This window comes from Astatotilapia calliptera, chromosome 23 (genome assembly GCF_900246225.1).
Source record: "Astatotilapia calliptera chromosome 23, fAstCal1.2, whole genome shotgun sequence".
In the NCBI taxonomy this organism is placed as follows: domain Eukaryota; kingdom Metazoa; phylum Chordata; class Actinopteri; order Cichliformes; family Cichlidae; genus Astatotilapia; species Astatotilapia calliptera.
This window is the reverse complement of record NC_039323.1, coordinates 23,978,688-24,122,866: the sequence shown is the minus strand read 5'-3', so window position 1 is coordinate 24,122,866 and position 144,179 is coordinate 23,978,688. Positions and strand designations below refer to the sequence as shown.

The 144,179-nt window shown below is 40.5% G+C and overlaps 4 protein-coding genes across 6 annotated transcripts in view; 2 read left to right on the top strand and 2 right to left on the bottom strand.

Moving 5' to 3' along the window:
• LOC113016881 (inactive dipeptidyl peptidase 10-like) overlaps window positions 1-60,289 on the top strand; it is a 128,004-nt gene extending 67,715 nt beyond the window's left edge. For both annotated transcript variants that reach the window (XM_026160045.1, XM_026160046.1), the window contains exons 2-27: window positions 2,431-2,545; window positions 2,719-2,814; window positions 20,335-20,429; window positions 25,098-25,172; window positions 30,867-30,919; window positions 31,011-31,092; window positions 32,350-32,470; window positions 34,242-34,396; window positions 35,558-35,655; window positions 35,742-35,865; window positions 38,502-38,540; window positions 39,335-39,442; window positions 42,348-42,439; window positions 42,961-43,008; window positions 43,099-43,217; window positions 45,808-45,855; window positions 48,705-48,794; window positions 48,970-49,039; window positions 49,545-49,673; window positions 49,758-49,814; window positions 51,985-52,039; window positions 53,122-53,221; window positions 53,843-53,901; window positions 57,394-57,463; window positions 57,703-57,776; window positions 59,412-60,289. In XM_026160045.1, the coding sequence (XP_026015830.1) occupies window positions 2,431-2,545; window positions 2,719-2,814; window positions 20,335-20,429; window positions 25,098-25,172; window positions 30,867-30,919; window positions 31,011-31,092; window positions 32,350-32,470; window positions 34,242-34,396; window positions 35,558-35,655; window positions 35,742-35,865; window positions 38,502-38,540; window positions 39,335-39,442; window positions 42,348-42,439; window positions 42,961-43,008; window positions 43,099-43,217; window positions 45,808-45,855; window positions 48,705-48,794; window positions 48,970-49,039; window positions 49,545-49,673; window positions 49,758-49,814; window positions 51,985-52,039; window positions 53,122-53,221; window positions 53,843-53,901; window positions 57,394-57,463; window positions 57,703-57,776; window positions 59,412-59,540 (2,301 nt within the window). In that variant the 3' untranslated portion in view covers window positions 59,541-60,289. The remainder of the gene's footprint in view (window positions 1-2,430; window positions 2,546-2,718; window positions 2,815-20,334; window positions 20,430-25,097; window positions 25,173-30,866; window positions 30,920-31,010; window positions 31,093-32,349; window positions 32,471-34,241; window positions 34,397-35,557; window positions 35,656-35,741; window positions 35,866-38,501; window positions 38,541-39,334; window positions 39,443-42,347; window positions 42,440-42,960; window positions 43,009-43,098; window positions 43,218-45,807; window positions 45,856-48,704; window positions 48,795-48,969; window positions 49,040-49,544; window positions 49,674-49,757; window positions 49,815-51,984; window positions 52,040-53,121; window positions 53,222-53,842; window positions 53,902-57,393; window positions 57,464-57,702; window positions 57,777-59,411) is intronic.
• Window positions 60,290-67,377: 7,088 nt separating this feature from the next.
• LOC113015968 (tubulin alpha-1C chain-like) lies at window positions 67,378-73,943 on the bottom strand. Its single transcript, XM_026158362.1, has 4 exons — window positions 73,828-73,943; window positions 69,833-70,055; window positions 68,591-68,739; window positions 67,378-68,478 (listed from the first exon to the last, which is right to left on the bottom strand). Exons 1-4 carry the CDS (start codon window positions 73,828-73,830, stop codon window positions 67,504-67,506), a joined length of 1,350 nt encoding a protein of 449 aa, XP_026014147.1. The 5' UTR covers window positions 73,831-73,943; the 3' UTR covers window positions 67,378-67,503.
• A 20,530-nt stretch (window positions 73,944-94,473) lies between these two features.
• On the bottom strand, window positions 94,474-100,974 carry LOC113016919 (nuclear receptor subfamily 4 group A member 2-like). The gene is made up of 8 exons (XM_026160110.1): window positions 100,838-100,974; window positions 100,709-100,754; window positions 99,735-100,558; window positions 98,482-98,611; window positions 98,223-98,380; window positions 97,916-98,115; window positions 97,623-97,801; window positions 94,474-95,302 (listed from the first exon to the last, which is right to left on the bottom strand). The coding sequence occupies exons 3-8, from the start codon at window positions 100,551-100,553 to the stop codon at window positions 95,043-95,045; spliced, it is 1,746 nt and encodes a 581-aa protein (XP_026015895.1). The 5' UTR covers window positions 100,554-100,558; window positions 100,709-100,754; window positions 100,838-100,974; the 3' UTR covers window positions 94,474-95,042.
• Window positions 100,975-101,526: 552 nt separating this feature from the next.
• gpd2 (glycerol-3-phosphate dehydrogenase 2 (mitochondrial)) lies at window positions 101,527-137,537 on the top strand. Of its 2 annotated transcripts, XM_026158496.1 has the most exons (18): window positions 101,527-101,679; window positions 107,067-107,173; window positions 109,436-109,444; window positions 112,303-112,474; window positions 113,195-113,319; window positions 113,469-113,566; window positions 113,959-114,122; window positions 118,034-118,198; window positions 120,436-120,580; window positions 121,171-121,364; window positions 121,743-121,877; window positions 121,958-122,133; window positions 126,304-126,435; window positions 126,517-126,675; window positions 130,670-130,782; window positions 132,734-132,812; window positions 132,901-132,999; window positions 136,021-137,537. In XM_026158496.1, the coding sequence occupies exons 2-18, from the start codon at window positions 107,072-107,074 to the stop codon at window positions 136,144-136,146; spliced, it is 2,193 nt and encodes a 730-aa protein (XP_026014281.1). In that variant the 5' UTR covers window positions 101,527-101,679; window positions 107,067-107,071; the 3' UTR covers window positions 136,147-137,537. The 2 variants fall into 2 exon arrangements, with proteins under 2 accessions (XP_026014281.1, XP_026014282.1); XM_026158497.1 differs by lacking the exon at window positions 109,436-109,444.
• The last annotated feature ends 6,642 nt before the right edge of the window (window positions 137,538-144,179 follow it).

The following is a 144,179-nucleotide window of genomic DNA, read 5'->3' as shown; positions in this document are numbered from 1 at the left end:
AGTCACAGTGCAGCTGTATAAAGGACGAAGCTTTGATAGATTTGGTGGAGTTGCAGGTGATGAATTTTTCAGAACCATGAGCGCTCAGTGGACTTACAAATCTCACTCTGGCCCTGTGATGAAGACAAGGAAACTTATTGTATTTCTAAGTTCTCCCAGGTGTCTCAGATCCATAGAGCCTGAGGCTGTTCATTAAGGCCTCAAAGTTGTGGAGCTCTTACTGACTGAACTTATATATTTTTTCCTGGTTAAAATCAAAAAATGGGAAATGCTCAGGGGGCTAAGCTTCACTTTCAAAAAACTTTAAAAAAGAAAAAAGAAGAAGAATCTGAAAACTGGCTGCTAGTACCAAGCTCAAAGGTAGCAAAACAAGGAGTTAGCTATTAAATCAGCTTCAGTGCTCTGGAAATTTTGTGTTAACTTCACAAATTCATATTAAACTAAAATGTAATTGAAACCTGGAGATGTATTGTTAATGCTCTACAGCATAGGTGTCAAACTCTGGCCCGCGGGCCAAATTAGGCCGCGAAGCCATACCAAATTACTATCAGAGCTGGCCTACTGGTATTATACAGCTAATATATATATTGTTTAGTATTAAGCTTTGCTTGTTCCATATTCAGTTTTTCAGCTAAACTTGTTTGAGTCCATAAGAAAAGATTCATTCTTATATCTGGAGGAAGATTTTTTTTTTTCAATAAATATTAACGTTAGCCCGCGACTTTGTTCCATTTTGAATTTTGGCCCACTGTGTATTTGAGTTTGACACCCCTGCTCTACAGCAAGTATCACACAGTAATCTGGAGCCAGGGGCTCAGTTCATACATGATTTTTAAGCCTATGCAGTCTCTCTCTGCTATGTTTGATCTTTTTATGATGGTGGTTGGAGCACGCTCAAGCATCTCAGTCCCAAACGTCCTGTAGATGTTCAGTGTGAACACCACAGCATCAAATTCAGTGAGCCTTTATTTCCTCTCTCATTTTGAAAGAGAGCACAGATTACAGCCAGAGCGTTCTCACTCCCGAGGCGTAACATGTCGACGTTTTGTCTCGTCCCGCGGCGTTCCTGAGGAACGCGAAAGGAGACCTTCGGCGTTCTTAGGGTACGCGGCGGGTTATGGCTGGAATCCAGTGCAATGACGCTCCCGCGGTAATAGACGTTCCAGCCCTGTATTCCAGCCCTAAACCTAACCTTATCCCTAGCCCTAACCATAACCTTTTTCCTGACCTTAACCAGGACTTTAATGATGTCAAATAGCGTGTTTCTAAGCGATTTGAAGAAAAAGAGCGAACATGTGTAGATTCAGTCCAGAGGGTTCTCATATTTCCTCTGTTTTCCGAGGTCGTCATTTAGGAACGTGGTGGGTAGCCGAAAACGTAATATGGTGACGATTTGTCACCTAGCGTAAAATGTTACGCTTTGGGAGTGAGAACGGGTTGTTACAGCAGAGCCACAATTTTCTGTCCATCATTTAGTTAGAGTGAAATGGCCAAGGTTTCTTTGTCCTGTCTTCCTTTCCTCACCCCACACCAGTGGCAGATGGCTGTACCTCCCTGAGCCTGGCTCTGCCGGAGGTTTCTTCCTGTTAAAAGGGAGTTTTTCCTTCCCACTGTCACCAAAGAGCTTGCTGATAGGGGCTCGTCTGATTGGTGGGGTTTCTCTATTTTCTCTGTATTATTGTAGAGTCTTCACCTTACGATATAAAGCACCTTGAGCTAACTGTTGTTGTAATGTGTCGCTATATAAATAAAATGTAATTAAAATGAAGCATCAAACTTTATTTTGCTGGAGAAAGGTACAATTTTTGTATTTTTCCTTCTGTACACCAACACAGCAGAGTTTAAAACACTCAAGATGTGACTGACGTGGAAACCTTCAGCTTTAATTTAAGTGGTTTAATGACACTTTTGAATTAACTGTTTAGAAATTACAGCCATTTTTATACAAAGTATCCCATTTTTCAGAATGATCAAAAGTAACTGTATTAAGTTAAGAGTTGTGTGTGTGGTTGAGGCTTGTGGGGAGCTTCAGGGCAAATCCCTAACTGGTCCACAGCACCTCCAACTCACAGTGAGCTGCCAGCTGGTGCCAGATGTCATAAGACACCTTCACAGGTCTTACAGAGCCCATTTCTTTATATCAGTACTGGGATGATATTTTATTGTCAGCGCCGTGTAAAAAAAGTTTTCCTAGTTTGGTCTGGAAGAAGTTACACAAATTCAAACTCAGCCACATGCAACACCTCTGGGATGAAGTGCAAGCTGGACCGCATTAAACAGCATCACTTCTGACTGAATGAGAGCAAAATCCCACAGCGAGCGTAGAGGCTGTTAGGACTGCAGATGAATTCTCGCAGTGTTCGAGTGACTCACACACAGAGGCACAGTTTCTGATGATTAGTGTTTGTTTCTGACTTTCTGTGTTTGCAGGAGTATGTGGACGTCAGCCCTCCGCAGAGGAACTGGAAGGGCATTGCAATCTCTTTGCTGGTGATCGTGGTGGTCTGCTCGCTCATCACCATGTCTGTGGTCGTCCTCACACCCGGTATGTCAGCCTGTGGAGAGAGACAGGATGATGTTTCTAGCTTTCTAAACCATGCAAATATGTGTTTGTCAGAAGTACATGAATATGCTTTATAAGACACTTATAATCTGCAGCTCTGCGTTGGATGAATCTCTCACTGTAACCTGGAGTTCACCCATTTATTTGTTTTCCAGTTGAACTTCCCGGCAGCAGCAAGTCCAGGCTGACTGTAGCAGATCTTTACAAACCAGAGTTCAGCATTCACGACCCCGAGGCCAAGTGGATTAGCGGTGAGTGTTTACATGAAAAAAAAAAACCACACAAAAATCCTGACACAAACAAAGATGTGTGTTGCTGAATATTTCGAGTCTGAGGTTTTAATCCTGCACAGAGTAGCAGCGTTTAAGTCTCCTTTTACAGAAAGAGAAGGAAAGGTAAACTCACGTCGTATATAAAAGATGGACTTAATGTGCTGCCCAGGGCTGGGCGATATAACCCAAAATTCATATCTCGATATTTTTTAGCCGGACGGCAATATAAGATATATATCTCGATTTTTTTTAAAGCCATAACGTAAGAACAAAAAGAGAGTTCTTAGTCAAAGCTGTGTCCCAGATGTCACACAGGCACTTTTATTAACATACAGCACAGATGTACATGAAAAAAACTACTCAAAAATAAATTATGAGCATTTATTAAATAATAATGCTCCATAAATAAAAGAAAACTATGTTGTTTTTGTGCATAACAAAGAGCTCACAATTGTGCAGTCAAAATGCAAACTAACAGACGCCGAGCACAATAACAAAGAGACAGATTTCACAGCTGCTCTGTTCCCAACTTCTACTGCGTGACTGACAGCCTGGAGTTTGAAATCCTCTTTGTAACCGTGTCTCTGAACAGGTGCCATTTATGGTCCTTATACACACACAATACGGTAATATTACGTTGAAGCACAGTACGTATTACGTATTAGTAGTCTGGAGCCTACGTATTAGGCTCCAGACTACGGTAGCCGTAATGTTCCGACAATCCATCAAGCGGTGCAGCTCAGTAGCTTACCAAAGTCGAACTAAAACATTTTTTGACAGATTGCTGAGCGCCGTGTTCCACATACAATCGGTTCACGGTCAGTAAGCACAACCAGAATTCATACATAAGGCGCGCTGTCGACTTTTGAGAGAATGAAAGGATTTTAGGCTTAGCTCGTTAGCGTGGTTAGCTCGTTAACAATTTGGTGCCGTCCAGCCCCACGCACGGGGCGATGCGCAGTAACTCGTTAACGGAGATTTGCCGTGTCCATCTTGTCGCTGCCTCCAGGTGAAGCGATGGGGAAGGAGGGGGAGTTGTGTTCAGTGAAGGAGAGGCGAGGCCGAGTAATGTTGCGTAAAGACAAAAGTGGACGAAAGAGAGGCAAACTTGTGGCTCCACAACTATAATTATAACGTAACTTATACTATATCGATATAAACGATATTGTCACATCTTATATCTCGTATGAAAATATATCGATATTTTTAAAATTACTCGATATATAGCCCAGCCCTAGTGCTGCCACTCATTTGGCATTTCTTCCATCATGTTTGTTTTTTTGTTTGTTTGTTTTTTTGTTTGGAGACAAAAGTGACCAAACTCCAAAGGACATTAAGGTAAATAAGGTAAATGCTGTTCTTCAGAGTGGGAAGGTCATCAAATGGGAAATCTCACTTCCTGATGTGTTTTTGGATCAGTCTGGGAGCCCTAAATATTTGTCCCTAACAAGCAAAAGTAGCAAAGGTAAATCAGAGTTACTTCTAGCTTTAATTAAGTAACAATAGTACATTTACTAGATTGTGATTTTTTCAAGCAGCTCTGGCCATTTTTTTCTGTACATAAAAAGTGAAATTGATTTCTATAGCTCCTACTGACCAAGAAAGGTGACAATTAACTTCCCCTCCTTGTCTGATGGATGGATGGATAATATCAGGAGAGAATAACACCCGATGTACGTTATAGACAGAGAAACACAGTTTACTCGTGGTTCAGTCTGACAAGAGTGAAAACAGGATGACAGCCTGTTGAATGACAACTTGAGAGAAAGCCCAAAAAAATAGTGTTCACATTCATTTATTTCCTTTTTCGCAACTGATTGCAAGTACTTGTGCCAACCAGCTGGTTGCCTAGAGGTTGAGCATGCAGCATGTGACATCCTCAAGCTCTGGGTGATAACTCTTAATTGTCTGAGGGGAGGCAACCTGTCTCCGAACCATCGTGGTCTCTCTTGGACTGACTGTAATCACTCAGACTGGTGAAGGTTTGCAAACAATTGCTGTTTAATTTGTAAGTGTAGGCAAAGGTCAACATGTTGCACTCAATCCGAGTCAGTCTGTGCTAATAAGCGCAACTCATCTACGTCTCGTCTCTTTGCGAAAGAGGACTCCACTGGTTTTCTGCTTTTAATCCTACATCAAAGTAAGGTTGCAGTCAAACTGCTGTCCTGCAGCAACTATGTCACAGTTTCAGATCTTTGAGTTTCTCTGTGCACGCTAACCACACTGCCGCCCGACTTTTTATCTGCTGATTTATCATGTGTTTTACTCTAGATTAGTTGGACCGTAAACTCATCAGTAAAGTGGAAAGTAGAGTCATTTTCTTATTTGACTTCCTTATAACCTGAGGAGGAAGAGTCACTTCACGTTGGCTGTCAGGAAGAATGGCCATTGGTTTCATATTTCAGACCTGGAGGTTACATCTTGTTAGTTTTGATGTAGTCTTAGTCCAAGAACACATAGTACTCCATAAGCTAATACTGAAGCCTTGTGCAAATAGACACCTGATTTTTGTTAGCTGCCTGCTCATGTTTGTTTACCAACACTTTAAATTATTTTCATCTAGATCTCCTTTCACTGGAATCATAGACCTTTGTGACCATCGATTTCCATTGCAACAACTAACTTTCATATGTTAAGAAATAAAAATGAAACATTTGCATGCATTATTTAGGTACACTTGGTTTTGAAATAAACACATATTTATATCTCGAAACATCTGCCATGATGGATTTTTAATCAGTTTTATGTAATGAGATAATGGAGCAATCCTAGCTACAATAGCACTAACTTTTTATGTGCCTTTATTTTTGGAAAGAAAAACAAAAGTATTGCTGCCAATATCTGGCTTTGATGCAGAGGAGTATAGTTACATTTTAATTGTGACCCAAGGTCACGAGTCGTGGCCCTTGCAGAGTGAGGTGAAGATGATGTAGCTCAGGATGGAGGAGGTGAGGACAATGTGTGAGGAAAGCGACATGTAATGCAGTGCAGGCGAATAAAACTGTGCAAACAGCACAGAGGTGAAGTCTATGTGTCAGTTCGAGAGGCCTGATGAGAGGTGTCGTTTGGTATTTTTATCTTTTGAAAGAAAAAAAATCAGTTCTTCAGTTTCAAGAACAGCGTGTAGAAAACTTTACACAGTTTTAGTTGGTGCACAATTTCCCCTGTTTATTCCTCATGTGTTCCTTTATTTAAAAAAAACAAAACAACAACAACAAGAAGTTTAATAATTTAAACATCCATCCTGTTACGCTTAACCAGTTCAGGGTTGCTGTGGCATGAAGTTTATCCCCACGGTCACTGCTCGCCGTGCTGCAACCACTAATTAAAATTAAATTAAATAATTTAATTAAAACTACTCTTAATTAATATGACTTCCTATATGACTGTTAAATATTACATTCAAAGATTAAAAGACTAAATCAATAAACAGCTGATTTAAAATAAATACAAATACACAATAATGATATTTAATTTAAAATAACATTTATACTTGCATTGGGTAAAAGAGTTTGCACAGCCACGATATGTTTTCCTAAATATGTTTTGTAGGGAAATATAAATGCTGCTGTAGCTTTGTCCTGGGTACTCTGTTCTTCATCTATTTTTGTTCCCCACCAGCTTTTGAGGGAAATATGTTGATGTGTAACTGCTGACCAGCTAGTCCACCACTGTGCTCATCAGCTCGGCTCTAACTGGGTCTGCTTGCTGTTTTGTACTGAGCAGGTAACATACAGGTGCGTTTCTTTAGGTTTTTCTATGAGCACAAACTCCACCTGCAGTCAATATAATGTGTTGCTGTAGCTGGTTGTGAATAAAGAAAACAAACCAGACCACCTTCATTTATATTCATAAAATACTCAGCTTTAAACAACATTACGCTATTATGCTTTTCCTCATTTATTGTCATATAAATACTGATGTATGTATTAGAGATGGACCGATCCGATATTAAGTATCGGTATCGGTCCGATACTGACGTAAATTACTGGATCGGATATTGGAGAGAAATAAAAAATGTAATCCGATCCATTAAATATCAAAAAAGCACCTCACAAAACTTGAGACACGGCGTAACTCGGCTCATAACCATAGCACGCAGCAGCAGTACCCCTCACGTGATAGAGCCGCTGCGTGTATTTGTAGCCTCGCTAGCAATCCGGCATTTCATCTCCGAGGAAGTTATCCCAGAGAGAAGTAAAGCAAGTGTGTAAGTTCATCTCTGAATGTTTGTAAAGCATTTCCACGTTAAGCTTAACAACCGATATATGGAGCAACTGCCTCTTCTCTCCCTCCCTCTCCTGTCGTGAAACTGATCAATGATCAGCTGATCGGCTTTTTTGTTGCAAGTCCGTCTCTCTTGTTTGTTTTTGGCCCACTTTGCACCAGAAAGAGGAAACCAGCGGCTGAACAACAGCAGCACGTTTAAGCTTGATAATCTGTTGTTAGAATTTATTTAATATTACCTTCTACACCAGGATCCTTTTCTACATAGCTGACAGCTGGTAACTGTGCAGGGGCGGGTCTAGCAAAGTTTAGCCAGGGGGGCAGGTAGGGCATTAACAGGGAAAAGGGGGCACAAAGACATACTTTTCTTTCTTATTCTCATTTAAAATGTCTAGCTTTTAACAAATAATTATCTGAATCTTACACCCAAAGTTTTAATCTGATATAAGATGTATAGAAGTCCATTACTGTATATAGTAACTATTAAGTCTAATATACCCTAGTAAGCTATAGTACTTTTTCCTTTGGGAAGGTACCATCTGTGCAGTCTGCAGTTCTGTTGAAGAAAGATGTTGAATCTATTTAATTATTCTTGAAAAATAATTTATTTCGGTGCATTTTTTTTCCACACTGCATCAAATTAAAGTTGATTACGTCGATTAAGCATCACGAGGTGGAAGGTGGGGGTGGTTCCCTATTTTTTTTTTTTTTTTGCTGGAGTTTGCAACCCTATTAGGTTGCTTAATATTTCTGCTAAGTACTCTTTAAAATACCAGAATAGGAAGGATGTAGTAGGTTTATTAGATTGATCAGTATTGCTGAACTATGAAATATTTTGGGTGCAGTGTATTTTTTACACACAGGTATAACAGAATAGCTTTAGTGTTGTTTATTTAAACTTGAGTATGAACTTATACAAAATGCAGCAAGATATTAAAAAAAAGTTTTATTTATTAAAAAACACTATATCGGATTCATATCGGTATCGGCAGATATCCAAATTTATGGTATCGGTATCGGACATAAAAAAGTGGTATCGTGCCATCTCTAGTATGTATATATTTACTGAATCTTCACAGCAATTATAATTGTAAACATGTACAATTGCTGCGAGCCAAAGGCTTAGGTCTCAGACATCTTTAAACTCCTTTTTTTCTACTCTTAGCTGAGTATGATGTCATTGAGAGCAGATATCCATTAGCTCCACCCAACTACCTGTTTCTCAGAGGCAGCCAATCACAAGAACGTTGGCTTAAAGGGAGGTTAGACAGCTGCAATTGTTTATTGGAGACACAAACCAAACTTGAGATGTGGCACCAGAGCCCAATGCAAGATAAATTATTATTTATTTTGGACTTTGATTCATGCAAAGCTACTCTGGCAGAGCCCATGAATTAATAGATGGGGATGGAAATGAGTCAGATAGGCCTGTTTGAAGGCTAGAGAAATATAATGGCTAATTAATAAACTTTCCTGTTTTTATCTAACCAAGACAATTACATTTTTCTAAACTTGAAATCCAAAGCAAACTTCTGTTCTTCTCTTCAGAGCTGGTTAGAGTGGATTGGTGAGCTGATGAGCATTTAATAAAGTATTTTCCAGATAAATTCAGCTAACCACAGGATTGACACTTTCCTCCCACTGGGGGAGAAAAACCGCATTGAGAGAGCCGTGGGTAAAAAGTTCAGAGCACTGTGGGAAGTGCATTAGCTGGAAATGAGAATCTCTCCACCTGAGGTTTCATTACAGACTCCAAACATTTGTCAGTGAGCAGAGGGGGTCTGTTATTGTTTCATAAAAACACTTACTCACTTTTCATGATAATTAGTTTAGTTTTAATACTTTTTGCCTCTCTGTTTGACAAACCTCTGGTTCATTTATTGACATCAAACTGCCTCAAGCGTCTCTAACTTTCACCATTTTCATACTTTGTGAATTGCTTTTTAGAGCCAAAGGTTGTTTTTTTGTTTTTTTATTGAGTCCCTGATTTATTTATTTATTTTTTATGTCTGTCACTGTATAAACACATAAGCTAGCTGGAGTGACTCCTGCTGACCTGCATATTCAAATGCAGATGGCTTCTCTGTGTTGGAGCTCAACAGCCTGCAGTGACTCAACATAAACATCCACAACCCCTGTGACAAACTATGGTTGAGGAATAATAATGACTGTAACTGTGAAAAAGGTAATCACTGTTCATGAACATATGATGCTAAAAATGCAGATATTTTTACACGTCTAGGAATCAGATATTTTGCTTGTACAAGGAATTTAAATGGCCTTATTTCCTGATCTTCATGATGAAGTCATCAAAGTGTAGCAGGGTGACATCGTCACCATAAGGAATCAAATATGAATAAACCTTAAGACAGTTTTGACTTTTACTAATTGTAAAACTGGTACTGAGAGTTGTTGAAAGAACTTTTCTGTCTGTAAGGTCTTTGGCTTCTATTGCTGTTAGCCTGTGTTAGCTGGTGTTAATGTCTGTTATACTGTTAGCTCTTCTTAGCCTCTGTTAGCTCATATAAGCTGCTGTTAGCCACATTTTGTGAAACTGTCTTTTAAATGGATGAAACATTGTTGAGCTTAGACACTTAGAGAAGTAACTCTCATATGATGTGATAATGTAACCAAACTGTTTATCTGAGGGAAAGTTTGACTTTTAGGACACTTGAGCATAACTTTTGTTGACATAAGGTTAGCTGATAACCAACTGTTGTTGTTTGTTTTTTTCAGCGGCTTGGTCTTAGTGTTAGGAACAAATAAGTAAGTAAGTAAGTAAAGTTTATTTATATAGCACCTTTCACAGACATGTGTCACAAAGTGCTTTACAAGAAAGGCAAGAAAACACAATACAGTCATAAATACATCATAAAACCCCCGGTCTAATTAAAAGCTTTTTGAAATATGTCCCTGTAATGCTCTAAAAGTTAAAACTAGAATTTTAAAATGGATCCTAAATCCAATTGGGCTCCCTTGATCAGGCGGGTCAGTAGCCTCGCTGCAGAGTTTTGAACAACCTGTAGACGAGCCAGCCCTTTCTTGTTTAGACAAGTAAACAGGCCGTCACAGTAGTCGAGTCTTGTAGAGACAAAAGCATGTATTATCATCTCGAGTTCACTTGTTGACATGATGGATCTGAGTTTTGAAATGTTCCTCAAGTGAAAAAAGCAGGTTTTTACTATCTGATTTAAATGTCCCTCCAAAGAAAAAGCTTCATCAAAAATAATGCCTAGGTTTCTAAGGTTATGTTTCTGTGAGGAACCTAAATCATCCAGTCGATGTTTAATAACAGGTATTGTAAGTTTCTGTTTTGGCCGGGTTTAGCTGTAAGCAATTATTGTTCAACCATTGTTTAATGTTAGTTAAACAGTCAATCAGATGAATAGCAAAGGTGGAGTGGTGAACTTGAGCATTTTACTTGTAAGTTTTAATAAATTTATCAAAGAAAGCATGAGTAAACCTTATTTTTTGCCCCAGTTACACAACAAATGGACACTGCGATGCGAAAAGAGTTTTCACACGACGGTGTAGAGTCCTGTGAAAACTTTCTTTTTCATATGACTCTGTATCTGTGATCTGTGACACACTGTGGTGGCAAAATGACATGAAGGCATATAAAGAGTGTGGTAAAATGACTTGAGTGAAATGCTTTATAGTCATGCTTTTGGTAAATATCAGCATGGCAGCAGATAGTCGAATGGAGTCAAAGTGACACAGACAAATAGACAATAGGGTTCAAATCCAGCTGATTGTTGTTTTGTGGGGGTTTTTGTCGCAGCTGCAGCTCAGCTGGTCTGTTACTAATTGTGGCATTTGTGTTAAAGTGTCCTTGAGTCAAACTCTCAGTGTGTGTATGTGGGAGAAAAATATCTGTCACTGAGGATAATAAAAGCCAATTCACAGCTCTCAAACATTGCATCACCCCCACCACCTGAGTTCACTGACTCTTCTCCTCTTCAATCTTTCCCCGGGCCACGTCGCCACCGCCTCCTCATTACATTTTTCAACCGTGTTGCATAAGACTCGGCCCGTGCTACAGCACAACCTTGATCTGCGGTCGAGGGCTGTGTTGTGTCATTGCATCCCTCCACATCCTTGAGCTCCTGTTCAAGTCTAAATGTGGACAATCTCAAAGGCTTGCGTTGTTTAACTGGCTCCGTGACAGAGGGACAGATTGTGTTTGTATCCAGGCTTGGAGAATGAAAAAAAAGAAAAACCAAAGAAGAAGCAGAATGTAAATAGCAGCTATAGATGGCAGAGCTGAAGAGGAGGGACTCTGGCAATGTGATAGCTAAATTATTGCATTGGTTGTAAATTAGATAACTAAAAACACCCATAACACCTTTCCGGAGACTTGCTGAGAGTGACAGAAGGTGAGAGGAAGAAAGACAGACAGAAGGACAGAGGTGGAGGGGGACGGTGAGAGACGGTCCTCCTGCTCTGGCTGTGAAACACAGACTCACCTCCTGCTGTGTCCTTCCCTTCCACAGAGAGATAATACTAATGGCTAGTCTTGTGGCCTGTGGCTTTTCATAATGGGCTGTGGATGTTTAGTCCTCTACCACACACACGTACACACACGTTGATGTATGTGTAGAAGCAAGCAAGAAGCTGGTGTACGGCTAACTGCTGTTGTTTTTTCGGGTAATTATTGTAATTCTATTAAGTTAATTCAATGATACACCTACCTGAGAACCAATTTTAGTAAATAAATCATTGTTACAATATAATTTATAGTGTGTGTTATGGGAAGTGGCAGTGCAAAGAATGTCAGCGACTGCAAATGACACATCTTTAGTAGTTGCTGATTGGTGCTGAAATGAGATCATCAGTCATGTTTAAGGTCTTTTATAGCCTTTGGTATCACTACCTGCTAATGTAGAGGCTGCAAACAGAAGCATCCTTCACCTGATCTGTAATTTTAGGTCCAGTATTCCAGTATCACCAGTGTGTGAATGTGTGTGTGAATGGGTGGATGATTGCGTATAGTGTAAAGCGCTTTGGGGTCCTTAGGACCAAGTAAAGCGCTATACAAATACAGACCATTTACCATTTTACCATTTTACTGGAAAACCAAAATAATCCTAGTTTGTGACTTTAAAAAGAAATGTTTTCACCCAGTTGGGCTCTTCCATTAGTACCATCACTGAAAATAGGATTTGTGGAGTGAAGATTCGCTTACTGTATGTTGCAAATATAACAGCAATCGTCAGCTGTTGGACAAAAAAAAATGACCATATCACCAAAGTCTTTTGGAGAGAACTTTGGTCTAAATGTTATTTTGGTGTCATGACTATACAGTTGTGGTGAGAAGTTTATATCTGTTTATTATGGGCATGAATGAAATGATATTTTTTTTAATGATTTCTTTGAACTTCTCTTTTTCCAGAGTGGAATGATTGCACAGCATGCAATTTAATAACAAGAAGCAGGTGCATAACTTTGAATTTATTTAGGATTTTCTGTAATCCACACCGATCAAATGTATACAGTCAGCCACACTAATGTTTGGTGAAATGTCCCTTAGCACATTGACCCTCAACCAGAAACTTTTGGTAGCCATCAACAAGCTTCCGGCATAATTCTGGCTGAAATTTGGCTGCTCTTCTTGGCACAATTGGTAGAGTTCATTTCAACTGGATGGTTTCCTGACACAGACGGACTCTTACGTTTTCCTGACTTTTAAGTGTAGTCCGCAAATTTTCAAATTTTCATGATGCTACCAACATCATGCTTAACAGCTGGCACAGGTTAGGTTTTAAAGCCTCATCTTTACTTTTTCAAACATACCTCTTGTCAATTTGGCCAAAGAGCTCAATCTTTGTCTTGTCTGAACATAAAACTTTGCTGCATAAGGCATTTGGCTCTACTCTGAGCCCCTACTGGATGAGAGCCCTTAGAGTCTTCTGAGGAATCTAATTTCTGTCACTCGTATCCGTCATCTTTTTCTGTCAGTCACTACCCGGGGGTCGTAAAGCAGGATAGGAATATAGATCAACCCAGAGTGGTCACGCCATCCATTTCCAGCTTATTCTATGATATTTATAGTTTTATTTATTGAATCACTTTGAATATTTTCTCCACTTTATAGATAGATAAAATGTTTCTTCTTCTTCTTTAGATTTAGACATATGTCAGCATGAAGACAGTATGCGTATGTAACATGAGGATTTAGGTGTGGTAGTCTTGTTTTGGGAACAATACTCTTGATCTTTTCAGCAGTTTGAACTTAAAAAAATTAGTTATTTTCATCCATCCTTCCTGTGTTTGCTCTGGGGGTACGTGCTCTAAGCAATCAGGAAGAAGATTTGGACGTGTTTGTTTTGCTCTGGTTTCCTGATGAGGCTGAGATTACATATTATTTTAATGATATTCAGAACTTGTTTGGCAGCGACTGAACTCAAGAAGCTGCAATCTCACAGCTTAATTTTTTTTCTGTTATTATTATGGTTGAAGTGTTTGCTTTATTTTCACTCAATTTGTCAACCGTGTCTCGAACTGCTTTTATTAGTGTCCTTCATGCTGTTAAATTAGGGCCGAGCAGCTACTGAAGCCTAACAAAGTTATAAGAGGAGAGAAAAGGAAATAAGTCAGGTTGTCAAGGAAGCAATTTCCATCATGTGTGAATTACACCCACAACATCTCCAGGAGCGGCAGTAAATTCAAGCCCAGGCCTCGCTCGTCTGCGCTGTCTCTGGGCTCTCATCGCACCTGATCGACATTAGATTTACACCACGCTGCATGTCAGGCAGCAATTTCCCAAATTTATCATCAATCTCAACAAAACAACTAATGGGGCAGGCGACTCTGTAGGTCTGAAAAATTAATTACCACCAAAAACCCACAGTGCAGCGTTTGCCAGAGCGAACAGCTAACTGCTAACTTTATAAACGTGTTCATTATTTTACATCACTACCATCTATACGTCCTCCTCCTCACTAAACCTGCTCTGTCGGTTTGAATGTGCACCTGTTTATCTGCATTTGTGGTGTATTATTGTAATGTATGGACAACTTGTGTGTTTTTGAGCTGAGGATGAAGAAAACATCCAGCTGCTTATGCAACAGAGCGATAACGTGTGTGTGTGTGTGTGTGTGTGTGTGTGTGTGTGTGTGCGCGCGCGCGCGCGCGCGCAATCACTTATGGGTGAGTGCTGCTCAGCTTGTCATACATGATTGCTAATGAGGTTTGGACAAACGAGACTACATCCTTAGTAGAGACTCACATGAGTAAAACATGATTACATAATATAAATAATGTGAGAACAATACTGCACATCCTCTATAAGAGTTCAGGTCGATCGCTGTTACTGGAGCACAGAGACTTCCAGTGGATAAGGGGGCTTCAAGACATGGGCAAAATGGATATGTGGACACCTCAGCATTAAACTTTTATTCTATATCATGTTGAAAATAAGCAGCTACCTCCGGAGTTGAAAATAGATGCAAAAGCTGCAGTTCCTCCAGTGTCCACTTGAGGGTGTCTTGAAAAGTGAGTCAGTCTATGGGGACTATGTTTACAGTCAAAAAAAGGTTTTGATCTCTGTTAGATAATTTCCTTATTTAAATATATGTGATTAATTTTTATTCCATGTTTCACTTCAAAAAGTTACAGTAAGTATTTTTTTAGGTTATTTAATATTAAAAAAACCCATTGTACTCATAAATACACACTGATGAGTATTTCATTGCATCTTCCAGCAAACTGATTCATTCTCATAAACTCAGAATAAATCCATTCAGAATATGTAGGTTTGTGGAGATGAACATCACCATTTTCTGCTAATCACACTTTATATATGTGGCTAGAAACCAGACACATATATGTAGTACACCTTATCAGCATTACAAAGTGTTTCCCACACACTTTTAAGTTTTCAATTTGAAATGGAATGGTTAATAAAACACACCTTTTGAATGCACACTGCAATTTGCTGTCATCTAGTGGTGAGATATTACACAGTGTACCCTTTAAACTTTAAAGGGTACAAATAAAATCTACCTGAACAAAACAAACAGAGCTACCTTGTGGTGATGCCCTTGTGGTGATGCCCGTAGGTAGATTTTATTTGTACTTGTATTTGTACTTGTACTTATTTGAACTTCTGGGGCAGCTGGGGGTGGATTCCAACTGTTGGTAGCTTCCAGCCAAGTCTTATTTGCTTCCTCATATTTAGATGTTGGCCAATATGGTGGTGGAGTGGTGATCACGATTACTTCACAGCAATAAGGTCCTGGGCTCCAATCTACTCACCAACTGGAGCCTCTCTACATCGAGTGTGCTTGGGAATTTTCTGGGTCCTCTGGCTTCCTCCCACACTCCAAAGATGTACATGTTAGGTTAACTGGAGATTCTAAATTGACTGAGAACATGAATGGTTTTTATCTCTCTGTTTTAGCCCTGTGACAGACAGGTTATCTGTCCACAGTGTACCCTGCCTCTCGCTCCATGACAGCTGGGATAGGCTCCAGCCCCCTTGCAGTCCTGAATTGTATAAGCAGTTTAAAAAGTGGATGGCTGTTAAGGTGGTTTCTTTTGGAGATTAGAGTCCAGGCAGACCTTTGACGTCATCGCTGCTGGGTTTTTGTGACGCAGGAAACTAGCCTCTAATTCAACATGGAGAATATTCGTAATGAGGGGTTGTTCTCAAAGCACTTCTTCTTGAATATATACGAACTCCTGCCATTTTCTTCTTTCTCTAAAATTTAAAAGGACAAGGGGAAGGTCAGTGATGACCAGTGACTGCTAGCTTGCGCTGTTGGTATATATTTCTTTAAACAATAAGCTCTAAAATATCTTTATGAATTACTTTTTAGTCATTATCAGGTGAAACATGCCATGCAAGTTGTATATATATATAATTCAATAAATATCAGCCCATTTAAATACTGAATTTGACTTCATGGGGAAAATATCTGGTTGTTTGCATGCTAAATGCTACTTAGTGATCCACAGCAAGTTGTTAAAAGTGTGGTTTTTTTGTCATAAGTGTTTTCAGGCCCATCTTTGCCCACTATTAGTAACAAAGAGGTAACAAAAGCAGTAAGTTTCCAGCACCAAAACAAAGAGGTGAGCAGCAGAGGCTCAGTAAATAGAGCAGATCATCAACTAATCAGAAAGTCAGTGGTTGAAAAAATTATCCAGCTCCTCTAGTCTGTATGTTAAAGGTGAGTTCAATGTAGCTGCACAGTGTGTTCATTTTCCAGCTTTGGCATTTTTCTTTTCAAAAAACAGAGATAATTGTAGCCACTTGCAGTTGGATCAAACCAGCAATATTACGTATTTATGCTAAAAATGGCTGCATCTATTCATGTGTTTTTCTTCTCTAACAATGTGAATGCACATTAGCTTTTTTACGCTGCATTAGAGTACATTCAGCCAGAAAGCTGCCTCTGCTCGTATAGCAGTGAGTGAGTGATTGCCGCTCCTGCAATCAGCCACAAATTCACTCTAAATGAGTTTCAGGAGCTTGTGAAGAGGGAAGGCGAGGGAGGCACAGCTGCTTCTGGTTCAGTGTGGTTAACATGTGAAGCAGAGTGATTTTTCAAGAAATTCAAATCAGAAGTTTACACCATTTTTATTCTGACAGAAACAGACTAAACTTCGAGTAAGAGCTTTTTTAAAATTCTTTATTAATTCAGGCTGTCATCAGTTCACTTCATCTCTCCATAAAAGTAAAACACAGTTGTCATCATTTAAACTTGTGACTTGTCAAAACTCAAATGATCGATTAAAGTACATTTTAAATTAAATTTTATTCCAGATGTAGACGATAGGGACCAGGTCAGCTACCACTCAGCAGAGGCGGAGCCAGACATTTGAAACACCCGGGGCTTAGCCCAAAAGGGTAGTATGCATGTGGGATTTTTTTTTTTTCCCCTTGGGGCGGGGGGGGGGGGGTTAGAAATGACTGAAAGATTAATTGGCTCTGTTTTGAGTTTTGTTCAAAAAAGAATGACTTCATATAGGGAAAAATATATATCACATGTGCAGGACACCTTAAACTAGTTTTTTAATTAAGCAGCAAGGCAGAACAAGGTCGGGGCTGTATCAAGACACGAGGACTAAACCCCAATTCAACCAGACCCAGAACTGATCCAGAATTAAAACAGGACTACAACAGTTCAAAATCAGGACTACTGAGGACTTAACCAAGACAGAACCAGAATCAGAACTAGATGATAGTAGCACTAAAAATCATCATAGACCTGCACTACACTTATTTTTTAATTTTACCAAAGTACAATATTTAGATTGAGAAAAGTTTATATAATTATTTAGCCTTGTTGTGCAAACAAGCCTGCATAACTTAATAAATATAGAATTTGAAAAATAACAAACCTAAAAAGAAACACTCGGTACGAGATACATGTGTACCTATGATACGGTGATACTTTTGGTAAACAACCATTTGACTAACATGTGAGTCTCACCTGCTCTTGTTCATCTGTTCTGTCCTCTCTCGCCCTCTCTGCTCCTCTCTCTCTCTCTTTGTGCTGACAATCAAGCCAAACACCAACATCATCAAATATACAGTTGAAACCAGATATTTACAAACTCTTCAGATCAAAACACAAACACTTTTTTAATTGTAACATCAAATCAGACTAAATGTTTATTTTTTTAGATTGATAAATATAAAAACATATTTGTTAACTTTAAGAGTAAAGAGAGAAACTATCTGTGTTTCTTAATTGCAAATGGCACCAAATTGTATTCAAACTTGAGCCACACTTATGGAGCTCCACGATTCTGTTCCTGGTGTTTTGGTTGACATCTCTTGATTTTCCCATTTCAAAGAAACAGGCTCTGTGTTTTGCCTTATATGCATCCACAGCTGTGCCACCAATTTACTCACATGGACTCTACGGACCTATCAGAAGCTTCTTCAGCTCAGAATGGAATCGTCTGGAGTTTTCTTATTAATTAACAAACTTAGTGTACATGTACTCCTAAATTTGATGAAAGTGATAAAAAACAGAAAGCTCTGTCTCTCTTTATTCTGACATTTAAGTAATTCAAAATATATTTCAATATTTATCTAAAACAAAAATTTACTCTAAATTGATGTTGTACAGTAAAAATGTTTTATGTTTTCTCCCTAAAGTGTATGTAAATATCTGGTTACAAATGTGAAAATCCCTCTTGTTTTGCATAGAAATATACTGAACAACATACAAAGCATAATATATAAAATAACATTTACCTGAGTTTTTTCTTTGAAAGAAGCCTCTAATGTCCATTCTTATGTTTCAGTACATAACTGAAACCGAATTAGTCGGGGAGGGTAAGAACTGAAAATATGAAATAAACACACGTAAGCTAAGACTCTCTAAAAAAAAATAGCATTTGTTCGGCTTTTCATTTCGCCATTTGTTGATTCACTTGAAGAGCAAGTAACGTAATATTGGTCAAGTGATCAGTTTGATATCAATCTTTCGTGATGCACCGTCATATTTACATTATTTGTACGGTACGAATGATTTGCTTTGGTACCTGGTCAAACTTAAGCTCTCCTTAGAATGGCTGGCTCAGTCTCTCCAACAGCGCACTCGCAGGCAGCAGCTGCCCCGCCCCCTCGCTCAGTCGCTTAGTGCCTGAGCTTGGATCATACCAATATCAGGGGGGGATTCACGCACAGTCGTAAATTCCCACAGTGTGCACTATGTGCTTCGAATATTGTGTGTACTTTTTGTTTTATACAGTTGTCAGCCAGGCATCTAACTATGAAAAATTACACTCCAAAATACCCCGGGCTTCTGACAAAACAACCCGGGCTTAAGCCCAGTAAGCCACGCTCCGCCCCTGCCACTCAGAGGCAGTTCCTGTCTTGATATAATTACTTTGGTGCCTCAAGATGGGAAGTTAAGTTGGTCAAGTTGGGAATTACATGCAATACTTTAAAACTGTCAGTACTGTTTGTGGCATTACAGCTATTAATTGTAATAAACTGGTGAAATTTGCAAATCTGCTACTGTCTACATAGACAGAAGGTCAACCAGAATCTCACACACTCAAAAAAAATATGCCCCAAATTGCTGACTTGAACTAATTTAATTACATGTAATATTTGTGTGTGATTTTGTCACAGAAGTCCAAAGTAATGTTAAAATTAATGGAATCTGATCAAGGGAAATTTACTTGATTGTTATATATGTAGTTATATGTAGTTCAGAGTTGCACTCAGACTGATTGCAACATGTTGGCATGTTGGAGACAGGTTGCCTCTCACAAAGTGAGGTATGCAACTATTCAGAAGGTGAATGTGTTGCACGCTCTCAGGCAACCACTATTTTTGTTTTCCTAGTTTCAAAGAGGTTGCCGTCCTGTTTTGACTCCATGGTCATCTCAGCCACAGAACACAGAATCCACTTTAAGGGCACAAAATCATCATCAACCAGCAAACTTCTGAGGGAAACTTTGTCTTTAATGCATTTTGAATGAATCGCTGGTTCTTTACAGAGTAATGAATACATGGAAAATGTACATTTTAGTCCTCTGTACACTAACGATCCAAGAAAGTCTGCAAGACTAGAAGTTCAGTCAAAGTTTTTTTTCACTGAACATCTTCTCATACTCCTTCCCGATGCCGTCAGCTGGGACAGCCACATTTATAAAAACTGCCTTTTTTTTCTCCCGTGTCTGACGTATCTTTCTTTGGTTGGTTGGCCAGCAGCGGCTTATCTGTCTGGAACTTGAGGTCCCACAGGACTTGAGCGCTGGAGTGGAGTGTCCCAGTGGGACTTGTGAGCTTTTAACGAGCACAAATGTTCCTGTACACTATTACACAATTACTGTCATGAGCAGCTGGACTGTCCCAGAGCTTCTTTGCACACGTGCACCTTCAGTGCTGCCTCTGTGACACTTACTGTGCTCAGGGCATGAGTTTGCAGCCATGATCAGAACACTTGCCTTTTCTTGCCCCACTGGTAGGACTTCTTGAAGTCAGCCTCATCCTTTATCTGTTGATGGTACATGAAGAGGTTTGGTCTTCGTGGTGTTACCACTTACCCCTCATCACTTGTCTTCTTGTCCACATGTTCTTGTTGTCTTGGTTCTGCACTTTGTCTGGAACCCTCCACATATTGAGTCTAAAATTTTTCTGGTAATTTAAATTTTTTTTAGCAAGATAACAGACAATCACATGAACTGAACTTGGGCTTTATTGTGGTATCTTGTGGTCTGTATCTAATTCTGAGTGTACTGTTTTTTTAAAAACATGTTTTCCTGGCTCTTTTATGTCTTACGTATTTTTCTCTCCATTATCAGATTCACAGGTGGTTTACAGGAACCGGGATGGAGATGTCATCAAGTTTGACTTTGACCTGAATGACACACACGTTCTCCTCAGCAACAGCATATTTGTGAGTGTTTTTACACTTTCTTTATTTAAACATATTAAATATTCCAATACACGCCCATGCGCCTGAGCTGTTATATTCTATGAATGCCATTTTACTTCACTGTTAGGTGATTGCCAAGGAATGTGATGTGTGAATATACATACTAGTGCAGGGGTCAGCAACCTTTAACACCCAAAGAGCCATTGGACCCGGGTTCCACACAAAGGAAAACACTGGGAGCCGCAGATACTTTTTGACATCTAACATGAAGATAACACTGTATATATTGTTTTTTACCTTTATGCTTTGTGTGAACAACTAAGGTGTGTTGCTTATGAAATTCATGAAGTGCTACAGAGAAAATTACATTTTATTCATGTAATTAACACATTTTGAACTCTTAAAGAAATATAACCAAAGGAAAGACACCCAGCTGAACTAAAATGATCCAGCAAACAAAAACTGTTGTGAGCCGCCACCCTTATATCGCCTTTGGGCTTTTGGAGCCTTGACCTGACTTTTAAAAAATAATTGGAAAAAAAGCACTATGCTGCTAAAAGATGAAAAATAGATATTTGCAAAATTCTGCCTAAATATGTATTTTACCTGGTTAATGTGTGTGGCGGGGCGTGGTCTGCAGCGCCGCTTAGGGGAGGCGGACGCACCTGAGCGGCACCCGCAATCACGCCTCGCCACCTTAACGTCTGTGCTCTCTATGCTGTTGTGTTGGTGTGTGTCGGGCTGTGAGCTGCAAAGCTACAGCCGGCTGTATACGTACAGCAACCGTGTGTGAAAAGTGGTCAATAAAGAGATGCTGAAAAGCATGTTCATGCAAATATCGTCGGGTCTGCCGTGGTATGTTTACAATGGGACTTATTTTGAGCGATGAAAAAAATAATAGAATATAATTTTATTTTTATATTTCAACATCACAATAATCTTCCAATTTAGAACTACAAGTTAAAAAATGAACTAACACAAAAAATACACTTCAGCTAAATACTTCTAAGTTATTTTCCCAAACCACGCGGAGCCGCAGTATAAGGACTAAAGAGCCGCATGCAGCTCCGGAGCCGCAGGTTGCTGACCTCTGTATAGTGTATAGAGTAGGGCTGCTCGATTATGGCAAAAATGCTAATCACGATTATTTTCACTGAAATTGAGATCTCGATTATTTGACGATATTTATTTAACAATAACAATGTATTGAATAATGACTTTAAAGATTGTCAAAAAATAATTTAAAATAGTGTGCAAATACTGATAACAGTGCAAATGTTTGCAATATAAAAAATAAATGAAAAATGTAAACATCTATGTTTAGTGAACTTCAAAATACTGCACAATATTTATGCATACAAATCAAGGCAAGCTGTGTAGCCACACAATGCACAATTGCATCAAACTGACATTGAGGTATGTCAACTAAAGTTGCTGCTCCTTCATTCTTTGATCGTATGTCACTTTGTGAGCGGTCTTCACACTATGTCTACTTGATCCACGTCTGACTCCGTGAACCCATAATGTTTCCACACCACTGAAGTTTTTTTTACCTCTCTTTTCAACCAACGGCAGTCACTCTCCTCCCCAAATAACTTCTGCTTAGCTTTCCGAGCTTCCCTCGGGTCCTCTTAATTGTTGTGACGCGTGTTCGAATCGCAGAGAGGTGCGCTCGTTTTACCACACAGAGCAGCGCGAGAGTAAAGCACGAGGGAGGGGCTAATAACTGTTTACAACTTGCATAGTTCCCATTTCTGTATAGCTGTATATCTCAGATTTCTGTAAAGTTATTTATTTCATATTCTGTATAGTTTTTCATATTTATATCCTGTTCATAGCCTGTACATAGCTTGTACTCACTACAGCCTGTACATACTTATAGTTATAGAATATTCACAACATACTTCATACCGTGTACATTATAACATACCATAATAGACCCATTTCTGTAATATACTTACATATCTATATTATTGCTAATATATATATTGTAATATATCTATATCACTAAAGCACTTCTGGATGGATGCAAACTGCATTTCGTTGCCCTGTACCTGTGCATGTGCAATGACAATAAAGTTGAATTCTATTCTATTCTATTCTAATAATCAGCTCAGTCATTTTTAATGATCGTTGAAAGCCCAGATCGTAATTTAGATTAAAATTCGATTAATTGAGCAGCCCTACCCAATAGTTATGTTTTGTGGACATAAAGGAGATCATTTCATTAATTTGAAATGATATAATGGTTTTAGAAGGTGTTCTAGATGTGTAAAAGCTACAAAAGGGTAATTTTAGTATGTTGGTAGGGTTAGTAATATCTGATTTAGATAAGAACCTAATATTCAAGTTTTGGGGATATAAATTAGATGTTAATGTTACAAAATTAAAACGATATAATGGTTTTTAAAAGACTATAAATGGCACATTTTAGCCTAATGCTAGGTGGTTGCTTTGCAGAATGATACCATCTTAATATCAGATGTAGCTGAAAGCCTTCAGGGGTCAAAGATGTACCTCTATACAAAGTTTGATTACTCAACCTCTGATCATGCACACGTTAAAACACAAATATCATCTTTTAGGACTTAAAGAAAACAGAATTACAGAACTGGCACAGTAAATTGGACACTGGCCTTGCGATCTTACTTCTGTCTAGTGCTCATCACAAAGCTTTCTCTTCTACTGTCTGGCTGCTGGGTCCCCAGAGGCTGCAGGAAACAAGTCTCATCCCTGCTTTATCTGCACAATAAAAATACAGTAGCCTCCTGGTGAAGACGCTGGTTGCCCGGCTGTCTGCACTGCGGACAAACTCAAACCTCTCTTTAAGGTTGATCCTCACCTCAACTTACCTGGAAAAGAGGATTTGACGTGTGAATTATAATTTTAGATAATTCTCTAAAACCTGATGCGAGCACACAAATGAACATTCATCATGAGTTGTCACACATGTATTACTTCCAGGAATTTTAAATTATTCCAGTGCAGGGCTAAATTGGCTGCTTTCTAATTGCATCATTATAATCCTGTTGGTGTTCCATCATCACAATCATAAACCATTTATTCTCAGCCGCGCTGTCACCGGGAAGCATGTTTCTACATCAACATGCTTAAATGAGTAGCTCCATGATGAAATCAAAAGACAGAGGTGGCCTCGGTGATGAGAAGTCATAGTCTTGACCCATGCTCGATAGCTGCATAGACAAACAGCTTCAGCATCTAAACCGAGCACTGGCCTGTCTTGCTGCACAGCTTCCCTCGGTCAGCTGTGCACCTAATTTTTTGCAAATAATTGCAAAAACGACACATAAGGCAAAAAGTGGCACTAGAAGTGATGCATGCTGTTTAATTTTTAAGCCTGCCTAATTATTCAGACTCTGCAAAATTTTGAAATGCTGTCTATAAAATGTTGGTCTACCACTTCGTATACCAGAAATGTCACAACCTGCTGAGGTTCCCGTGTGGTTTTGTGACCTTTATCTGCCACATTAGCTTCTGCCTGCTGCATTAGTTTTCTTTTCTTTTTTTCATCATTGTCCTGGGGCAAAACCTGGAAAAAAGCTGGGGTGAAAATAGAACAGCAACCTCCAGATTTTACCTCAACTAGGAAAAATCAGAATCAGAATTTGACGCTTGACCATAAAACCCAACACCCTCCTGTTGGTGGCTCAGCTCTCAGCAACTTAATTCTTCCAGCCCTTCTCCTCCCTTTGATACCAGCAAGAGGCTCTTTCTGCTGCTTCCCTAATCCTGCACACAGCTGTCTTCAATTCATTCCCTTTTTACCCCACTTCTACAGAAAACAGCTGTGCTTGCCACCCTCTCTGTCTGCACTCTTTGATAATGTCTTGGTATTTATTTATTTTAGGGTTTTCCTTTCCTGAGCCTCATCACAGCCTTCTTCCAGTGGCACAGTAAAGTCCATAAAGATGACCTTCTTAACCTGGTCTGATCGTGCTGGCAGAGGTCTGAAAACAGCTGTGTGTTCGGCTGATAGAGTTTGGGAGGTTGAGCAAACAAGAATGGGAGAAACTTCCCAAAAATAGGTGTTCCAAGCTTGTAGCATCAAAAGTCTTGAATACCTATATACATATTTTGTTTTTTTTTTTAATTTTGAATGAAGTTGCAAAAAATTTCAAGCTAACTTTTGTGACTTTGTCATCATGGGTTATTGTGATTGGAATTTTGAGGTACAAAATGAATTGAATCCATTTTGGAATACAGCTGTAACATGACAAAATGGGAAAGAGGTGAAGCGTTGTAGACTTCAGTGAAGCATCACAATAAGAGCAGAGTCCCAACATTGGTAGGAAGTAGGACAGCAGCCTGGCAGTTGTGGAGATGAAGCAAGTGGAGAGTTGGGTCAAATGGTGAAATATATATCTGACCTATGGAACTTATGTTTAAGCTAAAAAACAAATACAGAACTTAATCGGTTTAGGAGGAAGTTTATCTATTAACACTTGGTAACTAACCTTATCAGGATGCAATATTGCCGCACAATACCAGTGCTCAATCAATTTTTTTCGCCCCACTCCTACCAGTTGTCCATTCCTGCCTCCTGAGTGCTTGAGCTCTCTGTTATCTTTTTTTTTTGCTATTGTTTGCTTGCTTGATATAAATGTGGACTGAGCAAAAAAACATAAAAAAAATCTTCTCCTCTTCTTCTATTTCTTTTTTTTCAATCAGGTTTCTTTCAAGGTGGCAAAGTACTCCCTGTCTGCAGATCTAAAGTATGCACTCTTTGCCTATGACGTCAAACGGGTGAGTTTTACATTAAAATGCATCCACAACCCACTATGATAAATCAAAATCCCCTGAACATCACATAAAAAAGAGCAAACAGAACAGATGGTGCATTTTTTATTTGCTTCCTTGTGAGCACACACCCTACGGCAGGAGTTCATCCTCACTGTCACAAACCTTTTGTTTCATTTCCAGCCAGGACGGTACTGACACTGCTTTCATTCACTTATATGCATGCAGCAACCTGATGTTTTTATTCCTAATCATGCTGTTTTGTTCTCAGACAAACTGTTTTTCAAACCCATAAAAAAATGGAAGCGACATAAATTAAAAGCATTCACTTTAGACTGAGCATACACCAGCTGATTGCAAAACACAATACTTACCGCGCTGCACGCGCCCACCGTTTCTCTGTGAGTATAAAGAGCTGCACCTGTGCTGAGCAGGTGTGTGTTTATTTGCGGTGAGGCTGTGTGCCTCTGCCCTTCCTGTGCATTTTCACTCTGTCTCTCAGTATTTTTGTGTTTTTCTGTTTGTTAGCGGTCAGTCATCCACCACGAAGCTCTCCTCCCCTCACAGGTTTTCCATTGATTTTTAGATTTGTTTGCAAACCGATGCATCCAGGCTTTAGAAAGTCTGCAGCAACTGAAAAACTCTGAGGTGGATGTTTGTACATCCTGCACTGGGGTCTGCAACACCAGTTTAAGGGCCTCTCAGCAGGATGGATCGGTGTTTGTTACCATAAAAAAAAAAACCACACCTTGGAACATCTTCTGTTTATATAGAAACATGTAAACAGCTTTATTTTCAATGAGCTTTACGTTTTTAATATACCCTCCACTTATCGCACCCCTGTTTACCATCTACTGCAACATGATATCCCCTTAAGTACAATTAAAGCCTCTTCCTGAGGTTTTTAGTTGCACTCAGTTGAATTTCTTCCAGTTCAAGTTTGTTTTATTCCTTAGTTAATATTCCAATATTTATATTAAGCTTGGATTACATAGTGAGGGCATACTTAATATATTCAGATACATGGTGCTGTAAGAGGAGTCTTCTGACTTTAAAGGCACTTTTGGGGGAAATTAAATCAGAAAACCTAAAGTGTGGTTTGTGGTTTCCAGTGAATTAAATCATTCATGCAACTTTCAAGGGCCAAAATTGCACAAACAACATGATTTAATCTCCTGTATTTTTCCAGTATTTGAGAATTTTAAATTCCTACCTCAAGAGCAAGCAGTTTTTAAGTGATACCATGGATTTGAGGGCCAAAAACACAAAAGATAAGTGTCAGGAGAGAGATCTGGACTAGGAGTCAAACTGCCGGTGTTACAGTTTAAAAGCAAATGTTTAACCACCCAAGCCTCCACTGCTTTACAGTCGGCATTTATAAATGTGCCACATGATGTGAAGTGGTATCTAAAATGTTGTAACAAAGAGTGAAAAAACATTTAGTACTTTCCTTGTTCAAGTTGTCAAATTTGCATTTTTATGTGTTTTTGTGACAATTTCATGGCCCCAACTTTGTGGCAACAGTTTAGGGTTGGCCCCTTCTTTTTGCAGCATGCACACCAGTGCACAAATCAAGGTCCATAAAGACATGGACTGATGTCACAAATGTGCTTCTGGAAGAACCGGTCAAAAATTCCCAGAAGAGCTGAAGCTGTTATATCTGCAAATGGTGGACTGACCTATCAAACCCTATGGATTAAGAATGGGGCGTCACTCATGTTCATACATGTTTGAAGACAAACAAACTAATACTTTTGGCTGTATAGTTTAAGTCCATTCTCACTGCTTCCAGTGTAATTAAGTGGGTAAATAGCACCCTGGTGCTGCCAATCAAATGGACTTGATTAGTTAATGATCAGCAAGTATGAGCACCTCTATAAAAGCAGAACTTTTGGCATTTTGCATACTCAGAAAAACTGCCAAAAACCCAAGAATTACACCTCAGACTCTACAGGCCTTAATTAGCATGTTAAATGTTAAATTTCACGAGAGTACAATTAAAAAAGACTGAACAAGTATGGCGTGTTTGGGAGGATTGCCTGAAAAAAACCTCCTCTCTTTAAAAAGAACATGGCAACACAGCTTAGGTCTGCAAAGCTACATCTGAACAAACCACAAGACTTCCATAACAATGTCCTTTGGACAGATGATATCAAAGTGGAGTTGTTTGATGATAATGCACAAAACTAGACCCAACATCAGCACAAATACCTCATACCATCTGTCAGCACATGGTGATGGGGTGTTGATTTGGGCTTGCTTTGCAGCCACAGGACCTGGACAGCTTGCAGTCATTGAGTCGACTCTGAACAACACGTAAAGTATGCTAGAGTCAGATGTGGGGCAAGTTGAACAGCTAAAGCTTGGACCAAACTGAGTCATGCAACAGGACAATGATCTCAAGCACAGCGACAAAAAGCAATGGGTGGAAAAAAAATTCAAGATGCTGTAGTAACCAGTCAAACTTCAGACTTCAACCTGATTGAAATCCTTTGATCTGATATCCTTAAGAGAGCTGTGCATAAATGAAACCTTGCAAACTTCATTGAACCGAAGCAACATTATAAAGATGAATGGACCAAAATTCCTCCACAACATTGTAAAGAATGATAAAGTTAGGCAGAAAACAATTACTTCAAATTTTTGCTGCTAAAGGTGGTTCTACACTTTTCACACTTGCCTAGTTTATTTCACCACATTCATTTGTTGGGTGGGTGGAATCAATGGATCCGGTAACATTATTCTTAACTTAAAATTGTTGAACAAAGCCTACAGTAAGAGCCAGTACCCCCAGTGCTTCTGATAAAATACAGTATACCCAAATTTGCATGATTCGTTTCCCATTGACTTGAAGTGAACCTGGGGGCCAGTCCACTGGCCAGTGGTAATTCATGAATATGCAGATGTTCTGTAAATAGCTTCTAAAAATCCTGCTCGCGGACAAGAGGGGAATCTGGGCTGTAAGGAGAGATTGATGAAGATAGATTGAGACAGCTTTTGCTGAGCAAAATGTCAGTATGATCAATATTTGTAAGAAAAAGCAAAACACAAGACAAATAGTGCAATAACACAAGATATTTAAGCCAGAATGGATGACGTGTCAGTTCATAGCATCATTGGGTCGATAAAGATGACTTTACTGAAGCATTTGTAAACATACATCATTTTAAGCATCATAGCGAAGGTCAGTCAGTCAGCAGCAATCTGTGAAAAGCAGATTAATCTGTAAAGCACAACTCGTCCAGTTTCCTTGGTATCGTTTGATAAAGATGTGTTACACCTATTCCACACGTGAACACATGTGTGTTAGTACGTAAAAAAGAGCCTGCTTTTATTTTGACCGCTGTGTCCTGAAATCCTCCTATTTAATAGAAGTTAAGTACAAATCCTTGGAGTGTATTATAACCCTTAAGTTTTACACTTGCATATTTTGCCAGCAAGCTAGGTTTTGTTAAGTGTGTTATTAGAAAAAGAGCCAAGTGCAAAAAGAAGAATTTTAAGCTGCTTAATGAGAGAAAAATCAAAACAGCTAACACTGAAAAAGACTGTTATAACCTGTTTCTACCAGAAACACACAAAAAACATGATGTCCGTTACTCAAATTTTTGGGTTAGCAATTTAAAATTAGAATGAAACACAATGGGAATACAAAAGGAATAAACAAGTGCTTGGGTGTGGCTGTGGCTCAGGTGGTAGAGCAGTTCAGCTACTGGTTGGAAGGTTGGTGGTTCAATTCTTGGCTTCCCCAGTCTGCATGCCAAATATCCTTGGGCAAAATACTAACCCCAAGTTGCCCTCCGATGCGTTCATTGGAGTGTGAATGTAGTTTAGTTTGCACTTGTGTTTAGAATTGTTTGTATGAATGGGTGAATGAGGCATGTTGTATACAGCTTTGAGTACTCTGGGAGAGTAGAAAAGCGCTTTATAAGAATCAGTCCATTTACCATTTACAAACCTATCAAGAAAAGCAAGTGGAGAACAAAAGCCAATATAGAAAACAGAACCAAAATACAAAACAAAAAAACCACCAAACATCCCCAAAATAACTCAAGAACTCGAACATTAACCATACTCAAAACAAGAACAACCACGAGCTCCTAAAATAAGAACACAAGCAGAGAACAGAATTTACCAAAATAAAACAGGAAGTGACAGCAACGGAAACATCGATAAAACCATCAAAGACATACACTAGGGCTGCTCGATTATGGCAAAAATGATAATCACGATTATTTTCACTGAAATTGAGATCTCGATTATTTGACGGTATTTATTTAACAATAACAATGTGTTGAATAATGACTTTAAAAATTGTCAAAAAATAATATAAAATAGTGTGCAAATACTGATAACAGTGCAAATGTTTGCAATATAAAAAATAAATGAAAAATGTAAACTTTGCAGTGTTGCTCTGTGGTGCAGCTACGACACTGTAGCTTACACACTATGTCTACTTGATCCACGTCTGACTCCGTGAACCCATAATGTTTCCACACCACTGAAGTTTTTTTTACCTCTATTTTCAACCAACGGCAGTCACTCTCCTCCCCAAATAACTTCTGCTTAGCTTTCCGAGCTTCCCTCGGGTCCTCTTAATTGTTGTGACACGTGTTCAAAATGCAGAGAGGTGCGCTCGATTTGCCACACGGAGCAGCGTGAGAGTAAAGCACGAGGGAGGGGCTAATAATCGGTTCAGTCATTTTTAATGATCGTTGAAAGCCTAGATCGTAATCGTGATTAAAATTCGATTAATTGAGCAGCCCTAACATACACATATTCTGCTACATGGATTTATTATGCCAATGCAAGAAGCAGAACAATAACAGAACACTCAGGTTCGCCAGGGTTTAAACTACATATGTACTGTCAGATTTGATTTAGGAACTCATTCAGCAGTCACATAATTATTAAAGGTATCAAACAAAACCTCATGTCACAAACAGCCAGCTAAAAAAGCCAAAACTACCCGATTATTTGAAGTATCTGAGGGTCGTCTGAATGACACTGAATGACACTCAAAATAGCTGTCTACCATCGCCATACTTAGCAGCTCTGTCATGGTGACCCTATCCTCCCCTCCTCCGCCTCTGATCACGAGCCTTTTACAAAGGAGGGGGACGGTGGTGGGTGAAGGGATCATAATTCACAAGAAGCCCAAAGCTGAGCTGATAAATAGTTTTAAATCATGCTTATTGAGTGTCTGAGCTTGGTTTGTGGTGACTAATCCTAACTTTTGGTTTCTTGCATTCAGAAAATTCCTGAAATATCTCTCCACTGAAATCCCTTTATCTCCTCAAATGTAAAACATGCCTCGAGACTGATTATCAGCTTAATCGTATCTTATATAACGAACATGCCTGGCAGCATTGTTAGGGTTTCTTTAAATGTGTTTGTAGGCTTAGCCATAGGTTTAAACAGGCATGTTTGGCTTTAAGAATTTGAGATCCGCTTTCCCACTGAGACACCTTGTAAACATGAAGCTGTTTCTTATCCATCAATACATCAGGGTGTGAATACCTGAAGTCTTGTCCTAGCAGCAATCAAACAGGAAGCAGAATAACGAGATGTTTGCAAACGACTGTGACTTCAGCACGTATATCAAAGTTTTCCCGCTGCAGTTGGTTTGTCTTTGCTCAGCAAGGCTGGTATCAGTGATGGATCAGTGTTTGCATTATGTGATGGCTTGCTCTCTCATTTCAGATGTACAGATATTCATACACCGCATCTTATATCTTGTACAACATCTACACGAGGTAAGCCGGTTTAGACTTTTCATCATCACCTGCTCTCTGCACGTGACGGCATTCAGGTTGTTTTATTTCTGTGTGTGTGTGTGTTCAACAGGGAGGTAAGGGAGCTGAATCCTCCCGAGGTCCACAATGCTGTGCTCCAGCACGCAGCCTGGGGACGACAAGGACAGCAGCTGGTAAGGCTGAGCGTGTCTGTTTTTAAAGCGTGATGCTTTCTCTCATTTCCTTTCTTCTGTCCTCGGCGGCTTTTTATAAATTCACGCTGCCCAGCCGCTCCAGGGGGATCTGCTCCACAGGATAGGTTGTGTTTACACGTTCTCTGTTTTCGTCTGTAGTTAATTTCACATTTTTACATTATGTTACACTCAGGGTGCTTCTTCAGACTTATTAGTAGAGTGAGGAAGTCTCTGGGCCACCTGTTTTCATTTTAGCGCTGTGCTGTAGAAATAAATTCAGCACTGTAAAGCAAGCAGCAGCTTTCAGCACAACCTTGAATGTCTGCTGATGTAGTGCAGTGCCTTTTATCAGTAGTTGGAAAGCAATATAAAAGAATAACATATATGTTTTTTATAAATATCTTTTATAAAAACTTTGAGGGTTTTTTTTTTAGTCTTCAAACTTGGAGCACAAGTCCAGAGCTCATTCTCACTTCTGAAGGTTAACACAGCCAGATTATTTCATCGTTCTTAGCTAGAGACCAGATTAATTCTCTTTTACTTAAGGTTTTGCATTTTTGCTTGACGAGACATGTAAGAATCTGTGCTTTTGTGTCATTTTTAAGCACCATGAGTTGAGGGCAACTTTAATCATTTCTTTGCAAGTTCTTTTAGATGTTTCTATGGTGGCTCTAAAAGGTCAAATGCACTGCAACTTACAAAAAACAGGAAATATAAAAATGCACATAAGAAATCGACAGAACAACAGAAGTCGAATAAAACACAATGAAATGGAAAAATGTTTCACAAAAAAGATCTCATGACACTGATGAACCCTCCACCTCTTGGTCCATTTTTCCTAAGTTGGTGTCAGTGTTGTAACATTTGTACAGCTATTAAAACAACAGCTGCATTAGGTGTATGTAAGCCAGAGGAGCTGCCATGGAGCTAATGACATTTGACAAGAGAGCAGTGGAAATGAAGCAAATGCAGCGGGAAATGACTTCAGGAAGATTCGGGATATTGGTGAAGATGCAGGATCCTGTTTGTACCTTCAAATGCAAATATTAAAACACTGATGAAATATGGTGAACAAACAGTGCACACTGGGATTTAATATATATAAAAAAGAGATGTCATCAGAGAGGAAATCAAAAAGAAAAACAAATCAAGCGGACGAGCAAAAAGCAGCTTCACACGAGGGTGAGAAACGGCAGAGAGGAAAAACAAACTAAATTTGCGTGTTTGTGTCTGCTGTCGCTTCGTCTTCCTCTCCAGATCTACATCTTTGAGAATAACATCTACTACCAGTCAGACGTGAGGAGCAACTCTCTGAGAATCACCTCCTCTGGGATGGAGGGAGTCATTTTCAACGGGCTCACTGACTGGCTATACGAAGGTGTGTGCCGCAGAGTGTATCGACTCTGAACGTTGAGTCCTTTGCATCTTTTATGAGCCCTTTAATCACTACAAGTGCAACTTTTATGTATAAACTGCACTTTGGGCTGATGCACCATAAATGCCAGCTCTGACTTAATGTGAATAACTGTGAAATTAAATCTTGCACAGACACTGAATGTAAATGAGTTATAAACACGTGTGAACTTTACTTATGACTAAATTCCTCATGACATCAGCCTCAGTTGTGGTTTCACATATAGATACACACATTAGCCAACATGAGCTCCTCTGTATGCCAAAGTTTTCTAGAGTTCAATGTGAGGACATCTGTCTGACAGATAAAGCATGCAACAGGACAATGAACACAAGCATACAAACAGAAAGCAAATCTCCAACACAGTGCCTGAAAAAGAAAAGAATCAAGGTGGTGCAATGAGTCCAGACTTCAACCTGACTGTTGTGGGCTGCTGTAAGTTGTTCTACAAGTCACTGAATCGCAGGATGGACGTTGTTTTACAGGACTGGTAATGTTAGCATGCAAACCTCTCCGCTGGTAAATATGACAACAAATAACTTTTTTATACAGTCTATGATTATAACAAATAACTAACGAGCAATGCAATAAAAATGTAAAACATTTACTAAAATTCACACACATTGCAATGGGCCAGATATCATTATCTTACAGTGTTAAATGTTTGTATGTTATTCATAAACAATGAGCCATTCTAGTGTCTTACCTTTAGGATGTTACACTTATATTGGAGGCTGGAGTATGGCTACAGCGGCTGTGGTTTTACTAGATTTGTAACGTGCACTACAATTTTTCAGCATGAGATCTTTTCCTTTTACTCATTTTGACATATTCCACTAATAAAGAGAGAAAAAGCACATCTATGGACACAAAAACAGCCATTTATGAAAGGTGGCATTGCTCCCATTAGCAGTGCGCTTGTAAATTGCATTTGGCTCACTGCTCTTTTTGTTACTCTCTGAATTTCTCTTACTAAAATGCTCATTTAAGACCTTCAGAAAGTCAGTTATAAAAACTTTGTGACATTAATAATTGCTAAGTTTAAATCGAGGTGGTTTGAATTTTTGCCATTCTCTCTTTAAATGCCAGAAGGCGAAACAGGAGAGTCGCTGTGAGCTCGTTGGTGGAGGAAACAGTTTCAGGGTGCACTGTGGATTGTCGGTTTTTCAAAGATTTGTCTTTGGCATTAAAAATGCAGCAGAGCAGACTAGACAAACTCAGCAGAGTGGCAATGAAAAATCAACAACAAGCCTCTACGATCCATTAAGTCTCTGTGTAAACAAATTCAGTAATGTGGTGATAGTGTGTGCAGTGTGCGCAGTCTGCACAGAGAGCAGCACAAACGCTGTCTGAGAGAGATGGGGAACATTACAGAATAATTTTTGTTTGTAGATTTACTGAAAGCTGTTCATTTTCACTGTTTCATTTGCTTTTACTTCAGATTGCAGCCATTTGGCTGATATGTTCTGACAGCAGAGGAGCACAACTCCATCAAATAGTGTGCTTTTGACCAGTTTTTGGATTACATTTTAAATAACGTAAAGTGACCTAGAAAAGGCAAAAATGAAAGAATAAAAGAATAGGAGTGCAGGTGGGGAAAACCAGCAGGTTCATAAGATCTATCTGTCTTAATGTATGTAAGTAGATCCTCGGGTCGCTTTAAATACAGAATGAGAGGAAAAAATCTAAATAAAGCTGTTTTACAGATGGTTTTGTGTGTTTTATTCCTGATCAGAGGAGATTCTACATTCATATTTGGCTCACTGGTGGTCTCCTGATGGAGAACGACTGGCCTACCTCACCATCAACGACACACTGGTACCCAACATGGTTCTTCCCCAGTTCACCGGCAGCACGTACCCCCGAGGCCTACAGTACCCATATCCAATGGTGAGGCTGGGCTCTGAGGAATAGACAGTCGCTTTCTTTAAGGCTCTTTGCAGTATTTTCATCCTTCAACTAATACACAGCTAAATCTAAATATACCAGAGGGAAAAGGCAATGCCACATCAATAACCTTAGATTAGCAGAGTAGCAGTAAGTCACTGCTCTGCACATCTGGCTCAGGTGGAATCATTTTAAATTATTTTACTGTAAGTAATTACCTTAAAGTGCAGTTTTTCGATCACAGAATCATGCCTGTTGTTAACGCAGTGCTGCCCGAGGGCCCGAAGACCACAGGCATCCGTGTTGATTTTGGGCTTTGTCCTTGCACACAGAGATTTCTCCAGATTTTCTGAAATTTTCAATGATATTATGCACCATAGATGATGAGATATTCAAAGTCACATTTATGTAGAGGAACATTATTCTGAAATCTGTCCACAGGTTGAAGATGCAGGGTTTTTTCAGATTTGTTAAACTCTACCTCTTAAAGATGCTCTTTTTATACACAATCATGTCACTGACGTGATGCCAATGAACCTAATGAGCTGGCAAAAGTTACTATTTTAGTACTGCAATCAGTGTGTTCTGTTTTTGTTCACATTTGACACAGCATCCAAACTTTTTTGAAATTGGTGTTGTCATTCCCATCGTGATATCTTGAATTTATACTGAACGCATCAATACTTATGGACACGTTTGCACTCAACCCACAAGCGTTAAACTCGGAAGTTGGCTGAACATTCATACAAACAAATTATCTCCCTGTTTTTTAGATGATTTGTTGATTGTTGTTTTGTCTCAGAGTTTTGGGAATTAATTTCTCACTGTACACGTGATACCAGTAATTCCCCAACCAATGATATGTCTGACCGTTTAAATGATCCTATGACCTGAAGACCACAGCTGTAGTTATTGTACAACTGAGGATGCAAAAATCTGCTATGTGGAAGAGTAGAATTTGTGGAAATAAGTCATGAACAGTTATTTATTTGGTGTTAGCTTGCATATTCTCTCTGTGATCTATAGCATTGTCTTTTCATTTTAAATGAATTATTCAGACTTTTTCTCTGCTTTTATGTATAGATGTCAACACCACAGTCTCGTCTTATGTACATTAAATTAAAAAGCTGATTTTAGGGGATGTTTCTGTGTCCGTCCCATCAGGCCGGTCACGTCAATCCTACAGTCAAGCTGTCGGTGGTCAGCCTGGTTGGTGCGACGCACACTCAGGAGATGCAGCCTCCCGATCAGCTCGCGCTCAGGTGACGACACACAAACATAAGCTCGGGCTGGCACAGAAAGGTGTAAAATCCACAATTCGAGTCTCCTCTCTGTGTCTTCTCTGCAGGGATTTCTATATCACCATGGTGAAGTGGATCAGTAATACTCACCTCGTCGTGCAGTGGCTCAATCGGCCCCAGAACGCTTCTCTGCTTACTGTGTGTGACGCAACAATAGGAGTCTGTCTTCAGGTTAGTGCTTTTGATTTAAACCTCAGGAAGGAAACTTAGTTCAGAGTTTCATTGTCCGCATACAGAGCAGATTACTTAAGTGTACCCCAAAGCACTGCTGTGAGTTGAGAAGAATCAGACTCATTAAAGTTGTACTGTTATTTTACTCTCTTAGGGCCAGTTGTTCTGCTTTTCTTTATTTACAGTCAGATATATACAGTCAGCGAGTCCCAGTCTTTTGTGACACTGAGGCATGTAGGCCACTCTGATACAGAGTAAATTGTAAAGTGGCAGAAGCTCTTTGCTGCAGTCTTGACTATAAGAAGATCAAAGCTGCCACTTTACAAGCCTGTGACCCTTTGCCAGGACTTATAGGCAGATGGTGCTGTGCTTGTAATGGTGCACACTTCAATCAGTGCAAGTCAGTGTGAGCTGCTGCTAGGTGAGGACTATGTGCCAGAAAGCACTGGAACTTCTCTAAGTGTCGACTTTGCATCAGGCCGCCACGTGGCCGATGAGTCCACTGATACACCAAAGTAGCTTTAAGCATGCCTGCTCCCACTTGCGCTCTCTGTGAATAAAGAACACTGGCATTCATTTGTCAAGACCCAAGATGGAGAAACTGTCATAAATGTGGTCATTTGGTTCTAAAACTGAAATCATAGGTATCTGACGTTCACCTCCACACATCCAAAACTGGATGGACTGATAAAAATGGAGTTGTTGTCAGACGGATTTAAAGATGGTGAAAAGCGGTTATGCTCTGCGGATTTTGGTTTGGCAGCTTGGCAGATGGTTTGGAAGAATGACCAATCTCTGTGACATAAAGTCCAGTTTATCAGACACGGAGAAGTCCAGTTTGGCATAGAAACAGTTTTTGGTCTTCCCTGCCTTCTAAGGCTGATGGCAGTGGTGGACTGCACTGATGGGCATAGCCTAAAACTCTTTTCAGACCTACTGGTAAGTTCCTTTAGCTTCTCAAAACCGTTCTTACAGTCTGTGGTAGGGGTGGGAAAAATCAATCAATCAAAACACTTGATTGATTGACTGCAAGCTAATAGCTTAGTCGCACAAGTAAAAATAGGACAGCAACCTCCTCACATCTCCAAGAAGACCAGTAGCTGTCTGACGATTGTATTGAATTGGTGATTGAACTGTTGGTAACATCATTGGTGGCTGCCAGCAGTTTGCATTCTGGTAATGTTCCTACAGAACAGGAAGGCTGCTGAGCACAAATGGTAAATGGCCTGTATTTATATAGCGCTTTACTAGTCCCTAAGGACCCCAAAGCGCTTTACATATCCAGTCATCCACCCATTCACGCACACATTCACACACTGGTGATGGCAAGCTACATTGTAGCCACAGCTGCCCTGGGGCGCACTGACAGAGGCGAGGCTGCCGGACACTGGCGCCACCGGGCCCTCTGACCACCACCAGTAGGCAACGGGTGAAGTGTCTTGCCCAAGGACACAACGACCGAGACTGTCCAAGCCGGGGCTCGAACCGGCAACCTTCCGATTACAAGGCGAACTCCCAACTCTTGAGCCACGATCGCCCCGTGTCACAAATGTGATAGTTAGATATTCATTTCTTTCCATGTAGACAGCAACAGATATGTGATGTGAAATGATTTATCAGAGTTAATTGCTGATAATTATGCTGTTAATTATGCTGTTATGCTGTTATTATCATAAACAGATTGCATATAACTGCCAACTTGACCCCATTTAATACCACAGTGATCGTAGACTGACTCTCTCATGGCAACATTTATGGCAGGTTTCAGTTACCACGTTGGTGTGCTTCACAGCCTCAGTACCTGAAGTGAGATAACTTTATCTTACAGAATAAAACAGATACTGACTAAATCTAATTTGCAGTTTAATAAAAGATGATAAATCGCTGTACGTGTTATTACTATACTCACAATAATAGTTAATGAGTGAAGTACTGTAATAATATAATATTATTAATAATATAATAATATGATCATGTTATTTCTACCTGAAGTATATTAAGTGATTTTGATGCCTAGTGGGGGGAGGGGGGGTATGAAACGTGGCTTATTTAACATAACTTGAGAGTAAATGTAGTACTTATAAGAGTATGACCCACTTTTACTAACTTGTGTTTGTACTTATGTGTTTTAGTTTGGCGTCCTTTGTTTTGATAAAAAACGCTCCCCTCATCTACTAGCCCCTTTTTGCAGCCATAACAGTGTGTAGCTGTGACAGGTACATGACATGCTAATGCTAGCTTTACCAGATGACATTTTAAAAACTTCATTTTTATTTTTCAGTTGTTTCACACTTTTTTGACCGTTGTCGTCACCTTTAACTTTCCGTGTTTCTGCTTTCTGTATAGTAGCATCCAGTGTGGCCCGCACTGGTGCTTCGCGTGTTCTTCTTCTTTTATTATTATTAAGTGACATTGAAGCACATTACTCCCACCCTCTGGTGAGATTGGTGCATTACATCCTAACAAGTGTCAATAAAAAAACAAGTGAAGAAATAGTTGCATAAATTATTATACTTTTAAGTAATTATAGGAATATTCAGAAATCATAACCATACCTAACCTTACAGAGACGTTTAATGGACACATGATTCAAGCTGTGTCAAACCTTGGATTTTATTTCCTGCTCTTTCATGCAGAGACATGAGGAGTCTTCAGAGACGTGGCTTTCCAGACAGGTAAGTCTGAATGCACACATTTATCACAGTGTCCCATATGTGGAATCAAACCGTGAATACCACACAAGTGATAAGTCTTAGCTTTAACTTGCAAACATTCATGCCAGCATTAGAAAGGACCAGATTTCAAGGTTACAAAACTAACCGGACAGGCTTCTGCACTCAGACCTTGTCCAGAGCTGTCTTTATTACACAATTAGACATGTTTGTAGGACTGGAAATAATCAGTGTGGTTCAGGGGAGGGGGCATCTCTGGACAAGAGGCAGGTCACGTGACGCCCATTCACACCTGACAATCACAAGGACATTGTAGCAGAGACATTGGAGGTTAAAGACCATTTAAAGTATGAGCTGACCGTGTTTGACATCTGTGTTCTCACATGCTCCTCATTTATATGATGTCTAGAAAAGTCCAGGGTTCCTGTGGATGTGTGAAAATGGCGTAATTTTTTTTTTGGGGTGTTACTAGCATTCTTTTTAATGCTTGAATAAGTGCATTATAGCGTAAAAGCCTGCAAGAATAATGAATAAAGATAGATTTTCAAGGTTTGTGTATACAGGAGCATCCCCTGTGCTTGGATAAGGGGTTTAACTCATGGGGCGGGTTAGTTTTCACAGTAGGCGAGACGTGAAGGTTAAATCTCCTGCACAGCCGCCTCCTTTAATGTCGTATCCATCGATAAAAATATGCGTAGCTTATTTTTGGACTGTGTTGTATTGCTGAGTCAGCATGCAGCAGGATGCGTCCATGCGTGAAGAATGTGACCTCTGAAGTCTTGAGTTTCTCTCTGCAGGGACAGGATCCACTGTTCTCCAAGGACAGGAGCCGGTTTTTCCTCACGCTGCCTGTGAAGCAGGGAGGTCACGGAGACTTCCACCACATCACGATGTTCACCAAGAAGGTGATTTACAGACGACACTCTGCTCTTTTCTCCACGTCCTCGCCACAAGTGGTGTCGCCAGGACCGGATAAGAGTAGGACGACTGTTTCATCCGTTACTTGGCTTTGATTTTAATCCCAACCACAGTTTTTATTTAATCAGAATACTTTATTAATCCCTAAGGAAATTATGTAATTAATCACAAGTAATTTAAATTTAATCCCGTCTGGAACCCTTTAAACCTTTTATGTTGCAGAGGTTTTCTGAACTATATTTAATTAAATATTTTATTGAAATGTTATATTTAAGATTAAACGGTTTTGGTTATCCTGAGAGGAAACTATTTTTTCATGATGAAATAAAATGTTCAAAAGAGCTTTAAAAATATATTCCCTTTCATGTACACATTAAGCTGGAATTTACTAGTAATTAAAGTGGACCATTTATGCCTTCTCCTTATTTTCTGGATATATACTCACTGGCCACTTCATTAGGTACACCTTGCAGCTGTCAGGTTGTATGCTCTTCTTGCCTTCAGAGTTGCTTTAATTCTTCAAGTCACAGATTCAACAAGGTGCTTGGTGCATGTTGACAGCATCAGACGGTTGTTGCAGATTTGTCAGCTGCACACCCGAAAGGTGCTCTGCTGGATTGAAATCTTGTAAATATGGAGGCCCTTTGAGTACAGCCACACACCATTACACTACCTGAAGCCAGAATCACTGATATAGGGCAGGATGGCTCCATGCTTTCATGTAGTTTAGATCAAATTCTGACCCTACCATCTGAATGTTACAGCAGAAATACAGACTCATCAGACCAGGCAATGTTTTTTGAATATTTTGTTGTCTAATTTTGATGAGCCCGTGTGAATTGTAGTCTCAGTTTCCTGGTCTTAGCTGACAGGAGTGGTCTTCTGCTGCTGTAGAGATACTCTTCTGCATACCTTGGTGGTAATGAGTGGTTATTTGAGTTACCGTTGCCTTTCTATTAGCTGAAAGCAGTCTGGCCCTTCTCATCTGACCTCTGACATCAACAAAGCATTTTCACCCAGCGAACTGAACATTTTCTCTTTTTCTCTGTTCTTTTTGAAATACTTAGATCAACAACTGTGTCATGCTCAAAGTCACCGTTCTTCCATTCTGATGTTCAGGTTGAACCTCATTAAGTCGTCTTAAGCATGTCTGCATGCCTAAATGCACTGGGTTCCTGCAGTGTGATTAGATTAGTCTATGTTAATAATGTCATCCTCTAATCGCTCAGTTTAAGACCATCTTTTCAACCCAGCTGCTGTTTAGACACTTTATTTATTTATTAATGGCTACAAATCAGAAGAAAGCTGGGTTTAAAGTGAGGTCATCACCAAGGTCCACAGAATGATTATGTAGATCTTTGAATGATGTAAAAAATACGCTGCTAGAGTCACACAATATAAACCTGGAAATGAGCATAGTAGGGCCACTTTAAAATAAAAATACAATCTGGATTTTTATGAATTAATGTTAAGAACAGAAGCTCTTATAACTGTGTAATTCCACATGATGTATAAGATGCAATGAAACAAACTGCATTCGCAGGTCACTGAACTTCAATTATCAGCTCAGTTTTATATGAAACTTTAGGACATTAAAAAAAAAAATTGGTCATTAAATACACAGAAGCTTAAAAATTGATCTAATTTACTTCAGGTTCTTCAATTGTTTTGAGTTCTTTTTCCTTGTTCGCATCGCTGAAGGTTGTAGTATACAGACAGCTGTCACTGTGCTGCTTTGCTAATAAAGAAAAAGTCAGGTTCCAACTGGTGGGTTGGACCTAAAAAGGAAACAATTCTCACAATAAAACGCATATTTGCATATTTGCAACTGTCAAGAAAGAGGAGGCACAGAATCGGGGCTGGCACCAAATGTTTAATTGGAGAGAGACAGAATATCAACCAAAAATCCAGAAACACCATTATATAAAAGTTATAAATTGATCTGTATGTTATTGATTTAAATAATTATTTGAAGTCAGTTGGTAATGCCGTTGGTGACACACTACGCTGTAACTGACTGAAATCTGAAGACTCAAAGAACACCATCCCCCACGTGGAAACATGGTAACTGTACAATACGACTTCATGAGATCCTGCTTCCCTCAGCCAGGACGCTGAAAATGAGTCATGGATGGCTCTTCAAGCAAGACATTGACCCAAAACATATCACCAAAGCACCAAAGGACGGGCTAAAGAAGAAGCACACTGTGATAAAAGAGTAGTCTAACCAGACTTCAGACTATATAGAGCTGAAGCTGCTGAGCTTTAGCCAAAAAACCTAAAGGATTTAGAGAGTTTCTGTAATGTGGAGTGGACCAAAACACTTCCTGGGATGTGTGCAAACCTGGTGACCAACAGGAAACAGCTTACCACATGACTCTTGTTTTGATTGGGGATCAAATACTTATTTATTCAGTGACATGCAAATCAGTTTTTAACTTTTATGTAATGTGGAGCCTGAATACACAACCCCCAGACTTAATTTTTTTATTTAACCTTCTTTTCATAAGGAAAAAATAATCTTGAGATTAAAAGTCTCTTTTGTCATGAGTGTCCTTGCAAACAAGGACAGCAGTACAATCATAGGCTGCACAAAACAATATGAAGCACACACATCCAAATCCATACACCAGTTAAATATGGGCAAAGGATGAACATTAACAAAGAAATTTCTAAACTTCACTGTCAATAAAAATGATTATCTTTGTCAAAATAGTAGTCGAATGCCAGAAACAAAGATAATAATATTCAGACAGCATGAAGTAACTTCATCAAAGTCATTTAAAACTGCATTTCCTAACTAACCAGTCTGGGATGAGAGACTCCAAGTCTTATCAGTTCTTCACTTTGTTTTCACTTCAGCATGTTTCCATCAAACTGTTTGTCTTTCAGCTGCGAAGCGACCAGGACGAAGTTCGCAACTTGACGTCGGGAAACTGGGAGGTGACAAAAATTGTGGCGTACGACGAAAACAACCAGACTGTGTAAGACTCAAACAAAATCATAACCCGTGTTGTCTCAGCAAACACTGATTGATATTTGAGAGGAAGATGTTAAGACGCTTCTCATACAGCCACAAAAATGAATGTTTTAACACAGACTGTGTGGCTTTTCGTTGCCAGGCTGTAATTATAACGCTGGACTCAGAAAGCAGTGGCTCAGATGTAAAGGAGACGATGAGAGAAAGGAAAAACACTCCTGCTAAAAGCCTAATTTTTCTCTAGATGAAAAGCCTTTTTTTCATTTTCCAACCAAGAAACAGAATAAAAACTCTTCTTTCTGTCTTATTTATTTTTTCCCATTATCACTGCTAATAATAATAATTCAGCTTCATTGAGGAGGAGGAGATAAACGTGTGAAAACAACAAGTGCTTTGTGAGCTGCCAGTTTCATGACAGCACAGATCTTTACTTACGGTTGGGCGGACACAGAGACGAGTGCAGGCGGATGGATAATGGATGTGTGACCTTGTCCTACTTTAGCTGCTCTGCTTTCCTTCACACAGATACTTCCTGAGCACAAAGGACGCTGCAGAACACAGACACCTATACAGGTGAAACACACACTTAAAGCCTTATTCCCCCAGCCTTTGTGTGTGTGCGTGTGAGGCTCGGTAAACATTTTGTCCCCTTTCCTCTGACAGTGTGTCGACTCTCAGCTCGTTTCCACGGCGATGCCTCACCTGTGGACTGCGAGAGGGATGCACCTTCTTCGATGCCAACGTCAGCCCAGACGCACAGCACGCCATCGTGCACTGTCGAGGTCAGAGAGGGTCGATGCACATCCCGCTCGGGGAAGCATCACACACACAAATTATGAGGTCTCGTGTGAGCAAGATTTGGCATTTTAATGACAGAGTGTTAATGAGCACTCTTTCTGAGCTTATGAGTTCTGACCGGCAGAGGCTGTAACACACGGTGAGACTTTACGCCATGAAAGACAACGTTTGAATAGAGAAATATTAAGAGTTATGTGTGAAGAGGGAAGTCCTCTTTCAGTTTTAAAACTCTATATATGGGGGCTTAATGAGAAACCATCTGGTCCTCAGATGAGAAACAACATGATTTATTGCACAGTGTAATTATTTATTTAACAGAAACTGAGCCAAAATGCAGAAACAGTGTGTAAAACAAGCATGGATCACCTCACTGCTTTCACAGGAATGAAAGTGTTTCTGCTTTCTATCAGGCCTCAGTTAGCATGTTAAATGTTAAAATTCATGACAGTCAAAGTAGAAAAGGATGGGACAGGTATGGCTTCTTTGGAAGGTTTAGCAGGAGAAAGCCTCCTCTCTCTAAAAACAGCAGGTTTGTAAAACTGCATCTGAACAAACCACAAGACTTCGGCAACAATGTGTTTTCGAGAGACGAGACCAAAGTAGAAATGTTTGGTCAGGATGCACAAAACCAAAGACCTCATACCAGCTGTCAGCACGGTGGTGGAGGGCTCATGATCTGGGTACCTTGCGGTCATTGAGTCGACCGTGGACTCAGGACAATGATCCCAACCATAGCAGCAGATCTACAGCTGCTGCAATGATTCAGTCAAACGTCTCACCTCAGCCTGACTGTAATGCTCTGGTGGGATCTTAAGAGAGCTGTCCATGAACCTCAATGAACTGGGATAATTGGAGATAAATTATCTGAATTTAAGGAGCGAGACCACGCTCCTTCTGGGTATTATCTATTTATGGACCCCATCCCCATTAGTTTTTTTGTTTCCTGTTCTCATGCTGTCCTCCCAGGAGCCCAGCATGAGTAGAGGATATCTTTTTTTCCTCTTGTACTTTCCCATTGTAGTGTATATTTCAGTGTTTTTTTCTGTAACGCTACCGATCTCCGACCTGTATCCCCATGTGATGTCTGTGTTGTGTGTGTAAGGTCGGGGGAGTCCTATTTCACTGCAGGGCAACCTGCACGTGGCGAATAAAGCCTTGATTGATTGATTGATTGATTGATTGATTGATTGATTGATTGATTGATTGATTGATTGATTGATTGATTGGACCAAGTGTCCTTCACAGTGATGCTGCTGAAGGTGCTTCTACGGGCTGCTGAATCCTGAGGTCTGCTTAGGTTCAGCATTTTGGTTCTTGTTAAATAATGACACAGTGTAAGATGTCGTGCTGTTGTTCATCTGAGGTTTTATTTAAGTAACTTTAGAACCTGGCGAGGAACACATGACTGTATTATGTCCCCATATGTAAAATCTTATAATTGAATTAGATTTTCCAGTGTAAATCAAAAACACTTGTTTTTATTTTACATTTTTAACCCTTTAAAACCGGTCAGAGCGGGCACGCTCCGTTTTGCGTAACTATTTTTAAATCCTGGTAGCTCTGCAACCACGTAATATAATAATAATAATATATAATAATATAATAATTTTTTTTGCATATGAAACCGGAGCAGTTGTACTTACATCTTATGCCATCAGCTTGTCCTAGGTCACGGCTTCCTTCCACAAAACTGCAAAAACTGCATAAAAAGCAGTTGCAGCAACAAAAACATAATATTCCAGAAACACGCTTTGCCGATCCGATCAGCTGTTTGTAACACTTCCTACGTCCATCAGCGTGAACTATCGCATGTCCGCCATGACCTGCCCGAAACCGGAAGTGACGTCATTTTCGCGGAAATGTAGTTTTTTACCATCAAGGCCTCAGGGCCTATACTTGTGTTTTTAAAAGTTATGTTTGACTTTATGACTTTCTGTGTCGTTTCTGGGATGCTTAGGACTCATATTGGACTGCTGGAAATAGTTTATTTTGATGCAGATGCTGCTTTTTTGCAAATTTGCACTATAATATTTATTTTCGTTTTTCCTGCAGTGTATAGAAATTGGTGTATTTCAAAAATAAAACTATGAAGACACTCAAAATAAATTTCCTGTGGTGGGAAACTATTTTGTGCAACTTTTTTGTATTTACAGTTTTGAGGGATAAGCCTTTCCGGTTGGCTTTTTGGCTTCTTTGGCTCCATGCTAGCCATGCTAGTTTATTTCTCCAGACAAATAACGCACTCAATCTAAAGCCAGACAACACCATCTATCGACAACATTGTTCACTTTTACTTTCTAATATGGCAAATGCAAAGGAAAGCTGCATTTAGAGCTTGGCTGAGAGAATTAAACCTGATTGAAATCTCCAGTTTCACTCTTTTTGCTTTAATCGCATAACAACTGCAGAAATAAAAATAAAAATACTCCTGATGTTCAGAATAAGTTGTTCTTTTTTGCTTTTGCATGACTGATAATTGGTCAAAACACAACCTAAAGCAGGCTGCATCAGCATGGAGCTTTTTATTCACAAGCACACAGTCATCTCTCTCTCTCTCTCTGTCTCCCATCGCAGGTCCCGGAGTTCCAGCTGTGCTGCTCGTCAGTCTCGCCGACGTGGACTGTGAGTGGAGTCTTTACTCCGCCTGATGGTGTTTGTGCGATGTTTGTGTGGGCGGGCAGATGTGCTTTTTTCTCACTTCTGCTCTGAAATGGAAAATAGTTTTCTGCAATTAGGCGACATCATCTCATTTGTGTGGAAACATGAGCAGCTGCTGGATTTGGTGCCAGACTGCGCTGATAATTTCTGCATTTTGGAGGCGTTTAACGTCTTTGTATCACAGTTTAAACGGGCGGGTGTCATCGCTTAGTGTTTTAGAAGAGCTAATCATCAGCGGGGCTGCAAGGGGAATTCATTAAAAGATTGTGAAAGAGTGGATTTGGATACCATCTGTGTAAGTTAGTGGTGCACTGATAGAATGCCAGAGAGAGGACACCTACACTACATTTCCAAAAGTATTCACTCAGCCATGGTGTTCCAGTCACCTTCATGGCCACAGGTGGATGAAATCAAGCAGCTAGCTGTGCAGACTGCTTCTACAAACATAGTGAAAGGAGAGGTCACCAACTTCATGCACAGTCGCGGCAGTGACACCTTTGCTTGGCCGTGTGCTTGTGCTTCTTCAAATGCACATGAGCTGCAGAATTTTCCGTTACACAAAAGCAGGAATTAAAAGCTGAATTAAAGTACAGTAACAGTTTCCATGTGTCTGTTTTTAGGAGAAATCACCTCAAAATGCTACAGGGCAGCCTCGTCGTGTCGAGCCACATTGTGTTGTGTTAAAGTCAGGCTGAAGTAACAAACGTAGTTATGTTTTCTGGGGTTCCTTTTGTGAGAAATTCTTCCAAATGCTGAAGTTTTCAGGGATAACAAACCAGATGCTTGTCATGAGAGGATCAACTTTCTCCAAAAAAACCATGCATGTTTAAAAAACATCACCAAGCTCACTGTTGCTTCTCAGTGAGTGTATTACTGCCACTTGCTGTGGCACTTGGAGACTATGGGGGCAGACAAGAACCCACTGAAGGTCCAGGGCTGAAAAATAAATCCACAGCTGAAGTACCAAAAACTGTAGTTCTTCTAATGCCTGTTTGAGGTGGACTCTGTCAGAGGGCTCGAGGATGGAGAAGAAAGGAGCAAATTCACCTTTGATATACAATCAACCAAGTTTCCTTATGCAAGTTTTCCTTAGAAATAAGATTGGGGGGGAGGCGGTATGAGAAATCAGATATAGTTTATCAGAGAACACCACCATGACTGGTCTGCAATATGGATTATTTATGTTGCTTATCAGCAAATGCTTTCAGCCTGTTCATACAGTGGATTTATAGCCAGTTTACCCAGCAGCCTTTGCTGAAGCCTGGTGCGTTTTGCAGCCACATAGAAAATAGATGAATTACGACTGAAGGTCTCCCAGTGCATTTGCTGCATAAATGAAGCAGAGAGAAATTAAACAGCCAAGAGTGACAGCTGTCAAGTTAAGTCTGTGATTTTTATAGTCCAGTATTACAAACGGCAAATCTTTCTCGCGGGGGTTTCACAATCTGCACCAGCTGCACTCAGACTGATTTGAAAAAGGTGAAAACACGCTCAAAAAACATTTTGTATTAGGTAATTTGGGAAGAGTGACTAATGAAGCATCCCTCTGATAAGACCCTGCTTTGCAGTAATAGCATCTTGGGAATCCTCCTCAAATAATGAGTGTAAAGGGTTTCCTATAAAAGGACATTTTCCTTAAATAACAGGTAGAAGGTGAGTGGTCATATTCTAAGCAGGGTCATGTTATATTGAGGCCTATGTGGTGTTTTAGGAGAGAACTGCAGGTGTGAGTGTTTTTCTCCTCAAAGGTGATTTTGATGTGTTGCCAAGCCAGAAAATATTTACTGGTTGGTCTGGTTCATGGTCATCAGTAAACCAGTCTTACACTGCAGGTTTTTCTGAACTCTTCTAGCTGATCAATCATACATCAGAGGCAAAGCTCAAATGAGAAACTGTGAGCATGTTAATAAAACTGCAAGTTAGAGCTTTTGCTATTAATCAATGAGGACCTGATGGAAAAACACCAACACAATTAGCTGCTCATTACAAACTCGCATATGAGTGTCGTGTACCTTTTAATAGACACCTCCTGTATGAGGCATCTATTTATGACACTGTTTAGTCTTTCTAGCCACGATATCGGCTGTGTTGTAGTTGGATAAACATTAGCAAGTTTTACATTTTACTCAAGCAGGCTCATAATCCATGCTACATGCAGCGGCCTCGGTCTGCAGACCCTCAACTGAGATAAGTAAAAACACCATGGCGATCTTCTGATCTCTAAACACAGCTGTTTGAAGGTAGGGGTCATCCTCTATCAGGGTCAATATTTGGTGAGAACAGAGAGTCACGTGCTGGGTTTTTCCACCCACAGGAGGTAACAGTGAAAACTACCATACTATACTAACTTTATTTGTAAAGCACTTTACAAACAACCACAATGAACCAAAGGAGAAGATGCAGGTTTTAACGAGATTTAAAAACGAACAGAGAAGAGAAATTGTTCCACATTTTAGGAGCTGGTATCAGATGTTTGAGTTTGTGCTTTCTGACCAAACATCTCGATTTTGGTCTCTTCTTTCCAAAGGACATTGTTCCAGAAGTCATGAACTTGAACGTTTATCATGCTAACTGAGACCTGTAGAGTCTGAGATATAGCTCGTGAATAGCAACGTCAAGTCATGACTTCTTTTTATTGTGTAAAAATAACAGTGGCGTAATAACCAGCAGTCGATGAAGTCTTGATAGAAAAACACTCAGAGAATTAACTGCTCCGCTCTGAGCATCCTGGACCTCTTAGCACCTTTTAATGATTTTTCTCGTCTTAATAACAGCTTTGTTGCACTCTGATAAACACGATTTCTTCTTCACAGCGTATTTCGTCTTGGAGAACAACCTCCCCCTGCGCTCGGCGCTGGAGACTAAAAGGATGATTCGGACGGAGCTCACTAACACAACCTTTGGTACAAATTATCTGCACTTAACAGCTGTGCTAGTGTGTGAGCTTCATGAGATAATTGAGCCACTCCGAGCGTGTTTGAGTCTGTGCACCTGTCGTCATGTTTGTGTGTCTGTGCGTGCATCTTTTTTTTATCCTCGCCTCGTCTCCAGCTAATATTTCTGCATGTCTTCTCACAGGGCTGCCTCTGAAGCTCATCTATCCTCCTGACTTCTCTGACTCCTACATCTACGGCCTTCTTCTTATTGTGTAAGCCTTTTCCACTTTATTACATTTGCCTTTTTTATTTTATTTTATCGCAGCACTGTGAGCTTCAAAGGCCAGACTCTGTGAGGACAGCTAAAAATGGAACTGCAGTGTAGCTGCAGGCTGTCGGACACATTTGTGGAGATGAAAATGGATGTTTGAGAAAAATGTAAATGTCATAGCTAAAATCAACCTGCAGTTTTATATACATGCGGACTGGTTTCAGAAAGACGTGGTTATACAGAAGTCTAAACGACCTTCAGTTCCCTTCATTTATGTCCTTAGTTAACATTTTTCTCAGGGTTTATGCCCTGGGTGGCTAGTTTTAAGTCTTTCTCAGTACAGCATGATGCTCATTTTGTAAATTATGGTGACCATTAGAGCAAAAATGGGTCAGGGCCAAGGGTCAAAATGCTTCAGTGAAGCGCCACTCTCACACAGTAAACTACAAATATGTCCGGATCTAAGAGTCAGTACATTAATGTGAGTAAAACAACCTTCCCGACAGCGACAGCTCTCCAGGCACCCAGACGGTGACGGAGGAGTTCAGGCTGGAGTGGGACTCGGTGCTGGCAGGATTGGCGCAGGTCATCGTGGCGCGGATTGATGGCAGGGGGTCAGGGTTCAGAGGTCAAAGGTAACAGTTTTTGTTTTTTTAGTAACAGAAGTTGTTTCAGTCCTTTCTGACCTCACAGTTTCTTTGTCTTTTGTCCTCTGGCAGTTTTTCACAGCAGAGGCTCGGCATAGCGGACGTGGAGGACTACATAGCAGCTCTGAAGTACGTAGCGTCCACCCTGGAGTACCATTTCTCTGTTAGACAGAGATTTTGTCAGAGCTTTGCAGATGACTCTGCGGTGTTCTTGGGCGGGAAAACATAAACAAGATGCATACGTTAAAAAAGTTAAAAAGCAAAGCAAAACCCTTAAATGACCTATAACAAGAAGCTTCTGAGTCCTGCTTTGTATTTTGTATATATTCATTTCGTTTTCTTTGTTATTTTTAAAATTATTTTAAGAAGTTTGAAGTATGTAGTGCCATAAAACCCAAGGTCAGAGTGAAGTCAGAGGTCAGATGTGACACGATATTTGTAGGATATTCATAATTCTTTCCTAAATGTTGCTGATACAAACAAAGAAAGTTTGACCTTAATAAACTTGTCAGAGTTCCAAAGTAACGTAATATATTTAAAATCCTCCTGTTTGTCATTCCCTACATGTCTATATGCTGTCAATACACGATATGGCAGTAAGAAACATTAATGATCACTTTGACTTTCAGCTCAATCTGTTGACCTTGAAGAAGAGGTCAGAGGTCAAATGTGATTTGAGGTTTAAACCTTTATATGTTACTTTCTGTACTGACGACACACCAAACTTGTGAGAATCATAGTTTCTGGGTTTTAAGGCTTTTTGTCATTTTTCGACCAGTAAGTTGACCTTGAAGACCTCGATGGATGTAAGGCTAATTTTAATGACTTGTTAATATGAGTGCACCTTACTCGCCTACAGAGTTTTATCAAAATTCATTTAAACCTTAAGAGCGTTCATGTTTACATGTAGCCGCTAAGACTGGTGGACCTAAATCTTCACCACCACCACGTCTGGTATACATACAAGCGCAAAGGGGAGTGGGTGGGTCAGCGCTCAGGGCACAGAAACTAAGCTGGCTTCAAACACCAATTTTTCCATAATAAAAAAACACAGCAGAGTCACAAATACAAGATAAAATTCCCGTATACAATAAAGTAGTGTTGCAACCCGCTGAAAACCCTGCGGCAGAATAACTATACAATATTAAAACAAGGCTAAACATGTGTTCTATATACCAAAATTACTTTCCCATAGTCCCATAATCCCACAGTCCAGCCACACATGGCGAATGGTCCTTATATGAAAGAGACAGGAGAGGAACTTCTCTTCCAGTATGGTAAAACTCGTCAGCAACAGACCAGGGAGGGGGCTCCTATCGCGGACCTGTCTCCTCCTAACAGCGCGTCGCCGCATAGTCCCGCCCCACTCCACACCTGAACACGGCCTCCCTCGTCTCACCGTCAGATGCAGCAGAGGGGCTCCCTGCCCTGTCGTGCATTGCAGCCATCGCCACCCACTGTTGCGTTCCTGCCGTTAGACTGGATCGCGAACAACTCGCGGCACCCACAGTCAGGCAGTAATTCGTTCCACATGCGGGGGTGCACACGTTCCTTTTTCGCCTCCTCACCCTTCGTGCGTCACTCCTCTCTCCTCTTGTCTCTGCGCTCACCATCCCCTTTAATAGGTCAACCTGGCGGCTGATAGGCCACCTTGGGAACGCCCCCACCTCACAGGTGCCTACAATTGACTGTTTAGTCCACAGTGGGTTAAAGGAACATGGTATAACATTAACACAAATATAAATATGAGGTTAAAACCATGCAGTATAAATATCAATAAACAAACATGCAATATAAATATCCCAATAAAATCATGCAAATAAAATCAACACTATGTACCAATACACAGATTGATAAAACATAAAAACACAAATTTCCGCTGTGTGACATACAGACAGAATGAAGCACACATGTAAATGCTACTGAAAACATAACTCCTTGGCCCGAAGCAACTAATTGAGTTTGTGAACAGAAGAAAATCAATCGAATCTCTGTTTCCAGTTTTCTGGATATAAAGGTGCTTGTTTTATGATTAGAATGAGGTCTGGTGTAAGTGATCTTTGTTCAAAACTTTGGGAGACGTAAAGAAAAAAATTATTTCTTTATGAATAGTAATGTTTCTGGAAAACATAAATTTGCATTCAAAAACTTCTCTCACGGCTTTGACCTTTGACCTTCCTTATGTAGCTTCAGCAGAGTGTGTGATGTTTGAAATGAAATATAAAGTTATAATTACCTCTCTTGCTTTCTGATTCCCACTTCCTCTCCACTCGTTAAAAATAGCCGCTGTGTTTTTCAGTTTCCTGGCGGAGCGTCCGTTCATCGATCGCACTCGTGTTGGAGTCTTCGGCGAGGTTAGTCTCTCACGCCCTGACCTAACCCTGAATACACGTGTGATCGGTACAGTAACTGTAGTGGCTGCCCAGTCAAAACTCTGATTTCTGTTTCCTCCTCATCCAGTGAATTAATCCCACAAAAAAGAGGAAATGAGATTTTACAAAGAAAACATGGTTAAAATGTACTCTGCCATCATTAATTATAACAACTCAGTGAAGCTTCAGTCTGCCTATTTAAGAAGTAGAAACCACTGTGAATCCATTTCAGCCGCTTTGGTACAAAAGAAAAAGAGGTGCACTGGAGTATGGAGGGCTGTGAGTGCCAAATGAATTTATTTGATGTACTGAGGTAATTAAATTCCTCATTAAATTATAATTGAATCTAATAATAATTAATTAAAATAATAAATGCTGTATTAACTGTTTTAAATGAAATTACTTAATATTAATTATTTGTATATTTAAATAATTTTTCATTTACAAATGTAATTATTTATTAATGACACCTTAAATGAATGATTTAATGATGTACTCAGTTAATTCATTTTGGCACTTGTGGCCCTTCATTAGGAGGCAACATTTGTCATCATGCATTTGTCATCCAGGGACTACTTAAAGGTTCTGGCCATAGGAGACTTGTTTATGACCTGTACCAGGAGGAACAGGAGTTTCTCTTGGTCTGAGTAGTCTGGGTACCGCTAGCTAGCACATGAAGGTCTGTGTGACCCTCCAAGGATACGCCTCCCCAAACCATCACTGCCAAACGGGCCACACTGGATGATGTTGAGCAGTGTATTTACTCTTTGAGCTACTTGTAATATAATGCTCCTGTTTTTAAACCCAGAACAGCCCACTAATACCACAAAAACCCAATTAAATTACACATTATTCCCTAAAATTTAGTTTTGCCTTTCTTTATTAGTTTGTTAAAGATATTTAAACAGTTCTTGCTGCCAACTGCTCTTGCTGGAGACCATATATAAATGTAATGAAGTACAGATCCATGCAGAGACTGCCATTTTTTGATGCTGTGTAAACACGATAGAAACGTCCTGTGTTTTCTCGGTGCAAGTGACGCTCCTCTAATGTCTCCCTTGCAGGGCTACGGTGGCTACCTTGCGCTGATGATGCTGAAGTCGACAGAGAAGCTGATCAGCTGCGCAGCTGTTCGCGCTCCCGTCACCGACTGGAGCATGTACGGTGAGCAGGAATTTGAATCCTCTTTAATACAACGCTCCAGAGACGCGGAAATATTTATTACTTCTGCTGCTGCTGCTGAACCCGGCTAGTCATTTCTCAGAACACAACATCTTTATCCTGCACAATCTTTTTCATGTGCACTGCCGGGGTAATGTCACTTTAATTATCCTTTGCGTTCGCTTTCGGGAATTCAGGGTTATTACATTTAAAGATGAAAAAGTTCTCGTCAGTTCTGGGAGGGAATGCTGGGCGTTAGCACTCCTGTACAGCTCAGGACTTCCTGCTGGCTGTGAGTAGAGTTTAATAGACTGAAGTGTTGCTGCAAAGCCTCTGCTTCAAAGAAAGCGTCTCTGTCTGTCTGTCTTCACTTGTAAAAAGCAGAAATAAGACGCCTTTCCACCTCCGACTGTTCTTCCAGCATGAGTCGAAGAAGACTTCAACTTGTTTTTTGCCAATAATAAACTTCAAATGTGTCCTCTAACATAATGTGTGGCTTCTAGCTTATTCCAGTGCCACTGATCTGTCAGATCCTCCAGAAGATCCATGCAGCACTTTTTATGTAAAGTTCTCAGGTTGCTGCTGACGTCATGTAACCTCTTTGATTTCCCTTTTCCCCTTCAGCCTCAGCCTTCTCAGAGAGATACTTCGGCTCACCTTCAACTGACGAGAGCAGATACCAAGTGAGCATCTTCTGTCTTTTACCCACCTGCTTCTTTATTAACGGATGACTTAGATTCATTTCATTTTAGTCATAGTTTAAGCATTTAAACTCTTTTATTTTTATTCAACTAATTGTTGTAGCACGAGCGTTCCTCCACACGGCATCTTATTTTCCTGTCCATCAAATGTGAAACCTGTCCATATGTCCGCTCGTCTCTTCCTCCCAAGCGTTTTCGAGAGAAACTGCGAGCACGTGAGGTGGTTGAGTCGTTTCCCGAGGGCAGCTCAAATGTGTATGTCTGATTACTTCTGATTGGATTACTTCCAAACTCGTCCCGCCTTGCTCACAACTTCATAAGTTCTGATTGGATCTCTTCTCTCCAAAGTGTCCATCAGTTTTTGTTTAGTTATCATTTGTTAGTTAAGAAAATTAACACTGCTAAGAAATTCAGCTAAATGCGACTGGATTTGGGAAGTTGGATGTCCCTCATCAGATGGCGTGTCACGTTTGACCTCTGACCTCACATCTACATTTCACATCTGCCTTTTTTAGGGGACGTCAGAAAGTATTACATGCTTAAAGATAGTAGAGTAAGCTGCATATACTGTAGTGTAGAGAGTGAAGTAAATATCTCTCATGCTACCAGTATCTGATTTTTTACTGCACTACAAGCTGCTTAAAGTACTTTTAAAAATAACAAAGAAAACAAGATGAATGTATACAAAATACAGTACTGTTCCCTTAAAAGTAAATATTGCCCAGAGAGTGAGCCGGCTTGGCGGAGGTTTGTGCTCTCCGAGTGCTTCTTGTTATTATTAAATCCTTTATTTAAACAGGCAGTCTTATTGAGATCAACATCTCTTTTTGAAAAGACAGACCTGTGTACAAAAAACATACACAGAAATTGAGACACATTATACACACAAAAAAAGAAAAAGGTGTGCTGGGGTTGTTGCAGGGAGACAAAGACGACCCTTTAAAGCGCTCCAGCGAAATCAGAGAATAGTTTTTTTTGTAGCTTGTTCCATTTATAGACAGCAATGTGTTTAAACAAGAAGCACAGCTGATGATAAAATGTCCTGCGACCTGACACCTTTATCTTTTTATCTTTACTGTGTTTAAACCGAGGCGTGGAGGTAAGCTGGCAGCTGTACAGGCTGCTTCATGCAGCTCAAATCTCTGAAACCAAGGAGAGTGCAAACTTAGAGCCACTTTAATGGGAAATGCAGCTGGCTGATGATGCAGGTGGCTGGGTGGGTTTCACCTTTACCTGTTTGATTCCCAATCATTTCTACATTTTACATAGCAGAGGTTAGACAGCCAACACAAATTATACAGCTCCCATTTTTTAAAAGTAAAGAACAACCAGTAAAGAAGAAGAAAACATTTAGGAACAGAGAAATGCCATCCTAAAAAAAAAAAAAAATCACCCAGCTGTCCTCCAAGTGAAGGTTGCAGTCAGAGAGTGTTTTTCTTCCTAAGTGGGTTGCCTGTAACTGGGCCAGAGAGCTCTATTTTTGTGACTCTCGCAGCAGGAGGGGTGGTCTGCTTCAAAAGTCACCCAGAGAAGGAAATGTGGCACAATCTGATCAGACAATAATCAGCAGGGCATCATCACTCACCCAGTCCTCCGAGATGCAGAAACAGACGGGTGAGAAAACATGCCGTGGTTGATGGCTGGTCGCGGGTTTGAATTCCAGCTGGGAACAAAATGAATGACAGCAGTGAGACTGAGACATCCTGTAATATTAAAGCTTCGCCCTCCCAGTGCGATCGCTATCAGTCTGGCATCTTGGTTTAAAAAAATGTTTTTTGCTTAGTTTTTAAATATCTTAATCCAAAAAAAGCAAATCAAAGAGCATGAAGGACAACAGACGGGATCATCACACTTAAAGTGGCTCACGTTACATCATGTGAGTCTAGCGCCTTTATTTCAGTGGCTTTAATTCAAGCAGACTACATATATAACTCTAAGGTCGAGTTTTTCCAGGCTAAATAAATATAAGAAATGACCTCAGATGGAAACACGAGCACTCAGAGAGCTCAAGTCACCCTGAAGGACAAGGGCTACACTGAAACTTTGTTTTCATTACAACATGCTGACGTCAATGTGTTACACTGTCATTGTGCTGCTAACATCAAATGTTTTTACTCAACAGAGGTACTCGTGTCCCCCAAGTCCTGGTATATTGTTGTGAAGTTTGAAGACGATACATAAAAAGTTGTGGATAATCTAAAGTTTTTACTGATATTCACATTCGGTGTGACCCTGACCTGATTTTTACTAAAATTAAATCAGATTGAGCTATTTTTGGTAACTACCATCACACAACAATATCCTGAAAACTGTGGACGCTGGACTGCTAACAAACAGACAAACAAGGGGAGCTGATTGCATACTTCCTCGCTTCAGGGGGTGAAAAATACTGATGGCTGTCGGTTCTACCCCTCAGCCTCCTATTAGATTAAAAAGGCACCTGCAGCACAAATGCAGTGTAAAGGTCCAGTTTAGTGACTGATTAGCCAAGGTGAGGACTTGCAGGCTTAACCTTCCTGTTACCGCATCTTTGGGCTACAAGCCAGACTACAAACCAGTACTCCTAGTTTCAGTCCCAAGACTGAATGAAAGAAGAAGGTTGTGTCAGGAAGGGATTCCAGTGTAAAATATGCACCTAATCAAGCAAGCAGATAATTAATAATGTGAACCATGGAATGACGTGGAAACTGTGCTACTGCTGGCTGAAGAGGGAAGGCATGTTCAGAGGCAGTTAAAGAGAAGGAAAAGCAGGAGCGCCGGAGTGAGAGGAAGACCTCAGAGGAGGTTCATATAGTGAAGGATGGGCTGGTGTGACAGAGGAGGATGCCAGGCATAGCGTGAGATAGATGATCCAAAGTGGCGACCCCTTGAAGGAGCAGCTCAAAGAAGAAGAGACAAATAACCTATCATGCAGTTGTCATGCAGGGGGAAACAGGGCAGTTTGTGGCCTATAAACATGCTTTTTATTACTGTAAAGGTAAACATTTTAAAAAGTTGAATGGAGATGATGCGCTTACTAGAGGAATGACAGGTTTGGCACGTCTACGTTCGTATAATTTTTCATCAAGAAGATGGTTACTTGCTTTAATAATCTAGTGATTTCCAGTATATTTAGCTTAAAGCTTCTGTTTACTGCTTAACTAATTCAGAGTCACGAGGGATCTGGAGCAGGGTAGACCCCAGATAGATGGACAGAGAAACATCTCACTCTCACATCCTCACCTAGAATCACCAGTTAATCTAACATGCCTGTGAGATGAAGCCAAGCTTGCACAGGGAGAGCATCAGCCAACAAGAAAAAATTAGCTTCTTATATATTTTTTCCTGTTAATGATCTTACAATCCGCCTCCTCAAGTGGAAACTTCACGATTAACTTTTCTTACACTTTTGACCCTTCAATCAAATTCTGATGCTTGTAATGTTATGACCTGGTGTTAATGCGACAAATAATTTGATTTGTGTCCAATCTTCAGGCTTCCAAAGTGCTGTCCGGCATGAAAAATCTGGGAGGAACTCTATTCCTGGTCCACGGCACTGCTGACGGTATGCACATTTCCTTCATCCTCCTCACAGAACAGCAGAAACGGAGGATGTAATTTGACTTCATTTCACAATAACATCGTAGTAATGTGGGCTACTGAAGGTAGGCGTGAGTCTCACGAGCCTCTCTGCTATGCTGAGCTTTAAAACTTGACCTCGGCGAGTGCGGCGCCTTTTATCCAGTGGTGGAATTAACCTCTCCGACACTTATTTGCATGTCCTGTTTTTTTGTGTCTCGGCAGCCAATGTTCACTTCCAGCACTCGGCCGAGCTCATCAAGCACTTAATAAAGATAGGAGCCAACTACACTATGCAGGTAAACACTCGGCTCTTACAAAGAGTCTTTGCAAACAGCAGCTGTGGCTTTTAATTAAAATGGGTCATTCTCCATTATGTATCAGTGCAGTGTTATGCAGAGTCTTTATTTACTCCAGTGTGGCACAGGAGATTTGCTGTCCTGTACTTGAGTTCTAAACTTCATTGTAAAAGTGTGACTTTTAGGATTTTTTTTAATATTTAAAAACTCACTTTACCCCACTTTAAAGGTACTTATGAAGAGCCATCATTCAATAAATAGCTTTAGTTTTGCTGATTACCTTATCACAGCTTAGCATGGTCACAGCTGGTCCATTTTTCACTTAAACATGTTTTAAAAACCTCTCTGTGCCAAACTTCACTGAAAAAAATGTGTTTTGTGACAATACTTGAAAACGGTTAAGTTTTGGAAAATATGCTAAAGAACAAACCTGTAAACATGTTGCTTTTATGCTTATAGTAAAAAATATATATAATTAAAAACATAACTAATGAGTAAACTTTAGAGATGCTGCTAGGTGGGTATTGCTGCCATTTGACTGACATTTGCTTCTGTTTCCAGTGTTTGAATTAAGCTAAGGTAAGATAGCATATAAGCTAGCAAAGGTAGCATATTTCTTAAACAGTGATGCATATCATCTGTTAACAAGAGAGCAATTCAATCATATTTACCTAAGTATAGCTGCAAATACTGTAAATAATCTCTTCCACAGTCTTACAGTGTCAGTAAAAATCCACCTTTGCTTTGATTGCTGGAAAATTGCGACCTGTCGTCTGTAGTTTTTCACATTAGCAAATTCTTGCCAGCTATTCGCTGAGCAGTTGTCAAACCGAAGAGTAAACGCTGCACTTTCTGTAACATAGTTTGGTGATGTGGTAAAACAAACTTTTACTTGGACATTCTCTATTTCCAGTTTGCGTTACACTCTTCAGTTTGACAGTCAGTGAATAGTTGAGGAGTGTTTGCTGACAACTTGGTGTCTTTCATACAAAAAAAAACTACAGACGACTGCAGTAATTTCCCAGCAACCAAAGCAATCACAAGGAGGTTTTGGTGCAGCAACTTCTTTGTAACCAGTTTCATCTGGTGATAGCCAGCAATCACTCTAAAAGCCCAGACTCAAATCTAAGTATCTCCCCAGAAAGTAGAGGAACCTGATTTTCTCTGATCCACAGATTTGCTCCTAGTTCTTCCACAGACAGATAAACAGATAAAAGCTTCTCACATATCTTGTTTCAAAGTGAGCTACGAGATAGGAGTGGGCAGATTGATCCAGATGTTGACAGTATTGATACTAAAGCTGGTATTGGTATCGGATACTAGCACGATTGGATTGATGCTCTCTTTGTCTCGTCTAAATTCAGCGCTTTGCTCCTGTTCATCAACAAAGCAGCAACACTTTAAGCTGTTAAATTTTGAGCACTCAGAGGATTTATTTGTTGGATATCTGCAGTCCAGTCACTATAAAGCAAGGAGACTCAAGGACAGACATTTCTATTGTGGTCAAAACCTTGAGCACATTCGAGTAAAGTGAACCTTGAGTGAAGAAAGTGAAGAATAAAACTTAAAGCTCACTACAAGAATTTTTCCAGAGGTTGTTCAGATCAGATAAATTCTCTCCTCTTTCTGGGCCAGATCTTCCCAGATGAAGGCCACTTCCTATCAAGACGCAGCCAGATTCAGCTGACTCACTCCCTAATTGGATATTTCAGAGGATGTCTCCTTGATGCGTCATTGTTACTCAACCAACGGGATGACGAGTGAGAGGGAACGGGCTCGCTACTGTTTCTGAGCGTGTGTGTGTGTGTGTTTTATACCTGTAGCACAATGTTTGACAGACAGGAAAAGCTTCTTATTGACATATCAGAATAGTCTGTGTCACCTCAGTAGAAATAAGTTTTCACCTGCTGTCAGAGGTTGTCAGTGACTGTCCCTAGATTTCCTTTTTTGTCCTGGTGGCACAAACAAGCCTGTGAAAGAAGCATTTAGAACTGTTCAAGCTTCAAACTGTGAGAAAACTGTGAGATCTTGTTGGAGTTGTTAATCGGAGTTCAAATATAATTGAGAAATTGCATTTTTTTAACCTTTAAGGTTTAGATTAGTTTAAAATCTGTGAATCCTTGTTGCCTAGAGTTTAACGGCTGATTCAGAAACCTGTTGTTCAAGGTGTGATTGAGATGTTCCTCCGTCAAAACAACTTAAAACGGTCCATGTATTCAAATATCACCAACCAGCACAAAAACCAACTCCTTTTTCCAGTTTATTCCTGATCATTAGTAGAGGAGGAGCTGTTTGAGGCAGTGTCCCAGTGAGGCAGATGTGTTAAAATACAGCTAATGCTACAGTCACACCAGGGAAAACAACAGCAACAAGTGGACGTCCAATCTTGTTGCCTTTTAAATTATTGCTTCGACTTCGGTGCGTCGAGGCAGTGATGAAACTGTAAGGTGTTTATCTTACGGTTTAACCCTCTCAGGCTCAAATTAAGTTTTTGTTGCTAATGCACAAAAGAATACCTGCAGTGGTACTTCTGAGTAAAAAAAACTCATAAAATATGTATGTGCGGTAATCAGGTTGTTAGCTTTTACTTGTTGCTAATCTGCAGCGCCTGCCTTGAGAGGGTTAAGGCGCCTTGAGGCAACTATTGTTGTCATTTGGCGCTATATAAATAAACCTGAATTAAATGGCAGTGTGATGGAGTCGATCTGCTTTCAGTCTGTGATTAATTGGGGTCATGTTGACAGTTTGAGTTTGTGAGAATACAGCCGTAAAGGCTGATAAATCAGATAAAATCAAAGATCTTTTGCCAACTACATGCACAGAAACTCACACCAGTTACAACATCACAGATTTGAAACAGAAATTCCTCCACAGATAGTAACATAGGGTTTTTTTTTATTTTTAAACAATACAACCAGTTGAGTCAAGCCTCTCATTGCAAAGCATCTCAGCGTTGTACCAGGAGTTACTGCAACTTGTTGGCAATCAATCTGAGAGCGATTGCAGTCGGTCAAAAGGCAGCCTGCAAGTGTTTGGAGACAATCATCACAGTTTGTGCTTTGGTGTCATGGAATCATTACACTTTTTATTAGCAGTGTTGGTGGATATGAAACTCATTTTTAAGAGATGAAGGGACTCGAACCCTCAATTTCCTGATCCGAAGTCTGACACCTTATCCATTAGGAAAGTGGTCACACACTGAAGCACAGACTTACTTCTGGTATGGTTTGTAAAGACGGGACTCTTGGCTCACACCTTGCATCAACTGTTGTGTCTTTCTCAAAATATTAAAGCATAATGATACCAACGATACCAACCTGACCCAGAGGTCAAGAATCTTCCAGAGCTGGGAGGATAAAAAAGTAGAAAAACATCAGTTTTATAGATAAAGCCATGTTTAAAAAACCGACTTCAAGGGCGTTTTCAGGTCATGTTGTTACCTTCTTTTTCTACGTCTCATTTCCCCGGGTGTTTGTGATGCTATCCTGTGGATTATTTATGTGGGGGCAGCTTACAAAGTTTGACTCATCAAGCTTATAGACAGCAATAGTGCTAAACAGATGTACGACAGTTACAAGATCTTTTTTTAAGCACGCTATGTTTCCTTGTCCTTACTGAAACAGAGTTATTTATTTATTTATTACATCTAAGAGTAGATATTTACCATTTCACACCAGTTTTTTTGGTGTTGTGCAGGTGTGGAGGAGCTTAATAGCTACTCATAGTTTGGCCTGGACTACATTTCAGGACAGCCTACTTTGGTTTAATTTTTCTCATGGGTATTTGAGCAGCTCTGTTGCAGGTTAAATTGTGACATTTGGCTTATAATGTATATTTTATGCTGTAATTTCTTTTTTTTTTAGATAGCTGCAGGCTGTTCTGTTTTTGTATATTTAAGTATGTGGTCCAAAACTTGGTATAGAATCACCTTTGGCTGATTAAGTGCCAGAAGTTTTCACTGTATTTGGTTCTGTTGTTCTCCAACTTCAGTTTATGCATTTCCAGCTGCTTCAAGTCTTCTCTTTCGTAAATACATCGTGGTTGTAGTGTTATCCAGAAAACACTGCAATAAAAGCATAATAAATGTTATGCCAATACGACACCCGAGAGCGCTCCTCACTGTGATTACGGCTCTGAGAGCGATTCCCACAATTACCGCTCGGCCGCTCACAAGTGCCATCAATCACAGAGACGAGCATCCTCGGCGAGGTTCATCTCCACGCGAGGATAAAAACAGTTGCAGGAGCTGGCGTGCGTCGGGGGTGAAAAATCCCCCCAGTGCTTGGCTTGCAGGTAGTTGCCATGACAACTGTTTTGGTAGCCCAGGATACGGCCACTCTCATAATTCATTCAGAGATGAGCGCTTTGCATCGCGGAGCGAGCAGCTGCTGATGCAACATACTCAAAGCCATATGTATCTGTGCTTTGTAACATGGAGTCTGTGAGGGGATGGATTTTGTTCTGGGGAGGGTGGGAGGGAGGGGGGCAATGTGGATGTGGGATGAGTGATGAGAAGCTTATTGTAAATTTTTTTGCTGTTTTAATATTAAAGAATGATGAAGAAGTCATGTTTGAGCTGTGAGAGTTTCTTTGTTAAACACAGGAACACCTCGGATCTCAGTTAGGCTCATAAGCATGGACTGTATACGAAAGATGCAAGGCAACAAGTTAAATCAACACAAAAAGTGTCCAAAAGTTGATTCTGTTCATCTGGACGTAGCGTTTTGTGGGAGAACTGTACAGTACAATGTACTGTTTATAAGAAACCTGCAGTCATCTGAGACTGAAGAAGTCACTTGGATGAGTGACGAAACGTTTCTCCCACAAAATGCTATGTCCAGATAAACAGAATCAACTTTTGGAGATTTACTTACCCGGATGATTGAGCATGCATCAAGATGAACACAAAAAGTGGTTAAGCCTGAATTCTCGCTAATGTCCAGCAGGGGTGCCTGGCTGGATAAAAGCCTAAGATCTCCGCCACAAGGCGTAGAGGCTGCTTAACAACCTTCAGTCGCTAGGGAAAGATGTACAGTATATTTGCAAGAGGCAGGATATCAGCTGCAGAGAGATGCAGTTTGCACTTGACATTCACTCTGAGCTTTAGTGAAACTTGAAAAAGTGCAACACAGACTAGAAATGGAGAGTGTTAACCTTTGGCAAGCAACCTGCTAGCAACCAAGGCAGTCACAAGAAGGTTTTTCGGTGCAGTATCATATATCCTCTTTGTTACCAGTTTTAGGCTAGCAACCCCTAGCCAACCGGATGGCGAATGAAAATTTTGGCCTAGCAACCAGATGGTGGTTGCCAGATGACCACAGACTGGTCTCTAAGCCTGTGTGACTACAACTTAAATGAAAACCGCCCTCTGCCTCACTGGTGTGTTTCTGTGAGAGCTTCAAAGCACCTTGGGGGCATTCCAAAAGCGGAGCTCAGGGGTCTTTTATTTTGAAAATTGACTGGATTCTATATGGTATTCCTGTGTCTGACTTCCTGTCCTGTGCAGCTTCTATCAACAATAAACCCAGTTCTAATTTGAGAATTTGGTAAATGGCCTGGTTCTTATATTGTGATCTTCTACTCAAAGACTCAAAACACGTTTTACAACATGTCTAATTCACAATCTCAGTCCTTTCTATCTCTGACTCACCTATTCTCATAACGATCGTGTAATTTCGCAGGACGAATTTGTGCCATTTAATTTTTCTGGAAAACGCTCACTGTTTTAAGATTTTTCACATTTGAATAAACAATAAACAGCTCCGGTACTAAAAAAAAAAAAAAATCTTGCTTAAAGATACTTTGAAATGCAGACTGAAGCATCCTGGGAACATACCACCAACTTTCCAATTGGTAGATGACCTTTACACGTGTGAAACTAAAGTCTCGCAAGTTTAACGTCTTACTGAATACAACATGATACTCAGTAAATTATTTAAATTATCTGTTCTGGTTCAGAAGGAAATAGGAAGTACGTGCTCATTGGCTAACACAAGTTATAAGTCTTAGAAGATGGTTATTTTTATATTTGTGTTTAACTGCGTTACCTTACATTTTGTGGTATTCCTTTACTAAGCTTTTATTGTTCTAACTACCGTATCTAAAGTAAGACCAATGTCTTACTAAGGTCTATAAATATATTATTATTGAGTTAAGAATAGTGTTCATAGCTCTCTCCTCCAGAGCAGAGATTGTTTTCAGATGCATCAGGGGACACTCGGCGTCTTCAGTAGCATCATACACATAATTCCTGCTGTCATTTCAGAGTCATTCATGAACATGTCCGCAGTGTTTCCCAGCCTCATCGTCTCCTGTCCCCCATCCTCTAACCCACATTCCTCAAGCTACAAGTAGGTTCTCATATTTTCTGTGTAAAGTGTCTGTTTGGCATTAAAGTTACAACAGCTGTCTTAACTTTCAGCATGAGTTGATATTTTAAATGTAGACACGGGTAAAAACAGCAGACTTGCTGTCCACAGGCATCAGTTTTCCACCAGTGTGTGGTTAAATCAAGTTTTCCTTTGTTAACTTCTTGGGCCTTTGTACCTGAATAATTTCCTCCCTTCATTTGCAGCCAAAGTAGTGTACAGTCAGCATTTTCTAGGTAGAAATGATTAGTGGCTGTTGTGCACAAATCAGCAGCATTTCCCTATAGACCACTTCAGGTCTCGGCTCAGTAGCAGAGCCTGAAGATTAGTCAGGAACTCGATGTGAAGCCTCCACCCATCGGTCACTGCTATGACTGAAAATGGTGCCTCATTTGGCTTTACAACCTAGAGAAGTGCACCTCTTATAAAAATTCAGACATGAGCTGAGGAGGGGTGAAAATGCTTTGTGAACATAATAAATTAGCAACAACATAGTTGCCTTTAAATTTTCCAAAGTTTAAATTATTTTCTTTCTTTTTTTTCTTATAAAAATGACACAAAGCAACTGTGAACTTCACATATAGAGTATAAGTTATGCAAAATGTGGTTAGTTTGCACTAATGAGACTGGGCTTTACATGTGTGCTACTTTCTCTGGATATATTTGTTGCACAGCAAGGTAAATTTGGCACATTTTATATTTACATGACCTTGCTGGCATTGCCCTGTTGATGTGGCACTAAACCTATTTCCAACAGCTGTTTGTCCAGCTGCTGCCTCCTGAAATCCAGTCATTTTCTTAAGCTGGGTGCACACAGGACAGCTGATTCTCAGACTTGAAGGATGGACAGCATTGTCTTTAGATGTTTGACATCACAGAGTTGGCTGCTGCAATGGACTCTGGACACAGTTTGTGGACAAATTTAAATGTAGACAGTGTCACGAGGACCATCTCACAGTGTGACTGCTGCTACAATCTGTTGGTCCTTGCCCAGTAAGAGAGGTTCATAGTTGGTGAACAAAGATAACCTGGGGAGGAAAAAAAGTCCATCATGCAGTGATCCAACTTGAAATGGCAACTTAATGCTGGCAAAACAAGGTTGAACAGATTAGAAAGAGTGGAACCCCCTGCTCTTATACACTGTTGTGATTTAGGAATCTTGGTAACAAGAAACAATTGTATTGATATATTTGATAATGCTGCCGAAATGGTGATCTGTCACTGAGTAAAAGAGACCTTGCTGTAAAGTAACAGAGCTACCACTGCACCACCAGTTCATCATCCATATTCTGCTTCTTATCTGGGTCCAAATCAAGGCGGCTGCAGCCTAAGCAGAGATGGACCAGGCTTCGCTTTCTCCAGCCACGTACTCCAACTCACCTGGAGGAACATCGAGGAGTTGCCAGGCAAGCTAAGAGACATAAATGAGCCCCGGTTCTGCCCCTGGGTTTCTGTCCTGTAGGGAACACATAATCTAGGAGGCAATCGAGTCAGATGCCCAGATGCTCCTTTTCAATTTGGAGGAGCAGTGGCAGTACCCTGAGTCTGAATGACTGAACTTTTTACCCTATCTCTAAAGGAGAACTCTGTTCTGCCGCTTCTATCTGCTGTCTCCAATATCGAAGAAGGTTGATTTCAGTGTCCTGATTGTCCTTATTTAAGTATTTTTTGAGCTGCTGAAATCTAACCTATCAAATATCATCTTGCAGTTCTCTCTTCTGTTTAAACTTGCTATAATCTGTCCTCATTTGACACTTGCAGCAGCAAACGTCAATACTTTATCCATCTGTGCACGACCAGGCTGCAGCCTGTCCCGACCCTGCTGTGATTATTTATCGATATCAGCACCTTGTAATTTCCTTTTTTTGCCATATTGAGCAGGTGTGTTTGTGTGGCACCCTGAAACCCTGACAGATGTGATTTAGGGCCTCACGGCCACGTCGAGAAAAAGCGAGTAACAGTAAAAGTTGGTGGACTGTGGCAGCAGACTTATGAAATCCAGGAGAAAAGAACATTTATCTTTCTCTCTCAGCCCTCTGTGACCTTTATAAATCCCCCGTCCGCGCTGTGCCTACACTCCGCTCAAATTGAGCCTTAATTACATCAAAGCAATTACAGAGCGCCTCATCCAGGGAAGGGAGGAGAAGCTGCGGCGGAAACTTCAGAAGATGTAAGTTAAGTTCGTCTCTGGTGGTTCAGCAGAAAATTTATAAAGACCAAAAGAAAAAACACTTTGTACTGCAAGAAATGAGGAATTGAGCCTTGCTTTGACAGTTTTAGAGTACAAAATCTGCAGAGGGGTGACCGCAAAGGTCACATGTCTGTACAGTGTAAACCACATGAGCAAATTTAGACCTGTGAAAACAAACAGACATGTTTCAGTTTGCTTTAAATGTTAAATGGTAACTTTGAGGTAATAGTAGCTCACTAATATAAAATGTTGCTTTTGATTAATCCATCCTGATTAAATGCATACATTTAAAAATAAAGTACGGCGCAAAAGTCTGTTCTGCGTAAAGTCACCCCACACTGACATCTAGTGGTGGACCACCCACATTATAACCCAGAAGCCAAATACAGCCATTGAACGGTTTAGGGAAGATTTTAGTGTTGTTATCTTATGGTTAGTTATGTAGTTACAGAAAAATAACAAAATATTCGTTTCTATTGGTAGAATAGAAAATGTTTAAAATTTATGGATCTGAATGGGATTTTTTTTAACCTTTCCATTGTTTGCTCTTTCCTACACCACTTATCAAACTCTCTTTTTATCTTTGCGTCACTTATACTTTGAACTTGATCTTTTTCTTTTTTTGAAGAATGACATATTATTCTATAAAATAAATACCATCTTCAGGTGTCATTCGATCTAAAAATGTGTAATAGGATGCAGATTATTGGACAGCCTGTTTAAAAGCCATTTTCGTTGGACCAGAAAGCTTCAACATTTCCTAAGAAGGGCTTTTTATTGGTCTATTAAACCAGTACTGTAATAATGAATCTGCATATGAACATATACTATTAGGCACACATTATGGTTTTATAACTTCCTTTTCCTTTTTTTTTAGTGCCTGGCTTCTAAACCTTCATTATAGATCTGCATCATAGAGTTTTAATAAAGTGTTGATGAGGACAAGCTTGATAGGTGCGAAGAGTTTTATTAGAAAAAGAAGATACAGACACAGTCTCTCTCAGTGGAGAGTCGTTCTTCAATAAAACCAAACACCGTGGGATTGAGCTCAGACAAACTGCTGCTCTGCAGTCTTTATTAGTGGTCTACAGTCATTAAACTGCTTCTGCATGAGACTGATAACAATGACATGAAAAAAGCTCTTTTTTTAAATAAACACTTCCTGTTTTTAATACTCCTCCCCCTCTTCATCTTCTTCGAACGAGTCGACGCCGACCTCCTCGTAATCCTTCTCCAGGGCAGCCATGTCCTCTCTGGCCTCTGAGAACTCTCCCTCCTCCATTCCCTCTCCCACATACCAGTGGACGAAGGCCCTCTTGGCGTACATCAGATCGAACTTGTGGTCGAGTCGAGCCCAGGCCTCTGCGATGGCAGTGGTGTTGCTCAGCATGCACACTGCTCTCTGCACCTTGGCCAGGTCTCCTCCAGGAACCACGGTGGGGGGCTGGTAGTTGATGCCCACCTTGAAGCCTGTAGGACACCAGTCCACAAACTGGATGGATCGCTTCGTCTTGATATTGCCGATAGCGACATTGACATCTTTGGGCACCACGTCACCACGGTACAGGAGGCAGCAGGCCATGTACTTTCCATGGCGAGGGTCACATTTCACCATCTGATTGGCCGGCTCGAAGCAAGAGTTGGTGATCTCAGCCACGGTGAGCTGCTCGTGATAGGCCTTCTCTGTTGAGATAACAGGGGCATAGGTGGCCAGAGGGAAGTGGATGCGAGGGTAGGGCACCAGGTTGGTCTGGAACTCTGTCAGGTCCACATTCAAGGCTCCATCGAAGCGAAGGGAGGCGGTGATGGAGGAGACGATCTGGCTGATGAGGCGATTCAAGTTGGTGTAAGATGGGCGCTCGATGTCCAGGTTCCTTCGGCAGATGTCGTAGATGGCCTCATTATCAACCATGAAGGCACAGTCGGAGTGCTCCAGGGTGGTGTGGGTGGTCAGGATGGCATTGTAGGGCTCCACCACTGCCGTGGACACTTTAGGAGCTGGGTAGATGGCAAACTCCAACTTGGATTTCTTGCCAAAGTCTACAGAGAGACGCTCCATTAGCAAAGAGGTGAAGCCAGAGCCGGTACCACCTCCAAAGCTGTGAAAGACGAGGAAACCCTGCAGGCCGGTGCACTGGTCAGACTGACCGAAAAAGGCACATATTAAAATTTAAGAATCAAAAACAACATTCAAAGCCCATTTATTTCAGCAGCCCCACACTCAAAATCTCTCCAGGTTTCTGCTCTTCTCTCACCAGTTTGCGGATCCTGTCCAGAACAGAGTCGATGTGCTCCTTTCCCACAGTGTAGTGGCCGCGGGCGTAGTTGTTTGCAGCATCCTCCTTCCCGGAGATCAGCTGCTCAGGGTGGAAGAGCTGGCGGTACGTTCCTGTACGGACCTCATCTGAAGGAGAGCAAGAGAGAGCGAGCAATGCTTTGACTGTTCATGCTGAGTGAGAAAATTTGCTCTTAAAAATCGAACCGCACTATTAAAATGGATGCCAAAACATTAGGAGTCCCCCTGAAGGTCATTTGGGTCCAGTTTGTAGTTTCTGTTAATGGCGTTTGGAAGAACAGAAACTTTACAAAGGCTCTTTTTTGCTTTTGTGGGTGTAAGTAAACAATAAAAAGGAGCCAACATGCAATAAATATTAACACTCTTGATGCAGCTCTAAGTCTGTATTAATTCCATCTGTAGTTGCAAAGGCATAATGAAAATATTGAGTGAAAGAAGAAGAGTGGATCTGACTGGCTGATTTAAACTCAAGTGGGCTGGGCTACAGAGAAACCCAGCCTACTTGAATGATTTGAAATGAACTTCGGCCAGGAGATAAATTCATAAAAGTGACTGTTACAGCATCAACATTATCTTGGAACCACCTGCTACCGATAACAGAAAATGATTAACTAGTTTTAACTTCATAGCTTTGGACATTTTTATAGCTCAGTTTACACACACGTTATGAGTTTTTTGGCCACTTGGGGGCAGCAGAAACAAATATTTGCCCACTACATAAGAATCAGCTCCACTTAGAGCCGAGCTCACGTCCTCTTGATAAACAGAAGTTGAGATTCCCTCTTTTTAGCTCCTGAGGAAAAACATCGGGCTCTTCGACTACTAAATGCTCCACTATGTTCACCAGCTGGACATTAACCGGGTCCCTCTGTGGCCAAATGCTGAGCATTGAAAGTATGTAACATTTCAGGGTGAGGCTTATCTTAGTTCATTGTGTCTGCAATCTAGTCTATTTATAAAAGAGTGCGATGACAAACCACTGTATGACAGCTTTGTGATACTTCACAGTTTGCCTGTGTCTGCAGACCGTAGCAAAAACTCAGACAAAAAGCATGAAAGGAGTCTTTTAGCTTTTTAAAAAACTGATTGAAAAAGTTAATCACCTTAAACTCTAAATGACAAATAAAATAACAGCTCCCACCAACCTTTCGACGCCCTAAACCCTTAGGTCTTAAAAACCCGCTCAGAGTAAAACCCTCACCGATAACAGTGGGCTCCAGGTCCACAAAGATGGCTCTGGGGACGTATTTCCCATTGCCGGTCTCACTGAAGAAGGTGGTGAAGGAGTCGTCATAGCCTCCGGTGGGCTTGTCGCTGGGCATGTGGCCATCTGGCTGGATGCCGTGCTCCAGGCAGTACAGCTCCCAGCAGGTGTTGCCCATCTGGACACCGGCCTGGCCAACATGGATGGAGATACACTCACGCTGTAGAGGAAGAAAACAAAAAAGACATTTTAGTCATTAATATTCTTTTTATTTTTGCTCTAATATACAGCTGTTGTCAAAAGTTTACATCCACTAATCACTGGCATAAATTTCATGGTAATTTGGGACTTTTAATGATTTTATTTAAACTCCCCTTTTTACATGGTGGAATGATTGTACAGCATACGTCTTTAATCACGATGTTTTTTTAAAAGAGAGAGAAGAAAAGGGGTCACAAGTTTGAACGTATTTTGGGATTTCTCTAATCCACACAGGGTCAACAGTATAAATACAGACTCAAATAAGAAACGAACACTCCGACTAATATTTGGTCAAATTTCCCTTAACAAATTGAACCTCAACCAGACACTTTTGGTCGTCATCAACAAGCTTCTGGCAGAGTTGGAACACCCAACTGTGCTCAAGTTTCAACCATCTAGCTCACAGGTGTCAAACTACAGGCCTCGAGTCCTGCAGGTTTTAGATGTGTCCTTGATCAAACACAGCTGATTCAAATGGCTAAATTACCTCCTCAACATGTCCTGAAGTTCTCCATAAGCCTGAATGAATGAATGATCATTTGATTCAAGTGTTTTGACCCAGGGTGTTATCTAAAACCTGCACGACACCAGGCTTCGAGGCCTGGAGTTCGACACCTCTGATCTAGCTGTTAATTCAACACGTTCTTAATTTGAGGTGAAGTTGAAGTATTTGGAAGTTCCTCCTCTTTCATTATTCCATCCACTTGCAGTGTACCAGTACCACTGGCAGCAAAACAGCCCCAGAGCATGATGCTACCACCACCATGCTGGTGGTAGCATCTGGCTACAGCTGGCACAGTGTTTTTAGGTTTGAAAGCCTCACCTTTACTCCTCCAAACATACTTCTTGTCACTGTGGTCAAACAGCTCAATCTCGTCTGACCATAAAACTTTTTGGCTTGTCCATGTGGGCTGCTGTAAATTTAAATTGAGTTTGAAGGCATTGATGATGATCACTAACAAGATATATAAAAATATATATTTTTTAAGGCTAAATTGTTTTAACTGGATACCTTACTGCCAACATTTCTGCCTTTAAGCCTGTCATGACCTGCTTTATAAGACAGTTGAGCTGGGTGGAGTCGATTTGCTCTACAACCCGATTTCCATGTGTTCAAATTGCCTGGATCTGCAATCTTATAGTTCTCAGGCATCACTGCCTTAGACCAGTGGTCCCCAACCCCACAGAGCGGTTTGTGCCCGACAATATTTTCACGGACCGGCCTTTAAGGTGTCGCGGATAAATACAACAAAATAAAACTAGTACCGGTACCGAAAAAAAGAAGATTTATTTATAACACACGTGAAAAGACCCAGGAAAACCGAGTTAATGAAAAAAATGATAACAAAATAAAGCTAAAAACTGATAAAAACCCTGAAAACCATACATTTCACACCCGAGTCTCAACTCTCGCAGCCCGGTACCAAATGACTCACGGACCGGTACCAGTCTGTGGCCCGGGGGTTGGGGACCGCTGCCTTAGACTAACAAGCAGTGGTGATTAACACAGTCTTGTCAGAGTGTGTGTAAGGTCCAAAGTGCTTCCACTCCCTGCTCAAGTATTTTTTTTTGCTGCTTATAAAAGATGTGGGTGAGAGTGAAAACGTGTTTGGTCTCATCGTGCAGAAGCAGCCTGAGGGAAAGTAGGATGCAACATCAGCCAACCAGTTTAGGCTGTCAAAAAGCAACATGGATATGAAATTAGCCTCGTTCATGAATTATTAACCCGAGTCATATTTATCTCTGCAGATGATTTTGTTCCACACTGTTTGCATTGTCCCAGCAGTTTCCCTGTCAACAGATGACCATCTGTCCACGAAAAAACGAGAGCACATGCGTCATGTGTTGCTCATACCTGCTAAGACAAGACTTCAGGTATTCACACCCTGATGTATTGATGGATAAGAAACAGCTTCATGTTTACAAGGTGTCTCAGTGGGAAAGCGGATCTCGAATTCTTAAAGCCAAACATGCCTGTTTAAGCCTATGGCTAAGCCTACAAACACATTTAAAGAAACCCTAACAATGCTGCCAGGCATGTTCGTTATATAAGATACGATTAAGCTGATAATCAGTCTCGAGGCATGTTTTACATTTGAGGAGATAAAGGGATTTCAGTGGAGAGATATTTCAGGAATTTTCTGAATGCAAGAAACCAAAAGTTAGGATTAGTCACCACAAACCAAGCTCAGACACTCAATAAGCATGATTTAAAACTATTTATCAGCTCAGCTTTGGGCTTCTTGTGAATTATGATCCCTTCACCCACCACCGTCCCCCTCCTTTGTAAAAGGCTCGTGATCAGAGGCGGAGGAGGGGAGGATAGGGTCACCATGACAGAGCTGCTAAGTATGGCGATGGTAGACAGCTATTTTGAGTGTCATTCAGTGTCATTCAGACGACCCTCAGAGAGCGGCGGCTACACTTTTACTCCGCTAATCTGCAAACAATCTGACGCTTCCAGCCTCTCTGCAAACATTACATTACACTGCAAACATATATGAAGCTAATTCAGCAAGAGCTGTTGTGACATCTGTTGGCTGAATGTGAGGAAGGTGGGCGTGACGGCCTGTTTGCTTGCTGGTGTTGCAATATGCCTCGCAGCCTTGAAATACCCACTTCCAGGAAAACATGGGGGCTGAGGGGGGTGTCTAGAGTGAAACTGTGCTTCCTGTATCTCGTCCCCTGACTGAAACCACGTCATGTTTGACGTCCGGGTCTCCATGCTGGTAAGCTAACACAGTAGAGAGCTTTGTGCTGCAAGAGTGCGCGCTCAAACAAAAATGCAGAAGTGGCTATGAGTCATTAAAGATTTTGGAGTTTCCTGGTTTCCTCGGATGAAAGTGAAGTGGATTGTTGTTGTTTGTGTGTATTTTGGTGAAAGAAGGAACCGGGTGGACAAATCAGAAGCCGTCCAGACCAGACGATGCCAAGTATTCACTTAAAGCTCACTCTTTAAGGTGGAATTGAGTCTCTGAGCTCTCTGCACTTCCCCCTCCTCAGTAGGAAGTGTCACAAGAAACCGTTTTCTTGCGTTCAATCACTTCTGTCTGCCTGCATTTTCCAAATGACCTGCAAATGTTACACCACTAACTGCTGCAAACGGAGTAAAAGTCAGGGGGGGGAGGTCAGAGTCCTGAAGTTTATGCACAGTTTCTGCTGATTTCCCTTATCTTTAACATTTCGAGCAACTTTGCTCAAAACGTTGTGCACTCCAAAGACCCCGGAGGTTGGAGTTTTTGCAGCTTGTGAGCACGCTGCTGAACAAAAATAAATGCAAAATACACAAGCGGCCTGCTGGAAGCCACATCAGCATTCCCAACCAGCCGGGCAAACAAGCACACCCCTCCTGACAGACACACAGTCCTCCAGGCCTCATATGGAAAAAGTTAACCTTCCCCTGAGCCGGAGCTGAAGCCAGCTACCCGGTAGCTTGTTTCCACTGACTGACTCTATGTTTTAAACATACATTTGTTTTCCGTGGCTGAGGTAGGAGGTATTTCCTGCATCAGCGCCAAAAACAGAAATGTGTTTTGAGAAGCAGCCTGGGGCCAGTAGAGTAGAAATAGTAGACTGAAGCTTGGGTTTGAGAAGAAAGTGTGAAGATACAAGAGGAAACCTTAAATTATGAAGAAATTTCAAGTCTAATATGTTGCATTTTGGGGTAATTACGGCTGAATAGAAGCAGTTCTGTACTAATAACAGTAAATAATGTCTGGATTGATACTCACCATTGTGCTGTTTTAATTGTTCTCCAAGGAGAAGAAGTAGTTCAAATCTGCAGGTTCTCACAGTGCACCTATAATGAGATCTCTGTGAGGGAAGTCTCATCAGTGTGTGACACGCACACTTTTATAGCTACTACAGGAGGTGGAGGAAAAGGGAGGAGGAGAGGTGGAGCCACCCAACAGCTGAGACTTTGTTCTTTTTTTAAGGGCAAGAGAAGTCTTCCTCTGTGTCCTTGTCATAATAAAAGTCCACAGGAAGTACTCAGATGAGGTAATCTTCTGATAGTGATCGCTGTTTTTAGTTCCACAGGTGTGAAGTACATGTATTTAAAAACTCTCATTATAGGTTTGTTCCACTATGTCAAAATAAATTTGTGTTACCTAACTTTCTGTAATATAGATCTCCTGTTCCAGTACTGGATCCTCATATTAAACATCAAACATTAACTGAAGTTTTAAAAATGTGCAAGTAATACATATGACCCAACAGCTCTAAATGCTCAGTTTCAGGCAGTTGTTTTTCTAGCCTTGGCTCTGTATGATGTCATAAAGAGCAGATTTCTTCCTAATATGGTCGTCTCTTAAATTTCGTTGTCATGTTGTAATTTTTTTTAGAAGTGTGCTGTTGTTAAACTCCCCCCCCCCCCCCCCCCCCCAACACCGTTACATAATAATCTGCTCTTCATCACATGCCTGGTTAAATAAAGGTTATGCTGACTCACTGCACCATCTTGTGACAAAGTTGTAAAAAGTCTATTCAGATCCTTGTTAAGTAAATAAAAGATTTCTGACCCTCATCAACCCTGTTATTAGGAGCACACTCCTCTGAGAGTGCTCTTTAATGGGTCTATAATGATCTGAATGACTTTGATGCAGGGCATTGTTCTGTGCTCACTATGCTAGTCCTGAGTACTACCTTTGATCACAAAATTTTACTTAATAATCTTAAAATAATACTTTGGCTGGTGTCTCTGACTCTGTGTTAGACTGTTGGCAAATTATCCTGTAACCCTGCTTCTCCAACCTGTGGTGTTCCTCAAGGCTCAATTTTTTTTCCTGCATTCTTCTTTCAGCTGCCATCATCGGACATCATTCTGACATTTCTTATCATTTCTATGCTTATGACATTCAGCTGTATATGTCTTAAACCCCACCGGCTTATCCCAGATTAGTGACCCTAACAATGACCTTTCCAGTAACACTAAGGCCCCTGCACTTCCTCCTGAAATACATTAAAGAATCAGTTAAACACTTGCTTACTAGATAACTCGTCTAGATAACTTGCAATGCCACGTTTACCAGCTTAGACAAATCATCTTTTTCACAGCTGGTTATATGCTTCTTTTGTTTTAATTAATTAATGAATTAGTTATGTTTTTTTAACAGCTAATTAATGTGTTTAAATTTAACGTTACACTTAATTATGATTATTACTAGACTTTATTTTATTGCACAACACTCTAAATAAAAAAAACTTCACTTACTTAACAACTTGTGGTTAAACTAAATAAATAAATAAACTGGGATTACACAGAAGTACAGCCCAGTCCTACTTAAATTTAATCTGATATCTCCTAAACAGAATACAAAGATGTTTAGGACATTCTGTTGAGATTCACTATATAGCGCAGTATTTAACAAAAAAGTGCCCTTAAGGAAGAGGCTCTGAAACAACATACTTTAGAGGTTGGAACTGAAAGGCTGCACGAGGTGCAAGAGAAAAAGGTTACTTTGAAATGAGCAGAATAGGTCTGTGTTAAGACAGTCAGCTTAATAAATTAAATATGATTAATATTTAATGCAAATGAAATGACCTGTAAGTATATAAAGCAATTCAAATAAACAAAAGGCACCTTTCAATTGTTCTTACAATTTACTTACATTATCAGAATTATAGTGACTCGTTTCTGTATATCTGAAAACATGCTGACTTTAAATTTTGTGTGTTATTTCTTATATCTCAAAAACAACAAATGACCTATTTTTGTTTCAGTCATGTTTAACTTTAGGTTTTGTCACATAACTTAGCAAATGTGTTATTTTATCTTTTCTGTTGGGGTTAAATATGATTTCAGTATAAGCCTCACAGAAACTTGAGCTTCTTTCCTCATGAAATATTATCACACAGAAGAGCTTCACCATCAGTCCTCCTGCTATAATGAATAGATGTTGTAACACTAAGGCTGAACCTCTGTGGTTAAACTGTTTATAGAGTTACTGACAGTGACATACTGCATAGATGCCTTTTCAATAACAGATCGACAGTGCTCTCTTCAGGTCAAATGACGCAACTGCATGTCTGCAGCTTAAGGTACAGTTGTGTTCAAAATAATGACAGTCCAACAGGAGTAACCAGATCAATCAGTATTTTGGTACAAATCATATTATTACAAAGCAAATTGGAATTGTAAAGCGCTTTGGGTGCCTTGAAAATTATCAGTCGGTGTAGTAGAGTCAGAGAAACCAACCAACCCAACACTCATGATATGAATGCAACCGAGTCTGCGTAACTGAATTAAGTGAAATGGGCGTGTTCAATATGATAGTAGTAGAGCAGGGCGATATGGCCAAAAATATTTATCACGATATATATTTGAAAATTTGCGATAACGATATAACCGACGATATAATTGATGCGAGACAAAATACAACTCCACAACATTACTAGCGCAAAAAGACAACCTTCCATTTATTTTCACTTAAACAAGAAGCTGGTTTTTATGTACATTAAAGCTTTATAAAAATGTAACAGTGCAAATGCAAATTCCTTGCTGAAAGTTTAACCAAAAGGCATTTCAAGTAGAAATGGGCTGACATATCCTGAGCATAACCATGTATAATATCCACTGAAGTTAAAAAGAGGTGCTTTGCAACATTAAACTGCAGTGTGCAGTACGCATTTTTCGGACAATAAGGTGCACGGGATTATAAGGCACATTAAGCGAAACAAAGCAGTCAGATAAATCAAACTTTATTAAACTCATTCTTCTTGCTTCCTCCACTTCTGTACCAGTGATTCATTAATGTTGAATTCTCTGGCAGCTGCTCTATTCCCATGTTGTTGCAGTATATTAATGACTAACCTCGTATTGTGGATGGATTATCTCAGTTGTTCTCCTGACTGAAGTTCGGTCCGTTTACAGCATCCTGCCATGCGATTGCATTTGTCTCTAACCATGAAGAACCTTCACGTTAACTTTTATCGAGTGGAAAAGTGTTAGTGTTCGTCCTCCAGCTTCACTGTTTATGTTATGCTAACATAGCTGTGTCGCTAGCGATCACGTAGCACATCATTATATACCAGCTAGCCCAACTTCAGTAACCCTACAAACGTCACTGCTGTTTAGTTTCCTGTCTTCATTTATGTTGGAAGTGATAGCAGAGCTGTACGTTTGATTTTTTTCAGAAATCTATATATCATGCTTAGGCAACTAGCGAAATTAGCGAGCTAACTTCCGCTAGCTTCCTGCTAACTTCTAACTCCGTTAAATGTAATAAATTTTGTTTTCATGGATGCCTGGAAGTTAAACTTCATAGTTACACCTGGTAAAGCAGCAATGCTGATCGTTTTATTAAAGATGAAAGAATTTAGACAGTTTTTAACTCTCAGTGATGCTGCAGTGTTTATTTGACCTGAAGTTTACGGAGTTTAGGACCCAGATTACTCCCAGATTTAAGAGCATCTTAGTCCGACAAATACGACAATAACGACGGCCGCTTGCATGTTCTGCAAAAAAATGTGCTTTCTTGTGTATCTGACAGACAAACACCAAACCAGTTCCACATCACTGACGTTGCACCATTTTTACAAACCAATTCTGGTTCATCTGTTTCACTCAACAATCAGCCGTGTGCGTATGAAAACAAAGGCACTGCGCATGCGCGTTTTACTCATATTCTATCGCGATATTTCATTTTCCTATCGTTGCCTAACATTATACCGGTATTACCGTGAACGGTATAATATGGCCCAGCCCTAGATAGTAGTATAGTATGATGTTATGTAAAAAAAACAAGGATACAATTTGCCAAAGAACATATCAACTGGCCTAAAGAGAAATGGAGAAACATTTTGTGGAGTGATGAAAGTAAGATTGTTCTTTTTGGGTCCAAGGGCCGCAGACAGTTTGTCAGACGACTCCCAAACACTGAATTCAAGCGACAGTACACTCTGAAGACCGTGAAGCATGGTGGTCCAAGCATCATGATATGGGGCTGTTTCTCTTACTATGGTGTCAGGCCTATTTATTCCATACCAGGGATGATGGATCAATTTGCTTATAACAAAAGGTCATGCTGCCTTGTGCTGAAGAGGAAATGCCCTTTAAATGGGTGTTTCAACAAGACAATGACCCCAAACACACCAGTAAGCGAGCAGTATGTTGGTTCCAGACCAACAAAATTAAGGTTATGGAGTGGCCAGCCCAATCCCTGGACCTTAATCCAGTAGAAAACTTGTGGGGTGACATCAGAAATGCTATTTCTGAAGCAAAACCAAGAAATGCAGAGGAATTGTGGAAGGTTGTCAAATCATCCTGGGCTGGCATAACTGTTTACAGGTGCCAGAAGTTGGTCGACTCCATGCAGCATGGATGTGAAGCAGTTCTCAAAAACAGTGGTTATACAACTAAATATTAGCTTAGTGATTCACAGGAATGCTAAATCTGAATGGTTTTTTTCAGTTTATTGAGTAAATATTTGAGTTTGTAATGAAAAATGCAGACACTGCTATTTTTTTGAACAGCCCAGTATCATGTTTTGCTTCATTTTCTGTAAAGTAATTGAAATATTGATACTTTGTTCTTCATGTTTTGATGTAAAATATAATGTGCAGTGTTCCCAATGAATGGAAATAAAAATATTATACGGATTTTGAGCTTTACTCACGTTTTAAAACACACTGTTATTATTTTGAACACAACTGTACACTACACTCACTGGCCACCTTTGTTAGGTACATCAGCTACTACTTAATGCAAATATCTAATCGGCCAATGACATGTCAGCAACACAGTGTATTTTAGGTAGACATGATTGAGACAACCTGCTGAAGTTCAAACTGAGCATCAGAATATGAGAGAAAGGTGATTTAAGTGAGTTTGAACGTGGCATGGTTGTTGGTCTGAGTATTTCAGAAACTGCTGATCTACTGGGATTTTCCCACATAACCAGTAGTGTTTATAGAGAATGGTCTCAGGTCAGAGGAGGATGCTCAGGCTGCCAGGAAGCCAACAGTAACACCAAAAAACAAAAAACCACTTGTTACGACTGAGGTATGCAGAAGAGCATCTTGGCGGCAGCAGAAGAGCACACCGGATGCTGCCCCTATCAGCCAAGGTCAAAGAATGAGGCTACAATTTGCAGGGGCTCACCAAAATTGGACATGCTAGCATGTTAATATCAACCAGAATCTGAGGAATGTTTCCAGCACCTTGTTCAATCTATGTCATAAAAAATTAAAGCAGTTCTGAAGGCAGAAGGAAGTCCAATCCAGTACTAGCAAGATGTATCTAATAAAGTGGCAGATGAAAAGGCAATGAGTCTTTTTAAAAATAACCAAACATCCATTTTAAAGCATTAACATCTCTTTCACAGAGCTCCCGTCACAACAATCAGAAAATTTTAGAATGAATGAAAATGGCAACAAAATATTTAAATGAAGTTGTTTTTTAATCAATTTTCAGATTTATAATCAGCAACAAAGAAAAAAGCCCACCGCTCACTTTGAACAACAGAAAACCCCACAAACAATAATCACCAACATCTGGCTCCCTATCAAACAACTCCTCAGAAGTGGGCTTCACTCTGAACCTTCAACACATTTTCCCCCCAAATACCTCGCACACTTTTTCTGTACCGTCTGTACCTTTGCTGCTCTTTGAGCTAACAGCATGCTCATTTTCTTCCCAGTCTTGGCTCTCATCTATGGCAGAGCTGTCTTTGGCTCTGGTTCACTGTTAGGGATGTTCAGCCCACAGAGACCTGGTTTAGTTCTTGCCCTCAGTAACCTACCAGGTTTTCCAGGACCTTGTGTGAATCAGGATCCAAACTGGAATAAATCAACATATGAAAACAACAAAAATGGAAGAGAAACATGTTGCCCGGTGATCTAAAGAAACTCAACTTTTAGTGTCAGTATGGACATGTGCTGAAGGCTTCACTGGGAACGTAAATGTGTGAAGAATGCGCAGTCAGAACCAAACAGCCCTTTGATTACTCCCCCCGTAGATAAGTAAGGAGTCACCATAAAGTTATTAGCCTCCTGCTTGTCCCTCATGCCAGGTGCAGGTTTTCTCCTCGTCCTCTTTAATCCGTGACCTCTGAGTCCTTCTGGTCCACACTGGAGTTCTGCTCCTGGTTGGAAACCTCCAACTTCTTCTTAAAAGCTTGATTGTGTGGGTCATCTGGAGGGAGACACACACACAGACACAAAAAGTGACGAGAGTGATGAGAGGACAACACAAAACAAATATATTATAGTAACAGCAGAGGTCTGATGGCACAGATGGTAATAATTCGTTTGGGGCATTCTGTTCATAACTTTCACAGAGAGTTTTCAGATGTAACCGAGGGAGGTGGAGGGTTTGTAGGGTTTGGTGGAGTCGTCGTTCTGGCCTCACTGAACATTGGCCTGCAGGTTGCACTGGAGCTGTTTCCAGTATTAGCACCTCCGAGTCTGAGGAAGACGCTTGACTTGCTGCCTCGGGGAGGAGTTCAAGCATCTCAGGAAGGAGCGGTACTCATCCACATTGAAAGGAGACAGTCGGGTCGGTTCAAGCATCTGATTAGGAGGAGATTCCAGCTTAATTCTCAAACAAACTGAAGATATTCTATTCCCTAGAAGAGTTGGAGGAGGTGGCTTGGAAGAGTTAGAGCTGTGCTCTTCAGCTGAGACTGTGGCACTGTGTCCTGGGCTAGCATAAGCGACAAAAAAAATGGAGCTGTTTCTGATTAAAAACCTACCAAAAACAACCAAACACAAGAACCTTTAAAAGGCACAAAACCTTCAGAGGAAACAAACATTTTACCTAAAATTACCTTTTTTAATTTTCCATGTGTAGCAGCATAGTTTATAGAAAGTAACTCTCTGGACGGTGTGCAAGCGATCAGTCTGCAATCAACACCAGTAAAAGAATTGTTTTACTTTTAAGTTCTGTCGTGTCATGATTGGTCAGTACAGAAACCAATACAAACGCACCCAATCCAAGTATCGATAGCAACGCTGGTATTGGTATCAGGCCGGTACTAGTGCAACAGAATTGACGCTTTGGGTTGTTTGTCTTCCGTAAGTTCCCTACATTGTTCACGCGAGTTTCTGCGGCCTATAGGTAATGTTATATTTTTATATTTGAACCATTTTTGCGGTAAAATAAGCATTTTCTAGCCTAAAAAAACATAACAATATAAATATCGTCTTACCGCTGAACACCACATTGATGATCCAGCCTATAGAGCAAGGTGTTTTTTTCCATGCATTTAAGGCGTCTTATATACGAAACACCCTGCTGAATACATACAGATGTGTCTCAAAAGTGTCTTTAAAAGTGTCAGGAGGGTTTTTATGGCTTTAAATTGATGAAAATAATAAAATAAACACATGGTTTCTGATTCGCAGATTTTCCACGTCCTGGACCATAAACCCTGTGTTAATCCAGGGGATGCTGTATTTGGTGGGGTTGTATTTTCACACACAATACTGTAATACGATACTGTAGTGGTCCCACCCACTACTGCATAGCCCGGCAGGATTGGACTCTTTAGCGTGCCACTTCTGGGTCCCCGGGCCATATGTTTGACACCCCTGCACTCTACCCTTTCCTCTGTTTTTTAATAATGGGGTCTGGGTGCAGCAGACTGTCTCTGCCTGCAGCTTTATAGCTTTTTGTTGGTGGCCTCCTCAGCAGACTCTGCTGATCTCCGCCCTGTCCTGTTCCTCACCAACACCCTCGGTGTCACCGTCCTCGCCCCTTCTTGTCAACACCGCGCAGTCACACCGAGTGTGGTTAAATCAGGATCTTACACACCTATTCTGTATAACTTTACTTCGGGTTTCCAGATGACATCCAGCATTTTCCGTTGCTGCTCGATCTGCGCCTCGTACCGGACGGTGGTTTCCTCCAGCGCCGAGCACAGGTCATCGCCCACAGTCGACATCCGCTGCCTGAGGCGCTCTCTGAAAGACCCAACCGAGGACATCTTCACTCCCACCGACGGCTGGGTTTAGTGCGAGCACACAACAAAGAGGTCCTCCAGCCGAAAAACACCGAGATAATGCCGGTAGCGCCTTCTTCGTCTTCAGCTGGGCAGCGGTGGCGCAATGCTGCCCTCTGCCGTTCACTTGTGAAATCCACATGGAAAAACATGCAGGACACTAACGCTTTTTCCTGTCTGTTAAATTTGATCTGTTTTGTGCTGATGTCACTGATACTGAGAGAGTGGTAGAGAGAAATCGTAACACATTTGGATTTTGTGACACTTGGAGAAGACATAAAGTTGATTTGGTTGCATTTTGAACCCTTAGATTTCTTCTCCTGTTCTTCTGAAGCAAACTTGGAAGAAAATAAAAGGTGGAATTAAAAAACGCCAAATACTACTTCAAGGGCTCGTAGGATATTAGTAGTGTGGGGAACATTTTATGCTTCCTTTTAATATGTCCACTGTGTGAGCCTTCATGTTACTCACCAAGGAGATCTGGGCTGTCAAACACAATATTTATGCACTTACCTGTCCTTTGCGCACAGAGATCTCTCTATATTTTGTGAATCTTTTAATGATATTATGCACTGTAAATGATGAGATATTCAAAATCTCTCCCAGTTTTATGTTGATGATTACTCTGAAACCGTTCCACAATTTGCAGGTGCAGTTTTTTGCTGATTGGTGAACCTCTGCCCATCATTACCTCTGAGAAACTCTGCCTCTCTATGATTTTAGAGGACCCTTTTTATACACCAAGTCACATTAATGAACATTAATTAACTAATGTTTAGGTTAATTAATTAACCTAAGTAGTTCCCAAAAGTTCCTCCAGCTGTTTCTTTATAACACCACACACTTTAAATTCATTATTAGCTCAGATTTTTCTTAAATTTTCTAAGTTTTAACATTTTGTATGTTTTCTGTGTTTTAAATTAGAAAAAAGCTTCATGAGATTGGGAAATCGGTGCATTCTTGTTATTTTAAAAGCTATGCAATACTTAAAATCACTTACAGTATACTTATTTCTTTGTTTCCTGTAAGGACCTGATTTGTTACACTCATGTTACACTCATTTACTTACCAATTGTAAGTAAATATAATTACATTGTAATTTCTAATAAAATACATTGTAATCCCATTTAATCACAGGTTAATTATGCCCCTAGTTGCATGTCATATTTCAAAGCGTTGGCTCCTGACTGTGAGGAAATGACACTGTAACACTGTGTAACATTAAAGCAGTGACTTCTTTATGCAAACCCAGACTGAGCCCAGGGTGAGGACTCTGTGTGCACCAACACTCTGGGTGAACTGAAACCAAACCAAAAAGAGAAACACTGTTTTTTTCCCCCTTGTGGTGTTCACATCAAATCATTTCTCATTAGCAGTGTGCCTTTGTCATGGATGCATGCACGTGGTCAGCATGTATGAGGAAGAACAAAGTCTTGGTGAACTTTAGCTGTCCATCACTCTTCACAGGAACGCAGAACTGATCCAGGAGCTTTCACAGGCCTGAGCCCATCGCACCAGGCCGCCGCCTCTGAATGTGAACGTCCTCATAATCCTCAAAGTCCTCCGGAGCCTATAGCTCCTTCATTCCTTCCTTCAAACAGTCCCCTAAGCATCTTTTTTTTTTTCTTTTTTTGGAAAGGTGCGAGAGTTTGCGATAGTGGAGATCTTTTTCATGTCGTGTGTTTCGTCCTCCTCCCCCTCGGAGGTCCACAGATGCTCTTCTGTTACATCTCTCTCACTTTTTCTGCACCCGGTCCTCATGACTGCTTGAGTTAGAACGTGACAAGAACGCCAAATCTCAGGTTAAAGTCTTTTAGACAAGTCACTTTATTTATAAGAAGAAGCAACACCTGTATAAAAAGGAGATACAAGCTGGAATCAATGATAACAATTACAGAAAAAAAACCTTTCAGCTTATGAGTTATGCAGCAGTAAGACGTTAGATTGGAGGATTGAACCCACATTATTACACTGTGTGCATTCACAGGGAAACAAACTGTTTAAAGTCAGCTCATTTACAGAAAATAGAACTTTTCTGTGGTTATATTTCACCTGCATCTGGTTTCCCGTGTAGTGAATCTAACACAGCAAAGCTGAGAACATGCCACAGACACCAAACGAGTCGTGCACACTTAAAGTACATCAGAAATTCAACGACTTTCCACTTTAATGAAAACAGTTTGCAGTACCAGCATAGAGGAGGAAGAGGGGGCTGGTATTTCAGAGTAAAGTGGAGCTCATAGTGGGCTCAAAGAAGCGAAGAACTCCCACATTTATTATTATTATCATATACATTAACAGTGATCATGCCGCAGGTCCCAGCAGAAGGTTTTAAAGCCACATATTCCCGTCAGATTCAGATCTAGGCTTTGGTTAGCAAAGCAATCAGTGGATTTGGAATATTTTGCCATCATGAAGAGCGCACTCAGCAACTCTATCTCTAAATCTTGTGTCACCGAGACAACAGGTAATAATTGGAAGGGATTAGAGTGCTTTATTTCTGAGGGGTAAACCCCTCAGGGAGCTCCTCACAGTTTACAACTGAAATTAGCATTGTCTGCTAACAGGGCAAGAACTGAACACTTGAATCACCCGACTGGATTACTTCAGCCCAGAGGTAAAGGACAGAATACACACAGAAGAGCCCAAGTGATGCATCAAGAACCTGATTTACCGATTCGACTTTTAACCTCCAATCCGCAGCTGATTCATAAACAGCAATTTAGTTTCTTCTGTGAGTTTGTGCAAAATTTCATAATGAGGCAAGAAGGTAAGACTGAAAAAATGGAATTATATCCTATTAGTTTAGAAATTAAATCATTTGGCCTAGTATTAGAGTCACAGCTTGTATTTGCTTTGTGCAAACCTAACAGCCCTTTGGTGGAGCTGCCAATAAGGCCCTGGTGATAAAATTTAAGAGTTTACTGATCAACATTTTTATAGTCTGGCTTATTGGACAAACTCTTATTATGAAGAAAGCCAAAGTATTTCTTTCTAATTAGAAACAGCATGCATTTGGTTTGTTATACACACTCACTGGCCCTCAACGTTGCTATTACGGGATTAGTCCCGTTTTGGACATGGTCACCAATCTTATGTTGTCCAATTTTCTGTTTTGGTTCAAAGGTTCCTCTCCTAGGCTAACAGGAGTAGTACCTGCTGTGGTCTTCTCCTTCTTCTGAGATCAGCAGTTTCTGAAGTACAGTCACTTAAATCACCTTTCTTCCTCTTTCTGATGCTCACACTGAATCCAGCAGAATGTCATGACCATGTCTTCATGCTTAAATGCTGCCATGTGATTAGCTAATTATACATTATTGTACATAACCTTGGCTTTTCTATAAAGTCCAACATGCTCAAGTGACACCCAGAAGACAGCATTATTTCTCAGACATCAGCTTATAGCTTAGTTTTCATTTTGTAACTATTTTCAAAAATGTTTGCTGGGTATTTTAAATGTTGTGCACACAGAAAGGTAAGAACTTAGAAGAACAGGGGTTTAGCCTCAGTTTGCCTTTCTCAGCTGTTTTTATGTGTGTCCTCAGTAAAAACTATTTATTACAATTTAGAGTAAAAAAAAACTATTTAGAGTAAAATATATGACAAAGCAGGATAGTTTTTATTCTGCATGTTTACCCATTTGTTTTCTCAGTCAGATTAAACCCTCACCTGTCACATCTGGTCTCTAAGCACCAAGAAGGCAAGGTTTTACATCAGGACTGCCCTACCATTATGGGCCATCTTTTATATACAAACTGACAACATCCTCCCAGGTTTTTGGCTTCAGTCCTCAGCCATTTTCCAAGCACAACATTCAGAACACTTTGGATATTTGTGGAGAAGTACGAGACATTATGGAGGAAGATAAAAACAATGGTCTCGTTTGACGTTGAATCTCTCTCACTTGCATTCCAGTTACTGGAGTAGTGGAGGTAGTTCATAAGACATTAATGGGTGACCCTACCCTTCACATCAGGACTAGTCCTCTGTCTACATTTCACACACAACTGCCATTACTACAGGCAGAAACATGGTTGCACCAGTTTTACCCAATGTAGGTAAAAAAAGGGCTCCAATATTCTATCCTGAAACACCACCAAGCCATTGAGTTTGTTAGACTGTGGAACTAGTACTGAAAAGCTGATGTGTACCATAGGCCAATGCATATGGATACATTAAGGCATGACTCTCATCACCCACTGGAGCACAAATTAGTTGTCATCAGGATGCTACAGCACAGTGTGAACATCATCCCCACAGATACAGAAGCCAGCAAAGCAGAAGAACATCATATCAAGAAGGCCCTGAATAAATGTTGTCATCCCAGCTGGACATTTGTCAGAGCTGGGAAGATAACCCAACAATGCTCCAGGCGATCCAGGAAAGAGTATGGACAGCCACCGCCTAAGTGAAAACCACTGGTGAGCCCTTATGTGTCAGGAGTTTCGGAACAGCTGAGACTCAATTTTTCAAACCCAGAAAACACGCTATGCTAAAAAACGATCTACCCCAAGGAAAACAGAGTAACAGGAAACAAAGTAATATCGTGTACATGGTGAAGTGCCCAGAGGATTACTGTGAATTATAAATTGTGGAAACCAAGCAAGCTCTGGCCAACAGGATGGGAAAACACAGAAGAGCTACCTCATCAGTCCAGGACTCTGCAGTCTTATTATGCCTACAAGCTAGTGACCACTCCTTCGGTGATTGGCTGTAGCTCAGGAGGTCGAGCATGTCATGTACTAATCCAAAAGTTTGTGGTTTGATCCCATGGCTGCTCAAGTCTGCATGCCAAATATCCTTGGCAAGATACTGACCTGACGTTTTGTGAATGTTAGACAGAAAGCACTTAAGCACTGAAAAAAGTGCTTGGGTGAATGAGGCATGTTGCATAAAGTGCTTCAGTCTTTCTTCAATAGCACGTTTTTTAAGATCAGGGAAACCTGATCTTGAAACCTGCAGTCAGCTGAGACTCACGTAGTCAGTTGGATTAGTGATGAAATGTTTGTTCAGATTGACAGAATCTACTTCTTCTGATTACTGAGCATCCATTAAGACATACAGTCCATAATGAAACCAAACTTTATTTTAAACTGCGCTCCAAGCACTGTAAGAGCCAAACGGCAAGAGAGAACAAATAAAATGTATGCTTTAGAGAGGTTAAGTTTAATCCTCATCCTTTCCAGATATAGTTACGGTATGTTACAGTAACTCCGGCCTGAAAACACCAACTCAGCTTTGTGTTTATCTGCAGAAGCAGCCAGAAGGTGAAGCTGTACGTCTACAACATGCTTCATGCTATAAATGATAAATGCTGAAATTAGAGTCCAGTCAAACTGTGCAATCATCAGTGTGGTGACTTATTTTTACATTTAACGAATATGTATTGATTTCTGGATTATCCATTCTTAAAAGAAAAATGACCATTGATTATTGAAAATGTTTGATAAAAGACCGAAACAATCCAGCTTGTTGTTTTTGTCTGGGGACCTCTAAAAGTGGTTCATGCATGCTGTAGGAGCTGTAGTGACTTCAAATGGAAAGTATTCATTTATAATTATGACAGCTATTGATGCATCTGTCCAGTAATCTGTAATAATCTGCAATGGATTACATGTTTAAAGTAACAGGGGGGGCCCCTGCCTATAAATCTGTCTGCGGTGGTCCTGATGCTGGCGGGCTCTGGGCTGCTAGCGATAAGGGTTAAGCTGTATTGAAGCTGGATGGATGCAGAGATCAAAGTCAGAGCTTCAGAAAAACCCCACGAGTTGTGCACTTGAGATAAAATAGTTGATGCTCCTGAGCAACCACGGCCAGCCCGAGGGGCTTCAGGAGCCCCAAAAGCAGCCTATTTCTGATGGAAGTTCAGTTGTTTGGCAGTGAGAGACAATCAGAGGTCTGTTCTCACTGCTGCCTGAACTCTCTGACCTTCTGAATCTCCATACTTTGTCTTATATAAAATCCATAGCTTATGAGGATTCCTGTTGGTGTTCTCCCCTGTTTTCCTAACATTTATAAAGCATACCCAAAGTTAACTTTTATAGTTGTGGCTCTTTTTCATTGATGATGGGTGAAAAATCCATGCAAGCCAGATTAACTGTTCCAACCAAACCTGGGAAAACCACTGCTTTATGGAGCTGACTGTGTCCTGCTGATAGGGAAAGGAGTTTCCATATACTGTACTAAGGTAAAAGATTTTGAAGCAGCCCATTGGTGGATCCATACACAGGAAGTATAGTTATGGTCAAACATTTACATCTACTCATCATGGGCATGAATGCCATGGCTTTTAATTATTTCTTTGCAGTATTTGTTTTCCAAGTGAAATGGCTCTTCTTGATGGAGGACACAGTGAGCTCCATAAAGACGTGGGTTTTCCAATTTGGGATGGAACAGCTACAACTTGGCGTCATAGAGGATTGGGCTTTGGATGAATGAATCATGATGAAGTTAAACCAAGAAAAGAAATATTTAATAGAACTTACAAACAACAAAAAGCAGTGCACAAAAACTGGCGGGTTGAAAATATGAAGCAATAATACAAAAATCTAAAAGGAGCACAAAGAAGGCTAGGAACAACACAGTCAGAGAAGCACAGGAAATGACCACAGAGGAGTTACAGGTGGGGGGCAGTGGGGCCAGACAATCACAAAATCGGGGGGAAATTAACAAAGGCAGGAAGTAAAAACCACAATGAGGGAAAACTAACCTTCTGCTCCATGTATGATGATATAGTGACTGCTCTGCATGAAAGTGGTACACTGCTTGATAAACAATATAAGCATAAGAAACCTAACATCAGACCTGGCTGGAAAGAACATGTATCCATGTACCATGATGAAGCTCGCATAGCTTATAAATGTTGGGCCATGGCTGGAAGACCTAAACAAGGCCCAGAATTTGAACAGAAAAAATGTGCGAATGCCAGATATAAGTACGCTGTTCGCTTTATAACTAAAAATGAGCAAATGCTGAGAGCAGATTCTTTGGCCAGGAAAATGTTGTGTAATAATATGGCAGATTTTTGGAAAGAGGTGAAAGCTCTTAATAACTGTAAACCATCTCTACCATCAACTGTTGAAGGTGTTTCTGGGGCAGATAACATTGCAGCATTATGGAGACAGCATTACAGTGCGTTGTTTAACTGTATAAAAAGTGATCCATATGAGGACAATCTTGACATGAGTAATGACACAATAAGTGTAAGGACACATGAAGTATATGAAGCCATTCATAGGTTGTCTGATAATAAATCCTCTGGTTTGGATCACATCACTGCAGAACATTTAAAACATGCTAGTTTAAGGCTAGCTCCTCTTTTAGCACTCTGTTTCACTGGGTTTATGATTCATGGCATATTACCAGACTCAATGCTGTGTATTTTACTGGTACCAGTTATGAAGGACAAAGCTGCAAAAGTGAGCTGTTTGGATAATTACAGGCCGATTGCACTAGCCAGTATTTTATCTAAGGTGTTAGAAAGAATCCTGTTTGACAGAGTTAGTGTGTTCATCTCTTCTCTGGATAATCAGTTTGGCTTCAAAGCAAAGCACGGCACTGACATGTGCATATATGCACTCAAGGAAATAGTCAGGTTGTACAGGGCTAAAAATTCATCTGTCCTCATGTCTTTCATTGATGCCTCTAAGGCTTTTGATCGAGTGAACCACAGAAAACTTTTTGATAAATTGAAGACACGGGGAGTTCCTCAATACATCGTGAGGATTCTCTCTTACTGGTACGCTCATCAGAACATGCAGGTTAAATGGGGAAGCAGTATTTCTGCCCCCTTTGGTGTCAGCAATGGTGTCAGACAGGGTGGGATTTTGTCTCCAATTTTATTTAATTTATATGTCGATGATTTGTCCATACAGCTGAGAGCCTGTAACACTGGGTGTATATTAGGTGAAGCACTGATAAATCATCTTATGTATGCAGATGACCTGGTTGTTTTTAGTCCAAGCAGTGCTGGGTTACAGGATCTTCTTAATGTCTGTACTGAATATGGTGTGCAATATGACATTGAGTACAATGCTGCTAAAAGTGCTGTTTTGATATGTAGAACCAAGCAGGATAAACAGCTAAATTTCCCTTTGTTTAAACTGGCACAAAAAACTCTTGAAGTTCTTAAAAAGGTGAAATACCTCGGTCACTTTATTACTGAGCAAATGAATGATGATGATGACATATACAGACAACGATGTAAGCTCTATGTGCAGGCAAATACTATTGCACGCAAATTCAGCTTTTGTTCACTTCCAGTTAAAGTGGCTTTGTTTAAAGCGTATTGCACACCGCTATATACTGCCCCCTTGTGGTCATCCTACAAACAATGTAGCATGCAGAAGCTGCATGTTGCATATAATGATGCGATGAGAATCCTTTGCAGGATACCTAGAAGTGGTAGTGCCAGTCAGATGTTTGTAGCTGTGGGTGTTTGGACTTTTAAAGCACTTTTAAGAAAGTTAATGTTCAGTTTTAGAGAACGACTGGATGGTTCGAGTAACAGTATAATTTTAGCACTTACAGATCTGACAGTGAGTGGTTCCCGTTACTCATCCAGTCTCAGAAAGCACTGGTTAAAGTGTTTGTGTATTTATTGATTTATTTTAAGTAATTGTGTTTTCTGTATATTATGGTTTTATATTTTTACAAATGCTTTATATACTTATTTATATACATATATATATTTAATGGTATACCTTGTGTTGTGTGTGTGTGTGTGGGGGGGGGGGATGGGGGGGGGGAAGTTGTGTGTGTGTGTTTCTTGTCTTGTTTTTATGGACATGTAGTCTGCCAATAAAGATTGAATTGAATTGAATTGAATTGAATTGATGGCTCTGACGTGCCACTGAAGCTGATCGCGCCAACTCAACACAATGCTTCCTTGTGTATTTTATAAGCGTCCCCATGGTGCCAGGTCTATTTTTTTAGGAGGCTGCACAGAGCAGGTGAAGAGGGCAGGAAGTCAGATACAAGCAGTACATAGGGAATCCAGGGAATTTTCAAAATAAAAGACCCCACACAAACTAAAGGCTCTGTTTCTGAAATGCTCCCAGTGGGATTTGAAGCTGTGCAAAGGATGGAACAAAACAGTGATGGGAACGTGACATTAAATCCAGTGTATTCCCAGGGTAATGCTGGCAAAAAGTAAGTGACAGACAGGGACATACAGAAGGCAGGAGGAAATGGGAAGTGGAAACGGAAAGGAGTAAAATAAAACAAATGATTACTTGTAGAATGATACAAACCAGATGTTTTGCACTGTGCAGCAACCCCTCTTCTTTTGACAAGAGTCTGTAACACATCTTCTTTGCATAATACAAGTTTTTATGAGTTTTATTTTTGTGTTTTTGAGCTCTTTCACTGATGTCCACAACAGAAATGTGACTGTTTTTGATGTAATGCTGTATGAGGGCCTGAAGATCCCAATCCAGTACTGATTTTCAGCCTTGTTCTTTGCGCACAGAGATTCCTCCAGATTTTCTGAATCTTTTGATGATATTATGGACTGTAGATGATGAGATATTCAAAAGTCTATACATACAGGACATTATTCTGAAATTGTTCCAGAATTTGTGTTTTTTTTGGTGATTTATTTAAAATGCTGGGGTTTTTTTTTTTTTTTTTAATACCCAATCACGTTGCTGACCTGCTGCCAATGAACTTGATTGTCTGCAAGATGTTCGTTCTTTTCAGGTAGCACTTACTTTTCCAACCTTTTACTGTTTTACTTAATCAAATGTACGAGTTAAACCTTTCATTAAAATATTAAACTGTCTTAGTTTAAACATTTAATATGCTTTCTTTGTTCTACTGCAAATAAAATATGAGTTTATACGTTTTTTTAATCACTGCATCACACAGCGTACCAACCTTTTGGGGGAATTCAGTTTGTACATTTCATTCAAAATTCCTGCCCAGCCTTCTGTGTGGGAGTTTACTTGAACCCATCTTCCCTAAACTAACAAAACCTATTTCCAGTGACAGAGAGCTGGTGCAGTTGCTGGTGCCTTTTGAGAAGCTGCAGAATGACAGGTTTGAGAAGCGATTGTTAGGACAGTTGGGGAAATTAAGGGGGGGAAGAGAATCCTGGCGGATAGAATCTGCAAGCTGCATCTGTGAATTATCGATGAATTTCCTGCAGCATCCTCTCCTTTAGCTGCTCATGTCAGCGCACCATACAACACAGGACTACAACATTAGCTAAAAGTGAGGGTACATCAAAGCTAACACATCACATAAAAATGTGAAGTAGTTGATCCATTGTTCACATTGTTTCTCTTAATCACTCCAGGACTATTGTAGTGATAGTGATGAATTAAAGAAGAACCAACTAGGAGATGTTATATTAGTAAATCATTGGGTACCGGTTACTTCAACATTTGTTCCTATTTTTGTACTCCATATTTCGTATTTAATTTAACTGACACACAGTGAATTTTGGAGTCTTTGAGGCCTTTATGAGCTAAATATCCATAAATGCAACATGAAAGGTGCTTTTACATGTTGTTCTTACACCTGATATCAGTTATGGGACATTAAAAGTGCTTTTTTGCAATGAGCTACAGCCTGGGTACACTGTCTGCTGCTTGATCTTTGTGTAGACCGTGCATGAAAGAACTTTTAATTCCTTTTTCTTGCACTCTGTAGTTTTGCTCTTTGGTTATTAGCAATATGAATAGCAAATGATTTCAAACTCAAGCCAACATCTTCTTTGAGGCTGGGATCCAGTGGTAACAGCTGCACAAGTTTCCTTAAAGCTCCAGATGGGGGTGTCTAAATACTTTTGGTTATGCAGTGTATTACAGTACTGCAGGGACTTGGCACTGACATATACTGTGTATGCGATAATGCTCTAGCATGACTTTGTGGATCAATAGATTTCCTATAGGCTAATTTTTGTAAAACATTCCTGTCTGTGACCTTAATTCAGTGTCCATATTTATAAAGGTGCTATAGGAACTAGCACTGTTTGGCTGTTAAATATCAGTTATTGTATTGCACTCGCTTTCTGCACCTGTCAGTCACCATCATCATCAGAATAAATTGGATGTTTCTCAGATACCGTTATCGATTTATCTCTATCTCAGCTCGCCACGCCGGGGCACCCGAACGGCCCCAGATATCGACCTGCAGGCCTATTAAAACCTCCTTGGGAACATCATCCTATAAGACCTTTTTTTCAAGTCATGAAATCAATGTTTTCAGCCAGATAGAAGAGAACACATGTCACCAGCTGCAGAGTACAAATCAGCTGGAATAACTTGAAATATTTACATATGTATGACTAAAAATGTTTAGGCTGCTGTTTAAAGGATTTGGCTTTTCACTGAAGTCTTTTAAAATGTGATGTTTTAGAAGAGATTTTAATCATATGGACAGGAGCAACATGAGGTCGTAGGATATATTCAGCACCGGCGCCTCCATTTATTTGCTCTGTTTGGCCTTTCTTGGTGTAGATGCTGAATCCTGGGCCTTTATCTTTGCCAACGGCAGCAGAAACTGACTTCTTTAATGCCACATCTAACCAAAGGGCTGCAGAAATGTCAGGCAGCCGACGGCCAGAAAACACACACACACACACACACACACACACACACACACACACACACACACACACACACACACACGCACACGCACACGCACACGCGCACACACACACACACACACACACAAACACGCACACACACACGCAGTCATGCCTTGGAAAATTCTGTGTAAACTCTGCCAACTTTGAAAAAACAGTGCCAGTGTGACCTTTACATTCATATACAGGCACACATACGGTTTCTTATAGCTTATTTTTTAATGGATCTCCAAAGTTTGCTTTTCTCATTACTTATCAGAAAAAACTGGCAAATTAACTAAAGAGGAGAAACACTGCTCATATTACTTTTACTTCTTTTCATCTTACTGGCAGGCGTTAGCATCCATATTTACTGTTTCCTGCATGAATCGTGCAAATTTTCAATAAACTGTGTTGCAGCATTTCACACAAATGCAGCCAGCTACCCATAATGTGTTCGTATGGGTGAGTACTTTATGGCATTTTTGCATGCATAAAAAATAATAAGCAAAAAAAAAAATTGCATTAATACGAACCAACACGTACAGAAAGAATGACCTTTGCATAAAAACAATGTGACATAAATTTGGTCTATGCAATAGGTACATTTAAAAAATGCAAACTTACATATAAGTTTGAAAACATAATTAAAATTTAACAGCAAAATAAAATAATTGAATCTCTTTAAGAATGCGTTTTTACAACAGTAGGTGTTAGAAAGTTGAATTAAATGTTATATATTGTAATTAGAATTGTTATTAAATTCAGTATAACATTTTTAAAGGGACTCTGCATTTCCTGCGATTAAAAATCAAATGTCCAACCATAGTTTCAAATAAATGATAGAAGGCCCAGCAGTCCAGCCAGTGTAACTTCATTTAGTCTTTTATTTATGAAAGTGTGGACAATGACATCTTACTCTGAGAAGACAACAGAGGTTAATGAATATTATTAATCACTAATAAACATGATGGGACGCCTTGTCTCGTATCAAAATGCCTTTGTACACAATGAGTAGCAGGAGAAAGCGTAAAATAAAGTCGTCTGAGTCACTTGCAGTCCATAATCTTGGCCTGACGGGCTCATTAAATCACGCTGTACAGAGTAATAATGGTAGGAAAAGCTTATTTCAGTCTTGCAATGAAATTAATCCTTTTTTTCAAAGTCATCAGCATGCTTCAGTGAAGTTATATTTAGAAATTAAGTGGTCACAATTCTTGGATTAAATTGCTTCCACTTCTCATTTCACTTGTTCTCATCCCAATGTGATCTTCTGGTTCGGTATAACTTTTTAAAAATGTTTTTGTTTCTTATTTTTTTGCGCACAACATCCAGATAGTCAGCAATTATTATCGGGAACAAAGCAAAAGGGGTCTTACAGTGTCCTCGGCGAGAAAACCACAGAAAACCGTTTCCCTGTGTGTCTCCTTTCTTGTCTCTAAAATGGCAACGTGTCGAGGAATAACTTATCTATGATGGCTGGTGGCGGCACCAGATCCTCCAGCTTCAGGTAGAAAATCCTCTGCAGGCCCTGGATGCACAGAGTGCGAAGTTCCGGCAGCTTTTCCAAAAGTCTGGACAAATGATTGGACCAACAGCTCGAGCCTCCATCCGCGCTTGTCCCACCGTCCTTCAAGCACCTGACCACGCTGCTCTGTAGCTCCTCAACTTTCTTTGGCTCCTTCAGTCCATGCCGCTCTGTAGAGAATTAAATAAAAAATGAACTAACTTTACAAAGTTAACCAGGATATATTGAATTCTTTTATTACCTTTTAACTGGTGCTACAATAATTTCATTAAGTAAAATTACTACTTGTAAATCAGACTTTTGGTAGCTACATTCATCTCAAGGCTTTTGTTCTAAAATAACAAAGAATGTGAACTTTTAAAAATTCAGTTTTATCAACCAAATTTCAACCATTCAATTCATCTTATAAATCGCATATTTAAGATTGTTTTGCTTGGGTATAATTTTCAATACTTTTCCAGTCATTATGTTTAGCTAAGATTTTGCCATGCTATCTGTTACTGTTGGTTAGCAAATAGGTTTGACTAATTATATTAATAATTTATTCAATTTTAAAGCCCACTTATCGGGCCTCAACTTAGCTAACAAACTCATTTGTCTCAAACTTTTAGCTATTTCAACTAGTTTTCTTTTACTATTTCAAATTAGCTTTAACTAGTTTTTCTACCCAATTACTTTTAGCTAACCTTTTAGTAGTCAGTTTAGCTAATTATGCTAACTATTAATTTTATTAATAACATTTTAAAAACTATTTATCCCATATTAACTTTTTTTTTTTATTAATTATATGAACCACATTTCAACCATTATCATATAAATTGTAGACTAAAGAGATTTTTGTTTAGGTAGAAGTGTCAGTGCTTTTCCAATCATTACTGTCTGTAATGTTAATTAGCTGATAAGTTTAGCTAATTATAGCAAACATTTATCCAATAAATTTAATTAAACATTTTTTGAGCCTCTGGTTGTTGCTAACAAATCTATTTAAACAATTTACTTTTATCAATTCTGTTTTCTTTATTTCAACCACTTTTTAAAAAAACAAATTACACTATTAAATTACCTTAAACTAATTATTCCCCAAAAGTTTTTGTTTTTACCATTTTTGTTATTTTAAAAGATTCTATATAATATTACGTCTTTGCTTTTAGCTAACTTTAGCTGTTGTCTTTACTTTTTCGCAGTCATATTTAGCTAATAGAAACGTATCCATTACTTTTAAATCATTTTTAAGATATTTATCTATTTTAACTAGAAAGTTAGTTATTATAATTTGCTAACTATTTCAACCATAATTAAATGACTAACAATTTATCCATAACTTTTATCAACAAGTTGTCAAACAAACTATTGTTTTGTTGTTGTTTGTTGTTTTTTTCACTATTTCCAGCCATTACCCTTTAATCTGGGCTAATTACTTGGAACTTTTAGATAACTATTTAAACCAGTTACACTAATTATTGCACTTATTATTCTACAAGATTGTGAAGGACCTCAGCCATCCCAACAACAGACTGTTCTCTCTGTTGAGGTCAGGAAAGCGATTCCGCTCCCTGAAGACCAACACAGAGAGACTGAGGAGGAGCTTCTTCCCGCAGGCGATACGGTCTCTCAATCACACCACCACACAGTACTGACCCACACATATAGTTCTTACACACACTGGACATTCTGGACATTGTTTTCACTTCATTACTTAAATCACGCTGCTGTTATTGTGTATATATTTATTTATATTTCTTCATACATTCTTATATAGTTCTATATTGTGTATTTTGTTGTACAGTTATTTTATTTTCAACTTTAATTTATATATTTTATCTTATTCTCCCAGTTAAATTTACCCTTCATTCTAATTTGTGTTGTACAGTTATTTCATTTTTAACCTTAATTTATATTTTATTCCTTCCTAGTTAAATTTACCCTTTTTAATTTTTCATATTTATTTCCTATCTTATTCATAGCCTTTTCCTTTTTTGTTTTCTTTAGGTCACGAGCAGTTGTCCAAGCATTTCACTACATATCGTACTGTGTATGACTGTGTACGTGACAAATAAAATTTGAATTTGAATTTGAATTTGAACATGGCGTCACAAATTATGTAAAATTGCACACCTTTTGCCAAGTTTCGCTAGATTTTCTCTAGATTTAGAGAAACTAAATCAATAACAATCAGTCCAGCTTACTTGTCATCCCTTAAACATGTAGTTCACATTCAGGAAAGTTTATCCTCAGTAAATTAAAGCTTCACATCCTGGCATGATTTAATAATGTGACTGATTATACAATATTGTTCTTTTATCTTTATTTTGATTTTTCTTTTTTTAAACTGGAGCTGTGTTAATGACAAAAAATATTATAAATGGTAACATTCCCATGTTGAATATTATCAAAATAGATAATCCAGGGTCACTTGAATGTAGCATTTATCGGTTATGTCTTTAAGCTTTGTAAATCGCATGAAGCGGAAAATGTTCTTGGACGTCTCACCGGTGACCAGGGCGAGGGTGCATATACAGGAGAAGGTGGAGACGTCCAAGTTCATCCTCTGCAGATTGGCAGAAAATTCAACAATGCTGTCAATCCATTCGCCAAAGCCCCGCAGACACTGGAGCCGGTGCCACACTGACCCGTCACAGAAGATCAGTTTCCCTTCTTCTGGGTTGGATCTGAAATGTTACAACAGCCTGTGGTTAACGTGTGAAGCTGGAGGGCAGAGGTGAATAAATAAATAAGTAAATAGGCAAATAAATTCTATATAAAATGTGTAAAAGGTTATTTACCTGTACGACAACCGTAAAACAAAAAGTTCCAGGAAGGCAGAGTAGAAGAGAAGGTCTTGGTCATGTTTAGGTAGAGAGGTGAAACCCGGGATCTTCTGCGCCCAACCCCGAATAACATCTATCGATCTGGTCAGGAGGTCATAAAACTGGCGGACATGCTGAGCATCGTCTCCTGGGGGACTTCCTGGATTCTCTTTAAACTGCATTTAAAGGTCACCGGTCGGATCAGATTGGAAGGAAGGAGGATACCAATGATTATAACTCTACTATGTCTTAGTCGTATATCAACAGTGTCAGTTCTACTTACTTTGGAGTAGTCCAGGCGAGAAGGTGGAGGATTGGACTCCACATGCGCCCTGATGAGGGCGCTCAGGAGGGCGCTGCCAGGTGAGGAGGCGTCTGGAAGAGCTCTGGGTTTGGACGGCAAGCGACCTCTTCGACCTTTCAGGCTGTCTGTCCTCACCACTGCAGAGGAAAAGATGAAGAGGGCGACACTTTTCAGCTCTGACCTCCTAAACGGCACCAAGAATAATGGTTTAAGAAGCTTTTTGGCTCTATCAGTTTACCTTCTTTGACCATTCCCACTGTGAGGCACTTCTGGAAACGGCAATATTGGCATCGGTTCCTTCTGCGTTTGTCCACAGGGCAGCTTTTGGCAGCCAAGCACACATACTTGGCATTTTTTTGCACTGTGCGCTGCACAGAGAGAAGAAGAATCTGCATATTACTCTATATACCTTTTGAAAAATACAATCCTGCACTTTAATAGGTTCATGGCTCTCGGGCTGAGGTGTGGTCGAATTTACATCAGTCTTCTTCCTGATCCAGCAAACACACCTGATGGTTAAAGGACTCTTTGGTTAATAAAAATCTGACTTGTTGGTGTGTTTCTTAAAAACTTGAAACAACTTTCAGTGCTCTAAACACATCTACCACTTGCTGCTGTTCACTAAAACTTTACACAGTACCTTTTCTTTTTCTAGTAAGAGATTTTTGGAAATTTTCTTGTAAAATTTTCAAATTAAAGCACAATTTTGGTCTCTAGAAACGTGTGCTGGTGGATTAGTCTGAAATATGGAGCCATATGGATCTTTTAAAAGATCTAATATGAGAAAAAGGAACAAAAAAAAAACGGTCCCTATGAAAGAAACAACAAGAAGAGACATAACAATAGTAATAGCGGACTTTTTTTTATAAACATACTGTCATGACAATACATCTCAGAGGGCTCATTGTTAAAAAAAAATACTTTTGAGCCATTTTAGAAAGATAAGAAAGGTAAAAGTAACCTAACAAGGGGTTAAATTGTTCCTTCAAAATTAGTGGCAGCACTCTTGCTCCTGTGGGCCATCTGAGGCACTGAGCAGTCGGACAGGCAGGTCTGGGTAAATAGAGGGTCGTGGTCATTCATAATTTGGAGACTGGCCCCGGGGAATCTCCCAGTGAAAGACGAAGGAGAAGGTTTTGATTCACGGCACGTTGGTGACCATTTTCATACAGGACATTCGCGACGTTTAACGCGCGTGTCAAGAGACCAAGAGAACAAAACGTGCCTCTGGAGTCTATTGTCCAATTTAGAAGGCCGGTCAGAGCTCCCCGGGGGAAGCTTTATATTATAGCCAATTACTTGGAATTAGAGTTGCATTATGGGATATAATTCCCGTGGGTGTGTAGTTATTTTTTCATCATATTTTTCACAGAAATGTTGGAAGACTTTTGTGCTAAAAAAGGGAGTAAATATCCATAAAAAACAACTTTCAGATCTTCAGAGTTTCCTTTAAAACGGCAGATTTGTATTAAGCCTTCACTGAAAACAAACCTTGAAGAACCCCTTGCAGCCCTCGCAGGTGCGCACTCCGTAGTGCTGGCAGGCTGCGTTATCCCCGCATACCGCGCACACCCCCTCTGAGCTCAGCGGTCCTCGGCCGGGCGCAGAAGAAGTTTGGTATTCCATAAAGTGGTGGCCGTGCGCGAGATGGAGTGGGTGAGCAAATCCAACACCGCTCTGTTTGCCCAGGCCGGTGGAGCCCAAAACGGTGGGTGTTTCCAGCTGCTGGTGCGCCAGAGCTCCGTCAAACTTCACCTGGCACGTGGACAAACTCTGGCCGTCGTGTTGCGCGTGTTTTAGGGACAGCAGGGAAAACCTGGACAGCGCGTTTTTCCTGTGCGTCGCCAAATAGTCCTGCCGAAAGCTGTACAGGGAGCCGGAGTCCTCCCAAATGTGTCCCGACGGAAGCTGGAAGTTGGGCGTGAGGGAGGAGTGCGGGGAGGGGGAGCGGTAGTAATAAACGGGGCTCGGGGAAGAAAGGAGCTCGTCTGACTGGTGCGCTGGGTGCTGATTCGGTTGATAGCGCGGGCACCCGTGCGCATCCTCCACCTTGACGCACGGCAGCTCCCCCTGGACCTGCATCTGAAACAGACACGGGGGCTTTACGTCGTACCCAGAGCCGTAAGAGTCCGCCAGGGGGCCGAAGGTGGGGCCCGAGGCTCCAGCCGACACTTCACTGTTAGTAAGATCCATGCTGAACTTGACAAACTCCGGAGTGAGGAAGTCGCAGCTGCGCTCTCCGCCGGAGCTCTGGGAGGCTGGGCTGGCTCCTTGAGGCGACGAGCCGCACTGGGTCTGGACGCACGGCATGATCACTGCAACAACACACGCAGATGATGAAACGTGTTTAAAAGTGCGATAAAGTGATGCTCTAGTGAGGCAATGTCGCTGGAATTCACCGTCAATGCTTTTTTGTTGATATATTTAATTATAATATTTTTTTAAGGTGAAACAAGCAAACTCACCTTACAATTGATTTTCCACAACCTCCTATTGTGCCCCAAACGTCTCCTGGCACGAAACAGAAACAACAGATAATTTGTTAGCGAGCCCAGTCCCCCCATTTAAACTCAAAAGAGTAACATTTCCACTACCTTAGATGTGGATCCAGTGCGGGAGGACGCTGGTGAGTAATCCCATCCCTACTGTGTTGCTGCTCGTGGATCTTCTGAAGCTCTCTGGCTGTATGGACGGAGCGATGGAAATGACTGTTCACTTCAGCCACTCTTTGGCTTTGCAGACTGGCTGCCAGTGGCACCGACAATGTGCTTTTGTTTACGTGCTTACGCGCTCCAAGCCCCATTACGCACGCACTGGCCACAGAGGGGTGGTGTGAGAGAGTGTGTGTGTGAGTATGTGTGTGTGTGTGTGTGTGTGTGTGTGGTTAGAAAGCGGCTCAGTGAATTTGGAAATTATGTTTATAATTAAGTTTAATGTAGTTTTAATAGATGTACGGCTGCAGTGGGGGATTCAGATTGGACTTATCTAGTTGTAAACGTGTGTAAAAGTATATAAAATTACACTTTTTATGTAGTTTTTAAAAACACAAGAATACTACTACACATGCTTTAATCTGCAGGGTGCTTGGTTTACTTATATGTGCACGCCTTCTGTCCTAAATAACAGAGGAAACGACAGCTGGCTCGTTGTTATTATCCCCAGGGAGGATGAAGAAAAGAGCGGAGTTGCGCAATCCTGCCTTTGCCTTACATCAATTTACGTGGCACCGCCTCCGCTCGAACCCAATTGGACGCTCTCAGCCGAGCTCCGCCCTCCGATTGGCTCTCCCCGACATCGCTCGACGTGCCCGCCGGGCTTCCTGGTTGTAGCTGTCAAGCGCTCACTCAAGCTACGGTTTGGATAGCTACCGATGCCCCCAGTCGCCGCCCTGCATCGCCCCGAGCGACTTTTATCCAGCCACGAAGCACCAAGTCCTGTAAGTGGGAATGTTTGTTGTGTCACCCGGTGATTTTCGGACATTTTAAAGCCGCTCTAAATGATTGTCTAACCCGTGTTTTTCTTTTCTTTCCCGACCCCAATAAAGGAAAAAAAAGCAGAACATTGCGAATTTTTCTTCGCTAGCCGCTATAGGGCTGAGAGACTACCCTTCAGTTTTATCGTGTTCGTGGAGCTAAACACGGGCCATATTTACGTGTCTTTTTAGGCTATTTAAGCCCGCGTGAACGGCTAAATATTTCACACACCCTTTGAAGTGTATGTAGCCTTTTTTTCTTCTTCTTCTTTTTTACAACGTAAAGGCGAAGGTCAACAGTAATCTCCCCCCTCAGAGACCACACCGACACTGATCGCTTACATTTTGATCCACGGCAGGACAACAGTTAAAGATCAAACCGACTTCCTCTTGTGTGGCCCGGCGTACCTGCATCGGTATATCACCACCTGCTGTTAAAAGCAAACACTCCCAAGTAGGACATTTTGAATTAAAAGAAAAAGCCACAAATTTCACGTGTTTCTTCATAAAAATCACCCCCTCCTCCTCTTCCGGATTCATAATGAGCCTGCAGGCTGCTCTAAGTGAAAGCTGGTGACTTTCCCCAGTGACACGAAGACACCAGTAGTGGCATGAATATGGTGTGCCATGTTAATAACATAGAGTTTAAGAGTCCTAGTTGCTTCACTCACAAAATCAGGGGTGTCAAACCTGAGGTCCGGGGGCCAGAATCGGCCTGGACTCCAACCGGTCAACTTCAAAAAGCAGGAATGAGGGTGTACATTTTGGCCTTTTAACTATATTTCAAAGGTTTTAGCTTTATCTTAACTGATAAACACCTCCCACATGGCCATTCATGCTACACCAAAGTAAATAGCTATGTAATAGATTTTTTGAGTTTGACATCACAGCACTAAAGGAGGCACCGATTGTGAAAGTCTGGGCTAGTGCTCATGTTTAAATATTCCAGATTGCCCCACACAGCTGGTGCAATACCATGTCTTTGAGGGTTTTTAGTTAATTGGTATAATTTATTCCTGTCTGTGAGAAACAAACTAGTGTTTAATCTTTGAACACGTAGCCAGCACAAACATAGCATGACATTTGTACACTTTTGGAAAAGATTTTTTTCTTTTTGGAAAAAGAAAAAAAGTGGAACGATGGAGCGACTGGTCTCATTGTGAAACGTCAGGCTAATTATTTTCATCGTCACTTTGTTGGTGTCCACATTATGTGGACCAGTGATGTGGACCACAAATGGGACCTTAATCTTCAAAATTAGCATCATGTTCTTTTAAGTAATGATTTAAACTTGTGATTGGGACCATAAACATATTAGAATAGTGCTTACTGAGGCCATTGGTCAAGGAAGACGTATCAGGGCTGTCAGATTTGTTTTTGAAAGTAGGAAAGTCGCCCCCTGCTGGACTTTTGGAGGCAATAAATTGCACACTGAGCTAAATTTGTCAGACTCACCTAGTCTTAATGCAGGTTTTCACACAGATTGCGTAATTTAGCCTAGTTAAAGTTAACATAGCGAAATTGTGCTTTGTTAATTGATATCTGGCTGTTGGGTAATTGCTAATAAATGGTAAATGGCCTGTATTTGTATAGCACTTTACTAGTCCCTAAGGACTCCAAAGCGCTTTACACATCCAGTCATCCACCCATTCACACACTTGTGATGGCAAGCTACATTGTAGCCACAGCCACCCTGGGGCGTACTGACAGAGGCGAGGCTGCCGGACACTGGCACCGCTGGTGTCTGACCAGTAGGCAACAGGTGAAGTGTCTTGCTCAAGGACACAACGACCGAGACCAAGCTGGAGCTCGAACCGGCAACCTTCCGATTACAAGGCGAACTCCCAACTCTTGAGCCACGATCGCCATTAATAGTTAAACCCAGTCAACAACTAAGATGGCATTTACTGATGTACTCTCTCTGGGTGTGTCTCTTGGCTTCTTTCCATCCAGGCTTGCTTGGAAACTTTCAAAGGGAGGCGCTGTTTAGATACCACACCGCATCAGCTGGCTCATTTTGACGTGAAGGTTCAGAAGCTTTACTTCGACTAAAATCTTTTTTCAAAGACTGCTTGAAGCCCTGTAGAGTCCATGCCTATTTGGTACATCGTGGTGTAATAACTAGAAGATAAAATGCAGACTGGGACTGGACACTTCAAGCAAAATAACTGTTTGTTTGATTTTGATGTCTTTTGAACATGTTTTAATTCACCCAAACAAAATTCAGAAGAAGGCAAACTTCAGCCTGACTTATAGGTGTGAAAAAAGTTGATACTGTTATTAATTTGTAGTTGTTGTTTTGAGAGGTAAAGTTTAGAATTTGGTCAAAAGTTGGCAGTAAAAATAATAAAAGACAGCGTTTGTGTGGCTAATGTCTGGCTGCCACAGTGGTATGCTACATGTAATAGGTCATTAATTACAGCAAACTGCTTGTTGACCTTTGGGCCATCTGCTTTATTAAAATGCATTAGAATCTGCTGCGGTGCACTGCGCTCCCTGGAAACTTGTTTTTCGGCGTACGTTACAGTAGGAATGCAAATACTTTACTGGGGCTCACCTGATGGGAATTGAAATTCGTGGGCCGGCGTGCAGAGCAATGTGTGTCACGTCGTGCTCGTTACGGCACAGACTCATTATCAGAATATTAAAGAGTCAACATCATCATATTCATTGGGGATCAATTTTAGTTGCATTTTCTTCAAGTATTATTTTCTCTGATGTAACCTGTAAAACCTGACCAGATGAGTTTTAATTATAGTTATTTACTGCATGTAACCTGGTTAGACTTTATACTTCCTTTGTCAGAGAGCTGAAGAAATTATGTTTTTTTGGCATGTTATGCATTTGATGCTAAAAAGTTCTGCTTCTTCTTTGCTGAGATTTGCTGCTTTTTTCTTTGTTAAACATCAGCACTTACTATTTGCTACCATTTTATACACCCGATGATCGTGTAATGTTAGGCAGTAATCGATGGGTAGATTAATGATGAAACTGTTCCTTCTATAGTCCCTTTTTACACAGGTAGAATTACACTTAGTGGCCAAAGGTTTGTGGACATCTAAATGATTTACTGATATGTTCCAGTAGACATGGAATTTGGATTCACATTCAGGGGTTTTCTTGGTTGAGAGTGAGCCTTTTTGTTCCACATATACATATAAATATATTATAAATATGAGTAACTAAAATCCATACTTGTTAGAAATAACAGTGATCACCTATTTAGCTCACCAGGCAACCGCTATGATGTAAGGCTAATGAAGAGGCCTGCCCCAAGGCCATTTAATGTAAGTCTTCTGATCTTTTTCTTCTGAAGTTTTTATGCCTTCTCTCATCTGAGCTAGAAATTCCAAAAATATGTGTTTTTTTCTTCGTTATTTAAACTTAATATATAAATTTGGTGGTTTTCCTTTAGTGGGATGCCAAAACATTTTTGAGTGGTCAGGAAAAATGCTGATATTGTTGTAGAAATAAGCCGTTGCATTAGGATCCACATCGAATTGAACATGTTTTTCAAATTCAAATTCAAATTTTTATTTGTCACGTACACAGTCATACACAGTACGATATGCAGTGAAATGCTTAGACAACTGCTCGTGACCTAAAGAAAAAAAAAATACTGTACAAGTATTAACTGGAAATGAAGAATATAGTGACCAGTGTTGTGCAATCCACATTATGTCTTGTGCAGTGCAAATATGCTTAAAGTGATTTAAGTGATGAAGTGAAAACAATGTCCAGAAAGTCCAGTGTGTGTAAGAACCATATGTGTGGGTCAGTACTGTGTGGTGGTGTGATTGAGAGACCGTATCGCCTGCGGGAAGAAGCTCCTCCTCAGTCTCTCTGTGTTGGTCTTCAGGGAGCGGAATCGCTTTCCTGACCTCAACAGAGAGAACAGTCCGTTTACCCTACATGTCACATCTCACCTTATAATCTTTAGCTTTGTTTGAAGTTAAACAGGTTTTAGCTGCTATTGCCACGGTTCAGCAGTGTGGAAAGCAAGAAGTTGATCCCAATGCAAGACTCAGGAGACAGGACTTGATAAAATCACAGCTTTATTGCTAGCAGTCCATTAAAAACAAAAGGCCAAAAATATGCTTAACAGGGAACTTACTTGGAGGAAAAGTCAGAGAGTGCTGGACAGTGAAAACACACTTCCATGTGGGGGAGGACGCGACAAAAAACAGAGAGAGACTCTGAAAATAAATCTGCAACAGGTAACTAGGGAGATGGGAAACACCAGGGAACACAACTTACATCAGGTAAAATAGGGAAGGTAAAACTCAATACGAGGTACACAAGACTATCAAAATAAAACAGGAAATGGCTAACACTGAGACGCACTAAGACATGCAGACTTGATGCAAATAAGCAAACATAGAAACACGATAGAAACAGAATGACATTCCAAAAAGGGGAGGGCCAGACAACCACAGGAACCCAACTAAGGAAACAGAAAGACATCACAAAAAATGGTGACTAAATATTACAATACCAAGAAGATGAAGTGGAATATAAAGAGAGACTGTTGACAGAGGATAAAATAAATGATGAGGGAAAATAGCAAAAACACATTTTCAAAAACAAAAGGAGCCACTAAACTAGCATAGAAACACAAAAGCCATGACAGCTGTCATCAAAGATAAAATCAACGTAAGCGACTTCCTAGGATCAGGTCTGTGTTTGCATGTTTAACAGGACTCAGAAGAGCACCTGAAACTTGAAGTTTTTGCAGCTCTCCTGGTTTTCCTCCACAGTTTGAATGCCCTGCTGGGCAGCAGTTACTTATGAAAGTGTGCTGAATGTGTTGACGGGCGATCGTGGCTCAAGAGTTGGCAGTTTGTCCTGTAATCGCAAGGTTGCCGGTTCGAGCCCTGGCTCCGACAGTCTTGGTCGTTGTGTCCTTGGGCAAGACACTTCACCCGTTGCCTACGGGTGGTCAGACGGCCCGGTGGCACCAGTGTCCGGCAGCCTCGCCCCAGGATGGCTGTGGCTACAATGTAGCTTGCCATCACCAGTGTGTGAATGACCTTAGGGACCAAGTAAAGCACTATACAATACCATTTAATCCTGCTCTGCTGGATACACATAATAATTTTTCCATTCAGGAGGTTTAGCTAACAGTATTTTCCTTATTGATAATTTTGCCAGTTGTTTTTTCCGATACTTTAAATGTCACATGGCGAATAAACTTGTCTCTTTCATCCTGACTTGCAGCTTTTGGACCCTCCCACCTTCCCTTTATCTGCATACTACCTCACAGACTGGCATGCCTGGCATGTCAAAAGCCTGCTAACCCAGGTGTCTCTACTCTCTCTCTGTCTCTGTCCTGCCCTGTACCTTCACTGCAGGGCCGATGGCGTTCAGGAGGGCTCTGAAACGGACGGCCCTTGTAGGCGGTGGGGCGGTTGCCACGGCGTTTGGCCTGTCACAGCTGATCGAGTACAGAAAGACACAGGTAAGAAGAAAACTCGCTCCAACAAATGTTTGCTTTCAGTTTTGTTTTTGGCTAGGACATCCACGCAGATGTTCTTTCACTTTGCATGGAATAGTTTATCGTTTGTGAGAGCTCCTTCTCCTTAACAAAAGAAAAAGAAGAGGCAGACATCTGTTTTTTAGGAAGGGAGTGCCATTCAGGGCATGTCCTGTCTAGATGTTGGAATGTGTTTGAGGTCTATTGGGTGTGTTTTCAGTCTTTGTATTTGATGCTTCACTTGCTGCTGTGCAGGAGGTCGTGATTGGACCTTGAGCTGCACAGAAACGGTGATTACAAATAGTATAATCGGCCACAGCAGCATCAGGTTTTACAGTGTTGTTAGGCTGTAAAATGGAAGTAATCACCCTCACATTCTGCTTCCTCCACTGGTTCACTGCCTACCCACTCGCCATGGAGGTGTGGCCATTTTAGCATTTGGCTTTTCAACATAAAAGTCAAGTGCCTGTCACTAGCATTTTTTATTTTTTGCTATAATGGGAATATTGACCCCCCCCTCTCATTATTATGCTCTTTCCAAGAGTTAAATAAGAAAATTGATACCACTGTCATGTCACTTCTCTGAATATGAAGCTACTTTTAACAACCAACAAACTTAGCATAAAGACTGAAAGTTAGGCCAAAGCCACGGTTCTCAAAGTGTGGCCTGCAGGCCAGTGGCGGTCCCTGGTAATTCACAAGAATCCTCCGCTGTACATTTAATTCATTCACAGTTTTTATCACGGTCATGAATCATACATGTAGTGTTGAAGAAGAAAGAAAGTTCACTGCCACTGGTTCCATAGAAATCAAGAAGTTAAGCAACAGCCAGGTGCTGCTAAGCAAATTCACTTTATTTTCTCATCTGCAAATGTGAGCACCTCTGAAGGTGCATAAATTCTTCCGTGTGTTAACTCAATGCCACAATATTCCTACTAACAGACCTCCCAGCAAATTAAGCCCAAGGTCAGATCATGCAATACTTGGAGAAAGTGCAAAAAAACGAAGAAATGTTCGTGACAATAAAATGAGAAAAAAGACTGAACAAGTGTGGCCTGTTTGGAGAGTTGAACAGGAAAAGCCTCTTATCTCTAAAAAAAAAAGAACTTGGCTGTGCAGCTTAGGCTTGCAAAGTTACATCTCAACAAATCACAGGACTTCATAAATGTGCCATATCAACAAAAAGACCTCATACCAGCTGTCAGCACAGTGGTGGAGGGGTCATGATTTGGGCTTGTTTTGCAGCCTCAGAGTATCTTGCAGTCATTAAGCTGACCGACCATGAACTCCTCTGTATACCAAAGTATTCTACAGTCAAATGTGAGACATCTGTCCAACAGCTAAATGTTGGCCAAATTATGTCATGTAATAGGATAATGATCCAAAGCACAGCAGAAACCTTACACAAAAGCATCCATTAGCCAAAAGGAAGGATGAAACGATCCACAAAGGGTTAAAATCTAACATGTAATATGTTTGCTCCGACTAGCCTTACTTGTTCAGTGAAGTATGTGAGGATTGACCCACTTTTGTAGCCAGCCTCAAGTGGCCGTTAGAGGAACTGTAGTTCTGAACAACAGCAAGGAAGCATCTTCTTGGACAAGTAGGCTCCAGGCGTCACTCAGAAATACAAGCATCATCCTCTAAGCAGAGAGATTACAAACAGTAAAGTTTTTTAATCCTCTGTTGCCCTCATTTGCCCTCATGAAAACTTTGAGAAGCCCTGGTCCCTGGATTGTACATTTGGTGGAACTGTAGGTCTCTGTGTCCTAATAATGAGCCCATACTTCATGCCTGTATCTCTACTAATGTTGTCCAATGTAGCCAAAAACAGACGTGTCAGGGTATCAATTCCTTCATTTAACTTTGAGCAATAAAAAAAAGTGCATTATTGTTGTTTTTATTTATTTTTTTCATCCATTTGATGCTTTGCGAATCTTGTGTTTATCCACAGGCGACATCAAAACTCTTCATACAGTAAATGATGATTTAGGATCTTTGAGAACAGCCGGAAAGATAAGAATAGATGATGTCTTTACATTCAAGCCTCCAGTCTCAAGCTTGTCTTCTTCAAAAAAAACCTAAACAGCTGTTCCCACTGACTTTATGACGTGTTTTAGGCTTATTATAGGCATGCAACACAACTACATACCAGGCTTTATTTGACTGCACAACCTAATGTGAACTCTGCTTTGTGTCCCGGTGCGATAATGTCTTCTCTTGCCCGTCGCCGTCCTCTCAACCAAGCGTGGATTGGTAAGCAAGAAGTCGACCCTGATGAAATATAATTATTTTTCACAATAGTTTGTAATCATGCATGCCTCTAATCCCAGTAATTGCAGTGCTGATGAGATGAATGTCCGTCTTGTCTCCTTTAGCAAGGGCACATGGCTTGGAGAAGTTTTCAAGACAGCGGCCGATTGGCTATTAGTGTGGGCCTGGCTGCGCCACTCTTTGACTTAACTTGATTACGTTGGGGAAGGTGGGGGGTTGGGAGCACACACCGTCGCTTAATTCTGCGGTGGTGTTTGTCTATGTGCATCATCAGAAATAGACAATGATTATATCATGGTCTTGTTTGCGGCTGCAGGCTTAAATTACAAAAACGCCTGCTGGTATTTGCAAGTCAAATGCCGCGGTGGCTTCAAAGCAGCTTGATGCAATCATTTAGCTCGAACTGCTAAACAAAAAAAAGAAAATTAATAAATATTTCATTAGAAGAGAAATCCTGCATCCTTGTGTCAGAGCTGTTTTCTTTTTTATTGTAGATGTGATTATTTCTTCTTTAAATTCATTATTTTGCTAATCAGACAGTGGGCAAAAGCGATGTTAAAAGCCTGCAGTGTGAATTAATTTTATTAATTTTTTATTTTTGTAAAGCTGAGCAGCATGCTGCAGCAGGTGGTAACCCTCCACACTCTTTGATTTGCAACTAATCGCACCAGGAATGTGTTCTGTTTTTTTTTTTTTTTTTTTGTATTAGCAACACTTCACTTGTCGTGGGACATCATAAGCACGTTGTGATTCCACTTTCTGCCAAAAGTAGCTTCATAAGAACAATTTTCAGATTTGAGCCGGAGAGCTCAAAATTTGATTTGTTAAAAATGTCATCTGTAGTCACTTTGGTAACTCGACCATTTTTACAGTCCCCTAATAACTTCTTTCAGTCTTTACCAACCTGAGCCCCTGCAAGAAGATATCTGTAGGTGATGAGCAACATTTTGTTACCAGCACCACACCACCAGCTTGTCGTTATTTACCTACTTATTACTTATTTATTAACAGCTAGCCAACAACATACAATAATTTACTTCAGTGATTAAAAGGATGATGGGAGAAGTAATAAGAGACTTTTCTTGTAAGTGAAGCGTCAGGGTGATGTAGTAAAAATTGTTAATGTGCCTCAGTTAACTGTGTCTAAGCCTGCAGTCACCCACCTGCTGCTAGCCTGGGCTGCAGGACCTTCCGAGAGCAGCCCAGGCTAGCAGCAGGAAGTTGGAAACACGTGAGGTGGAAAGTAAGATGGCCCACATCTACGTGAAACGCCACGTTCTGCAGGTTTTTGATTGAGAACATCAACTTTTTTAAAGTTGGGGAAAAGTGACATAAGCACTCGACTGGGGAAATACGCAACCATGTTAAACTGCTTAGGCCAGAGCACGACTGTGTGTGCAATGAACTTGCGATCTCGTTGCCTTTGTACTGGGTGCTTCAGAGACAGAGACCACAGTGGAATCGACCGGTGCATGAAGATGGCGATAAAACAGCAATAAGGTGGAGTCGGTCTGCTATCAGTTTTTGACTGAATGGGGTTAAAGTGGCACATGCATAGAATCTGTTTTCAATAATACAACAACCAAGTGTAGGGAATCAGTGAAACAATGTAAATCTTTTGCTTTCTGCATGGACAGAAATTCATAATAACTACTTTCATTCAGAGTTCAGTCAGAACCTCATAGATTTGAAACAGATGTTCCTGCAGGACTGCAGTTTAACCGCAAAAAGCCATAGGTGCTCAGCAACCTTACTTTTATATAGGAACGTAACCAGCTGGCAGCCAGTTAAGTCGAGTACAATATTGGAAAGTGATGATATTGTAAGAGAGTTTTGCGACTCAGACTGATGGCACCGCAGCAGCAATCTCTCTGCATTTATAAATTAGACAGCAGTTATTTGTAAATCTTTGCCAATCTAAGAGCGATTCCAGTCCAAGTTGGACTGTCACTGTTTGGAGACGGGTTGCATCCCACCAGGCGACCTGTGCAGGTGTTTAGTAAACAAAAAATGTTGCACATTCAAGCCCTGCGGTGTTTACCCGACTGATTGAGTCATAATTGTTGTTACGTGGCAGAAGTTGCCACATATTTTCGTGACATTTACCATGCAGTTTCATTGCTGAAGAACGTAACTGGCTATGTCAAAAAGCTTTCAGGTACAGATGCAGTGTTGCTACAATTTAGCTCAAGAAAAGGCGAGCAGTAGGTTTTTATCCCTATTTTATCAACTGCTTATTTACTAACTATAAAGTACTCAAAGGAGCAGTATAATATTGGATATACTCACATAAAATAGCCTTATTTGTGCTGCAATTACATAATTACTTTTCTATATGTGGTATAGTCACTTGGGTTGTGCAACATTAAAATAATAAACAGCCGGTTTATTCACCAGAATCTGCAGGTTTTCAGGTTCAGCATGTTGTAGAAACTCCTTTTAGCCAATTAAGAGCAATGATCATCCATCAAGTCATAACTGTTTTCCCATACATGCATTATATTCCATCCGCCACATTGCTTATTATACTGTAAACATGTCTTACAGTAATCTCATTACACAGTCAATCCAAATGCATAATGTATTGAAATGATTGCAAGTCATTATGCATTATGTCCCATGCCACTCTGAGGTGATTATGGTGCAAGCATCATGTCCTCGCAGTGTGCTTATAATGTTTCAAACGCACCTCAAGGAAAGTGTTGCTACGTTTTCTTTTAATTTAACGTCTAACATAGAAAAGCTAGCTGATTCGCATTCATTACGAAGGGCCCGTGTCTCTTTAAAGCCTCGTGCTCTTTGTGTTCGTGCTGATCCATGTGCGTGTCTGTCACATCCAGGCTCGGTTAGCCCAAGTGGCGGCAGAAGCAGAGCTGAAGGTTCCCTTCATCGATGAGCTCCCCTCTCGGCAGGCGCAACTCGCAGCGCTGACAAACACAGAGGAGTTCGACGTTCTGGTTGTCGGAGGAGGGGCCACGGGGGCAGGATGTGCCTTAGACGCTGTCACACGCAGTAAGCCCACCATCAGCAGGGTGTCTCTGCTTTCAGGTTTCACTAGGCTTTGGAAGTGTTCTCACTTAATCATGGTCGAAGGTTTATGATGGTCCTGTACTCTATGCTTCAGTTTTTTAAGAGGTTCTTCTAGATTCTGCAACTGTGCAAAATGGACTGGTTCTCATATCGCTTATGTCCTATTCACCGATTTACACACACATCCATAGAAGCACTGCTTTCAACATCTAAATCCACGAGTATTTACTTTACTTACTTTAGGGTTTTCCTTTAGGTGGCAGTACCTGGTACTTTTAAGTTCATTTCAGGTCTTATTATGTACAGAGTACTGGGCTTGTAAAAGTTGGCTGCAATTAAATCCATGTTTATGTTTAGTCATTACTGTGTGGCAGACGTTTATGACGTGGCCCTTACTTATTTAAAAGCCGTCACTCCTACAGGTTTATAGATTCACTGCGAGCTGATGAAGCTCATTTATCGCAGATCAGACTTTGAAGTTAATAGGTCAGAACAACATTTTTCACTTGTATTGATAATAACCGGATTCATCAGAGCGAAGAGCCGTCTGTTTATTTGTTTTTTGCCTTGAAGTTTTCGGGTGACATATAAGCTAATCGTCTGTAAGGTTTAGGTCTTATATAAGTTTAAGTTTTAGTGTAAGAAGGAAACAAGGCTCTTCTTAATACCGTTATCATTAAGGCGCTGTGTCATTTTCCCCAGACCTTAAGACTGCTCTCGTTGAGAGAAGCGACTTCTCTTCTGGAACAAGCAGCCGAAGCACCAAGCTCATCCACGGTGGAGTCCGCTATCTGCAGAAGGCCATCATGAAGCTGGACTACGAGCAGGTTACTCTGTGCTGCACCTTCGGCTTATTGAGATGCTCCTCTCTCACCATCATCTTTTTGGATTAGATAAACAGACTTTTATTGTCATTTCAGTCTCACTAACAGAGCACATCAGTAGGAAAATATATATATATATTTTTTTATAACAGTACATGATGGTGAAAGAGGCCCTCCATGAGCGAGCCAACCTGCTGGAGATTGCACCTCACCTGTCTGCGCCGTTACCCATCATGCTTCCTGTTTACAAGTAAGATTTAGAACAAGGTTTTTTGGTTAAATATGGGCGTTTATGAGGGGGATTCATCTTCAGTGGGTCTGTGTCATCTTCCCTGGGTAGCAGCTGCTCTGTGAGACTACAGTAGGGGTGTATAAATGCCTGTCGGTTCAACATCTATTACTCTTTTTGTTCTTTGTAGCTATTTGTTGAGCAAGTTTTGAGTAAATGTAGCCACGTTTTGATGATGACTGGGGTAAGGACAAAACCTGCCTTGTTTAACCAGCTTATAATTTGTTTAATACCTGTCTGAAGGAAAAATAGATTTTTGCATCTTTGTGGTGACGTAAAATTGACCAAAAAACAAGATTTTGTATCCAAATATTTAAGTAGACAGAACTTAAATCACTGTGTTTGCCTCACAGATGGTGGCAGTTGCCTTACTACTGGGCAGGGATCAAGATGTACGACTTGGTGGCGGGGATCCAGTGCCTGAAGAGCAGCTACGTCCTCAGCAAGACGAAGGCCTTGGAGCTCTTCCCCATGCTGAAGAAGGACAAGTTGGTGGGGGCCATCGTGTACTACGACGGTGAGCTCACGGCTCCGTTATTGTTGGGGTTTTTTACGCCAGCAGAGCTGTTTGTTTCATCCGCGCTGCAGTGTGTTTTCAGTTATCCAAACAGCATGCTTTGTTTGCTTATTTGTTACTCATCTCTTTTATTTTGTGTAAACATGAAAAGACAGCTGAGTCAGTCTTGCCCTTTCCCCGCCGTCTTCCTCTCCTGCAGCAAAGATTTACAATAGCGATGGCTTGATGGAAATTTGCGTGAACATGAGGTTTTATAGAGCAGCTCTGTAACCGCTATTTAAACGCCTGACAGCAGCAAACGTGATGACAGGTCTTGAAATCTTTTTCAGAAGCACCCATTGACTTCTGGGGTGTTGAAACATCAACGTGAGCATTCACGAGATGACTAAACAGATAGGAGGGAATGAAAAAATATGTTATTTGGATTGACCTTTTCTGCTTATGAAAAACAGGATATCTAACCCTCGTAGGCGTCTAAATAGCTCATATTAAATTGTCAAATGCAAAAACACAGGTGTGATGTATATAACTAAATATAGTATTTCTTTCTTTCTGGTTGTATATTTGCTGAAACAAAACCTACAAAAAGCTTGCAGTAGCTGCAGAACAACATGTTTAAGTTTTCTGTGAATTGAATCTGTTGATGGCTGTCTACACTAGGAGCCGCTGAAAGGCTATTTGAAGTACTCATTTAGTAGTCTTAAGAGCTTGAAAAGAAGGCGACAGGATTGCTTTCATTTTTTTCCAAGAGGTTTCTTTAGCTCTAAAGTAAAAGATCTTCAAAACACCCAAAGATGTCCAGTCACCAACTCTTAAGACTACCATGACCACAATGACTGAGAACCTACACTCACATAATCATGTGCAACTTAACTCTGACCCGACCTGATAAATCTTCTGTATTTTACAAAATTATTCAGACAAAGGTTCCGAAAATACACCTGTTAACACATTCAACACTGACCGTTCATGTACTCTTTGTATTCATGTGAGTAGGAAGAAATTGGCTGGTAGCTTGTAGAAAGAATAAGAGAGGACTAATAGCAATGGCAAAAAGTGAGACTATAGATTATAGATTTTATTTTTGAATTTTTTTGGCCTGGAAGGAGGAGAAGTTGAGTGAGAGCTTTGGGAGTCATCTCATAGAGCCATCCGTGACCCTAACCTGTAGATTTAGTCGTAGCCTCTCGGTTTCTAACATGTTCTGTTGCTTTAAGTTCAGTTTGGTGTCGCTGACTTTTCAATGTTTAGCATTTCTGAAACTTTTACCAGCGTCAAGCTTTAGTTAACAGTTGATATCTTAGCTGTTACCAAGAGTAGTACGTTAAATGATAGCTAGCTAGTACATGTCTATTTGCCACCGAGTGAGCATGAAATCACAAATGGTATGTGAGCCCAGCGGTAATATTTTGGCAAAAAGAGTTTCATGCCCACAAATCTAAAAAACTGCAGCACTTTCAAAACTTTTAGTTTTAGTTTTGCTCGGTTAGTTGTGATCAGAAGTTTGTATCCACTCATAATTGACATGAATGTTGTGGAAAACTTTAGGCTTTTATTTATTTATTTGAACTGTTCCATTATCAGGGTGGAATGATTGTACAGCACACATTTTAATGGCTTTAAAAAACACGATTTGGGTGCACATTGAACAACTCATTTAAATATTTTAATAAGTGGTGCAGAAGAGTTTTGACAGCACTTATTGACCAGTGCTGAGAACAAAGTGAAAGTCTAAAGAACTCAGTGAAGATCTAAGAAGGACAAATGTAGATTTACACCACCTGTGAAAGTCTCTTGAAGTCATTTCTAAACAAACGCAGATTCCAGGCTCATCAGTTCAAACATTTTTACATGAGTACAAACTATTCAGATTTGTCACCACTTTGCCGAGTCCTGTAAGAAGACCCAAACTGCCACCCTCAGATGACAGGAAATCGGTTAGGATGTTAAAGAATAACCCAGAAACCACCAAGGCTCAAGCCTGCCATGAAAAACTGTTGAATGAAAACTCTTGGAAGTGAGTTTTATATCACCATGAACTGAGAGGGTGCTAACCAAGAAAGAAGCCCCTGCTCCAAAATCAACACCTTCAAGCCCAACTGAAATCTGCAGCAGCCCACATGGACAAGCCAAAAAGTTTTATGGTCAGACAAAGCAAATATTGAGCCATTTCACCACAACGACAAGATGTAGGTTTGGAGGAGTAAAGATGAGGCTTTCAAACCTAAGAACAACATACCAGCTGTCAAGCATGGTGGTGGTAACATCATGCTCTGGGGCTGTTTTGCTGCCAGTGGTACTGGTACACTGCACAAATTGGTTGGAATAATAAAGAAGGAATTTCTTCAACTTCACCGGGAACCAACAGCTAGATTGTTGAAACTCGGACACAGTTGGGTGGATGTATTTGAACTGCGTGTTTATTTTTGACCTTGTGTTGATTAGAAGAAATCCTAAATAACATCAAGCTTGTACTTCCAGTTCTTGTTTTAAACAGTTCAATGAAATCCTTAAAAGCCCCAAATTACTATGAGATTGATGCCAGTGTGAATAAACTACTAAACACAGCAGTAGTAAAAATTAAACGCCTTTAAAATACAATCTGTCTTTCTTCAGTTCATAGACATATTTTTAGCTGTGCTGTTCAAAACCTGTACGAGTACAGACAAAGAAGCAAAAAACAATTTATTCTTTACATAAAAACATACTTTATGCTAAGAATTTAAATCAGGTAAAGTTTACGACCAACTTTCTCTTTTATTCACATTTAAACACAAATAGTGCAAATCTGAAATATACTTCAGGAAACATGTAGGGATGGTATCATTAAGCCAAACAGCAGAATAGAGAATGCAGGCCTCGGATGCAGCTCTGCCCGAGGCCTTCACATCTCCACTGGTGCCGAACAAAATGTGTTGACAGACTGGTAGGATGCCCCCTCTACCCCCGCGGCGCTAAAGGTTGCGTGTTTGCCTTTTCACCACGAAGGAGAACCAAACATATGCTGAGCGTCCAGCTGAGTGTGAGGAGCCTTGTGCCTCTGGCGTCCTTTCCGTTCCGCCGCCGAAAATAACAACGGCGTATCTGCGGGTGATGTGTTTTCTACTGCTGGCTTCGCTGAGTATGGGCTCGTTGTGTTCACTCACAACAGGCTGTTTTGTTTTTTTTTGTTTTATTTTAATTGGAGAAATGACACCACTTACAGGTTGCTGATGTTTGTCTTTATCATATTTTTACTATGAAATAAAATACGATATCCATTAATATCCGTTTATTTCTTCAGCACAGTAAGGAGCGCTTACCTGAAGTTTTATTTATCCATTTAAAATACTTTTACTCTTAAGTGATCGGAGGTTCCTGCCTGCAGACTGAGAAAATGGAAGAGCGTTTTCCTGGTGCAGAGCAGCATATGTTTGATTTTCACCTCCTCACCATCCTCCCATCATCTGCTCTGAAGGGGTGGGGGCTGGGGGCCAGGGTGATGGGGAGGAGGGGGAGGGGTGGGTCGTCTTTTCTCCAATTATGCCGTCTGGAACAATCACGCCCGTGACATTTCGAAATATGACCTTCTCTCCCGGCGGTGTAGACCGCAGAGCAGCAGCGGCAGCGGCGTCACCGGTCGGAGCGGGTGAGCAGCAGCAGCTATTTCTCCCACTTCCTTGGTTACTGCCGCTGCCACCAGCAACAGCAGACACTTCTTTATTGTCACAGACACACACCAAATGTTGGGCCTAATCCACTTACGCCGAGCTGGCTGGCTGCTGTATTATATATATATGCATTCCTCAAATACTTCCCCTAGGTACAAATTCTCCTATCCATGTGAGAAATCCAGCTAAATGCCAATAAAAAGGCACAAATTACCTCTTCCTTCCATCTTGTTCATGTCCTTCTTTTCTGTCCTGCTTCAGGTCAGCACAATGATGCCCGTATGAACCTGGCCATCGCCCTCAGTGCCGCCCGCTACGGCGCCGCCATCGCAAACTACACCGAGGTGATTCACCTGCTGAAGAAAAAGGACCCACAGAGCGGCAGAGAGAAGGTGTGCGGTGCCCGCTGCAGGGACGTCATCACAGGTGAGGGATGCGGGCGGCGAGATGGCGCTCTAAAGTTTAATTTTTTCCATCCGAAAGTGTCTCTGAGCTCCTAAAGCACAGGTTAGAAAGATCATCCTGACCCTGAAGGTTTAGACTTCCTCCAACACCATAAAAAGAGAAGATGAAATAATCATTTAAAAAGGCCAAGCTGTGTTGTGCCGCTTCAAACTGTTGCATCAGTCTACATGGAGACTGACATTAAAAAAGCTTTTTAAACATTAGGATTAAATATATTTATGAAAAATCCCTGGAAGTGAGGATGGAAAGGGTCAGCTCTATACCTGCTATATACCTGAAGACCACCATGTAACCATAACAACGGCATGTCCATTTAATCTCTTTCTTTTAACTTCTCATTAACACCATAGAGCCAGGGTTAATAACTTAAGTTCACTCTTCTCGCTTTTTGGAAAAACATGTCATATTGAGCTCAAATACGCCCCCTATGGTGGGAGCGGGAAAATCAGAAACCCCCAATTTCACCTTCACTGTGGATTGCTTTTTTTTTTCTCCCACCCATTCATCACCTTTCAGGTTTCTTGTGTGACATCATGCGCACATTGATCAATAGTTATCCACCATAGTGAACATTAAAAATGTGCACTAACAACCAGTTGGTGAGTAGTTCCTGGAGGTTTCTGGCAGTTGGTGCAAACACTTGCCATCTACTCATTAAACGGCAGCCAGAAACAAACAGTTTCCTTTAAAGTAAAATTTGGATCTACACAGCCAACACCTTTCAAAAGGTGCAACTTTTACTTTGAAAGCAAAAGATCTCCATCACTTCCACTAGGAGAGTAGTTGGCAAATGCTTGCAGATAAGTCGATGTCCTCCTAACAATAGTTTCCTGGTGTCCAAGACATTGTATACGTCTTTGCAAGTACCTCTTAAAAGGTTGATTCTGTTCATCTGGACGTGGCGTTTTCAGTGGGAGAAACGTTTTGTCACTCATCCAAGTGACTTCTTCAGTCTCAGCTGACTGCAGGTTTCCAATCTTATAAACAGTACATTTGCATAATGACTGAAACCAGCCCACTGAATGAACGAATGGGCTATGAGGTCAATTCCTTGATCATTAATATGCAAATTATCATGACCATTGATCAACAACCACTGATTAAAGTCCATAGATCAATGGCCATGAGTGCCATTCACAGTGGGAGTGGCTGCAATCACAGCATTGTTAGATGGCAAAAGATGTACCCTTAAGGCTCCTCCTCCATTCATAGATGTTCTTTACCTTTTCACGTAAATGGCCTCCTTGACTGTCCTCAGGCTCAGTCTTTCAGAATTTACTTACCTGGTTGGCTGAGCATGCATCAAGACATATTTGCAAGTAGTATCACCTTGCCACCTTGCCTGAACATCTAGAACTACAGTGTCACATGTTCAAAATGGCAGACAAGTTGAAGCCAAGCATTCGCATGATTGCAAAAACTGAATTCCACGTCTAATTGGCTTTTGCTTTATTTGCGTGTGGCGTCGGCTCAGGAGGTAGAGCAGGTCATGTCTTCCCCCTGTGCATCCATCAGAGTGTGAGCATGTGAATGTTAGGTTCAAAGCACTCAGACGTAGGAAAAAAACACTTCTGTAAATGTGTGTCAAAGGGTCAGTGACGCTTGTATTAAGAGGCGCTCAAACAAAGGAGAAAAGTGCAACAATTAGAGCCAAATATTTGTGCACTGCAGTCCACAGAGAAGTTAAAAATTAATAAAAAAGTCTCATCGTGTCCAGCTGTAGCGCTTCAGGTCATTAATAACAGTTATATTATAAACTACAAGCCTTACATTAGATTATTAATGAATAAGTTATTAGTAATACTTCAAAGCTGATAAAGGAAATTCCCATTATCTTGTTGCTGTTTTTCTTGTTTCTGCCTCTGATGTTTTCTGCAGCTATATCTACAGCTTCCTTTTATTTGAGTTATGTATTGTTCTTAATGACCATGAAGGCTTCTAAAAGGATTTTTTTTGGGTAAATGCATTATTGTAAATGTAAGTAGAAATGAATGTGTATAGCAAATAATATATACACAGGCAGGACGGTGCTGCAGTGGTGTGAAATAAAAAAGGAAAAACTCAATTTAATTGTGATAAGAAGCTGCTGTTTGCATTAAGAAGCCAGTGAACGGTTCCTCCCACATTATTGTTTGCTTATTTTTTGTATTTGATGTCTCTCTTAATCGAATCTGTCAACGTCTCGCTCGTCTTCACAGGGCAGGAATTTGACGTGAGGGCCAAGTGTGTGATCAACGCCACCGGACCGTTCACAGACGCTCTGAGGAAGATGGACAACCAGGAGGCCTCGAACATCTGCCAGCCCAGTGCTGGAGTTCACATCGTCATCCCCGGATACTACAGGTCTGACATAATAATGCCAAAAACAACCAAAGCTGTTCCTGTTGTTTTCTTTTTCTCTTCCATTAACATGTATAGTAGTTCCTGTGTTTTCTCATTCCTGTGTGTAAATACTAAGCTAGCCAAACTATTATCTGACCTCCGCCTACATACATAGGACAATCTTCTCCGGTTAAGATACAGCCGAGTGGCAGAGTGGTTTTGTTGAAGTCGGAGGTTTTAAAGTTCAGCTAAGCTTATTGAGTGAAACCCGAGGGAGCGCGAGCCCTTTGAACAGAAATGCCAACCACCTAATTTTCTTCCTCCTGCTCACTTATTCTCATCTTCCTCCTGCTGCTATCTACCCCCCACCCACATACTCCCGTGCCTCCTCTACCTCTTCCATATCTGTGTTCATTTGTCTCCTGCTCAGGTTGGCCCTCATCTCCTCATTTTTAGTGCCACCATTCCTTCTTTTCCTCCTGTTTTCCTCAATTTTTTTGCGCCACTCTCCTTTTTTATTTCAATAAACCGCACAGACTCCTGCTACTTCTATTACGAGTGGTATATTTAATAATAAGAAATCCTCCTTTTTTCCCTTCTCCTTGGCACAGTCCTGACAACATGGGTCTCCTCGATCCAGCCACCAGCGATGGTCGTGTCATCTTCTTCCTGCCGTGGGAGAACATGACCATCGCCGGAACAACCGACACCCCCACTAGTGTGACAGCCCACCCAATCCCAGGGGAGGACGACATCAACTTCATCCTGAGGGAGGTCCGCAATTATCTCAGCCCTGATGTAGAAGGTACAGGAGTGCTTTGTGATGAACTTTTGAGTAGCCTGCTTTTTATTTTTTACCTGCTTCACATGGAGCCGCATGCTTATATGGTGACTGAATCTGCAGTTTTAAAGGTTTTTTTTAATTACTGACTCACAGGTTTGGGCATTCAGTGATGCATTGGGGAAGGGTAGGTAATCGTAATCTCATCTTTTTGGGTAGAGCAGCGAGTTTCTAGTCAGAAAGATTGCTCTTAAGGGTCTTAAATCAAATCTTGCTGTGCTTGGAGTCCCTCAGGGATTCATTCTTGGCCCACAGTTGAATATAGAGTTGTTAGCTCTATATTCTCCTCTTTGGCTCCTTCTTTAATAAACATGACATGGTGTGACATTTTTGTGTCTGCAGTGCGTCGAGGAGACGTGTTGGCAGCGTGGAGCGGCATACGTCCCCTAGTGACGGACCCCAGCTCCAAAGACACCCAGTCCATCTGCAGGAACCACATCGTCAGCATCAGTGACAGCGGACTGGTCACAATCGCTGGTGAGCTGGCCTTCATCTGTTTGATCATCTTCAATGAGAGGTACCTGTGATGGATTTTAAAACACAGCTTTGGTGTTCAGGTGGGAAATGGACCACCTACAGATCTATGGCTGAAGAGACCCTGGACGCAACAATTAAGGCCCACCGCCTCTCAGCTGACTCCTGCAAGACTGTTGGTCTGATGCTGGAGGGAGCCAAGGGGTGGACGCCGACCCTTTACATCCGCCTGGTGCAGGACTACGGCCTGGAGAAAGAGGTCAGATGTTACGTTACTGCAGCTGGTCATTAAAGCCTAATACTGTACTGTTTACTATTAAAGCTCAGCAGGTTTTTAAGCACAGCTGCTGATCGATGGCTCTTTTCCTTTCATTTCCTCTGCTTCTGCTTTCCTTCTGTTACCGAGTCGCTTCCAGCAGCCTAAAGCAGTCCTACTCGGCAGGTTTGATACTTTATACATGTTAGCCTTAATTTCTCAAACAGTGGCCTTTTCTTACATTAACCCCAAAGCATACCAGGCCTTTATTTAAAGTTTCCTTCTCTTGTACATTTTATCAGACTTGCCAAAGAAGTGTGTCGTTGTGGACCGGAGAGTTGAGTTTCTTATGATTTTATGCTTTATGTGCAGTTTTGTTTCTTCTTTTAGAAAACTTATGATCCAAGCTGCAAAAAACTGATAAATAAGCCCCATAATTTACCACCACATCTTCAAATCTCTTCTTATGCTACATCTGTTTATTGTGAATTACCCAACAGTGGGACTAATATAGACCATCTTATCTTATCTTAGGTTGCATTTGAGCATCAGTCTAAACCTTGAAAATGTTAAATTGATATATAGGTGTCTTTTGTCCTTTACAATTATAGCTGGTTCATCGATGAAGCTCTACTTCTGATTGTTGTCAAAATGCAACACTCTCTGATGTTTTCATATTAACAGCTTTCATTTAAAAGGCTGAAAGACTTTTATCTGAAAAGTTTGGTAAAATGGCAAAGTCAAACTTGTGAAGCTGTACTGGTGGAAGAGGAAGAACTAGAGGTCAGGGAAACATTCATCAGTTCCTTTTTCCCGCCTTCGATTGTCTAATTAGTGAGCTCATGTGTACTGTAGCCTCAGTTTCCTGTTTGTAGTTGACAGACGTGTCACCCGTTCTGCTGCTGATGAGACGCATCAGCAGCAGAAGACCATACTCCTCTGCATAGCTTGGTTGTAACAAGTGGTTATTTGTGTTACTGTTGTCTTCCTATCAGCTCGAAGCGGGCTGAGCATTCTCCTCTGACCTCTAGCATCGTTTTCACCCAGATTAGTGAAGCTCACAGACTATTTTCTCTTTTTCAGATTGTTCTAGAACTCTAGAGATGGTCGTGTGGGGAAACTCCCAGCATATCAGCAGCTTCTGAAATACACAGTCCATCAACCCTGCATTGTTTAAAGTTGCTTAAATCACCGTCTTCTTCCTCTTTCTGATGCTTTTTGAACGTAGCTCATCATCTTGATAATGTCCAGATTCCTAAATACACTCAGTTGCCTCCATGTAATTGGCAGACTGGATGTTTGTGTTAATGAGCAGTTAAAAAAGTATACCTAATGAAGTGGCTGGTGAGTGTACAAATAAGTGTCTGACTTTAATGTGAAAGTCTGGATCTCTCTGCCACTGAGATAAGTGACGGTTTATATTTAAAGCCACATCTTCCAGGTTTGTTTTCAGACCAATCAATGAGATTACTGCTTCATTAAGAAAAGTTTGGGAGTGCGTAGCTACTGTACACACTGGCTGACACAGCCGTGTACAAACCGAGCTGTAACCGCAGCTCTCGCAGACACATTCGGTGTCTTCTCCACCAGATGCTGACATTAAAGCTGCTGCTGTAACAAAGCTGACATTTCCACTACACAAAAGACTGGACACGCGTTAGAACGCACTGTGTGCTGTCCAATTTACCAGTGGCATTAAGGAAAGGCACATCGACTCACATCAGCTTTGCAGCGTCTTTCTGATAATTAGCCTGCTCGTTTTCATTAAGCGCAGTAGAACATAGTTTCATAAGGAAAAAGGAGTCCTGCGCTGAGTGCCTGCAGTAAACGTACTCCTCATTAGGGGCCTCAGCTCTGGTTGTTCTGGTTGTTCTCTGAAATATTCCTAAAAGGTCACTGTTGGTATTTGGACAGCGTTTGCCCTTTCACACGATCAGCAGGCCAACGATCTGAATAGCAAATAACCTGTTGTGTTCTGTAAACATGTGACACCTCATTGACAAAGCGGCGTTATCGTTTGTCGTTTAACTCAGAAGAGGTGAAATCGATCATCTGAATACCAGCAGCTGCAAGTTTACATAATTTAAACTGTAGTGAAAGGACTTAAACATGCGTTTAAAAGCAGAAGCTTTTTATTGTTTAACTCTTTAATTGTGTGTAACGTCTGTTAAAATCAGTCTTCAGTTTAAGAGTGGAATATTTGATTGATGGACAGTGCTGAGTCTGTTAATATCAGGGTGTTTTTCTAATTTTGTATTAAAACTATGTTTTTTGGGCTGTTGGTTAAACACAACAGACAATTTAACAGTTAATCTAACAGTTATTTTCTGACCTTTTTTAAAAACATGCTGTTAAAGAGGACAGAAAACTAAATAATTCTAAATAAATTAATCAATAAATTAAGTAAATACAAACATTTATTCGGGGAGGGAATTGAAAAATAATTTCTATACATACTATTCAAATTTTAATTAAGGCTACAGCTGTTTTTCTACATTTGATATTTTTAATTTTTATTCTACATTTTCTATATTTTTTTGTATTTCACAATTCATGTATTTATTTATGTATTTATGCTCAGTTTTACTACAGTTATTTAGTTTAGTTTTAGTTTACAACATTAATTTATAGATAAATTTAATGTATTTAATCTATATAATGTATTTATTTAGTGTATTCACTCAGTTTTTATATTATGTTTTTAGTTCTGCAAATCAATTTCCATAGTTTTACATTAATCTAATTAATTCTCTATTTTGCATCATATATACCTCAACATTTACTTAATGATTTATTTATTTTTACATTTATCTTCATTTATACTCGGTCATTATTTGAAAGTTATTTAGGTAGTAGATATTAATTAATTAATTGTTCTGTTTTTGCATTTGTATATTATTTCTCCACATGAATTTATGTAGCTATCTAATTATTTCTGTATTTTAACTTGGATTTATTTCTCTGTCTACATTCAAACATTCATTTTGTACATTTATTTTTAAATGTATCTATTTACTTATTCAGACTTGTGCCATTATTGCTCATTATTTCACTGGCAGCTGGGAAAAACTAACCAAGAGCAAATAGATTTTCAGAATAATGGACTTATATGTTGTAGGAGGGATAACAGGAATTATACATTCACACACTTATTATACACACACTGAATTCAGCTTATTTGGAAAAACCCAAATAAGCTGGCGTCACACCTGTAATTCTTAAGTTGGAGTAGGATGTTCAACATCTTTCTCTATAGAAATATTTTAGCACAGCCCCCCCCCCCCTATTATTTAACCGTTATAGCAATATGCCATTAACAGTGGAGGGAAACAGCGGGAGTAGCCATGTGAAAGTATGATATACTGTCAAACTCTGTTTACAAATGTATTAACTCATTCACTGCCATTGACGTCTATAGCCGTCAATGGCAGTGAATGAGTCAATGGGTTTAACTCATTCACTGCCAATGGCTGGCAGTGAATGAGTTAATCAGTCAGTATAAGAGGTGTCGGTCTTTATTTCCTCATGTAGGAAATGACTTGTAATATTTCTACTGATGCTGCTTATGTATTTCTCAGATCAGCTAATGACTTTATATAAAAGCTCCTATGACAAGGATGGTAAAAACGTTTAGATATAAAAAGCAGTTTAGTGTAAATGATATATTTAGGAAAATCAAATTATAGACCATGATGAGACTTTGTTCTAGCAGATGTAAGAAAAAAACAAAACAAAACAAAAAAAAGTTCCTAATGAGTGAATAATGTATTCATTTTAATAAAAGTTTTATCAGTGAATAACAGGTGGGTCACATGTTTCGATGTAACTAAACAGTCAATAAACTTCTAATAAGTGCTTCTGATTATCCAATAATTTAATACTGTTATTAACACAGTTTAAATTGTGTGTTTGTGGGTTGACTACACAAATTCAGGCAGTCTTTTTGCTTTAGTTTCACCTTACTGTTTATGCATGTCCCTGTAATTTATGACCTTTGATAATTGTTTGAGTGTTTGAGTAATGGTGTTTTATCACAGTCCTGGTGATTTTGCTTTGGTATAAATTCCTAAACATGTTTTCAGGGCAGAAAACCTCTGATTAGCATTATTATTAACATAAATTAATATAAAATCTATGTATTTAAGTAAGTATTTATATCTTTCTCTGGCACAGGTCGCTCAACACCTGGCCTCCACGTATGGGGGAAGGGCATTCGACGTTGCCAAAATGGCTCAGGTCACCGGGCAGAGATGGCCGATCGTCGGGAAAAGATTGGTGTCTGAATTCCCGTACATCGAAAGCGAGGTAAAGTGGGACTGTTGTGTAAATGGTTAAAGTTCCAGCTGTGTGTCTGAGGAGTGTCTGAGAGCTTCTCGTCTTTTTCAGGTGCTATATGCGATTAAGGAGTACGCCTGCACCGCCATCGATGTCATCGCCCGGCGAACTCGCCTGGGCTTCCTGAATGTGCAGGCGGCTGATGAGGCGCTCCCACGTATCGTCCAGATCATGGGCAAAGAACTGGACTGGAGTCAGGAGAAGAGGACGGTACGGCTTTACAACACTTGATGTTTTTAACCCTTTAACATTCACCAGGTCACCGTTTGGTATGGTTAGATTTACAGAATCTCTGTTGTCCACATAGAGAGGCTTATTAAAAAAATATGCACGGCAATATGTCTGTGAAGGTTCTCAGTCCTCCAGGTCATCGTAGTCAAAGGAGCTTGCAAAGAAAAGCGTCTGGACTTCTTTAAGTTGCTTGAAGACGTTTCACCTCTCATCCGAGAAGCTTCTTGGATGAGAATGTCTTCACAGACATAAATAAAAGGAAATATAAGGCCCACATCTACTACTGAAAGTGTGCTTATGGTTAAAACATAACCTAACTCTATTTCTAAAACTGTCACCAGCATCCTGAGGTGCATGTCTGCAGGTTAAAAGGATGTGCACTGATGGGATTACACTTGTTTTATTCCCCTGGCTTCTGCATAAAGCTTTAATCCCTGGTGGGTTTCTCAAGTCGGGGCAGGGATTCGTTTTTGATCAGAGTACAATGGAAATGTCCACACCCTTTGCTCTTTCATAGAGGAGGCTCTGTGCATGCATGAAAGTTGAGCTATTTTAGGCCTTTATTGTTAACCAGCAGAAGTAGTGGGAGAATAGCTCATAAACAAGTCGGTTAATCATGCACCAAACAATCTGGTTTCTGGTTTTCCTTGTGTAAAAGCTTTCAGTTACATTGTTGTGAAAAAGTGTCTGCTTTCTTCATGGTTTTTTGTTTGTTTGTGTTTTTTTGCATATTTGTCACACTGAAATGTTTCAGATCATCAAACAAATTTTAATGTTAGGCAAAGATAACCAGAGTAAATACAAAAATGCAGTTTTTAAATGAAGATTTCATTTATTAAGGGAGAAACCCTATCCAAACTCACCTGGGCCTGTATGAAGAAGTACATCATGAATTAACTGTATTAACCACATTTTTTGGAACCCTGACTTCAGTTTCTTCAGCTACACTAAGGCCTGATTACTGCCAGACGTGTTGAATCAAGAAATCACTTAAATAGAAAATGTGTGACAAAGTGAAGCTAAAAGATCTCAAACACCAACACAGCACATCACGATCTAAAGGAGCAGCTGAGAAACAAATCAGTGACATCTATCAGTCTGGAAAAGGTTACAAAGCCATTTCTGAGGCTCAGGAACTTCAGTGAACCACAGTGAGAGACATTATCCACAATTGAAGGAAACTTGGAACAGTGGTGAAGCTTCCCAGGAGTGACCAGCCAACCAAAATTACTCCAAGAGCTTCGATGACTCATCCAAGAGGCCGCAAAAGAACATCTAACTCACTTGTCTCAGTTAAGGTCAGAGTTCATGATTCAACAATAAGAAAGAGACTGGGCAAAAACGGCGTCCATGGGAGAGTTCAAGGAGAAAACCACTGCTGACCAAAAAGATCACAAATGCTCGTCTCACATTTACCAAAAACATCTTGATGATCCCTTTTTTTAATTACAGTTTTTCATGGAATAAATGTAAAAGCTGCAGTTTGTATTTACTCAGACTTACTAACTTCTAGTATTAAATTTGTTTGATTTGATTGATCAAGAAGGTGGAAGATACTTTTTCACAGTACTGCAGCTCCAATGATCAGTTTTCCCAAAAAAAAAAAACCTGTAACATCACCCCAAAATTTGTTATTGGTAATTCTTTGTCTGTGATTGAGAGATTTTAATCAGCGTAGTCCTGGGCCCTATTTCAGGAAGCCGGTTTAGAAAACTCAGAGTGAAAAACGATACTCAGGGTTGAGTAACCCCGAACTGTCCAACTCGGAATATTCGGTTTCAGAAAGGCTGATAACAATTAGTTCAGTCAACGCGGAGTTGCTTTAACCCCAAATTAAGCGCGCGCACGAGGATACATAAAGCCCTGATTAGTGGAGCACAGATTAAGCGAGTCACCATGGAGACGGAGGGAAAGAAGGCGCGGTCAATGTATTTTACAGCGCTTGAGGCCGAAATTCTGATGGCAGCATATGCCGATAACATGCAAATTTTGCAGAAAAAAAGTAACACAGCCTCAGCTGCAAAAGAAAGGGAGCATGCATGGCAAAACATAGCCGACAGAGTCAATGCGTGAGTGTTAATTTAAACATTGATCTAGGGATTTCCACCCATTTAACACGTTATTTATTATATTTTATTTTTTATTTTATACATTTTATTTTGTGATGTGACGTGTGCGCAGGTGCAACCCAACAGGCCCCAAACGTTCCTGGCAGCAAGTAAAAATGAAATATAAAAATATAGTCCAAACAGGTAAGGTGTAATTGTATTATGAGCCATAGTGCTTGGTCTGTTTGTCCCATGTAAATCAATTGCAGTTAGAGGCTACATTAATTTCCCCTCTGTAAGCACTTATTGAAATTATCTGAGCACATTACAAGTACATATTTGCTTACTCTGTATGCTCAAATGTGGCCCGTTATAGCCAACAGAAAAAAAGCGGAGGCCCGAAAAACAGGTGGGGTCCTCCACCACCACCACTCACAGAGGCTGAGCAGTTGGCTTCCACATTTGTGATAATGTTGGCAGCATCACATATGATCTTCACAGTGCAGAGAACACAAATTAGCATCCATTACTATAATGAAATAATTTGTTAGTTTGAAATGCTACAGGGAACCATGTACCTGTACATTAATGCTGTGGAAAGACTTCCTGTTCACATAGTCTCCTTCATTTACTGAAGGAGCAATGACTGGAATGTGAGTGCCATCTATACAGCCAATCACGCCTGGGAACCGTGAAAATAAATGTAAAATTTAAGTAGTAGTTCAAGTATCACCACATCATAAATTAAGTTTCGTTCATCCTGATACCTGCAATTTTGTGGCATCCCTCTTTGATAAATCTTGTGGGTCTATGACCGGGGAACACCACAAACGAGTACAGGAGACGTTTCAGTGCAACTGTAACATTCCTGACTGCCCGACAGACGGTAGCCTTGGAAACGTGCTCAGCGTCACCAATATTATACAGAAAGCTCCCGTTTGCAAAAAAACCGAAGTGCAATACAAATAATATGTAATGAACTGAGAGCATGTCCGCGATGTGTCACATGAGCAATATTAGGCCTGAGGATGTTATTCAAATAAATTGTAGATTGTGCTGAAAAACGGTAACGTTCACACAGGAAATCATCAGGAAATGATAAAATGTCCGAACGCGCTCTAATCACTCTCTCCCGGCGGAGAGCTCTGCGGAGAATTTGGGCTTCAACATCTACTGGCTCTTCAAGGAAGGGACACGCCATGTCTGACACTTCCTACAGTCAGGTTTCCGACAAAGAGGCGGAGAAGGTCAGGGTTAGTTGAAGTAAACCTGCTAGGGGGCAGGTTAGCTTCACGGAGTGTGTCGTCATAGTAACTCACTCAGAATTAATCTAAACTCGCTTTGTGAAACCGAAAACCCAGAGTTTTCGTTAACTCAGGGTATACTTACTCAGAGTTTGCACTAAACCGGCTTCCTGAAACAGGGCCCTGGAGTTAGAAAACACAGATTAGAAAACACAGATTAGAGAGTCTCACTTGTAGGATGGGTGGAAGTTGTGCAGCCATAATAAATAATTTCTCCTCACTGTCACTGTCATGTGACAGCGACAGACTTTCTTTAGATTTGATGTGGTGGTCAGACACAAAGAGACTTTTGAAGATGTTATTTTGAGTTTTGGAAAACCAGATGTTTTCCAGTGTTTTGAGGTTTGTTTAGAGCTAAAAGATCTGATGAATCAGGTAAACTAACATCGAGCTGTGCATTTTGAGACAGCAGCTTGTATGAGTGACATGTAGCAAGCTGGAGAAAAAGAAACATTTTAGCCGTTGACACACATTGTAGTGACCTCATTAGACATTAGATGCCTCATTTAATGTTATAACCTGAGTTACAGAGGGTGTATGTGTGAATCTGTTTGTTCTGATTAAGGAGAAAATGACTCTGCTGATTAGTGTGGGCTCACTTTTTTTTTTCTTTAAATCCAGGAGGAACTTGAGGCAGCGAGGAAGTTCCTGTACCATGAGATGGGCTACAGGTCTCGCTCTGAGCAAATAACCAAGACGTCTGAGATTAACCTGGACAACCATGAAGTAGCCAGGTAGTGCTTTTGAAAACGTCAGATAGTTCATTTAAGTTTCCTGATTGATTTATGCATTTTTTTTCTTTCTTAATCATGTTCCATATCAGTTATAGACTACTCAAAAAATTAAAGGGACACTTTAATGAGAGTATACCATCCAGTCAGTTAAATCTCTGGGATGTTGTTCTGGTCATTTAAGTGTCAGAGGGGCTTGTTAATGAGTTTCAGTTGCTTTGGTGTTAATGAAATGAACAACAAGTCCAGTAGACATGTGACAATGAGACAAACCCCAACAAAGGAATGATTTGCAGCTGGAGGGGACACATTTTTCCCTCTTCACTTTTTCTGTTTTTTACTAGTTTTGCATTTGGCCAGTCTCTGTGTCACTACTGCTAGCATGAGACGATACCTGACCCTACAGAGGTTGCACAGGTAGTCCAACTCCTCCAGGATGGCACATCAATACGTGCCATTGTCAGAAGGTTTGTTGTGTCTCAGGAACACACAGGCAGTTACTGTAGGGGAGCTGGACAGGGCCATAGAAGGTCCATCAGCAGGACCGATATCTGCTCCTTTACGCTAGAAGGAACAGGATGAGCACTGTGAGAGCTACAAAATGACTTCCATTAGGTCACTAGTTTAAATGTTGCTGACCAAACAATCACAAACAGACTACATGAGGGTGACCTGAGGGCCTGCTGTCCTCTGGTGGGCTCAGTGCTCACTGCCTGGCACTGTGGAGACTGATTGGCATTTGCCAAGGAATACCAGAATTGGCAGGTCCACCACAGGCACCCTGAGCTTTTCACAGACGAGAGCAGGTTCACCCTGAACTCGTGACAGATGTGAAAGTGTCTGGAAAAGCCGTGGAGAAGGTTGTGCTGTCTGTAGCATCGTTTAGCATGACCGGTTTGGTGATTGGTGATTGGTCAGGGGAGACATGTCCATGGAGGGGCACACAGACTCTGTGGTTCTTACTGTGGGGCACAGAGCAAATTTCAACTACAGGATTTCCTGCAAGTATTTAAATAATCTTAAAATATTATTTTTATAGTAATTTATGACCCTGATCATATTTAAGTTCGCTCTCATATTTTTACTATAAGGGGAATATTTCTCCCCACTGTAACTTTGGTCAGTCTGTCTCTACAACTCCTCACATTTTTTTGTTCGACTTGCTGGCTCTGATTATTACACAGCTAATAGACCCAGAACCAGATTCAGAGATTCTGGAGCAGACATTCAGGCTCTGGAAAAACTTGCTGCTTTCAGGGATAAAGGACCATGTTTGTGGCTCAGTTACCCAAATACTGTCTCTGGTACTGATCTCTGGTTGGATGAAGAGTTGGCAACAGTTTCAGGCAATGCCCTTTTAAACTCTTTGAAGGATCTGGTAGAGCTGTGATACCAAAACTCCTCTATTTTTAAAAGTAATATGAAAACATCTTAGATTACCTGTCACAGATATATGACAGGTAATGATGACCAAGTATAAATAAAAAAGTATAAGTAGGTCATAAATGGTGGGTGAGGTGGTGGGTGAAAGGAGGAAAGTCAGGCCTTTTTTTATCCCGTTTGGGGAAAATACTTATTTATTTCAGTGCAGATGGTAGTAGTTACAACTTACTAACTGTTGCTGTTGCACCTCAAAGGCATTTCCAAACCAGCGAGTAATTAGAAGGTCAACACGCTTTTGAGGAAAGCATAACAGCCTCTAACAGCCACTGCTCGCTAGGGAAAAATGTTTATTCCCAAACACCAACCAGGGAACGAAAGCTAGAATTTAAGTAGTGGTTACTGGAGGCCATGTGGGTTTTTTGGGTCGTGGTTCCAGTGTTGGTCCTGGGCCAATGCTGGTTATGGTGTTGTATGCGCAACATCAACATGACGGTATTTGATCCACTGCTGTTGTTGTTGTCTGTTAATATCGCTGCTGTAAATCGGCTGTTACTGCTCGTGTGTCTGACAGGTACAAGAAGCGTTTCCATAAGTTTGACAAAGAGAGCAAAGGATTCATCACCACTGTTGACGTCCAGCGAGTTTTACAGGTGAGTTTTTTTCTCTCAGTCTTCACATATTTGTTACCCGCAGCTGCATGTCATTGATCCCGAGTGCTGTGTTTCTCCTTCCCTGCAGAGCATCAATGTGCACATTGATGAAAACGCGCTCCATGAAATCCTTAATGAGGTGGACCTCAACAAGAACGGACAAGTCGAAATTGATGAATTCCTGCAGGTAGGCACTAAGTACAGAGATGATCAGCAGCGCTTAATTTTAAGTGCCTTCTTTAGCATCTGTAAGCACAAGACAGACATCAGTTATCTGTGATCTGTTAATGGAGCAGCTGTGCACAATAAATGCTTAAACTAGCTTTGAGCTACGTGCTCTGAGTGGCCACTTTGTTAGGTACAGCTGTCCAATCAGCCAATCACCTTTTAACAACTCAAAGGATTTGGGCATATAGACGTGCTTCATGCCTAAATGCATGCAAGGTATGCTCTTCTGCATACCTTGGTTGCAGTCAAGGTATGCAGAAGAGCAACTCCGAATGGACAGCATGTCACTTCATTATATTAGCCAGTTATCAGATTTCAGTCCAGCAGAGCAGCTTTAGGATGCGGTGTAATGGAAGATTCTCATTTGCAAATCTGCAGTAACTGTGTGGTGCTATTATGTCAACAAGGACTAAAATCTCGGAGGAATGTTTCCAGCAACTTCTTGAATCTGCACCATGAAGAATGAAGCCAAAAGCGAGTTCGACCCAGTACTAGCAAGGTGTACCTAATGGAATGGCGGGTGATGTTACATAGAAACACGTCTTAAAGGTTTAGTTACAGCTTACAAATCCAAAATGCGGTGGTGGACTGGATTTTTTTTTTTCTTTTTTCTAGATTTTAGCAGGCAGTGAATAAAAAAAGTGTCTGGCTGTAATAATGCAAATTTATTTGTTTTCATTTGCAAAAATAAAAAATGCAGATTCATGGAAAAACTGAAAAATATTTGGATCGCAGGTTTCAGCTACATGATTTCCTGCATGTAGCTGAACATTTAAATAATCTTTAAACAATCTTAAAATATTATTGTATTTATATTTTACAGGAAAATCAAAAATACCAGAACAAATTTTAAAAAAAGGCAAATAAGAATGATTTTCTTTATGCGCACATGCACAGTATGCAGTGTGGTGTGTGTCTTATAAGAGGGAGCATTAATGCCCAACACCTCTGTGAGTGTGCCTGCCCTTCTCAAACCAGCAGAGCAAACATGACTGAGGACGCAAAGGCTGGATAATGGAAGCCCTCAGGAGCCTGATCTGTCACACACGGATTCAGCCTTTTTCTTTTTTGTTTTTTTTTTGTGGGAAATTGAGCCTGGAATTAACATGAATTCAGCCTGTAAGTGTACAAATCCAGTTTTTCTAATAGTAAGGTCACCAAAAGTCAAAGGTTCAGTTCCTCCTCTCTTGCCTGTCATTTTCAGTATTTTTACCCTGATAAAAGCAGCATATTCCTCCTCATACATGCAGGAGAGCTGGAACTTAAATTATCCTGTCGTTAAGAGAGAGAGAGAGAGAAAAAAAGAAAGACCTGTGTCCACCTGACAGGTGAGTAAACTTCCGCTGCTGCAAGCCGAGAGTGTGAAGTCTAAAGCAGCGGCAGGTCAGGCCGAATGAAGGTAATTAGAGAGGAGAGGCTCTGTCAGCGACTCGTGTAATGAGGCCTGAGGAGTGTCCGGGGAGCCCACACGTCCGTCTGTCGCTAAATTACTTTCTCACTCGAGTCCAGAGAACAGCCATTACAGAGGACTACCTTTGTTAGCGACCTATCTCTGCTGCAAGCGAGCCGATGTTCGGACAATAGAGAAGCTAAAAGTGAAAAGAGCTTCTGTCTCCTTTGTGATGACATCTGTATCTGTGCGTTTGTTTCTGCTCGCCTGATTCGCCATGTGAACAACAAACACAAAGTAGTGTGGAGGATATTGATCTTTTAACCCTCACACAAAACCTAACCCAGTTCTCCGGTTAACGAAAATTATGGCTGGAGGTGGGAAATGAACTAAAAAGGTCCAAGAAGTGTTAAAGCTGAGCCAGGTGACTTTATCTGTGGTGGATAAGGAACAGGAGCAGCAGCCGTGTGTTCTTCTGCTGCTGTAGAGATGCTCTTCTGCGTACTTTGGTTCTAACAAATGCTTATCTGAGTTAATGTTGCCTTCCTGCCAGCTCCCAGCAGTCCAGTCATTCTCCTCTGACCTCAGGGTTCAACAAGGTGTTTTCACCTAGAGAGCTGCTGCTCACTGGATGTTTTCTCTTTTTCACAGCAATTCTCTATAAAAAACAAACAAACTAGAACTGCGTGAGTGGGAAATCCCAGCAGATCAGCAGCTTCTGAAATACCAATAACCATGCCACATTTAAAGTTACTTAAATCCTCTTTTTTTTCTCAATTCTGTTGCACAGTTTGAAGTTCAGGAGGCCACCTTGACAATGTTTACATGCCTAAATGCACAGAGTTAGTGCCATGTGATCGGGTGATTAGATATCCACTGTCCATATGTACATAGCGCTGCAGAACTGTACCCCCCCAGCATGTTTACACTGAGTAGGAGATGCTCTGTATCTCATTGTACAACTGTATAGTGACAATAAAGGCATTATATTCTATTCTATTCTATATATTTTGTTAATGAGCAGTTAAACAGGTTTACCTAATGAAGTTTTCATAGATAAAGCTGCTTAGCAGTACATGAAGTCCTTAAAATAAGGGCGTCTTTGACCTGAACCAATTTAATAGAATTAATATAAGGAGTTTAAATATTTGTGTTTCGTGTCTAAATTTTTAGAAAAGAAAAAACAGTGACAGCACTTTCTTAGCGCGTCATCTTAACTATTAAAACATTGCTTTGCACTCGATTTGTTGACACTAAGATTGAGAAGAATATATAACCATGTCAGAGAACATTAAAATCGCTGCTTGTTTCCTGCCGTTGGAGAAGATTACATGACCTCATTTTCACATTAAAACAGTCGCACCTTGCTCAGCTTTAACACATGAAAACTAAAAATGGTTTCATCGTCTGCCTCTCAAACTCAGGGATGTGAGCTCTAAAGCCTTTCACTGCCAGGCAGGCGGTTTCCTCCTCGTCCTGCAGATAATTATTTCTGCCCGAGGAAAGCGGCCCGCCTCGCTTTGACAGGTTAACCTTTCCCGCCGTTGTCCTACACGCCACGTACTCTGTTCTCTCCTGTTCCCTCCGCAGCTGATGAGCGCCGTGAAGAAGGGACACGTGTCGGACAGCCGCCTGGCCATTCTGATGAAAACTGCAGAGGAGACTCTGGATCAGAGGGAACCGGTGTCGGTGGACCGAAGCGGGGGCGGAGTCTGAGTTGGATGCCAAAACAAAAAACCAAAAAAACCCCCAACCTTTAAAGGTGGTGATGACACAAAAAAAAGATGCAAATGGAGCTATTTGAATGACAATATTGCAATCAAGCATGCAGCCGGATGAATTTGGACAAATCAAGCACTCCTGTGTGTTTTGGGTGAAACGGTATCTAATGATTGAGGCTGAGATGTGTCTGTTTATTTCATCTGTTATGTCCAAAGTCTTAACATCTGGTGCCTCAGACCACACACACAACATTTTATACTGTCTTTTTACGCAGCACTTTTAATACTTTGACGTTCTCTTTGTCCAGCACTCCTTGATTGACGCTGATTATTGTGTAAATACCATCTTCAGGTGGCTTTGCATCACGCAACACAATTTACAGATAAATGTGAAGTTTCCTAGAAAAAGAAGGAAAAAAAAAAAAAGCAATTTGGTTCCAAGTATTGAAAAAAGAGCACTTCATTTACGTTTCTCAAAAATAATCACCCTTTTATTAAGTGAAAAAAGGTTTTAGCAGCTGCTTGAGGAAGATGCTTTCACCTTTTCAGGACGCCTGTTCTAGCTGTTGTTTAGTCACCGTACGTTAGCTGTATCAGTCTACTCGTATATGACTAAATGGTTGACAGGATGCAGGCAGCAGAATTAAAAAGAAAAGAGAACTTGAATGTGCCACTTCAGCCAGAAGAGGCGAATATGCGAGGCTGAAGATGAAGAAAGCGGGTATTTGGTAATTGTAGTGGCAATTTAAACCAGTTTTGCTACCGAGGCGCTGCCAGAGACGTTTAATTGGTGAGGTCTTGATTGTCCGTTTCTAAAGTTATAGTTCCGCTGGGGCAAAATGTCCGCATGAATCAAATACAATCAAACAACATCCATTTGTGTATCCAATATATATCCATTAAATGTAGAGCGGGAAGAATCGATACATTGTCGTATCACAGCATTTTGTATGCTGATGTTGTATCGATACAGGGAGACCAAACATCTGTACTTTATTAGAAAATTAAACTACAACCAATATGTGATTTTCATTTATTTTAACAGTTAATATATTACGAGAAAAACAGACTGATAGCAAATTGACTCTGTCTTACAGAAATATTTATAGCAGATTTTAATGACAACTGTATCTTATTGTTCAAAGCATACTGAGATTGACAGATATTGAGGACATAATTAGTGATAGTTTGTCACTGCTGTAATTCATTTAGTTTTATTTATTAGTTTTCATTTAGTTTTAAATAGCGCAAAATCACAAGGACGGTATCTTATACAGTAAACACTCTATAATCCATCTAATAATCCAGTCACCAATCAAACGACCCCCTATGAGTAAGCACTTGGTGACAGTGGAAAGGAAAAAAAATATATAGTGTTTAAATGGAGCCGCTCTTTTTTTTTTAAAAGAGAACGTTTTTATTTTATTTAGCAACAAATTTCCTTTTTAAAAAAAATAATTTTTCTTCAAGGAAACTTCCTGGTAGGAAGTGTTGGACCTTTAGACAAAACCTCAGTGATAGTTTCTGCGTGTCCTCTCTGATCTGTTAAAAGCACAAGTCAGGTGACGCTCAGCATATTTAAAGTATTTCTTCAGCCAGGTTTTTGTTTTTTTTCCTCTCAGATGAGTTATTTTTAGGCTCATCTGGGATCTGCTGTGTTTTCCATCTATTGCACTACTGAGGTTTACATGACGAGGTTTCCATCTTCAGCGCAACTGTTTGAGGACGCTGTCACTCTGATCTCCTCGTGTATATTTTTTATAATTATTTATTCTTTTTTTTATCCGTGTCATTCTGCTCTTTGCTCTTATAAAAACAGGATTTCAAAGGAACTATGAGTTATTTTTACTGGCTATAAGGTTGAAGTTTGTTTTGTTTCTGTGCTTGAGGTCGAGAGCAAAGACCTGAATTAACGCTGTATTAACGCACATCCACCAAACTGTTGTGTAATCCTGCATGCAAGCTGATGATTTTTTAATCATGTATCTGACGGAAATGAGATGTTTTTAAGTGTGGCATGCTTCGTGTGCAGACTTTGTCTGAGTGCAGTTGAAAGACAGTTCACTGTATGAATGTATGATGTGCCTTGTTCTGCCTATAACATGACACTCAGTCTTCTTTTTCACAAAGCTACATAAGTTAAACATTAACAGGAAAACATGTTGAGAATGTAAAGACATTTATAAAACATTTATTACGTGAAAAAGTCGATTGTATGCCTGGTTTGTTCGAAATAGAGACTTATTGACGGAAGTTGAAGGGTTATTATTAGTTATGGATAAGGGTATTTTCTTTATGGAAGCCGATTACTTCATGTTTTAGTATAAAGATTTGTACTTTGATTGGGTTTTTTTGTTTTGTTTTGTTTTGTTTTTTGGGGGGGGGGATTTTCTGTATCCCATTGAAGGATTGTTTGGCTGAAATGACTCCGCAGCACTGTCTTTCTGCATCTTAAGTCAGAATCTTTATAGCTAAAGATAAAATTATTAGCTGTTTGATGAACTTTTAAGGTTTCATAACACAAAACCTTTAAAATGTTGAGTGTTTATTTTCCTTATTGGTGCATGTAGATGTGAAAATGAATGTTTGGCAGAAATGGAGAAGAGGATTCTGGCACAACTTAATACTTCCAAGGTGTCCCAATGAGAACATGAAGTCTGAAGAGGTTAAAGATCCAGCAACAGTTGTAGGATTAAGAGCAGCTTTGTTTCAGCCTTTGGCCTGTACCAGGCCAGTGAAGTCCAACAGTTTTCCTTCATATGAAAACTGTTCTTGGAGCTGTAACCTCCAGTTTTCACTGCAGTGCTGTGAAAAAACGTTCACTCTTATTGCTTCTATAGGAAGGTAAAGGTAAGTCTGCTAGAAGCAATTAGTACTTTATCATTGTCATCAATAGTTATACTTGGGTGGGGGGGTATAACAAATTTGAATGTTATATTTTACAATATTAAATATATTAATATTAAATATTATATTTTATTAAATAAATTGCACTCTGGAAATACCATGAATAACAGTGCACTACCTTCCCGAGATAACATTAGCAGAGCAAACTTGACAAAGCTACCTCCCGATTGACAGCAAGCTGATGGCTCAGTTACACAAGTAAAAATAGGACAGCAACCTCCTGGAATCTGTTGGTGATTGTTGTGAATTTTTCCACGTGCTGCGACTGATCGTAACTTGTGACTAAATGGTTGCCCAGATCTTGAAGGTGTTGCACTTTTGATTGCACGGATCATCTGATAGGAGTCAACCTTTTTGCAAAAGGTCTTACTTGGACTGACTGCAGTCACTTGGAGAAATTGACAAAGGTTTGAAAGTAATTATTTTCTACCCTACAAATGTAGACAGATTGCCAGCATGTTTAAACAGATATTGACAATATTTTACTTAAACTACATAATTTCAAGTAAAAGAAAATGTGATAAATCACAATATATGTTATTGCAAAACACAAAATGTTAAAAATCTTAATACCATCGTATCATGAGCAAAGTATGGTGATAGTATCATTTTACTACAAATAAATTTCCACAAAAGTTGGGCTGCTGTGTAAAATGTTCATAAAGACTGAGTGCAATGATTTGCAGACGTCAGGAACCCATACTTTAGTCAAAATAGAACATTAAAAAATGTTCCAATGTTTAAACGGTGTGAGACACTGTGCCATTTTAAGGGGACCGAAACAAGGTCACTTTGAAATGGAAACAACACAGTTTAAAAAAAAAAATACTTGGGACTGGGACGCGTTTACCACTTGTTTACAATATCCACAGCTACACTGTGGGTTGTGTATTAATAACGTGGTTAATTATTTTGATTTCAATTTTCGAGGTGTCCTTGGGTGAAATGCTGAACCCCGAATCTTCACAGAGTCCCAAAAAATGAAAATATTTCGTGTTAATCAGTATCTGAATCATCACCTCCCACATTGCAGCACATCTTCCCTCACTACCAGCCTCTCCTCAGGTTTTATAATCTAAAAGAAGCGTGTGCAGGCTGTTCCTCCTTACTGCCTTTATGGTGTGATTCATTCTCACTAGCAACAAGTATTCAGTTTCTCTTAGGCCTTTTTCTTATTCCCTTCACAGAGTCGTGCTGCAGGTTTTCCTTCTAAAACACTGTAGCTGTTATTGCAGTGTATCAGTGTGCGGTCACGTGGGGGTTCGACTACAATACCTCGACACTGAGGACCCTTCAGGCTGCCACCGCTGCCCGTCTAACCTGAATAGCTCATGGGCAGTGCGACTTAAATCCTGATGCTTGATTGTCTCCTTTGGATGAAATTACAGCTTTATCCAGGGTCAAAGAGAATCATATTCTTTACTGCTTTTCTCTTCACCAGCACTGTAAAAATGCAGCGATCCAGTCTCCAGGTGGAAAAAGAAACAACAGCAATTATCTAATTAAATGTATCTGGTTGCTTGCAGAGCTTTGTGTGGTTTTTGTCTTTCTGGTGAGCATCAGTCAAAGCTGGCGTCACAACAGCCGAGGATGTGAGCGCCTGTGAGAGAGGAAAGTGAGCATTTTAAACCAGAAGTGTTTTCCTTGTTTTTGTTTTTAATTTGATGTTATTTAATATCAGAAACCATGTGATACGAGTACAGTAGAGCTTACTTACAGGGACCTGTTTGCCTTGTTTTATTCTTATTTAGAATTCAGGTTATTCTGCAAAAAGTGGTAAAAAATGTGAGTTGAAACTTGTCAGATTCATTTTTCCTGCCTTTATCTAAGTACTAACTGAACAGATATCACCTTTGGTTTTGGAAAACTGACAAAGGTTTGTTTACACACCAGAAGACTGACAAACGATAGACAAAACTTACCTAAATTCCCAGGGGGAGGGACAAATGCCTTTGGAGGTTGCATCCATCCAATGTAAAAGTCTGCCAAATAAAAAAGATGTTGAGCTATTTGCTGAGGTGACAGATGAAAGTATCTTAGTTCTTGGCGCGAACTCACTACTGCAACCATGCTGTGCCTCATGCATGTATGGAAACCCTTATGCTTGAAGGTGGAAGGTGCATTATGGACAAAGTGCGAGTTCAATAACAGAACACCATTTGTGTTCGGGCCTGGCACGCTGTTCCTCCCAGTCAAACCCTTTGAGGTCACAGTTTCATCGCCCACGTGAGAGTTGAAGTGCCCCTAAATGGACAATGCAGTATCCAGATGGGGCACTTTCCGAGCTCAGTCTCCTTCCACACCCAAGAGATGATATTATACAGCCACTTGGGATTGGACCATCAGGGCCTCAGCCACTGAGAGCACTCTGAGTCCCCACTGAATAGGTCTTCATTTGACTCTTGGGAGACTGAGAGATGGGTTGGGGCTGCATTGTGTTGGTATGGTGTGGTGAAGAGACAGCTGAGTGTAGAAACCCTAGAAACCCAGCTGTAAGTTTACCCACTGATCTACACCCCTACCCTCACCTGTGGTCACAAGCATACGTTAGTGATTGAAAGAATGAGATTGGGTTTGCAAGTGGCTTCCATGAAGGGTGGCAGGCTGTTGCCTTAGAGATGGGATGAGGAGTTCTGTCATCCCATCTATAAGAGTAGAGCCACTATTGCTCCACATCAAAAGGAGTCAGTTGAGGTGTTTTGGGCATCTGACTCAGATGCCTTCTGCGTGAAGTGTTCCAGGCATACACTACAATGAAGAGGCCCTGGGGTAGACCCAGGAAATGCTTGCCTGGGAAACCCTTGGTGTTCACCTCAATAACCTGTAGAAGGTAGCCAGGGAGTTGGAGGTTTGCACTTCTCTGTTTAGGCTAATGTCCCCACAACCCAGCGCTGGATATGTTGAAGAAAATGGATGGATGGTCTTTATCTGGCTTCTCAACAAAGGCCTACTTGCTTTGGGAGATTTTGTAAGGGTTAATACACCTTTGACAACGTAGCTGTTGGGATGACTACTAGGGCATAGGCCAGGTCAGGTGTTTTATTCATATCCTGCCAGGGGAAGGCCTCAGGGCAGACCCAGGACCCACTGGAGACATTATATCTTTTGCCTACCTTGGGAACACCTTTGTTTCCTCCTGGTGGGGCTGGAGGAGGTGGCCGGGGAAGAGAGGTCTGGGCTATTTCATCCCCGACTTGCAAGACCCAGAAGAACAGCAGAAAATAAATGGCTGGATATATTTTGGTGAACACATTTAGTAACTTACTTTGCTCTAGTCTTCATGTCTTTCATGCATGCCGTGCAATTAATTAGTGACTTTTTTATTTTAGGATTGAAGCAGTTCAGTTTGCCTTTTTTTTAGTTTTCATGATAAGCTAAGCTAAGTAGTAGCTGGCTATAGCTTCATATTGTACATGGATGGAAGAACAATTCTCTCACAATTCTTTTATTTATATGGTAGGTTTTCAGAAGAATTTAGTCACATAACAGGGTGTTCCACAACAGACTATTGAAAATGTACACATTCTGTAACTCCTTGTTCAAAAACATACCGACTTCTGAATTCCAGTGACAACTGAGAACAAAGCTCTCATGTTAAGCTCCAGAGCAGCAGCTGAAAGTACCAGATGGTGACATTTTTACTTTTAGGAACACCTCACGGCAGACCTATGTTGTTAAATGTCGCACCCCTTCTGTAACATCTCCGTAGCTTATGGATATTTCTAACCAAGAGTTCATTCAGTTAAAAAAAGAAGTGCTTTTCTCCCAAGTGTTACTTTTCACTCTGCGGCTGTAAAACATTGGGTGAACTTGGACCAAGCCAAAACGTCCTCACAGAGGCTGAAGTACACGACCACACACACACACACACACACACACACACACACACACACACACACACACACACACACACACACACACACACACACACACGCACACACGCATTAACCTTCATGCAGTCGGCTCCTGCAAACTGGGTGAAAAACAGCCTTTTCTCCTGAAAGGTCACAGCCAGATTTGAGTGACAGCTTTAAGTCCTGCGCTCATATTACAATCTGCAGCCGAGACGTCTTCATGGGAAAGGCCGCGAGTACGGGGAAGCAATTAATTGTAATGAATAATGGGACAAATCTGGTTGGCATATGACCACTAATGCTCCTTTTTTCTCCGGAGGGTTAGGACGCTGATGCCAGCCACACCGTAGCGTCCGCCTGCACGCTAATTGAAAATGTGTGGAGGATGTCAAGGGATGGTGTCAACTACTGCCTTCTGCTTAATTCAAAAGAAGATGAGGTTTTTTTATGCCCTCTTGTTTTTTAGTAAACTTTAAAATAGCATAGATTGGGATTATTTTTTAAATGATGAGGTCATAAAATGAAATAAAAGAACAAGTCACCAAATTAATAAATAGCAAAAAGGTGTTTGAATGTCATTTAATGGACTGAATGTCTTCGAAAAATGCTTGTGCTGATATTTTGCATCAGGATGATGCGGTTTGAAAGTCTGCAGCCTGTGAAGAAATATGAAATCCACACATATTGGACAAAAAAAGTTAAATTCAAAGAAAAAAAACTGAAAGAGTGGAAGAGTCAGCATTTATCATCAATGAAATGAAAACTTAAACTATAGAAATTATTTTAAAATTCCACTACAACTACAATTACAGTCGCTTAAAAGTAAATCATGCAGATCATAAGAATTAGCTGTGGTCCTGTCCAGCAAAATCAAAAAAAGGCAAATAAAAAAAACCAAACAAACAAAAACACCCAGAACATAATATTATAAACAAACAACAGCTTGCCCACCCCGATGGGGTTTTTATTGTCGCCGGCGACTTTAACAAAGCGTGCCTAAAGACTGTGCTTCCTAAATTTGTCCAGTTCGTGGACTTTGCTACGAGAGGAGAACACACTTTGGACCATGTCTATTCAAACATCAGGCATGCTTTCAGAGCGACACCCCTCCCCCACCTGGCTGGATCTGACCACCTCTGCATGTCCCTCACCCCCACCTACACCCCCCTGCTGAGAAAAACAAAGCCCCAGACAAAGACAATAAAAACCTGGCCTGAAGGAGCCCTTTCTCAACTGCAGGACTGCTTCTCAACAACTGTATGGGATT

What these genes read in the sequence shown, in the direction of transcription:
- LOC113016919 (XM_026160110.1), bottom strand. Translation starts at nt 100,553, where the DNA reads ATGCCGTGCGTCCAGACCCAGTGCGGCTCGTCGCCTCAAGGAGCCAGC. An exon ending in GCTGCAAGGGGTTCTTCAAG is followed by an intron (nt 98,612 to 99,734) that starts GTTTGTTTTCAG and finishes CTCTCTGTGCAG; the next exon opens with CGCACAGTGCAAAAAAATGC. An exon ending in GTTTTACGGTTGTCGTACAG is followed by an intron (nt 97,802 to 97,915) that starts GTAAATAACCTT and finishes GTAACATTTCAG; the next exon opens with ATCCAACCCAGAAGAAGGGA.
- gpd2 (XM_026158496.1), top strand. Translation starts at nt 107,072, where the DNA reads ATGGCGTTCAGGAGGGCTCTGAAACGGACGGCCCTTGTAGGCGGTGGG. An exon ending in GTCATCCCCGGATACTACAG is followed by an intron (nt 120,581 to 121,170) that starts GTCTGACATAAT and finishes TCCTTGGCACAG; the next exon opens with TCCTGACAACATGGGTCTCC. An exon ending in ACTACGGCCTGGAGAAAGAG is followed by an intron (nt 122,134 to 126,303) that starts GTCAGATGTTAC and finishes TCTCTGGCACAG; the next exon opens with GTCGCTCAACACCTGGCCTC.
- LOC113015968 (XM_026158362.1), bottom strand. An exon ending in CCTGGAGCCCACTGTTATCG is followed by an intron (nt 68,740 to 69,832) that starts GTGAGGGTTTTA and finishes GCTCTCCTTCAG; the next exon opens with ATGAGGTCCGTACAGGAACG. An exon ending in TGGACAGGATCCGCAAACTG is followed by an intron (nt 68,479 to 68,590) that starts GTGAGAGAAGAG and finishes TTTTTCGGTCAG; the next exon opens with TCTGACCAGTGCACCGGCCT.